Source organism: Eschrichtius robustus, chromosome 16 (assembly GCF_028021215.1).
Source record: "Eschrichtius robustus isolate mEscRob2 chromosome 16, mEscRob2.pri, whole genome shotgun sequence".
Taxonomy (NCBI): Eukaryota; Metazoa; Chordata; class Mammalia; order Artiodactyla; family Eschrichtiidae; genus Eschrichtius; species Eschrichtius robustus.
Window position 1 is genome coordinate 22,690,009 of NC_090839.1, and position 133,671 is coordinate 22,823,679.

General features: G+C 42.9%; 2 protein-coding genes across 3 annotated transcripts; one reads left to right on the forward strand and one right to left on the reverse strand.

The window, feature by feature from the left end:
- The first annotated feature begins 17,988 nt into the window (after window positions 1-17,988).
- On the forward strand, window positions 17,989-21,627 carry GHRH (growth hormone releasing hormone). Its single transcript, XM_068524730.1, has 4 exons — window positions 17,989-18,068; window positions 18,397-18,501; window positions 20,564-20,683; window positions 21,555-21,627. Exons 1-4 carry the CDS (start codon window positions 17,989-17,991, stop codon window positions 21,625-21,627), a joined length of 378 nt encoding a protein of 125 aa, XP_068380831.1.
- Window positions 21,628-30,732: 9,105 nt separating this feature from the next.
- RPN2 (ribophorin II) lies at window positions 30,733-90,813 on the reverse strand. 2 transcript variants are annotated; one of them, XM_068565403.1, is made up of 17 exons: window positions 90,542-90,812; window positions 86,572-86,765; window positions 74,231-74,326; window positions 73,489-73,664; window positions 69,090-69,165; window positions 67,934-68,068; window positions 65,653-65,829; window positions 63,998-64,116; window positions 62,913-63,018; window positions 51,613-51,704; window positions 44,161-44,275; window positions 41,633-41,827; window positions 40,284-40,370; window positions 38,657-38,752; window positions 37,191-37,266; window positions 35,498-35,627; window positions 30,733-31,051 (listed from the first exon to the last, which is right to left on the reverse strand). In XM_068565403.1, exons 1-17 carry the CDS (start codon window positions 90,552-90,554, stop codon window positions 31,039-31,041), a joined length of 1,896 nt encoding a protein of 631 aa, XP_068421504.1. In that variant the 5' UTR covers window positions 90,555-90,812; the 3' UTR covers window positions 30,733-31,038. The 2 variants fall into 2 exon arrangements, with proteins under 2 accessions (XP_068421504.1, XP_068421503.1); XM_068565402.1 differs by lacking the exon at window positions 30,733-31,051 and adding an exon at window positions 33,913-33,979 and having other exon boundaries at window positions 90,542-90,813.
- Between the last annotated feature and the right edge of the window lie 42,858 nt (window positions 90,814-133,671).

A 133,671-nucleotide genomic window follows, 5' to 3' on the forward strand; every position in this document is an offset into this window, starting at 1 on the left:
GTAAGATGTGACAGGGTGAGAGAGTGGCATGGACATATATACACTACCAAATGTAAAATAGATAGCTAGTGGGAAGCAGCCGCATAGCACAGGAAGATCAGCTCGGTGCTTTGTGAACACCTAGAGGGGTGGGATAGGGAGGGTGGGAGGGAGCGAGATGCAAGAGGGAAGAGATGTGGGAACATATGTATATGTATAACTGATTCACTTTGTTATAAAGCAGAAACTAACACACCATTGTAAAGCAATTATACTCCAATAAAGATGTTAAAAAAAAAAACAGCAATTGTCTAAAACACTGAGTACATCACATGGGACTTAAATATCCAAGCCTGCTTTATCTGTATTAGCAGAATAAAAACACCTGCTCAAAACTAGAAAAAAAAAAAAAAAAAAAAGAATTCTTCTCTGCCATTAGGTTCAGCTCCAGGGAGAAACCAGGAATGCTGAGCATGGTACATCCTGATGGATCCAGAATGCAGGACCAAAACGAGGGGCCGCTTTCCTCCAAATGGTGAGGACATCTTCTACGTGCCAGAAAGGCCAGCAACACATTCATCTCAGAACCAGCAGAGCCCAAACAACAGTGGAGGCTCACCGTATTCTAGACTCTTTTTCTGGGCCTCCAGGAGCCTTCTAGCAGATAACCAACTTTGATAGTTCAAGGTCTGTCCTCTTGCTTTCTACAAGGTGTGAACTAAGGGCTGGATTCCACACTTGGGGGTCTATAAACCCATGGTACCCAGGTCCTATTCCTGTGCTGTACGATCTTCCAGGAGCAGGTCTGCTACAAAGGAGGTGTGGTTCACATTTCAATGCTGGGCTCATTAGAGAGGTCATCGAACAGAATTTCCATCAGAAGGTAGATTACACGTCAACACCACAGAGGGTTTGCCCTTCCCAGGAAAATCCAAATGCTATAACTTGTTCTTGAGACCCAAGGTTTCCCACAGTTTTGAAATCTGAAAAGCTTTATCCAGCAGACATCCATTAAGTGCCAACTGTATGTCAGGGAAACACTAGAGACAAGACCTTGGGCTCTGGTGGGAGAGACAGACATAGACACTAACACAGTAGGATATTTTGAGTTCTACAAAGGAAGTGTGTGCAGAATGACATAAGAACCCGGGAGAAGCATCAGACTCTGCCTTTGGCAATCATGGAAGGCTTCCCAGAGTAGGTGACATTCAATCTCTAGGAGGAGGTTACAGCTGAAGCAAAGTTGTAAACTGAAGCAAACTGAAGCAAAGTTTGGAAGCAGAGTTTGGAAGCAAACTTCCAAATCCCCCTGAGGAAAGAGTCCAGAACTTCATCTCCCTGCTTCAGCCATGGAAGCAGCAAAAGCTTCACATGCAACCAGCATCTGGATGGTATTAATTACCTCCACGTTTATGAAGTGCCTCATTAAACTTGACTCAAACCAACAGCATAGTTGGCTCCCTGGGTTAAATCCACGCTAAATAGTCAGTTACACACAGCACAAGCGAATCATATTTGGTGGGGTTCAGTTCACTTGTCCTGTGAAGGTGCTTTTCCAGCTGAATAATGAGGGTGCCTTTTAATTGCGTGCTGTCTTCCTCCTGGGGGACTTTAGGTGGGACCATCTTCCCAGAGGGGGCCAGGAACTGGGTGTCGTCATCTCCATTTTATAGTTGCATGGACTCAGTAAAGAGATCTGGCCCCAGCCGCATAAACTGGAATCTTACTCCTCCCTCGGGGCCCAGCTCAAATTACCTCATCTTAAAAGATCTTTTGGTTCCCCCATCAGAATTTCCCTGCCATACATGACCCTGGAAGAAGCTGAGAGAAATGGCTGAGCCCTCACTGTGTACAGAGCTCTGTGATGGATAATTGACAGCATTCACTCACTTGATCCAGCAACACTGAGGGTGTGTCCCCATTTCACAGCTGAGGAAACTCAGGCACAGAGAAGCTGAGTGATGGGTCTTGGATTACACAACTAATAAGTCAGGATTCAAACCCTGGCCTCTTAAGCCCATTGTCTTAACCACACACAGTCCTGGCACATTCATTCATTCACTCAACAAGTATTAACTGAGCACCTATGGTACACCCAGTGCTTGCCAGGAGTATAGTACTTGCTAGGGATGCAGTAGGGAAGGAAACATGATCCTTGCCCTAACAAAGATTATCATCTAGCAGGGAAGACAGAGGTTAAACACTTCCACAAACAATCATTTAATTACATATCAGGCATCAGGCAATGTTGGCGGAATTTAACCGAACTAGGTAAGACATTAGCAGGGCAAGAAAAGAAATCGGGTCTCTGGATGGCTCTTTCTTGTCTACAATTCAGGAGTCAGTCAACTCTTCCTTTTTTCTTAGATCCTGTAGCTAAGCAATGCCTACAGAGGCCCACAATTGCTTTGGGAGTTTCCAGAAACCACATCCCTCTCTGAATCACGGCTTTCCCAGCTGTAAAATGGGGATGAAAATAGCAAAAGACTGGAAGTAACCCAAATATCCATCAACAGGGGACCACTTAAAGAAGTGGTGGTACATCTACACCCTGGAATATGCAGCTATTAAAAAGCATGAGGCAACTCTAAATGCTGGAGAAGGATCGCTAAGACCTGGACCCCAGGGAGTCATGGGGTGACTTACTTTTTTTTTCTTTTTTTTTTTTTTGGTTGCGCCGCATGTGGGTTCTTAGTTCCCTGACCAGGGATCGAACCCGTGGCCCCTGCATTGGAAGCACGGAGTCTTAACCACTGGACCACCAGGGAAGTCCAACTTACTCTTAATGTGTGCCATTTTGTACCTTTAGAATTTTGCACTCTGTGCATGTACCTTATCAAAACATAGATTCAAGGACATTTTAATACAACTTTTTGAGGGGGATAAAAAAGCAGTCAAATAGCCAGGCTCACATTGGCCCATTGGTGGTATTATTGTTAGTTTCAAAGGAGAGGTTAGATTTGGCAGCCCTTGGAAAATCTAAAACAATTAGAACACACGTTGCTCCTAATGAGATGAGGGAGGAATAAGGGCCAAACAGAGAAGAAAGGAGGAGGAAATGAGGAGAAAAACAAAGAGGCCAGGCAGAGGCCGACAGAGAAGAAAATCCACAATTACTTTAGTGCCGCTGAGACCCCAAGGCAGCTGTGCTACCTGCTTCTTTCTAGCCAGCTGCCAGGTTGCCATGGTAATGTAATAGCCAGTGGTAAGCTTATTTATGATTCTGAAAACATAAAAAAAAAAAAAAACCCACCAGCAAGCTGCAGATAGGCAGCAATGAGCAGAGAAGGTACCTGCATGAGAGGAGGCATCAAGGTGACCTTCCTGGAGCTTGAGGTCCCCCCCTGAAAACTGTTGGGGTCAGCCTAGAGCAGCGGTTGCAAACCTGAGCATGTAGCCAAATCATCTGGAAGGCCGGTTAAAACACAGACTGCTGCACCCATCCCCGGAGATTCAGATTCAATAGGTCTGGGCTGGGGCATTTCTAACACGTTCCCAGGAGGTATGGAAACCGACGTTTGGGGACCACCATCCTAATGATCTCTAAAGGCCTCTCCAACTCAAGATTCCATGAGCTGTGGGCTCTACCTCCCGCTCACCCTGAAATAGATACTGCTTAAGTATTTAGGGGTAAAGCACACGCAGCCCCTCTATCAGCTCCTCTGTTAACTAAGTAGTTAATACATCCTGACAGAGGACCCATGTGGGTTGTAAGGTAGCCCAAAGCACCTGGTGGGCCAAGGGCTTAGAGGGCAGTTTCCGAAGCCGAGGCCAGTATCTCATACGAGCAATTGCTTGGGAAGATTGGCCAGTATTCCAGCTGTCTTTGCCAGAACTTTCTCATGGGGCCAATTAACTGGGTGTGACGGCCAAAAGGTGCCACTGGGCCAGAGGAAAGGCGTCTGCCGGTCAAGACTGTGGCTGAGCAAGGGCCAGAGCTGGTGGGAGAGGATTTGAAAATGACAGAAGCCAAATTCTTCAGGCACTAAAATTTACCGCAGTGGGATTCTGATTCCCCACAGAAATGGAGGCAAGCAGACAAATCCAAACACCCAACCCCATCCAACGCACACAGCATCCCAAGTGAGAAAGTTCATGGCTGGGGCAGGATGCAATATCTGTGACAAGTCCCTTCAAATTCAGGATTTCTTGTACATTCAACAAATATTTTTAGAGCATCAATGGTGTGCCAGACACTCTGCTGGGTGCTGCACACATGGGCGGTGGGCAAGAGTGGCCCCTGCCCTCATGGAGCCTACATTTAAGTAAAAGGAAACAGACATTATTCAGAGAATCAGACGGTTTAATTGTGCTGTGGTTACATAAGTGAATGATTTCGTACTTAGGAAATAATGCTTAAGTATTTAAGGGTAAAGGGGCAAGATGTCTGCAACTCATTCTCAAGAAGCTCAGAAAAAAATAACAATCAATATATTATCTATACATGTATGATTATATTTAACACACACACACACACACACACACACACACAGAAAATGATACAGCAAATGTGACAAAATGTTAATTGTTGAATCTGGGCCAAAAAGTATACGGGAGGGAGTTCTCTGTATCATTCTTATTTTTCTGAAAGCTTGAAATTATTTCAAAATTAGAAATTTAAAAAAGGATCACATTCTGAAATTGCAACTTGTCCTTTCTCTTAGCATTACAGATTTTGCCAAAAGAACTTTTTTGTGTCAAATATTGATGTGTGGAAGTGAAGGAGCTGGTCTGCGGAACCAGGAGTAGTTTGAGATACTGAACTGTCATTTTTGCACCTTTGAATACTTTGCAGGCTGGCTTTGTATAAACGTAGCCTCTGTTTTCCTATATGTTGTAAATATTTAGACCATAATTTCATTATAAATAAGTGAATAAATATTCAAAAAAATTTTTTAAAGGCTCACATAAATACATGACAAATGATAAACAGTGAAGAGTGCTATTTTTTTTTTTTTTAAGTATGTAGTGGTGTAAGGACCTAAAGACAGAGTGGTTTGTCTTAGATAGGGAGGTCAAGGAGGGCTTCCTGGAGGCGGCAGGTTTGAGCTGAGGTCTAAGTGAAAGTTGACCAGAGGAGGAGAGTTGCCTTCCAGGTAGAGGACACAGCTCCGGCAGAAGGTCTCCATGGAAAAGAGCAGAGCACACTGGAGGAACCAAAGGAAAGAAATCAGGGCAGCTGGAGCTGAGCGCTACACATCCTTTCCTTCCCAGCAGAATGGCAAGGTCGGGGGCAGGGTTTCTGGAAAGGGCTGCTATTCTGGCCCAGGATGAGGTCTGTTTTGTTTCTCCCCTACCCTTTCTGGCTCACGTTCTCATGTATCTTCCTCTGGCTCCCCTCCGACCCCAGGTCTTAAGATTCTGCTCGAATGCAGCTCCCCAGGCCAAGGTCCAGAATCCCAGCAACATATGGCAACGTGAGCTGACAGCTTCTCACTGACCCCTTCCCTTTAGCTCCATCTCAGCCCCAAATCCCTGGTTGCCATCCATCAACCCCTTTACCTGCCATAAAAAAACCCACTGGGCTGTCATTTAAACTTATTTCTACAATTTGCTTCCTGGGCCTCAGGCAACCAGCTCCATCTGTGGATGGCTCTGTGCAGTTTCCATCTGGTCTCCATCCACCGCTGGTTTCCTGAGAACTCATATGGAGCTGCCTTTTGGATCTCCTCCAGGGGCTCAGCCAAGTGCAACCCCAGGTGATTCTGGAGCATGAACCAGTATGATAAAAGTGTGGTGTATCCATGGCATCCTTCATCTAGGTTAGCCAAGCATTTTGCAGACATGAGGTAACATGGAACCAAACCCTGGTAACACTTTCTAAACTCCAGGGGATGAGCGCCATTTCATTAGGTGTTCATTGAATCACAGAATTAAGAACTTAAAAGGCAACTTTGAGATCCTGAGGTCTAACGCTCTCATGATGCAGATCAGCTCAGAGAGGTGAAGTAACTTGGCCAAGGTTACAGAGCAAGTTTGTAGAGGAGCTGGGCCTATAAACCAGGTTTCCTGAAGCTCAGTGGAAAGGCAGAGTCCAGTTAATGCACCAGGTAATAAACAATATACATGACCTCCCAGGAAGCTAAAGTTCTCACAGCAGCAGCACGACAGTCCTTATCTAAGAAGTGAGCGGTCTGGAGAGGTTTGGTGGGAAACCGGCCCAATGAATCTGTCTTGTTGCGTTTAACAGCTACTTGTTGTGTTATTTTTATCCGTTTGGTTTAACTTTAGACCTGGTTCCTATTTCACATTTATGACTACAGGCCCTTGGGTGAGGAAAAGGAAGTCAGGAAGAAGATTCGTTTCGTTTGTACTCCGCAAACCTTTCCAGACTTTTTTTTTTTTTTCCTTTATAACATTTCCTTTCCAGGGCCCCCAAAGCTTCTCAAATCTCCTGCATTTCCAATCCCCTGTTCAGCCCTCACTGTAATTATCTTGGGAAAATTTAAATTCCTTATCGTGGCTTTGTGACAATACTGGCTCAGGATAAGCACATTCTGAGGTCTTGTCAAATTGCCCTCAATATGTTCACTTAATAGGAATTACCGTCAGATTTTTCTTTAAGTGTGATAATGGTATTGTGACGCTGTTAAAGAAAGAGCCCTTATCTTGTTGAGATACAGACTGAAATATTTATGGATGACGTGATATGAAGTCTGGGATTTGCTTCCAAATACTCTTGTGGGGAGAGGTCAAGAAAAACACGCTCCCTTAATACACTGTTCTCCACTGCCTTTCTCTCGCAAGTTTGTTTTTTGCTTCATCTGCCCCTCTCCCAATCTATGAATCTGTTTATTTCATATCTGGGGATGGGATTTGCCTCCTGGGGTCGCAGCAGAGAAGAGAATATATAGGTGCCGGAGCCAAAGAGGCTTAGATTCAAATCCCAGCCCCACCCTGATGAGCATGGGGACCAAGGACAAGACATTTAAGTGTCTGTCTTAGTTCTAGTTTTCCCATCTGCAAAGTGGAGATAATACATTGCAACAAAGAGCCTACTTTTCTAATTTGTTCTTTTCCTCCACTTTTTCCAATTCTGCCTCCACCTGCCCTGAAAATGTGTCTTCTCTCCAGGAACCCCCCTTGGCTCTTAGCGGCTCCTCCCACCACCTCCACTGCCTCCTCTGTGCCGGCTCCCCGCACCCCCAGCCCAGATGGAGCTCCAGACTGGATCCAAGAGCCTGTTACCCACTTCCTCCTGGAGGTGCCTTGAGTCCGGAAAAACTCAACATTTGTAAATTGGAACTCATTGCTCTTCCTCCCAATCTGCCCCCCAAAGCATCTGATCACCCCTCAAGGCCCCCAGCCCCTCCCCCTCCTCCACCTCCCTCATCCTGTCTACCTCAGGCCCGTGGTCCCATCTTCCAGAGAGCCCCCTCAAATCCACCTCAGGTGCCCCACCCACCTCCTCGGTGGGCCTTGGCTCAGGCCCTCAGGCCCGCAGGCCTGGCCAGCAGTAAAAGCTTCCTACCCGGGCTCCTTCCCTGGGGCCTCTCTGCTTTCAGTCCCCCATCCAGGCTGCTGGCAAAACTCTCCTTCCAAAACCGTCACTCTTGGGCTTGAAGGCCTCCCATGGGCTCTCTCCGCTGAGAAGAGAAAAGGCCCAAATTCCTGCACAGCTCGGCCTCCACTTATTGTTCCAGAATCGTCCTCTGCATTCCCTGCAGAGGAAGCACTAGGCTTGGGTTTCTCAGACTGCCATCTCTCACATCTGCACCATAATCATCTGGGGCCTTGGTGAAAAATGCAGAACCCTGGGCCCTACCCCAGACAACGGCATCGGGGGGTCTAGGCCCGATGCACACAGAAGCTGAGCATCCTCACTCCAGCCACAGCAAACTGCTTGCCTGGATCATGCCTCCAGGCCTCTGTTCATGCTGTATTGATGTTTCCCGTCTCTTCAAGGCCTAGCCTAAATGTCGTCTCCACTGCAAAGCCTCTCCTGCTCCCCAGCGGAGTGAATTCCCCACCCACTCTGCTCCTATAGCACCAGGCACACACCTCTATTGTATAGACCGTGTGTATCACACTGTATGTAATTATCTGTTTGTTGCCTGCCTGCCTTCCCAGCTAGAATGAAATCTCCACCAAAGCAAGTCCACAGAATGCCTGGAGCCCCGAACACAGTGAATGGCACCCAGCAGGCACTTGATAAATATTAATTAATTTAAATTGTATCTTACTATTTCTTGGCTCCTGGATCTTAAACATAATGCTTAGCTCCCGGCAAGGTTTTATTACAATGATGTCTGATGGATGAATTATCAAAGGAAAGATGAGAGCCTGAAATGAATGATGAAATACGTAAATAAACTAATGATGAATTTTCATCGTTGATTAGTTTTCTGGAAAGCCTGTGTGTGCCTGAGACCATCTCTAACCTAAAGGACGTGTGAATCGGGTCCGATGTGAGCCCAGGACTTTTGGTTCCAGGTTCACTGCTGAAATCACCAAAGTTCTGATATTAATCAGAAATGTCACTGTCACCATGATGAGTGCCATGTGAAAAGTACAGGGCCATCTCCCATCATAACTTCCCTGGCATCAGCCATAGGAAATCCTGACTTATCACACTTACCATTCCACCTCACAGGGTCCACAGAGAGCCTACTGATACTGCTCAAAGGGAAATCTGATATCTGTCACGAGGAGCTGGCAGAAATCAGCCTTCAGATGCTGAGTCTGGGGAATTCCCTGGAGGTCCAGTGGTTAGGACTCCGCACTTTCACTGCCGAGGACCCGGGTTCGATCCCTGGTCGGGGAACTAAGGTCCCACAAGTCACACAGCATGGCCAAAAAAAAATGCTGAGGCTGGGGTAGCGGGTAGCACTGCTGGAGCGAGGGCAGTAAGGCTTGTCTGGAGGGAGACGGGTGCCGCTTCTAGCCCTGGCTTCCCCATTTACTGTCTGTGTGAGGTTGGACAAGTTACCCAATGGCTCCAAGCCCAATGGCTTCTTCCACCATAAAATGAGATCACTTTGTGCTCGTAACCCTTAAGGTTATTGAAGATCATGCATGTTACATGACTAGCACATAGTAAGCATCAAGAGATGATACTCCTACGCTGCTGTGACCCAGGACAACTAGATTCCTGTAAACGATTGGGTGGTGGTGAGCGGGGCTGACCCAGAGGCTGGAATGACAGGAGTTAGGAAGCCAGGTCTCTGCCATCCATTAGGGGTGGATTCCCAGGTTAGAGGAGAATTCCAGCTCCAAGGGTGATGCTGAGCATGGAAACTGATCTTCATTCTGCTCTGTAGCCTGGATGTTCAGAGAAAAAATGATGCAGGGTGAGGGAAGGCCAGGAGGATATGGCCAGATGGGGAGCTCTGGCCCCAGAGGGAAACCCCAGCAATTCTGCTTCCAGTCTGGAGTAAGTGCTCTTTGGCCAGGTTTGCTGCATCCACGGCTAATGGAGCTCCCTTAACTGCACGGCAACCGCAGAGGGGAAGTGAAGCCATAACCCTGCCCCTGGCACTGGGCACCGATTTCAGACGGGAAACTGGAAACTAGAGTGCCAGGCGGGCCTTGGGTTTTTCCTATAGACAGTCGACTTTCTCTCTCTGTGTCTGCAAGTCCTGTTGTCACTGAGGTGCAACAACTCAGACTCCAAGCGAGAAGGGGCCTCCCAAAAGATGTCTTCGTCCTCACTGGGCCATGTTCTTGCCTGATGAGCCAGGCCCTAGGGAGGCTCCAAGGGCTGGGTTTTCTCCTTTGGGCTTCCTCCTGGGGATCCTGGGGCAGGGGCTGGGCTTGGGGATCACACAGCCTCTCCTAACTGGAAACACAGGTGAGAACCCAGGGCAGGAACTGGGCAGAGAAAGATGGGGAGCCTGGGTGGCTGAGGAGAGGATGGCCTGGTGGATGTAATTGACCTGGACCCCTTGGTGCTCCCAGGCTTTCAAAACAGACAAAGCCCTGGCTTTGGGGCCTCTGGCTTTCTTCGTAAAGCCCGACACGGCCAATGACTGGGGAAGAGCGACATCTCCTGGCTGCCTGCGGCCACGGCCCTCCTCCCTGGTTGGAGAACCCCAGGGCGTTCCGAGACCATCTTAGGTGCCGGATGCCTTTAGAATCCTGGAACAAAAGGGAGTTTGGCCTCTGATTCAGTCGTCTAGGGTGGAGCCTAAGATTCTGCATTTCTAACAAGCTGCTGATACCACTGGTCTAGGGACGGTACCTTGATTAGAAAGTTTTATATATGTCAATTATATCTCAATAAAGCTGGAAGAAATTAAAAGCTTTGGGGGTTCAGATATGAATCAGATCTGGTCCCAGACATCCCAAGGGTCTCAGAGAAGGAGTTGCTTTACCACATATAAAATCTATGAATCACAAGGCAAGACCAGTAGGGAATGCTTCTTGGAGAGGCGGGATCCAAAGGGTGCTTTGAAGGGTGGTCACATAGATCTTCACCAAGGAGAGCTTGCCTGAAGGATCAGCTGGGAACAGCCTTCCTGTGCCTCATCCCTGACATCTGCACTGTGTCTACCAACCCAGAAAACCAACCTGACTAACAGCCATAATAACTGACTTGGGGCAGGCCCAAAGATTCCAAGCAAGGTGACTGTTTAAAATGCTCATGCGAGTAACATTTCTGAGCAACCCAGAGTCACTTAACTGATTTGCTAAGTATAATCAACTTTACCTCTTAAAAAGAACTCTTCTAATGACCTTCCCAAATGCAGACTTTTCCAGAAAGAGATGAACCTCTAACGGTGATTGGATCACCCTCCAATCACAGGCCCTTCTGCTTGGGTAGAACGTGAAGTAGGAGAAAGGACCCCCCTGGCCCTGTTTCACAGAAGAGGAAACTGAGGCTCAGGGAAGTCACATCACTTTGCCTGAGGCCACCTAGCAAGGCCAACCACTAGCCCCTCACTCTGACATAGCACTCATGAGCACTCCTGTGCCATCTGCTGCCGCTGACTCCATAAAAACAGTCCCAGAAGGCACGGAGTGGGGGGAGGGGGTGTCAAGGGAATCTGGGAGTCTGGGGTCCAGGCCTTCCATCCCTGCACGGGGGCCTCGGGCTGGGAACGCTGCCATCATCCAGGGAGGGCAATGAAAGCAGCTTTTACAAAGCGGGGTCTGAGGCCCTCGGACAGGCCCCCTTTGTCGACTTCCTCTGTCCTCCCCACCCCCAAGCCCCTTGCCTTCAGCATCACCCTCTTTGAATGGCTGGCTCCAGCACGCTGCAAATTTGCAACACAAATGCATGGCTTGTCTCTCGGAGGAGCTGCACTGCCCCAGCCTTTTGGAGCCTTTTAAAGCAAGCCTTTCTCTGGGGCGCTTTCTTTCCACAGCTCAAGCCCCCAACCCTTACACACAGGCCCGATCTCGCTAATTAACGCTGGATGAAAACCCGTCCTGGGAAGAGAGCCGGGTGGTGAGCGAGCTGTTCCCACCCTTCTCGGAGGTTGAGGACGGAACTGGTGGAGGGGGCTGGACTCTCAGTCTCAAGGCTCTTCCTGGCTTCCTCCCTCCATCCTCTTCCTTGATGGGTTTAAGAATTTACAGCAAGTTAAGCTCATCACCCGGGATGGCTCCCAGCTCTCCCTGCCCGGCTTTCAGAGCTCAGCTCTGATCATAAGAACTACAGTAACAGCTGACACTGGCCAAGTGTACCAGACACTTTACAAGCATATTTCTGATCCTCGCAACAACCTGGGGAGGCAGGTATTATGGTGCCCATTGTACAGATGTGGTAACTGAGGCTCAGAGCAATTAAACACTTAGTGTGTCCCTCTCTAGGTCTACCTGCCTGAGGTGATGGTGGCACAACTGGATAAACTTATGAAAACTCATTGAACCGTAGACTTCAAACAGATGACTTTTATGATGTGTGAATTGTACTTCAATAAAACCATTAAAGTTCTTTAAAAAAAAAAAAAAACTAGTAAGAAAATAAGAATTGGTGGACCATGGAACATTAGCTTGTTGTGGAACACTGAATTTGCAAGTCAGAAATCTTTGAGTCCTGGCTCTACCACTGCCCAGCTGTGTGACTGTGGGAAAGTGGGCAGCCTCTTTGTGCCTGTTTCCTCATTTATAACAACAACAATAGCAGTGGTAAGAGCTGACTTATGAGACTTACTCTATTCCAGGCCTGTACCTTATCCACTGTCACATTTAATCCTCACCCAACAGCCCCATGAGCCTCACTCCCACTTTACAGATTAGGAAACTGAGATCAAGCATGAAGTCTTTAGCTCAATCCCTGGCACAGAGCTTCAGCTGGGGTTGAATTCTGAGTCCCATGGTTTCTTCAGCCAATTCTGTGTGTCCTATATCTGTCCCCTGGCCTTGTGTCCATTCTGGGCGCCCAGCTCTCTGTGGTCCCCACCTTGTGTTTGCTGAGATAACCCCACACCTCCTGACTGTATGAGAGCCCATCGCCCTGGGGGCTCCCAACTCCTCCATCTGCCACCTGCTGCTGTGACCTGTCAGCCTACGCTTAGTCCCTGGGGATCTGGCCTGACCTGACCACTTCGTGTCCAGGCCTTCAGGGCGACATGCCACTCAGTCCCTGCTTCCCTGGGGAACAACATATGTTTGCCAAAAACATGGCTCAGTGCAAGCTAAGAAACAGGATCACAAATGTCACTGCTAGGAGGTTCCTTCAGACATTACTGGTTCTAAATGTGAACCGTAGAGTTGTCCCAGGGGCAGGCAAAGACAATCTCCAGTCTCCATTCTTCAACCAGAGCAGCCCCGTTTAAAAAAATCTGTTTTGGGCTTCCCTGGTGGCGCAGTGGTTGAGAATCTGCCTGCCAATGCAGGGGACACGGGTTCGAGCCCTGGTCTGGGAAGATCCCACATGCCACGGAGCAACTGGGCCCGTGAGCCACAATTACTGAGCCTGCGCGTCTGGAGCCTGTGCTCCACAACAAGAGAGGCCGCGATGGAGAGAGGCCCGCGCACCGCGATGAAGAGTGGTCCCCACTTGCCGCAACTAGAGAAAGCCCTCGCACAGAAACGAAGACTCAACACAGTCATAAATAAATAAATAAAAGAACGTGAATTTCTTAAAAAAAAAAAAAAAAAATCTGTTTTATATACTGCGCTTTCATAGCAGATTTCCGAAGAAAATCCACGTTTCAAACTCTTTTAAAAGTTTGAAAGCTACCGTTCTCTGCTGTTTCGCTGGGGGTGCGAGTGGGAATTGATGGTATAGAAGCTGAGGCTCGGAGGGTAGAAGTAGCTTGCTGAGGGTCACCGAGGTCGTGGTGGACAGACACAGGAGGGACAGCAGGTGTCCGGACTCTTACCTTAGGGCTATTTCCACTCCTCGACAACAGCCATATGGGAAACCAGAGCTTCTGCCTCGCACACTTTCACGCCATTCTTGAAGATTCTTTAGCTATAGGCTAGAGAAATCTGGAAACACCACTCTCCCAAGATTTCCATCTCTCTCCTCTCACTTCACACACCTCTGAGGCAACTGTCGACGTTTGGCTGCTCCGACATGCGACTATGGATGCCCCCCTCCGGGGCTAGCTGCCTACACCAGTCTGTGACCACAGCGGGTTAAGTCAAATAGAGGAAAATCTTGATAATTGGATAAGGGAAATCGCAAACAACTCTCCTCACTAAGGGGAGAAGAACACAAAACACTTAGTCTGTAAAGTTGACTGCCCTGAAGTGAAATAAAGTTGCCCACGGACAAAGCAAGATTATATGAACTTCTAAAAAGGCTCATTTATCTCCGAGAGTAGACGCACCCTTGGCGTTTCACTGTAAGGAGTACTCCAGTTATTAGAGGAGCAGTATTAGACTCTCTATTCCTCTTGGAATAATATGATAACTTTCTGCTCCGTCTGTTCTCGCAAAGGTAAAGGGAAAGTTCATTACGAGCCTTCATTTGCAAGGGGCAAAACCTCTTTCCCCTATTAGGGTTTGTCAGTGTGATGCTAAACATGATCCTTTGGTGGACTTGTGAGTAATTGCTTCTCTGACGCTGACAGCGCTCGGGAAGATGAAGGTATAAATGATGGGAGCGCCACGCAGCCGCTGGAGCAAACGCTGAGCGCGGGGCCCGTGGAGCTGGAGCAGCGCCTCAGAGCAGAGGGAGACCCACCACCTCGGAGGTGAGACGGGGGCGGCCCTGGGGGCTGGGCTGGATGGGGGTGAGAAAGTTGAGACCAACTCAGAGACACCACGTCCAAGAGGCCCCTGCCATCCTCGTTGCCCGTGGACTGGTGAGTACATTTCAGGCCCCTCGTTAGGGGCTCTGGAATATGCTTTTGACGGTGGGTGCCATTTTGAGGTTATCTCGAATGCGTGGACCTCAGTCCCTGGAGAGGTGGCGGCAGACGTGTGCCAGGTGTCTGTCTGGGGCAGATGAGGTCTCAGTGCTCCTTCGAGGGTGTGCAGGTGGGCTTCTGGGGCCAGACATCACCTGGCTAGATTCTCCTGTCAAGCACGGGATTCTGCCATGGACCAGAAAGGAACCAAGTGGCTGTGCAAATCAATACCGCGCACCGATCGCTCAGAACCGATTCAGCATAATTGCCTGGAAATTGATAACGTTTTGCTTTCTTGCTCAATTGCAGCCGCGCTCCTTACTCTAGGTTTTAGACACAATTATCTGCCCTTGGAGCACTCCATTACCCCCACGTTCGTCTCTCGACCCGGGCTTTAATGGTCCTGAAGTATTTGTATCTTTTACCGTAAACCATCTCAAACCCTTTCTGGAAGGAGGTGGGGTGTCACTCTTTCGAATGACCGTTCAAGATGCTTCCTCGTGAAAAACTTAGATCTCCTTTGACTTGGAACACTATCGGTGAAACAGTTTATCAACTGAATCAGGATGTCAATGCTTTGGAGTTCTTAAATTACACAGCAGGATATTTAAGAAAGGTAAAAGATTTTTTTCCAGGAGCTCTAAAACGGCCTTGCTAGTTTGGCACTTGAGACCTGACCTCTGCTGTTAGCTGAAGTTTCATCTGCAGAATTCCTGTAGCATTCCTGGCATGAAGTCTGGCAAAAAGTGCCAGCTGATGTAAATCAAATGCCCATTTATCCTGAATCCAGACGACCTCAAATATATTTAATCACAGAATTAGTTTGTAAGCACTGCGGAGAGCTAATTGATACTCATAATGATAGATGCCTTCGGAGCCATCAAGGAGGCGTCAGTGGGGCTCTTGGACTCATGCTCGATTTAATTCAGTGAATGCTAGCTCCTTAGACTGGCCAGGTGGAAGATGTCTGCCAACAGCTATTCTAGTCCTAGTGACACAACCTCTATTCTCATCATTCCAGAAACTGGATAAGTCTTGTTGTTTTCCCTCTTTGTCCAATGGGATTTTGCCACCCCATGGATTAGGTTCTCATACCCCAGAAGTTACAGTGGTGGCTTGACCCATCCCTGGGGCAAGCGGTTTATGGCAAATCTTGTGCCTCTTGGTTGACCAGATTATGAGGTTGCCCAGCCTCCTTCTGCATGACCACGGGTTACTGGATTTACTATGACTTGCCCCCCCAAAGTCTGCCAATATCAGGTTATTTTCAACTCCCTAAAACCATCGGATGTGCACAGGGACACGCCAACCAAGCAGGTGTTCCTGTTCGTCCCCCTTGTTTCTTCCCCAGAGACCCAGTAACAAAGAGCAAAGGCTTTCAGTCTTCTCAGAACCGTTTCCCACGTGCAGGTGATGAATTCACCCCATGAATAGGGAGTCTTGTGATTAAGGGCTTGTTTCCGAGAGGCCGCCGTGCGGATCAGGAGGCCCGTTCTGAAGTGCCCACTCCAAAACTAATTTGATGGAGGACCATGGAAAAAGGCCCTTCTCCTCTCTGGGCTCATTTCCTTGGCTGTAAAATTGGAGGTCGTGATACCTGCTCCCGAGGGCGAGTGTGAGGGTGTGCTGTGTGGGCCGGGTGGGCACAGGGGCTGGGAATCACTTGTGCCAGCCCTGGGAGAAGGAGCAGTGGGTGGGGAGGCTGAGGTGGAGCTCAGGCCAAAAACAGGGCTTAGGGCTTCGCTCTGGAGGGGGAGAGGTGTCAAGGGCTTCTGAGAGGTGAGTGAGGTGACTGGGGGCCTGGATGTGCTCAGGTCATTAAAAGATCAGCAGGAAAGAAGGCGAGAAAGCCCAGGATGCAGCTGGGAGACAAAAAAAAGCTGTGGTCATGTCAAGGAGCCCTCTTTGCCTCCAAAATTCTCCTTACTTAGGAAACTCCAGCTGTGGACCAGGTCGGGAAAGCGGGGCCAGGTGTGATAGTGTGTGATGAGGACAGAAGACTGAAGATCCTTGGTCTGGGGGGCCAAGTTCTAAGTCAGATGCAAAACGCATCTAAAGGGCTTGTCGTGTGGATGAAGGCGCAGCAGGTCTGGGAGGCACGGCAGGTGGATGTCAAAGGGGCAGCCCGTGGGGCCGACACCACGGTCTCATCTTTTCTCTAGCCCCAATCCTTACCGGAATAGTAAACGCTTAACAAGTATTTGCAGGATAAGGGGACTTGGACTTGATGCAACGAGAAAAACTTCCTAACAGGAAGAGCTGCCTGGAAATAGGACAGACTGGCTTGGAGTTAGTGAGCTCCCTGTCACTCACCGGCAGCAAGTGTTTGAGCTGAAACTGGAGCATTGTCTTTGGGCGGGGAGGATGAAGGGGTGCACATCAAAGAGGGGCTGATGATTGAGGCCTGGATGGCTGCTCCCTCCAGCCCTGGAGGTGCCGGGGTCTCGGGCAGCATTGAGCAGCCCCCGGGGTGCTTCCTGGAGTCTCAGGGCATCCCTGGGTTAGTCGAGACCCCAGTGTCTGGGAGAAGAGGGGTGATGCCCTGAGAGGGCAAGTGAGCCCAGGAAAGGAGGTGGATTCCCTCAAGGCTGGCCCTGCCTGCCGGAAATCCCTCCTCAGCAGGACCAGCTGGAAATGGAGCGATGCGGGGAGATGGTGGAACATGAGGGGTCCTGCCCTCAGGGGCTGGCTGAGCCTCTGGAGGGGTCTGTATCCCCATCGAGTGCACATCCTGCTGAGAGGGGGTGCCCCTGGGAGATGAGAAGACCCAACTCTGAGGTGGCTGAGTCACCCCGAGGCCAGCCGTTTCCACACCGTGGTCTGACAGCAGTGGCACCGCCCCAGCCGAGGCGGCTCTCTCCCTGTAGACTGTTCTTCCCCTAATTGCCGAGCACGGTGTCAGCAGGCCCCAGTGAAGGATAATTACGTGATCTATGAGATGATTCTGCCTCACGGGCTCCCCAGGTTCCCTGGTCTCTTCCAGGGCTAAAACTCTTCCAGGGCAAAATCTAAGCATCTGGAGCAAGATGTATAGCCTTCCTCCCTTTCCTCCAACTCCTCACAAAATCAGGACAGCCTGCTCCCTGAGCATTAGGTCATCGGAGCAGAGGTGTGTGGAGAATTGCCCACGTGCCAAGCGCTCACTTCAGGTGCCTCATCTCACCTCATGCTCACAAGGACCCTATGCAGTAGGTGTAGTTATTGACTCCATTTTATACATAGAGAAACTGAGGTCCAGAAAGGAGAAGCCACTAGTCCTGGGATGCACAGCTAGTGATGGCAGAGCCCAGATGTGAACTCAGATTTGTCTGACTCAGAGCCTGAGCTGTTAGCCCTGTTCAATACCGTCAGTGCCACACTGGGCTGGTGGGTGACTTAGGTGACTAGGGGAAGGTGCTTGCTCCTCCCCTATTCCTCGCTGAGGCCTGAATCCCATGTATAAGGCCTTACAAGGAGGGGCAGTTTCACCATTATCATTCATTTTTTGTTCAACCCTGTGAGGTCAGCAGAGTAGCCTTATCATGCCCATTTTACAGATGGAGAAAATGAGGTCAGAGCTTGTGACTGGCAGAGGCAGAACTTGAACCCAGGTGTGTCTGGGTTCTTTTTCCTACCCGACAGCTTCCATAAGACAAGGACCAAACTTGCATGGAGCCAAGCCCAGGGCTGGGCCCACCCAGCAAAAGGCATCCCAGTGGCTATGGCTTCACCTGACCTTTTCTTCCTGTCTGTCACTTCCCAGGTGCCAGCACAGGGGTGAAGGATGCTGCTCTGGGTGTTCTTCCTCGTGACCCTCGCCCTCAGCAGCGGCTCCCACGGCTCCCCGCCCTCCCAGCCCCTCAGGTAAGCAGTCCTGACAACAGGGCCTGCTGGATTCCTGCCACCCCAAAGCCAGCCCTGCCAGGGTTGCTACTTAGGGGATGCAGAATCAAGCCACCAGCTGGTCCCCGGCTATCTCCTCGGGCAGCCTCCACTGCTCATCTCTGGGAGGGAGGCCGACTCTGAGCCCCAGAGAGGTCACTCAGCCCAGGTTCCAGCTCTCTCTGGGGACAGGCCACAGAAGGACCTTATAGAGACCCCCTGAGCACAGCCCCCCGGGCCTCCCACCCTGCCTTTTCTTTTTTTTTTTTTTTTTCCACCCTGCCTTTTGACCTCTGACTCCTTCCACTAGGATGCCGAGGTACGCAGACGCCATCTTCACCAACAGCTACCGGAAGGTGCTGGGCCAGCTGTCTGCCCGCAAGCTTCTCCAGGACATCATGAGCAGGCAGCAGGGGTGAGTTGACGTTCTCGTGACTTCTTCCCGCACCCCAAGTGCATCACGGTTTGGAGGGACCAAGTTTGGTCTCTCCCCTTGCACAGCATCTGTCATTTCTGGACTCGCCATGGCAGAAGGGCTCCAATGTCAAACCTCAGCTTACACTTAACTAATACATGATCACTGAGCACCCACTATGTGCTTGTCCCTGTGATGGGCTCCAACAGTGACAACACCAGTGGTAGTCACCACTTGACTGTGACTCTGCCAGAAACAAAGACTTTGCCCTGGGACATTTACACACACCCAGCACAGTGCTGGGCACAGAGTAAGCCCTTGGTAGTGTTAGCCATTATTCTTAGTTTCTTTTCTTCTTCTTTTTTTTTTTTTTTTTTTTTTAGTATTTATTTATTTATTTGGCTGTGCCGAGTCTCAGTTGCAGCACATGAGATCTTTAGCTGTGGCAAGAAAACTCTTAGTTGCGGCATGTGGGAATCTTTTAGTTGCAGCATGCGGGATCTAGTTCCCTGACCAGGGATCAAACTCAGGGCCCCCTGCATTAGGAGCATGAAGTCTTAACCACTGGACTGCCAGGGAAGTCCCTATTCTTAGTTTCTTATGTGCTCTTTCCAACAACTCAACAGAGAAGTTCCTCTTACCCCCATCGTACAGAAGCTACATTAATAGCTTCTAAAGGACACACACCAAAGAGCGGCAGAGTTAGCATTCAAACAGCCTGACTCTACAGCCTGAACACTTTTTAGTTTTTTGTTTGTTTTTTTTTAATTTATTAATTTATTTATTTTTGGCTGCGTTGGGTCTTTGTTGCTGCGCATGGGCTTCCTCTAGTTGTGGTGAGCGGGGGCTACTCTTCATTGCAGTGCACGGGCTTCTCATTGCGGTGGCTTCTCTTGTTGCGGAGCACCGGCTCTAAGCACGTGGGCTTCAGTAGTTGTGGCTCGCGGGCTCTAGAGCGCAGGCTCAGTAGTTGTGGCGCACGGGCTTAGTTGCTCTGCGGTATGTGGGATCTTCCCGGACCAGGGCTCGAACCCATGTCCCCTGCATTGGCAGGCGGATTCTTAACCACTGTGCCACCAGGGAAGCCCCACTTTTTAGTTTTTATTTTGAAAAAATTCCAAACTTACAGAGAAGTTGCAGCAATAGTACAAAGGGCTTCCACATACCCTTCCCTGTAGTCAACAGTTCCTAATATTTGTATTATATTTGCTTACTTTGTATCTATATCTAGATATAGCTCTAGACATACACACACAAACCCAGGTACGTATTATTATTATTATTATTATTATTTTGCTGAGCCATTTGGGAGTGGATTGCAGTCATCATGACCCTTTATCCTTAAGTACTTCTGTGTGTGTCTCCTAGTATCTAATCAAAGGACACTCTCTTAAATAATCACAGTATAATTATCACTTAGAGTCCATACTCAAATTTCACCAGTTGTCCCCAAATGTCCTTTATAACAATTATTGATCTTCCTCATCCAGGACCCAATCCAGCATCACAGGTGGCATCATAGTTGTCATGTCTCTTTAGTTTCTTTTAATCTGGACCAGTTCTTCAGTCTTTTGTGACATTGACATTTTTGATTAGTAAAGGTCAGCTCTTTATAGAATGTCCCTCATATTGGACTTGCCTTGTGCTTTCTCATGATTACATTCATGTTATGCAACAGAAGTGATGTTGCGTCCTTCTCAGTGCATCCTATCGGGAGGCACATGATGTCAATTTGTCCCATTGGTAATGGTAACTTTGATCACTTGGTTAGCATGATGTCTGCCAGGTTTCTCCTCTGTAAAGTTAACATTTTCTCCTTTGTAATTAATAAGTCATCTGTAGGAAGATATGTGTTTCATAGTCTATTGTCTTCACTCCTATAGATACTGTCTTCTTAAATGTTGCTGAGTCTAATTCAGTTGGGTGCAAGAGTCTATGCCAGATATTGGAATAGGCAGAGGGACACACCCTGCTCTGCTAACTTTGCCCTGGCCTTTCGCAGGCCTCTTTGCGTCCTATTCAAGTAGCAACCTCAGTTGTTTCTCTTTTTCCAATCGAATAGAGAAAGAAACCAGGAGCAAGGAGCAAAGGTACGGCTTGGCCGTCAGGTGGACAGCATGTGGGCAGACCAAAAGCAGGTGGCATTGGAGAACATCCTGGTGACCCTGCTGCAGGAGCACAGGTGGGAATACGTGTGTATGTGTGTGTGTATGTGTGCATGTGCATGTGTGCATGTGTGTGTGTTTAAGGACCTCAGAGGTTTCTTTCCCAGAGGGTGGGCAGGAAAAGGAAAGAAACTCCTCATCTCCAAAGGTGTGGGGCTCTACCAAGCAAACTGGGAATGGGGTCCCTCCTTCCACACATCAAGAACCGGAAGAAGGGGAGAAAATGTGCGACAGAGACTGGTCTTGTCCACTGCTGTATCTCCAGTGTGTAGCCAGAGGCCAGGCTCAGTGTCTGTGTCCAGAAATGTTACTCAACAGTTCTGGGATAGGATCCAGGAATCTAAATCATCTTAACAAGGGTCCCAGGGGACTCTGATGCTGATGTAGTAGGAGGCGTGCCCTGGATCCCTTACCAAGTTCATAAAACTGTAAAGCCAAAGGAAGACCAGCCCCTCCCAACACCCTCGGGTGGACAAGTGTGAGCTGCGCTCGTGGGAGGGAGAGATGGGAGTGACAGTCAGTTCCCCTCTCCCTGACCCTCACAATCCCAGTAGGAGTCAGCGGAGATCAGCAATGAGTTTTCCCATTTTACAGAGGAGGAAAACTGAGGCAAAGAAGGGGCAGCATCTGGCCCCAAGTCAGGGACCAGGCAGGCCCAAGACCTGCCTTGCTTCCCTGGAGCGCTTCACATGAACTCTACTTCGCAGACAAAGTTTCCCCAAAATGACACGACTGTTTGGAGAAACTCGGCTATATTTTAGAGCCTGACTTTGAACTGTGAGCACAAACGTGCCCCAGCACGACTCTGCCAGGCACTTCTGGACCAAACTATTAAGCAAATTCAGTTCCCAGCAGAGCTCTCCGTGTGCCGCCTCACCTTCTTCCCAGCCTAATTAAACACCAAGAGCTCAGAGATCTCACCAAGTACAGTCCTGGGGAGATGCAAGCAGCAGCAGGGTGACAGAAAGAGTGCAGGAGGGGCAAGAACCAGCCTGGGAGGCAGGATGGACACCTGAGGCCCAGGTCTGGTTCTGCAGCCAACTCTCGGCACAGGGCAAGTCAGCTTCCCAGTGCCCTCCTCTGTGAAGGGAGTGGGTTCGCTCCAATCACCGCCAAGGTCCCAAAGGCTAGAATTCTTTTTAAAAATGCCCCTAAGAATAATGCCTCCCCTGTGCCTATCACGCTGGGATTAGGTCATCATTCACCTGCTTTATGGCTCCCACCAGGCCCCAGTGGGGCAGAGTGGCCCTAAGGAGGGCCAAGTCCTAAGAATGCAGGCTTTGTTCCTGCAGGTTAAAAGCCAGAGGCTTCACAGAGCTCGAAGTCATAGAGCAGCAGGAAGGGGCCTGGAGGCTGCTCCAGCCATTGTTCCCCCTCCAGCTCAACTGCTGCAAATACCAGGACATCACGGTGGGCCTGAGAAAACATAACAGCAGAATGAGTTCTTACACCTTAAGAGTGCAGAGTAGAATGATTTGGCAGATGGCACCCTTTTGCACTCACCACATTCTGTGTCCACATAACAGTCCTATGAGGTAACAAGTTCAGATTTATCCATCTTCCCATCCCTTAAAAATCATCCAAAGATGGCCAGGCTCCGGGCTGGGGGGACAGCAGTGGCTGAGACAGCCGTGGTCTCTGCTCACGTGGAATTCATAACACACTGAGGCAGACAGAAATTAATCAAGTACTTGTACGGTGGATTATTTAATGTGTGATAAATGGTAAGAGATGTAAAGGGTGTGGTGAATGTGTGTGCTGGAAAGAATAACCTAATCTAACCCTGTCTGGGGATTAGAAGCGGCTTCTTCACGGGCAAGTGACTGCCCAGGATCTCACTGGGAGTAGGTTGGGAGAACTGGAAGTAGGTTGGGCTAAGACTGAGGTCCTTTTGGGACGCAGATAGTCAGTCTTAACACTGGAATCTCCATCACCCTAATTCCAGGTGTCCTGTCCCGTCTTGCCTTTACTCCAGTGCCCCCAGACTGAGATTTACCTTTCTTTCTGCGACAGGAATTCCCAAGGATGAAGATTCTGCGTATATTTCCTGCTCCCTGCAGCTGAGACACAACTGCATCCGGTTAATCCTATTTAATTTCTGACCTACCTTTTCCTTTATAAATACAATAAAATTCCCCTGTACTGGTCTGCATTTCAATTTTTCTTTTATCTTCAACCTAATTTTTTCATGTTTTACATAGTTACATTTCCCGAAGTGGTATTACAAGATATTTTTTTTTAAAAAAGCTAATATTTACCAAACACTCAGTGTCAGCCGGGCAGCTTCATGTGTAGAATCTCATGCGCTCCTCACACAGCCTAATGGGAGGTATTGGCATCCTTCTCATTTCACAGACAAGGAACTGAGGCACAGAAGGGTGAACTGAATTGCCACGGTCACTGCTGGCAAGGAGAGAGCTGGGATTCAAACCCAGGGGGTCCAGCCCAGAACCGGGCTCTTAGCCATATTTGTCTACTCTGGGTGAAAGTCATCCTTCATCCACTGGTGACTTGTTCACCTATGAGCAATACCATTTATTCATTCAACAAATATTTCTAGAGCTCCCACTATGTGCCAAGTGCTGTTCTAGGCACTGGGAATACAGTTGTGAGCAAACAAAGTCCCTGACCTCATAGAGCTTATATTCTAGGACACAGGGAGGGGGAAGGGTAAGCTGGGACGAAGTGAGAGAGTAGCACTGACATATATACACTACCAAATGTAAAATAGACAGCTAGTGGGAAGCAGCCGCATAGCACAGGGAGATCAGCTCGTTGCTTTGTGACCACCTAGAGGGGTGGGATAGGGAGGGTGGGAAAGAGACGCAAGAGGGAGGGGATATGGGGATATATGTATATGTATAGCTGATTCACTTTGTTATAAAGCAGAAACTAACACAACATTGTAAAGTAATTATACTCCAATAAAGATGTTAAAAAAAAAAAAAACGGGAAAGAATAATAAAAACAAGTAAATACAGTAAATCCCCTGCATACGAAAGAGTTCTGTTCTGAGAGTGCATTCGTAAGCTCAATTTGTTCGTTTATGTCCAACAAAGTTAGCCTAGGTACCCAACTAACACAATCGGCTATAGAGTACTGTACTGTAGTAGGTTTATAATACTTTTCACACAAATAATACATAAAGAACAAACACAAAAAAATAAAGAAAACATTTTTAATTTTACAGTACAGTACCTTGAAAAGTACAGTAGTCCAGTACAACAGCTGGCGCTTCTTAGCTGTACCAGCTACATCAATGCTGCTTTTACGCTTGCTTCCGGACATCCTGCGTTTGAAATAAAGATACTGAACTACTGTACTCTATATAGTACTGCACAGCAAAGTACACAAAAGCACAACCACTTACAGAGGATGCACACACGTGACAATGTACGCCAGACACGTGAACTAGCTTACGTGACTGGACATGCAAACGCATGTTCGCATCTTTGAAAGCTCACAACTTGAAGGTTCATGTGTAGGGGACTTACTGTATAGAATATGTAAGATGGTGGCGATTGCAAAGGGAAAAAAATTAAGGGGATGGGAGTGCTAGAGGGGATTATTTTATCTCTAGTGAATATGTATGCGGTGTGGTGGTTAGGGAAGGCCTCTCTGATGAGGGACATTTGAGTAAAGTCCCTCAAGAGTTGGCCTGGAGAATATCTCGGTGAAGAACATTCCAAGCAGAGTGAAAACCCAACACGAAGGTCCTGAGGCAAGAGCGTGGAGGGAGGAGGAGCAGAAGGTCAGTGTGTCTAGCTAGAGCACAGCGAGGCTGCGGGTGAAGGAAAGGAGGCCAAGAGGGAGCGGAAAGCCAGCTCATCGGACCCTTGGAGGCCATGGTAAGGACTTAAAAATCTCACCCTTGGTGAGATGGGAGCCATCGCAGAGTTTAAGCAGAATGATGTGATCTGACTTGTATTTAATGTCACTCTGAGAAAGGGTCAGATTCTGGATACATTCTTAGGGTAGAACTCATTTGCTAATGGATACGGTGTGGGGATTGGAGAGAAGTCAAGAATGACTCCAAAGTTTTTGGCCTGAGCAACTGGAAGGATGGAGTTGCCATTTAGGAGCTTTGGCGGTGGGGGGAGTATTAGGAGTTTGGGTGTAGACATACTGAGTCTGAGATGCCCCTTAAAGGCTCCAGTGAGGATGTTGAGTAGGCACCTGGGCGTACAAGTCTGGAGCCAGGAGAGAGGTCTGGTCAGCCGGTTTGGTTTGGTAGCCGTCACCCTTTAGATGGTCATTAAAGTGAGGAGAGTGGGTTAGATCACTAAGAGGAACAGAAAGAGCAGATGTCCAAGGACTACCCAGGGGCACCCCACATTTAAAGCTTGGAGGAAAGATGAGGAACCAGCAAAGGAGACTGAGAAGGAACAGGCAGTGAGATAACAGGAAAACTACAAGAGAGAAATTCCAGAAGCCAACTGAAGAAAGCGTTTTGAGAAGGGAATGATCTACTGTACCAAATGCTGCTGATGGGTCAAGTCAGCTGAGAATTGAACGTGAAAATGACCGTGGAAACCACTGATGACCTTGGCAAGAACAAATTGGGTCGATGGTGGAGGCAAAAGTCTGACTCGAGTGGGTTCAAGAGCAAATGGTAGGGGAATTCCCTGGCGGTCCAGTGGTTAAGACTTTGCCTTCCAATGCAGTGGGTGCAGGTTTGATCCCTGGTCGGAGAGCTAAGATCCCACATATGCCTCATGGTCAAAAAAACCAAAACATAAAACAGAAGCAATATTGTAACAAATTCAATAAAGACTTTTAAAAAATGGTCCACATCAAAAAAATCTTAAAAAAAAAAAAGAGAGAAAATGGCAGGAGAGGAGTCAGAGCTGGTGAGTATAGACCTGGCTGCCCAATATGGTGGTCACTGAACACATATGGCTGCTGAAAGGTGGCTAATGTCAACTGAGATGTGCTTTAAGTGGATTTCAAAGACAGTATGAAAAAAGAATACAAAATATCTCAGTAATGTTTTTTGTATTGATTACATGTTAAAATAATATTTTGAATAGATTGGGTTAAATAAAATATTAAAATTGAATTTCACCTGTTTCTTACTTATTTGTTATGGTTACTAGAAAATTTCAAATCACCTATGGGGCTTGCATTACATTTCTATTGGACAGCACTGGTAGAGACAATTCTTTGAAGAAGTTTTGCTATAAAGGGAAGCAGAGAGCTGAAGCCACTGACCAGATGTACCTATGTCGGTGATTACCCAACTTTTTCTATTCATGAACAGTTTCACCTGGGCCAGATACCCACACACATCACCTACACCACCACACAGCACCCCACACATAGCCTCTTCTTAGACTCCGAACTTTCCGAGACGGGATCAAAAGGTTCTATATTTTGACTTGGGTAATGGTTACACTAGCGTAATGTAAAATTTTAGATGTAAAAATTCATTGAGCTATACACTTAAGATTTGTGCATCTTACTATAAGTAAATTAAATCTAAAAAAAAAAAAGTGAAAGGTCTGGATGATGGGATGTGTGTTTGGATTAAAAGTACGAGAAGATTTGTAGCATCTCAGAGTTGATGAGGACTCAGAGGTGAGCAGTCCCATCTCCGGCCTTTTCCGACCTGGCACACACAGTGCTGGACCCGCATCCCCGTGGGCCCATCTCCCACACCAGGGCTGTAAAGCCAGCTCGGGGCTTCACCGGGTTCAGACCACCTGCTCTCTCTGGGAGCCCCCAGTTTGCCCTCCAAGAAATAATGTGAAGCGTGGGAAAGGCTCTGCGGGGGGCCACCGTGGCTCCGTGGAGGAGACAAAACCAACAATGGGGAACAAAAGCCCCCTTCAGAAGAGAAGGCTGGCCTTTGAGGGCCGCGGTCCACTTCAACCAAGCTGAGCGGGCTGGCCGAGAACCTGCCAAGGAAGGAGAACAAAGGAGGAGGCTGCTGAATGGTGGTTTCGCCAGGCCAGCCCGAGCCCCCCCTTCCTTCCCCCAGACCCACCTGCTCAGCTCTTTCCTCTGCCTGGCCCAACAAAAGCAAAGACTGAGGGCTCTCTCAACTTCCAATGAGTTTTTCAAATGAAATAACGACCACTGGGCCCCGCTGCCACTTGTGGTTTTCGAGGTGAATGCCGTTATAAAGGAAAAGACCGTGATGGCAACAATTCCGGTGCTTTATCTCCATTAACTACGACACTAATGGCAGCTTACAGGACTTAAACCCTCCCCGCAGAGGGACTGGGAGCTTCCCGTTCCTTTGGAGTCCCACTTAAGATGGAGTGCTATTATTTTTTTTTTTTTCCCTAAAGAAATGCTCTAGTCAATGGGGGACTTGTTGCTTATGATAATCCCTTATGTTTATATTAAAGTTCACAAAGGGGTTTCCCATCCATTGCTTCATGTGCTCCCTACCACAGCCCTTGGGGGAGGGCAGAGCAGAGGTAAGAGGTCGGGTCCTACAGCTCGGAGGGGGCAAAGCTTGGAACAGACTCCTGAGTCCAGGACAGTGCTCCTGTGTTGTTTCAAGCCTCCAGGCCCTTCAGGAAATGACAGCTGGGGAAGCAAGTGAATTCAACCAACCAACAAAGAAACGTGGACCTGGTACAAACTGCTTACTGGGCTCCTGCCAACGACACACAGGAAATAACAATGGTAATATCTATACTAATCCAAGAAAACTCTGAGTCAATGTCAGTGCCACACACTGTAGTCTGTGTTTTGGATGTGACCTCATTTAATCCTTATAAAGCCCTCAGAGGTATTATCCCATTTTTACTGATAAGAAACTAAGGCCCAGGGGGTTGAAGAAAGGTCGGCTGGGCTCTGACCTGCTGTGTTGAGTACTCTTTATAGAGAAGGCAAGGCCCAGGCAGTACTGTGGTGTCAAATGAAAACCAGAGCTGCACAGCAGCTAAAGAGGTAAAAACAGATTTTATTCAGGACTACTGCAATAGGGGGAAAGAGACCTCATATAGAAGTGGGCTCAATTCTGAATACAGCATGGTCTAGTGGGAACTGATAGCCAAGGAGCAGGGTGGGGATCAGTGGATGGAAACTTACCAAGAAGATACATCAGGGGTAAGGGGATTCTAGCTAAGCTGACCTAACAGGATTCTGGCTGGAGATAGGCCAGGAAGATCAGACATCACCTGGGAGATGGTGGAGGGTGAGGAATCTGACCACATATCAGGGTGATCAGACATGGAGGTGGGAGGGTCTGGTTAAACTGCTTAGCAGGGTTCTTGCTAAAACTAGATTTTAAAAGAAAGAGTACAGATGGGCGTAGGAGAAATTTCAGGATCCTGACTAAAGTTTGGTCAAGCAAAGGATCTTTGCTAGTAGCAAATAATTTGAGCAACAAATCCAGTGGGTTTCATTAGGCCTGTTCTCAACTGCAGCCTCCCCAGATCTACCACAAGGCTAGAAGCAAGCAGACTCTCTCCTGCAGCCTTCAAGAGGCTTCTCCCAGTGGGTAGGGCCAGAAAGACAGCATACGAGCTGTTTCTGCCTCTGCTATATCTCAGCATAAAATTCAAGTTCCCTTAATTTGCTGTCAGTCTTAATATAAAATCTATCCCCTTTACCACGGCCCTTAAAATCCATATTTGTTATGGCTTCCAAGGATACTCTCTTCCTTGCTAGCTCCGCCCTAGTTACCCTGGCCTGCTTTCAGTTCAGATACGCCAAGCTCTTGCCTCAGAACCTTTGCCTATGTTGCTTCTCTGCCTAGAATGTTCTTCCCCAGTTCTGCAAAGTCTGTCTCTTTTCCTTCGATTGTCAGCTTGAGCCTTCCCAACCCCTCTAGATAAATATTCCTTTTCAGATTTGTGATTACTCTGCTCCCTTTCCCTTGTCCCCTCCGGGATATAAGTGGACCAAGGGCAGGGAACAATCTGTCTTGCTCACTGCCACAGCTGGGCCAAGCACAGAGCCTGGCATGTAGCAAATGTCTGCTGTGCTTTATTCCCCAGCTCCTCTAGGTCTGCAGGCCAGCCCGGAACCAGCCATGGCGCCCCTGAGCCCTGCCAGCCCCTTCTCCAGGAAGCCGTTTCCTGATCTCCTGCCGTTCAGCCACTGCACTTCTATGCTCAGGCTCTACTGTCTCTTCTCTACACCTCTGTCCAGCAGGCCTCAACCAGTCTGTCTTCCAGAACTATACAGGTCTGGTTACAGGTGCGACAGTACCAGGTGGGTGGGTCTCCTGCTCTCCTCCCTTCCCCACCACTCTGAGCTGCTGAGGTCACAGCAGCCATAAGCAGGGACACTAGGAGCCACCCAACAGCAGTGGGAGACCAACATCACCTTTTCCCATCAGGGTGGGATAAGAAGCTAAAATTTAAAAGCAAGGCTTTCAAAGTCATACGTCTACAGGAGCCAGGCAGGTACCAATCGTGCGAAGTTGGTGGGAGGACCGATGCCAGAGTAGGTGGAACCCGTGGGGGCAGGACTGTGGCAGACTGGAGAGTGCAGGCCCAACCCAAAGGCAGCAGATGCTATTCAGCTTCAGCTGATTGTTGTCATACAGGAATCAGGCCCAATGTTGCCGGCTCTGATTTTCTTTTTCCAGAGAATCCCAAACCCCCAATTGGATTTTTTTAAAATAAATTTATTTTACTTATTTTTATAAATTTATTTATCTTTGGCTGCGCTGGGTCTTCGTGGCTGCACACAGGCTTTCTCTAGCTGCGGCGAGCGGGGGCAGCTCTTCGTTGCGGTGCGCGGGCTTCTCATTGCGGTGGCTTCTCTTGTTGCGGAGCACGGGCTCTAGGCGTGCGGGCTTCAGTAGTTGTGGCACGCGGGCTCAGTAGTTGTGGCTCGCGGGCTTAGTTGCTCCGTGGCATGCGGGATCCTCCCGGACCAGGGCTCGAACCCGTGTCCCCTGCACTGGCAGGCGGATTCTTAACCACTGTGCCACCAGGGAAGTCCCCAAATTGGATTTTTATATGAATTTTCTCAATTTGTAAATGTTAGCAACTAACTCAATTTAAAAAACCCAAAAAACACTATGGATCAAATAAAACATGGGCCACCGGTTTGCAACCTCTGGGAAAGGTGAGGTCTCCTTCCTATCTGAGAGGCACCCCTGTTATTGCCCATATTGGTCTCTCCCCTGCAGAGTCCCATTCAGAACTAGCCAAAGTTCCAGAATCTCCTTTCCTCTTTCCCCAATTAAAATCCCCATTTTGAAGGGGCAAGTCCAGCTATGTTAGAAAGCACTCTGATTAAAATAATTTCTACCCCCCAAACTCAATAAATACTCCTAGGATTACCTGCATTTCAAAAGTTATCTACTATTATGTTTCAATTAATAGTAGAGGCAATGAGCCAAAGTACATAACTATGGGCCAATTAGGACAGATACCAAGCACTGAGCCAAGCACTTCAGATGCATGAAACTCTTTCAGCCGTATGAGGAGGTACTGTTATTATCTTTTACGGAAGAAAAAAAAGGAGGCTTAGCGACATTAAGCCACTTGCCCGAAGTCCTTCAGCGTGTAAGTGGTAACAGTAGGCTTGCCCAACACTGAAGTCTGCACACATAAACACTGCTCAATATTACTTCTCTAAGTGATATCGTATAACCTCCATGTAATGGTCGTCCCGGGCACAACTTCCAAAGGGGCATTCTTGAGATGCATGTGTCCCTCTAAGAACCTAAGATAGCTCATGGGCTCAGCCTTCTTTTAAGATAATCCCTTCCCTTCCCCACTGCACGCCAAGACCAAACTTTCAAGGCAAAAGCAGAGGGGTCTTCAGATATCGACAGGACATAGTTGGTATCCAGTGCTGGAGATGAAGAAAGGATGCTGGCTTTTCCAGGTAATCCTCAGCTCTGCTAAGAAAGAGGTGACAGGGGGCACGAGTCCGATCCCTGGTCGGGGAACTAAGCTCCCACATGCCACGCGGCGCGGCCAAAAAAAAAAAAAAAAAAAAAAAATAGAAAGAGGTGAGAAGGACCAACGTAAAACGTCCTGGAGAAACACCCCGGCCACTGTGTCGAGCACACTTCCCAACAAAGGCCTCATGTTACATCCCCCGGGGATCCAATCAGCCCCAAAGTACCGGAAGAAACTCTCAGGTCTTCATTCCTGTTATTCTCTTTATTCCATAACAGATTAATTACAGATTTCAACTTTTCAATGCAACATGTGGGTAAGTTGGAATATTCACAGCATCGTGCTAGGGCACCATGCCAAAGAAACAGAGTATCTGGGCTCACAGGTACCTGCTCTGTGTTGGGCAAACAGAAAAACAAGCAAAACGATTTTGACTTTTTTCTTTTTAAATAAAGGTTTTTTTTCATTCCTCTTCTCAAACTATGAATTATTCTTGACTCCTTTTCTTGATATTCACTTCAGCTTTCAGAATTTCCTTCCTTTTTCTGGAACTAATGTGCTGTTCTGAAAGAAAATGGAGACAAACACAAAATTATTGAAGATTTCAATTCAGTGTTGCAGCTCCTAACTGGTGACAACAGAGAGACCAAGGTACTAGGAGATCCCATTTATAAGGGAACAATCATTCATCTATTAATTCTATTTATGCCCCATCTCATTTCACAAAAGAATATAAGACAGATAGCTCGAACTAAAGCTGACAACATCTTAAATAAACAATGAAACACACCTGATGATACCTAAGTGTGGTATGTGAAAACACAAGATGAGGTAATTCCAGGCACACCTCTCACGGTACAAGGCCAAAAAGACACTGTACATTTCAACTAGATGAATAGAAGAATGCTCGTCTTCAATTTCCCAGACTCCAGGTCTGCCAAACAACACATGCCCTCACGTAGCTTGGAAGATGACATTCTGACCTCTCGGTACAGAAATCTGCACCACATTCCTACCATGTGGTCATGTTCTTGTCAGTGATCAGACTCGATGTCTAAACTTAAGAAAGAATGATTCTCAAAAACTGGACTCAGCTCACAGAAAAAGTTTAAGAGGGGATAAAAACACTAACTCTCTTTATCCCTTCTTTCTCCACGGCTGCCCCCCGCTAGACTCCAGGAAGTGACGGGGAAACACAAGAAGGGAAATGACAATCTGGACAGACACTGTGCAACCAGAGGGTGACAGCACCAAGTAAGTGATTCAGACGGTTCTGGTGAGCAGAAGCAAGGTGCTCACACACATGCCGTCCTCAGCAGGCAGCTGTCCCCAGTGGTGAGAGCTGATGTGATGACAAGGCGGTCTTGCAGAATGGCAGGCTCCAAACCAATTAATCAACAGTTCCAAGCGGCACGCGTGCACAGGCATGGAACTCATCCTGAGGACCAAAGTGAGTGCCCCTAATTCTCTGCCAGCATTCAGAGGTTCCCAGGTGTGTGTTCCAGGAATTCCGTGGCGGTCCAGTAGTTAGGACTCCGAGCTTCCACTGCAGGGGACACGGGTTCGATCCCTGGTCGGGGAACTAAGATCCCACAAGCCACGTGGTGCGGCCAAAAAAGAAAAATAGTGTGTGTGTTCCGAAACGTTCATGCAGAGAGGACAGCGTTAATTATGAAATAAGAACAGCAGAAAGGGTAGTGACCCACAAGCCTCCATCTTAGCTAAGAAATTAGCCCTCTGTTACGCCTGATCAAATCGATACCTGTTCTCAGATCAAAAACACTTGGCTACTAGGGACTTTCCTCTAAAAGACAAGGTCCCAACCTCAGGAAGTCCCAAATGTCCAAATGATCAAGTGACTTTCCTCTTTCTCAAGCAGTATGGTTTGGGGGTAGCAGGGTGGGGGCAGACTATCTAAAAATCAAGAAAAACAAAACCAATCCAGTTAGTTTTAAAGAATTAAAGAGCTCAATACTTAGCAGAAAGGACTAGTTCTGAAAGCAAATCTCAGCGAGAGCAACTATAATTCAGGACAAAACCAAATAGATAAGGCTAAGGAATGGCGGGTGGGGAGAAGGGACAGACCACAAAGAGACACGGGAGCTCGTTGGAGTGTGGAAATAAGTTTGTACCTTGGCTGAGGTAGTGTTTACAAGACTGTCCACTACGTCTTTCAAGATTCACAGAATTGTACACTAACAAGGGTGAATTTTACTGTATATGAATTAATCCTGAAAAAACAAAACCAAAACAAATGTAGTCGCTTTCTGTGTTGAGAACTAGATGTTCCAGCTTACGTTCACACATCAGTGAAAAAGGCTCTACATTCTATGCTTTTGTTGATTACTCCTATTTTCAGAGGAGTGAAAATTAGATGGCTTTGTTGCTTTGGCAGGGAAAGCCATTTCCATGGCAAAGGACGAGAGGGAACATGACTTGAAAACTCAAATACCTCCCTCCTCTTTGTTGGTCTAGTACAGGGGTCAACAAACTGTGCCCCACGGGCCAGATGCAGCCCACCACCTGTTTTTGTAAACAAAGTTTCATTGGAACATGGCCATGCGGGTTTGTTTACGTGGGCTATGGCTGCTCTCACATTATAGTGGCAGAGTTGAGTAGTAGTAACAGAGACCGTATGGCCTGCAAAGTCTAAAGTACTATCATCTGGCTCTTTCTAGAAAACTTTTGCCAATCCTTGGTCGAAAGGAGCTGATCAGTGAAGCATCAGACACTCTCTTCTCCTTCCCTCCCTTCACCTTCCTCCACTCCCATCCTCATCCTAGGACTGACACAATGGAGAACGGGTGATATTTCACTTGACATTTTAGTCACACAGGGAGCTGCCCTGAACCATATATCCTGAGCTCTAGGAACCTGGGTTTTGATGATGCTGGCTTTGATCTGTGGCCATCAGTCTTCATAATTTAGTGTCTCACCAAACCACACTGTTTGGCCCAATCAGAGGTTAATATTACAAAAAGGCCTAGAACAGTGACAAGGTGTGCCAGGATTTGCCATGGGACCATCATTTAATGAATTTAGATGTCCTGAATGGGGGGGGGGATGTGTGTCCCCTTTTAAGAAGTCCAAGGTTGAATCTGTCTATCCTCAACTCTGTTCTCCTATGAACACAGAGAGGGGCTGTGTCTATAAAGTACCCCGTGGGACACAAGGGAGGATGGAGCCTTACAGTCAAAGTCAGGTCAGAGCTGCTCTGCTGCAAAGTTACCATTAGCTAGGCTAACTCAGGGGGCTTTGGCTTTTGCCCTGGTCCAGTTACAGCTTGGTCCAGCAAGTGGGGAAATGGCCTCAGAACTCAGCTTCGGCTTAGGGAGGGATGGGGAGGAACAAGTGTGCTGAAAATCAGATAAATAACTGACATGCATGAGGTGGGCAAGATGGAAAGGGGCCCTGCTCCTGGGATGAGTCGCCCTTCATCTTTACCGTAGTGTCCTATATTTTGCCAATCTACTGCTCTGCTCTGCAGCGATCCTGCCAAAGGAAAGAGGGTTTGAGAGTCAAGAAAGGACAGTAAGAAGAGAAATAAGCTGAGGAAAGAAATGGCAAACACCCGACCAGAGCTTCTGTTAGAGTCACCGTTTTCCCCAGGGGCAGAGCTTGCTCTAGGACTCAGGAAGACGGCAACAGAGTGGGCTGTGACTTTCTATATAGGATGGAGGGTGGGATGAGAACCATGGTCTTCCTCCCCAGAAAGTGTACACAATGTTAGCCTTCCAGACTAGGAACTCCCGCTGAGCAGGATCTAAATCAAATGGTTCCCACTCCCATCTCTCCTTAATCTTGTTCATCTTGTGTGGGCAACTTCCAGAAAAGAGTGAACTCAGCAGAGGACAGCCTTTTGGCTCCCTGGGGCCTGGACGGGCTGCTCTGAGGGAACAGGGCTCTGCTCAGGGAAAACAGCTCAGTCCTGGCTCTTTCTCAGACGCAGTGCAGAGCCGCCAAGTTCAGGCTGCTGGAGGGGCAGAGAAGTGAGCCAGTGGCCACTGCTGGTGCTAAGGGAAGCTCTAGCGGAATCTGGACGACCACAGGCGGGCAGGGAGCACGCTGGGGCCAGTATCCACGGTGAGGCACTCGGAGAGCTCCGTGGAGGCTCAGGCAGGGAGGAGACGTGGGGCTCTCCCGCCCACAACAGTCTCTGAGCAAGCCTCTCTCTGATGTGACCAACTTAACTGGCAGCCGCACTGGGGGGCTAACACTATCGTGTCACATTCTTCCAGCGAAAGTCCTGGAGGCGAGAAAGTAGGGCACGTCTGAAACGGTGAACTTCCAAAGGTGAAAGCAATTCTGACCTTTTCTTATTGACCTTCACGTGGCTGAAATCACCCAAGTTCTAATAAAGTCAAATCAATGAGAAACACCTACGTGACATTTAAATTTGCTTCTAATCCAGGTTCAAAAGTCAAGCTGCCAGCGAGCTGCCATTGCGGGGGGACCTGACCATTTGTGTGAACCTAAGTTTGTCTGGTTCTTGGGGATGTGATGCGGGCCACTGAGCAGTGCTCCCTGCTGGGGGCCTCTGTAAAGCCCGACGCGGTTTCTGGGGGGAAGAGCATGGACCTCAAACTTAGGAGGAAGAGCTCCGGGAGGCTGCTGTGGTTGCAGAAGGGTCCTTCTCGAGGGCACGGGAGGAGGGCAGAAAAGGGTTTTCTGCGGTAGCAGAGGAGAAAACTGTTACACAGCCAGCACACTAACAACAACCTTCTGCCACCTGTCCTAACCCATTTTAATCTTCATAAAGCAATTATTTTCTTCTCTTGTTTTAATGTGCCGGGGCATAAATTGTTGTGGTTTTAACATATTTAAAACTTATCACCAAGGCTCTTTTCTGATTTAAAAAGGCTTCTGTATTGGGCTGGATTAAGGTGTCACACTGGCCCCTAAGGACATGAATCATTTTGCCACATACCGTTGTTCAAAGAGCTGGGTGGACAGAGCTGACAACAATATTTCTAATCCCACTCTGGGTCCCTAGCCCGTCCCCAACCTTACCTCTTGATTGCCTGCTGGGCCAGCATGCGATTGCCAGCCAAAAACGTCAAGCTGCCCAAGATGGCCAGGTACTTCAGGGTCTGGAACATGTTGAGTTGCGTCCAGTAGACATACATGAGCCCCAGCATAGCTACAAGGACAGGCGTCATGATAGCCAATTAAGTAAAACAGTGACATTGCCCTGAGCAGAGGAGAGTTAGAAGCCAGAAACTGCAGATCCTAAGAGGTCTGTATTTATAGACCAGCTTGTTTTATTCCTTTTATCTGATGCCAGAAAATAAACAGCTCAATATACTTGCTTCTCAGCCTTGGCTACCAAGAAATCCAGAGGTAAAAACCAGATCTCAGCAACTTGGTTCCACGTTCCAGCTTGCATCTTTGTTCTTTAACGCAGGTTTTGTTGTTGTTTGTTTTTTAAGTTATGTCATGTTACATTTGGGATTCAGTTGATTTTTTAAATTCTGAATGAAAGCCCATAGGATTAAAGAAATGAATCATTTTTCTTTTCATTAAAAAAATTTTTAGGGCTAATTTGCCACTGTGACTAGGAAGGAAGCAAGGAGGACAGAGGAGGAAGGTTTAGTCAAAGGGACTCAGGTCTGGGCACTGAGAACCCTGGGTTCTGGCCCAGGCTCTGCCCTTCGCAGCCACTTAATTTCTCTGAGCCTAAATTCTCTCACCCATCAAACAAGGATCATAATTCCTACCCTGGTCACCCCCGTCAGGGTTGTGATGAGAATCAAATGAGGGAATGTACACAAAAAGCACTCTGGCCAAAAAAAGTCATGGCTCTAAATAAATTTATATTCAGGTTTTGTTCTCAGCCTGACCCGGGAGGGCTATCACTCAAATTCAGTTAACTGGGCTGGAGAGAAAGGTCATCCTGTCAATTCTGTCCAGAAGGATGACAGATGAACTACAGCAGGGGTTCTTAGCCCTTTCTGAAGTCATGGACCACTGTTAGAATTTTGATCAAAGTTACAGACTCTCTCTTTCCCCAGGAAAACAGAGATACACATTTGCCTAGAGTTTCAAGGGATTCGTCTGTGGACCCCTATAGAATCAGCACACTATGGACACGGAGAGGGTGACTCCTGAAAGAGTCAAAGAAATCAGAAAAGAATATTAAAGTCTCAGTGAAATGCAAGGGTCACCAATTCAATAGTATCAAAAGTTTCTGAAATGCCTAACTGATTTGTGAATTTACTGTCTTGTAACATTTAGGTTCTAAGTTCTCAAGAGAACAATGCAGGACAGCATGTCTGACTGTGGAAGGGACTGTTTTCTACTACTGTCCAGACACAGCCGCTAGCAAATGTGAAGATGGATACGTTGGGGGAAGATAACCTTTGGAAACTGCATTAATGCTGTTCACTCAGGAAGATGGCTCAATGTAAAGATACAGTAAGTGAGTAATCTCTGGAAATGAACAGAGCTATTAAATAAGGGTAAAACGACCTGCCAACGGCAGCCTAGTACAATGAAACCCAATATAATGACAGCTGTTCTAAGCTGATGGGCCAAACAGGTTTATCATCATATTAACTGTCATAAAAAGCCAGGAGGAAGAGGGAAATGTTATGCTATTAAGTCATTATAGTTAATAGGTTGTGGGTCTACTTAACAGGGCTTTTGCGTAGGCAGGCAAAATGTCAAAGGAGGTTAAATGGAATTAGCAGCCTGGGGCGCTTACCAGCATGTCCCAGGTGAAAGATAATCGTGCTAGGAGCAAAAGTGAAGTTGGAGACATTGGCACCAATCCGGATCCACTGAACGATGGGGAGAAATAAATTAAAAAGACATTAGAACTTGAAAGGGAGGCAACACATGCCATGCCAATGCTAATCCAATAAACAGCCCTAAGGGCTTAAAAGTTCATGCATACCTGAAGAACAGGGAATTTTTCCAAGTGGCGACCACCCTATTATAAGTCCTCAGGAAAAACTGTTCCCTTTTTTCTTCAGAAAGGCATTCCAACACCTGCTCTCAAATGCGCTTGGGTAACTCAAACCTGAACATCATTTTTAATGACAGCAAACTTTTCTATTTTAAAACAGGTGAAACCATGAGGCTGAAAGGTCAGAAACTGTATTTGTGATGAAGTAACTGGCACCGCTGCTAATTTCTCTAAGTACTGGTGAGATAAACCCACCGGCAGTTGGGAGGATGCACATGCTCTGGCTGTGGGTTCCATGCTTTTTGAAATTCTGATCACTCAAAGGAACAGGTGCCCATACCCTAGGTCTGGTTCCTGAAAGCTTGTGGCATGCCTTCCAGATTTAGACTGACCAATAATTCTTTTATTAAAATCAATGAATGAATTAGGAACACAAGCAACTTTCCAAAAGTAAGATCTAATGAGTTTTCCATACAGTTCTCAAAATTCTCTGAACTTTGAGGATGTGCATCTATGCTTATAATTTTTTAAAAAGAGACAAGGGAAAAAAAAGTTGGTTAAAAAAAGAATTCAAACAGTACATTAAAGTATAAAACGTAAAAATGACCTTCTTCTATACTCCCTAAAAGGCCCCCTCCATAGAGGTGACCAACACTAATAGATGATGCCTTTTTAAGGTTTTTAAACAAAGAGCATTGTACTAAACATACTATCCTACCCCTTGCCTTCTTCACTCAATAGGACATCTTGGCAACCTTGTCATATCGGTTGACAAGTACATAAATCTATCCATTCTTTTAATGAGCTGCATATTATTCCATTGTATGGATGTACATAATTTATTTAACACTTGCTTTTATGAGGACTTTAGATTGTTTATAGTTTTATGCTCCAAACAGTGCTGAAATACACAGCCCCTGTACACACTTTTTCTATAGCTATTAGCATCCGGTCTTGCTTTTTTCACACTTGACCTCATCTGAACGTTCCTACAGAGCATCCCCGTCTATACACTTTTACCATTTTTAATGGTTATTGGGTACTTTCTCAGGCCCCTTGATAATGGATCAGTTTTTCTCGTTGCTCCCCCATAATGGGGAATTTTAGTTATTCTAAAATTTTCTGACCATCGATTTGGGTCACAGCTGCTGGACCCCTCTGGAGCTGTGCTGAGGCCAGAGCACAAAGCCTCCTTTGGAACAGCTACATCTGCTGAGTCTGGCGCCAGACACACGCTGCCCATGCTAATTACAGCTACTCACCAGAGCGAAGAGCAGGAGCAAGGGTGAGAGGATCAGGGCAGTGAACGTATTGGACACGACCGTGGGGGGCCTCTTCTCCGGCTCGCGGAACAGATGCTGCCAAAAGAAGACAGGCCAGGAGTATTTCAAAATGTGCTCTTCCCAGCAGGGGCTGCCATGTATATGTACTAGGAATCAAACGCCAATGACAGTCAAGAAGAGGACATGCCTCCCAGAGGCTGAAAACTCCTGGCCGTGAGTGGCCACTTGGCCTTTTGCCTCTTCTCAACACGGGCTTCTGCTTCCAGAGGTCTGCTTCCGAAGACACGACACCAGTTCACTACTCCTGACCAACCCTCTTTTTCCCTCCAAGACATACTGCCATTTAGAGGTTGGAGAATGCAACCTATCAGGCAGCATTTGCCTAGTATCAAAGATGGTGCCCGGGTATTTGGATGGCTGGGGTGACACATCCAAGGCAGTACTCTGGATTTCATAATGCTTCTGGGTTCCTAGGGTAAGCATTATCATATTTTGCTAACCAACTTAAATTAGCTAACTGGTGTATAATAATTTAAAATTTGAAAATTTTCTTGCTTGCCAATGTCCAGCCAACCCAGCTCCATAACAAGGCAGCTCCTCCACCTGAGACTCCTGTTCCCAACATTTTAACCTCGGCTCCTCTTTGCTGCCACTGTCATGAAGGGACGTCTAACATTGCCTGTGGCAGTCACTGCTGCCTACTCCACCCTATAAATCAGTCAGCACCCTCTGTCATCATGCTTATACCTTCCACTATTTAACTGCATTTGACATTCTTAAACGATGCTATAGCAACATTAGGAGGATTTTAAAAAAGAAATCCTACTACTCTAGCTTTTGGGCCCTTGTCCTTTTTCTAACAGTGAAATCAGAGTAAGTAGTCTGCTTGGAACACTTCAACATTAATTCAAATGGGGATTTCCCTGTGACTGCAGTATGATCATTTCTCACGATTGCAAAACAGTCCACTGAGTGGCTCTACCTCAGTTTCTTTAACCAGTGCTCAAACTGTTTAATAATTATTGTTTATTTTGTAAACTGCTTTAGAAACTTTTCAAAGCTTTTCTTTCCTTATCTGTGAACTATTTTGATCCTCACAACAGTCCTATGGGCTGGGCTGGGCAGGGATTGCTAACATTTGTATGCAAGGAAAGTGAGTTCCAGGGAGAGAGGAAGGGCTTGCCTAGGGGAGGAAAGCCCTGTTCTCCAGTTGAGTTGTCCACCTGTGGGCTCCATCAGCCCTGGTCTATGCAGCAGCAGAGAGGAACAAAGCCAAACCCATCTGTGCTGTAGTATCAAGTAGTGATCTGAGGGCTAAACCTCCTGCATGTTTAGGAAAAACAGATTCGGGTTCTGATTTTGTCTCCAAATATCTGTTTTCTGGGAGCTGGTCAGTGGGCAGCTTGAGCCTGTTTTTTCAGCACTAGGATGGGGCTGATATTTGCCCTGCCTGATCCACAGGGTGGCAAAGACCAAACTATAAAATATCATATAAACAGGTTAAACAAGGGACCAGAGCCAGTGTCCAGGGGTCTGCTGCCCTCTCTCACTGTGTCCATTTCACATTTCTCTTCAATGTTTAGTGAAGAACCCCTCTGGGATCTACCTGAATTTCCTGTTTGGGGGTGAAAAGGTTCTTGGACAGGACAGTCGACGGAGCGTCTTCTTCAGGGAACCTGATGACCACATCAGCCTGAAAAAATAAATGCAGCCATTAAAGGCACAGGCGCAGAGAAGGAGGTGAAACTCATCAGCAGGACAGTATCTCCTAACTCACGTCCAGGACCCTAACTGAAAAAAGCTCCAAGCAGTCCAATCCCTTCTGATCCATTAGCCGACAAACTGAGGCAGTAAAAATTTCAAGAACAAAATAAGTATTTGTTGAAAATGCTTTTTGGAGCAAGAGTTCCAATTTTCTACTGGTCTGGTGAGCCCCACAGAGCTGCCTAATACAAAAATCCCAGCTGGTACTCAGGCTGTTACAGTTGCAATCAGAAACTGCTCCATGTCCCTGGGAAGTGTAATTTAGTCTCAGACCAAAAAAAAAAAAAAAAGAAATGAAAATGTGCTCTCATACAAAAAGCAGCCCAAAGTCCAAGAGACGAAAAGGAGCTTTGAATACAACATAAGAAAATGCAGCTGCCCCTTTGTCTTGCAAAGGGAGCCAACCACCACTCAAGGCCTGCAATTTGGCCTCTGCTACCTTTCCAACCTCACCGCCTACTGCTCTTGACCAGATTCAGGTGCTCCAGCAAAATGGACCCAACTCATATCTCACTGAAAGCACCTCAAGCTTTTCTGGAGGCTGTTACCCCAGCAATCAATCTACAGTCCCCCAGATACTATTCTGATAAACCCCTGCCAATTCTTCCCTAGTTCAAATGCCATGTCTTTCAAGCTTCCTCTCAACACACCAGTCAAAAGTGAGTTATGTAAGTGAAACACACTATGTAAACTATTAATACACCTTGCAGATGTTGGTTATTAGTTAATTAGCATTTTGCATATCCCACAATTCACTGTCCCACACCATCCTGAATTGGAATTGGATTTCAAATCTTAGGCCCTTCCCTGGCCCACGCTGTGAGGCCACGCCATATCTCAAAGGCCAAAGCCTTTATCTCATATCTATGTACCCCCCCACAGTGCTTTGCTGTATTATGAAAACCTTCTTCTAGTACTACTTTTATAGAAATTTGCTAGAACCCATGAGGGCAAATCTATACATCATTCATTCCCCAATCACTATATATTAAACCCCTAAGATGTGCCAGGCCACGTGCATGCCCCTAAGACTACTAATGGGGACAGCACACAGCCCCTCACCTCACAGTGCGTGCGCCCTGGGTGGCAGGGCGGGCCAGGGTAGACAGCCCATGCCCTGGAGAGGAGCTGTCTGTGGCTGACTGCAGCACAGCCGCTCTTGCCTGGGTCAAGATACATGGAGGCACATACCACATTCCACAGGATTGGGTTCTTCAAAGTAGCATCTCCGATGATCAAGTAGAGAGTGTAGGTGCCGGATGCAGAGTCAAATTCGAGCTTTCTCTCAGAGGTATCCAGTTCAAACTTGTACACGTTCTTGCTGTCCGGCTCCGCAACAAATACCACCTCCTGGCCAGTCTTCTGGTTATGGAGTCGGACAAATGTCTGGATAGAACAGTAACGCGACCCTTCATCTGATAATTTCAAAACTCCCTCTGGGCCCAACATCAAATCAACAAGGCAGCAGGCTGTCAGCTCTTTCATCGCAGTGGGAGCTCTGGGATCTGCCAGGCCTGCCCTAGAAAGCAGGAGGAGTGGCCGTCCCACCCTGCTTACTAGCTCAGAGATCAGAGATAACTTTTTGCTAGTATAAGAAATTTAACTTAGGGGTCCAGCCAATTCTCAACGACTTGTAGGCCGAATGCCCAGTTTGTGGATGATTTAAGCCCTTTGCTGTTGCTGTAATTTCTTCTTTCTGCCAGCCTTTTGGCCACTTTGCTGCCCAATTAACTTCTTCACCAGAGGGTGAAAAGAAGGGAAATGAGGTGGAACTTTAAGAAGCTCATTTTCAATTTCCTAGTGCCTTCAGCTAAAGACTTAGGAGAGAAGGCTTGGGGATTGATAGCAAGGCAGAGTTCCAATGGAGCAGAGCAGCCCAGTGTCAGAGAGAGCATTGAAGACAAACAGATTTGGTTACACTACTTATTGGCTGAGCAGGTTACTTAACCTCCTTGAGCCTTGATTTCTGCATCTTTAAGATAGAAAGATTAACTTCTACATGTGGTATATCTGTGTGAAGAGTCACAATAACATAAGCAAAGCATTTAGCGTAGGACCCACTATATACTAGCTAGTCAACAAACATTTATCAATGATGGTATGAGTCTAATCACCTTATCCCCCCAATGGCCTAAGAAACTAAGGTTTCTGCAAATTAGAACTGCAGCAAAACTTAATATCCACTCAGCTTTTCTTTCAAGTGTTTCAAAATAAAGAATTCAACAAAGCAAGTAGATTGGTTCCATTTCACAGATCATAAGGCACAGAGTTTAAATGAGTTGCCATGGTCACAGAGCTAGTGCTGGATCCACAGAAAAAACATAAATCTCATTTGTTACTCTACACCTGGGCAACAAAGAACAACCATCAAAGTATTTAGGGAAAGAGGCCCAGAGCTGTGAAGCCTCCTGACTCCAGCAGTCTTGGCCAAGAATGGGATTTAGAAGCCTGGATGCCTGATCTTCCTCCTGTCACAGCCAAGCACAGGCAGCAGCCAGGCTCATCTACAAAATGTCATCTCTACTTAGGAGGTCTGTAAGCCAGGGTTTCCAAAACAGAATCTTGGATGAGACGAGTATTCAGTTAAAGTTACACTTCCTCACTAACTCTTCCTGCCCTAACCTTAATCCCACCAATTTTGTCTTGTAATTACTTCTCTTCATATTCTGTCTTCCCTTCTGCTGTTTCATTGGCAAATGCCATTCTGAGAAGGAGCTGGGAAGTGCTAAGGGGCTGAAAAGTCAGTCGTGGCTAAGTGGCTGAAAAGTCAGTCGTGGCTAAGTGGCCTGACCGAGCTCTCTGGAGCTTGGGTGTGGAGGGAGGAGAAGCAGAGAAGGGCCAGGACGGCGGTGCTGGCGGCAGCCACTCCGGGCCTGGGCACAAGCACAGTAGCTGCAGCTACAAGGAACAGAAAGCAAAAAGGTTTCCAAGTTAAGTCCACTCACCTCCATGGTCTGTTCTGAAGCTGCCCCTCAGCATGGACACAAGTCCGCTAGCTCTTGCTAAAGTACTGCTACAAAGCACCTAAACCAAGGCCACTAGGTCCCACGTTCTTTCCTATCTTTCCACATTCAAAGTACTTCTCTGAATTTCCCTTTACAATACAACCGTGGATGTGGCAGGGCTCAGAGCAGTTATTCTCAATCAAGTGGGATGACAGAGGCAGGAAAGGAGGTGTCTGAGAGGACAAGGGCCATATCAGACTCTCTGGGGAAAAGATATGGTTTGAAAATCTTTTAAATAATAATTATCATTATGTTATATATGGAAAACAAAAATGAAGCCTATTGCTTTCATAACACAAAGCAGGCACAAGTTAAAAAGTGCTAGTTTTCAGATTCCTACAAAATCTGCTTTGGCTAGAACAAAAGCATACTTTGGGCTCACTTCCTAGGTTTTCCTTTTTTCAAAATTATTTTAATATATGTTTTTTGGTCAGAAAGAAAAAAGCCTCAATTAAGTGTTAATCTGCCTTAAATATATCTTTTCTATGCCAGCTAATCTCTTTAAAAGAAGAGTGCATTCCAGGTTCAGGGTTACAACCAGTACAAGAGGGGCAGAGTGTCATGTGGGAGAACCCGATGGATTGTCAGGGTTCAGAGTGAAGATATGAAAGCAGGAATTCGGAATTTTCTCAACTCAGTGTTATATACCACATCAACAACTATCATGTACATCGATGTTTCAGGCCAAGAGAACCGTCTGCGCTTTTTCCTGACCTGGTGAGGGGTGAGTTCAGCACCAGTGTTCACATCTACCAGCTGGAAGAATAAAGCAAAGTTCTGGTGGCTGTCTGCGATGAATGTGCCCTTGGCTTTGGCTGGGTAGGTCACCCTGAAAGAGACATTTATAGGTAAGTTTTCAGAGAGGAGGATCTGCAGATCTCTGAGACAAGAGGGAAGAATACAAACTTCACTTCATTGCCTAATCCTCCCTCTCCCAACTGTAACACTTTTCTGTTGTGGACAGAGTGGAGAATTGTCTGTGGCCTGAGGGCAAATTGGACTGATAAAGCCAGGACTGAGAAAAGCACAGAGAAAACTTTCATCAGGGTCTGGGGAAAATGCTACGCGCAGATGCTCCAGGCTTTCACTTCAAGGACCTAAGGATATCAACTCAACCAAGTCAGGCACCAGTGGGGCTCACGTGTCCCCATGCAAGCTCACAAGCGGACTGGAGGGCTGCGCTGGCAAAACCACAAGGAGAAAAAAAAATCACAGGATCGTCGTTAGCAGCATATGTGAGCAGGGTCGGGAGACTAGGAGGTAGGAGACGCAAAGGACAGAAGGGTATTTACAGTTTTTTCTTTTTTTAATGCTGCATTTTTTTTCCTGGACACTGTTTCAATTTATTTTTCTGCCTGAAATTGAGCTTTAAAAAGTCATTCTCTCAAAAGGCAGGCTTGATGAGAAAACTGTTCTTTTCACAGCTATCTCCTGGGATTTTAGGTTAAGATGGCCAGGGGATAAAAAACAAGCCAAATGATTATAGAGCTCACAATGGGCCATGTTTCATGCTTAGGCTTTATATTTACTTATGAGTAATACCAACTCTTTATCTATGTAGAGTATTAAACTTTGCAAAGCACTCTTACAGACATTATTTCAGTGGATTCTCAACAGTGCTCTCATTTCCAATGTCACTATAAAAATATCCAAGCCAGAGGCAGAAAGCCTAGCCCTTCCACGTGACTTAAAAGGAATGAATGCTTGGCTTCTAGTCTCTGGCTAATATCCCATCTTCAAAACAGCCTCGAAGGTTCCCCTACTTTCTTTGGCATCTATAGCCACCCCAGTTGAATAAATTTGGGGTCTGAACTACACCCAGATGTCTAGATGCCCCCTCCCCCCACACCCAGTGAGGATCTGGGAGAGGGCTGAGAAATGACTTCATACAATGTTCTGGCCCAACTCTGATCAATTACTAATGGTTACCTAGAAGTTTGTGTTAAAAAAGATTCTGAGGGACTTCCCTGGCAGTCCAGTGGTTAAGACTCTGTACTCCCAATGCAAGGGGCACGGGTTCGATCCCTGGTCGGGGAACTAAGATCCCACATGCCACATGCGCGGCCAAAAAAAAAAAAAAAAAGATTCTGAGTTCAGCAGGGACAAATGCTGTGACTGATCAGTGATGCCCTCCATGGACTTGAGAAAGGGACTCGCAGCCCTAGCGCTGGGTATCTGCCATCTCACTTCTAAGGACCTGTGAGACGCATACTCACTCACTCACTGTGAGTGTCACTCACTCACAGTGGCTCACTGTGGGCCAAAGAGAGTTGCCATGAGGCCCCTAAAAGCAAGTTCAAGACTGTGAAGATAAAGAGATGACATCAGAAAATAAGTTAATACACTGCTTCCTCCATTAAGAAAGTCTTGTTTTGACCAGAGCCTCCCATCAAGCCTCTTAGATAGCCTCAACCACCAGACGGCAGACAGCAGAAGCAAGAAAAACTACAATCCTGCAGCCTGTGGACCAAAAACCACAGTTACAGAAAGATAGACAAGATGAAAAGGCAGAGGGCTATGTACCAGATGAAGGAACAAGAAAAAACCCCAGAAAAACAACTAAATGAAGTGGAGATAGGCAACCTTCCAGAAAAAGAATTCAGAATAATGATAGTGAAGATGATCCAGGACCTCGGAATAAGAATGGAGGCAAAGATTGAGAAGATGCAAGAAATGGTTAACAAAGACCGAGAAGAATTAAAGAACAAACAAACAGAGATGACCAATACAATAACTGAAATGAAAACTACACTAGAAGGAATCAATAGCAGAATAACTGAGGCAGAAGAACGGATAAGTGACCTGGAAGACAGAATGGTGGAATTCACTGCTGCGGAACAGACTAAAGAAAAAAGAATGAAAAGAAATGAAGACAGCCTAAGAGACCTCTGGGACAACATTAAACGCAACAACATTCGCATTATAGGGGTCCCAGAAGGAGAAGAGAGAGAGAAAGGACCAGAGAAAATATTTGAAGAGATTATAGTCGAAAACTTCCCTAACATGGGAAAGGAAATAGCCACCCAAGTCCAGGAAGCGCAGAGAGTCCCATACAGAATAAACCCAAGGAGAAACACGCCGAGACACATAGTAATCAAAGTGGCAAAAATTAAAGACAAAGAAAAATTATTGAAAGCAGCAAGGGAAAAACGACAAATAACATACAAGGGAACTCCCATAAGGTTAACAGCTGATTTCTCAGCAGAAACTCTGCAAGCCAGAAGGGAGTGGCATGATATACTTAAAGTGATGAAAGGGAAGAACCTACAACCAAGATTACTCTACCCAGCAAGGATCTCATTTAGATTTGATGGAGAAATCAAAAGCTTTACAGACAAGCAAAAGCTAAGAGAATTCAGCACCACCAAACCAGCTCTACAACAAATGCTAAAGGAACTTCTCTAAGTGGGAAACACAAGAGAAGAAAAGGACCTACAAAAACAAACCCACAACAATTAAGAAAATGGTCATAGGAACATACATATCGATAATTACCTTAAACGTGAATGGATTAAATGCCCCAACCAAAAGACACAGACTGGCTGAATGGATACAAAAACAAGACCCATATATATGCTGTCTACAAGAGACCCACTTTAGACCTAGGGACACATACAGACTGAAAGTCAGGGGATGGAAAAAGATATTCCATGCAAATGGAAATCAAAAGAAAGCTGGAGTAGCTATACTCATATCAGATAAAATAGACTTTAAAATAAAGAATGTTACAAGAGACAAGGAAGGACACTACATAATGATCCAGGGATCAATCCAAGAAGAAGATATAACAATTATAAATATATATGCACCCATCATAGGAGCACCTCAATACATAAGGCAACTGCTAACAGCTATAAAAGAGGAAATCGACAGTAATACAGTAATAGTGGGGGACTTTAACACCTCACTTACACCAATGGACAGATCATCCAAAATGAAAATAAATAAGGAAACAGAAGCTTTAAATGACACAATAGACCAGATAGATTTAATTGATATATATAGGACATTCCATCCAAAAACAGCAGATTACACGTTCTTCTCAAGTGCGCACGGAACATTCTCCAGGATAGATCACATCTTGGGTCACAAATCAAGCCTCAGTAAATTTAAGAAAATTGAAATCATATCAAGCATCTTTTCTGACCACAACGCTATGAGATTAGAAATGAATTACAGGGAAAAAAACGTAAAAAAGACAAACACATGGAGGCTAAACAATACGTTACTAAATAACCAAGAAATCACTGAAGAAATCAAAGAGGAAATAAAAAAATACCTAGAGACAAATGACAATGAAAACACGACGACCCAAAACCTATGGGATGCAGCAAAAGCGGTTCTAAGAGGGAAGTTTATAGCTATACAAGCCTACCTAAAGAAACAAGAAAAATCTCAAGTAAACAATCTAACCTTACACCTAAAGAAACTAGAGAAAGAAGAACAAACAAAACCCAAAGTCAGCAGAAGGAAAGAAATCATAAAGATCAGAGCAGAAATAAATGAAATAGAAACAAAGAAAACAATAGCAAAGATCAATAAAACTAAAAGTTGGTTCTTTGAGAAGATAAACAAAATTGATAAGCCATTAGCCAGACTCATCAAGAAAAAGAGGGAGAGGACTCAAATCAATAAAATCAGAAATGAAAAAGGAGAAGTTACAACAGACACCGCAGAAATACAAAGCATCCTAAGAGACTACTACAAGGAACTTTATGCCAATAAAATGGACAACCTGGAAGAAATGGACAAATTCTTAGAAAGGTATAACCTTCCAAGACTGAACCAGGAAGAAACAGAAAATATGAACAGACCAATCACAAGTCATGAAATTGAAACTGTGATTAAAAATCTTCCAACAAACAAAAGTCCAGGACCAGATGGCTTCACAGGTGAATTCTATCAAACATTTAGAGAAGAGCTAACACCCATCCTTCTCAAACTCTTCCAAAAAATTGCAGAGGAAGGAACACTCCCAAACTCATTCTATGAGGCCACCATCACCCTGATACCAAAACCAGACAAAGACACTACAAAAAAAGAAAATTACAGACCAATATCACTGATGAATATAGATGCAAAAATCCTCAACAAAATACTAGCAAACAGAATCCAACAACACATTAAAAGGATCATACACCACGATCAAGTGGGATTTATCCCAGGGATGCAAGGATTCTTCAATATACGCAAATCAATCAATGTGATACACCATATTAACAAATTGAAGAATAAAAACCATATGATCATCTCAATAGATGCAGAAAAAGCTTTTGACAAAATTCAACACCCATTTCTGATAAAAACTCTCCAGAAAGTGGGCATAGAGGGAACCTACCTCAACATAATAAAGGCCATATATGACAAACCCACAGCAAACATCATTCTCAATGGTGAAAAACTGAAAGCATTTCCTCTAAGATCAGGAACGAGACAAGGATGTCCACTCTCACCACTATTATTCAACATAGTTCTGGAAGTCCTAGCCACGGCAATCAGAGAAGAAAAAGAAATAAAAGGAATACAAATTGGAAAAGAAGAAGTAAAACTGTCACTGTTTGCGGATGACATGATACTATACATAGAGAATCCTAAAACTGCCACCAGAAAACTGCTAGAGCTAATCAATGAATATGGTAAAGTTGCAGGATACAAAATTAATGCACAGAAATCTCTTGCATTCCTATACACTAATGATGAAAAATCTGAAAGAGAAATTAAGGAAACACTCCCATTTACCATTGCAACAAAAAGAATAAAATACCTAGGAATAAACCTACCTAGGGAGACAAAAGACCTGTATGCAGAAAACTATAAGACACTGATGAAAGAAATTAAAGATGATACCAACAGATGGAGAGATATACCATGTTCTTGGATTGGAAGAATCAACATTGTGAAAATGAGTATACTACCCAAAGCAATCTACAGATTCAATGCAATCCCTATCAAATTACCAATGGCATTTTTTACAGAGCTAGAACAAATCATCTTAAAATTTGTATGGAGACACAAAAGACCCCGAATAGCCAAAGCAGTCTTGAGGGAAAAACATGGAGCTGGAGGAATCAGACTCCCTGACTTCAGACTATACTACAAAGCTACAGTAATCAAGACAATATGGTACTGGCACAAAAACAGAAACATAGATCAATGGAACAAGATAGAAAGCCCAGAGATTAACCCACGCACCTATGGTCAACTAATCTACGACAAAGGAGGCAAAGATATACAATGGAGAAAAGACAGTCTCTTCAATAAGTGGTGCTGGGAAAACTGGACAGCTACATGTAAAAGAATGAAATTAGAATACTCCCTAACACCATACACAAAAATAAACTCAAAATGGATTAGAGACCTAAATATAAGACTGGACAGTATAAAACTCTTAGAGGAAAACATAGGAAGAACACTCTTTGACATAAATCACAGCAAGATCTTTTTTGATCCACCTCCTAGAGTAATGGAAATAAAAACAAAAATAAACAAGTGGGACCTAATGAAACTTCAAAGCTTTTGCACAGCAAAGGAAACCATAAACAAGACGAAAAGACAACCCTCAGAATGGGAGAAAATATTTGCAAATGAATCAACGGACAAAGGATTAATCTCCAAAATATATAAACAGCTCATTCAGCTCAATATTAAAGAAACAAACACCCCAATCCAAAAATGGGCAGAAGACCTAAATAGACATTTCTCCAAAGAAGACATCCAGACGGCCACGAAGCACATGAAAAGATGCTCAACATCACTAATTATTAGAGAAATGCAAATCAAAACTACAATGAGGTATCACCTCACCCCTGTTAGAATGGGCATCATCAGAAAATCTACAAACAACAAATGCTGGAGAGGGTGTGGAGAAAAGGGAACCCTCTTGCACTGTTGGTGGGAATGTAAATTGATACAGCCACTATGGAGAACAATATGGAGGTTCCTTAAAAAACTAAAAATAGAATTACCATATGACCCAGCAATCCCACTACTGGGCATATACCCAGAGAAAACCGTAATTCAAAAAGACACATGCACCCGAATGTTCATTGCAGCACTATTTACAATAGCCAGGTCATGGAAGCAACCTAAATGCCCATCAACAGACGAATGGATAAAGAAGTTGTGGTACATATATACAATGGAATATTACTCAGCCATAAAAAGGAACGAAATTGAGTCATTTGTTGAGACGTGGATGGATCTAGAGAGTGTCATACAGAGTGAAGTAAGTCAGAAAGAGAAAAACAAATATCGTATATTAATGCATGTATGTGGAACCTAGAAAAATGGTACAGATGAGCCAGTTTGCAGGGCAGAAGTTGAGACACAGATGTAGAGAATGGACATATGGACACCAAGGGGGGAAAACTGCGGTGGGGTGGGGATGGTGGTGTGCTGAACTGGGCGATTGGGATTGACATGTATACACTGATGTGTATAAAATTGATGCCTAATAAGAACCTGCAGTATAAAAAAACAAACAAAACAACTAATACTAAACTTTCACTGGGTTATTTGTATGGAAATATGTTAATATAAATGTTTCAGACATTACATGAAATTTCTAAAAATCTTATATTTGTATGTGTATGGAAATATGTATGAAAATATGTTAATATAAATGTTTCAGACATTACATGAAATTTCTAAAAATCAAAAAAAAAAAAAAAAAAAAAAAAGAAAGTCTTGTTTTAGGGAATTCCCCGGTGGTCCAGTGGTTAAGACACTGCACTTTCATTGTCAAAGGTAAGGGTTAGATCCCTGGTTGGGGACCTAAGATGCCAAAAGCCATGCAGTGCGGCCAAAACAAAAAACCCAAAGAAAGTCTTGTTTTAAAAAGAATTGTCATCTGAACTAAATAATGTGCTTGGTAACACAGCTGACTGACGTAGACTTACATTCTGAGGTAAGCTCCTTACCTCGTTGTGGACTGTTAATAAACAGTTTGCTCAGGGACTGATCACTGATATAGACAACCCCCAAATTTGTCTGGATGCCAAGCAGCACCCCTGATGCAGTGCCAGAGGAATGACAGCCTCTTTAATTTGGAGTACAAGCTGGGTCACTGCTGACACAGAAATGACGTCTGGAGGGGCTCGGTGCCCAGGCATGCTCCGCCCAGCTCAAGCCTGGATTCTCCCTGTGCCCAGGAGGCATCCCACCTACCGCGTGGTTTTGGGTGCAATGCTCTGATCCTTGTCCACAGTGGAGAGATCGACATTTGTGATGCCAACTTCAGTGGAAATCTTGACTCTGAGCTAGGGTGAAACACAGAAGAAAATCGCCAAGTCAGCTGGTGAGTATACCAGGAATTAATATACATATCCAAATTTTTCTCTTACTTGTGAGTAAAGGCATGAAAAAAATCCTAGGACAGGAGTCTTCAATGATTTTATTAAAACTGACCCATCCAGGTAGTATTTCTACCTCTTCCATCTTGAGGCCTAAAAGTAACTCCTTGATTCTTATCCCTTCTTCCTTTCTTTGGCTTTGAATGAATGGTATATATTAAAAAAGAGACAAAAAGAAAAAAAGTAGGTATCTTCATGTGTACTTTAAAATAAATAAGGGAGAAACTCCTTAAGTAGTAACCTTCAAATAATTTAAATCAACAAGTACTCAATTCTAATGACAGCTAATGTTTATTGAGTGTTTACTATGTGAAAGACACTGGCCTTCTAAAGACGATCTCATTTAATCCTCACCACAACTCTAAGGTAGTGCTATTTCAGATGAGGAAATTAAAGATTAGAGTGATGAAGCCGTTCACTCAAGTTCAGATAGCTAGTAAGGCAGAGCCAGGGCTCAGGCTCAGGCATCCTGACTTAGAGTCCATGTTCTTAGGCACCTTCCTGTCCAACTTCCCAGCCAACACTTAAGTTTGTGCCAAGGAGACTATAGGTGTGCCCAGGAAGATTTAAGAAGCTATGGCAGTCATCTGTGCCATCCACCAAGTACTTCTGCTTCTCCTTCTGAGCATGTGGCAGAAATGGACTTCCCTGCCCTCCTGGAGTCAGGTATGGCCATGTGACTGGCTGTGGCCAGAAGCGTGTCGCTTCCAAGTGGAAGCTTAAGAGTCGGTTTGTGATTCTCTTCTCCTCTGACATGGACATAGACGACCTACAGAGGGGCTTGCTACTTCAGCCTGGGTCCTGGAGTAAGGGCAACGGGAAGCAGAGTCTCCAGCTGACACATTAAAGATACCTTGCATGGGCAAAAAAGAAACTTGTTGTTTTAAGCCACTGAGATTTGGAGTTTGTTACAAGCACAAAACCAGTCCATCTTAACTATTACGTTGCTTAAATTCTATACATTCCCTATAAACATTTTCACAAAGAGGGGCCAGCCAATGCTAGTAAACAAGAAATTTTTAAAAATTAGATTAAAATAAACGTAAAATTCCAAAAGAGACAGAAAACATGCTAAAAGTCTACTCGGGAAATTTTTTATTTTTTTTATTTAAATTTTTTATTTAAAATCTAAGTTTGAATGTGCAAATTATGCAATCCCAAGGCACTTTTAATGTGTAAACATATCTGTGAGACTTCCAAATATTTGATAAGCTTGAATGTAATGCTTAAAGAAATCCTTGCCAAATACACTGGTTTACGGTCTAAGTTAGGATCAAGGAATAGAGATAGAAGCCTGGGCAAATAATTGAAGGATAGCTTCAGCATTTTTCTAAAATGCACTATCAAGGTGTGAGAACCTCAAACCAAGGGCAAAGAAGAAAAATTTTAAAGGGATAAAGATAGTTATCAAGTAATTCCTTTTAACAGCCTCCATAATAACTATTTTGTGAGAACAACCTCAATTATCAGGTTGAATAGGGGTGTTCTGTTTTGCTTTAAAAAAAAAAACAACCCTAAATGTAAAAGATTACCGAAGGCTATAAGCATATTATTACCTCCTACTTTTGAATACACAGCCGCCTATTGGCAGAATTATATTTAGCATCATAGCTTGTCACTGAATCTAGGCAACTGGGTGAACTACGGTGGGGGGTGGGGGAGGGCGGGGAACAAATGGCCTTCAAGTTGAATAAACCACCAAGGAGAGAGCTGGTATCCTCCACTTTGGCTCCTGGGCACTCTGCTGAGCAAACAGCTTCACAACTCATTCAGGGCTTGGAACCAGAGCCAACTTTGCTATTATAAAGCTCAACCCACAGAGGCACTGACAGCACTTCCATTTGAAGAAAAACTGGAGTGGAAGGCTCAAGCAAAGAAGTAGCCAAAGAGCTTTGATTTTTAGCAAGACACCCCACTGAGACCACTTCCCTATATCCCCCTAGAGCATCTGGAACACCTAGGTGCAGGGACAGACAGAGATGGCAAGATGCACTTCCTGTCCTAAAGGGAAGCATAAAGGCAAAGCTAAATTATAACAGACCAGGCTGCTGCTTTAATGCAGGGATGGACAAAGTGCTATGGAAGCACAGCAGAAGGAACTGTGACCCAAGTCAGCCTCGGGCAGCCCTTGTTTGGGGAGTGGGAAATGTGTAGCAGGAGGGCTTAGGCAGTCCTCCGGTTTCAGGATAAGCAGGAGTTTAGCAATACTCCATGCTATAAAAATAATCTGTTTTCACGGGTAATTACTCTGCAATCTTCATCAACATTAACTAGATAATTCCCTCTTCACTTCTGCGACTCATTCTCTTAAGGACTCACTCATTTAATTTGTAAATGTGATTTTAAAATCATCATCCCACCTAAATGTCTATAAAGAGGAGACTAGTTAGAGAAATAATGATATATACACATACACTCTGAACTACTATGGAGCAATTAAAAAGAACAACCTAGGTGTCTATGGACTGATATGGAGATACCACCACCTACTTTTGAATACACAGCAATCTATTGGCAGAATTATATTTAACATCACCTGTCACTGAGTCCAGGCAACTGGGTGAATTATGGCAGGGGAGTGGGGGGATGAGGGGTGGGGGGAGGCCATCAAGTTGAATAGACCCCAAGGGGAAAGCTGGGAGCCTCTACTTTGTAACAAAAGCAAAGAATACAACTGTTCATAGAATGATCACTTTTGTGTAAATAAGAAAGGATATGCATACATTCAATGATATGGGCATCCTTCTTTTTCAAAGTATACACAGTTAACTGTTACTAATGGATTCCTCTAAGGCAGCGGTCCCCAACCATTTGGCACCAGGGACCAGTTTCATGGAAGACAATTTTTCCATGAACGGGGGTGGGGGTGGGGGTGGGGGAGTGGGCGGGTGGATGGTGTGGCTCAGGCGGTAATGCGAACGATGGGGAGCGGCAGATGAAGCCTCGCTTGCTCGCTCAGCCGCTCGCCTCCTGCTGTGCGGCCTGGCTCCTAACAGGCCGCGGAGTGGTACTGGCGGTGGGGAACCCCTGCTCTAAGGAGAGGGACTGGACTGAAGGGATGAGAGAAGGCTCTAATGTTTCATTATATACCTTTTTGCAGTTTGAATTTTTTTAACTACATGCATATTTTACTCCTATTTTTTTTAAAATAGGGATTGGGACTTCCCAGGTGGCGCAGTGGTTAAGAATCTGCCTGCCCGTGCAGGGGACACAGGTTCAAGTCCTGGTCCAGGAAGATCCCACACACTGCGGAGCAACTAAGCCCATGAGCCACAACTACTGAGCCCACGTGCCACAACTACTGAAGCCAGCGCACCTTAGAGCCTGTGCTCCACAAAAGAAGCCACTGCAATGAGAAGCCCGCACACGGCAACAAAGAGTAGCCCCTGCTCACCACAACTAGAGAAAGCCCGTGCTCAGCAGTGAAGACCCAACGCAGCCAAAAAATAATAAATAAATAAATAAATAAAAATAAAATAGGGATTATCTGAGCAATGGCATTGTGTGACAAATACTTTCTTCTTTATAAACGATTTTGTATCAAAAAGTACCACTCAGGGACTTCCCTTGTGGCCAACGGTTGAGACTCTACGCTTCCAATGCTGGGGACGCAGGTTGGATCCCTGGTGAGGGAACTAAGATCCCACATGCCACGCAGTACAGCCAAAAAAAAAGTACCACCCAATAAATATGATTTAAAAGACAATCACTCTCCCTTTCAACAGATGGATAAACACAAACATGTTTAAAGACTTATGTAAGGCTCCTCAGTGTATCCTAATTATAGTGAATAAGGAAGCCATCAACTTGCGGGTTTTTACTTAGAATCCTGACTATAAACTTTCAATAATAACACGGTCACTAAAGCCTGCTAATCAAGATTCAACTGTATGTTTGTTCTGAAGACATTATAAGCATTCACAATACAGACACATGGAATAATGAAAGGGCAAACTGCAGTGAACTCAAGTCATTTTGGGTTTGCTCTCAGCCCTAATTTTAAAAGGCCTCCTAAGTTACAGCTTTCTGTGTTGCACAGAAACACCGCAGGGCTGTTCTTAAATAAGGAACCATTTAAAACAAGTCCTTCCGCTCCTAAAACCTTACTAAAAATGGGTCTCTGGAAACACTGAAAAGAAAAGCATTTTTATGCTACTCTCTTAAAGCAAATTGAGGTTTTTTCAAAACCCTGTTGTAAAGAGTTCAGAGTAGGATCCCTGTTGGTTAGCTGCTTCTTCCTTCAAACTAACACTGCAGGATTAGTTTTTATAATAAGAAAGGGACTTGTTTAGCCACTTTAAATGCAGCTAAGCCTGCTTTACAGTGAATCAACTAGTCCTTCTTTTGCCTGTACTGCACGCCACATACACCTCAAAAAATGTTTTAACGCCAGGAAATGCAGTCTTTCTGCTGAGAGTAATAACCTCCCTGTTTAGCTCATTACTGTCAAAAATGATGGTGCATTAGGGGCAATTAATGCTAATGACAGCTTCTAAAACCCACGCTTCCCCTGACAGCAAGTCCAAAGTCAATGAGTGCTATTACAGGCCCTCCACACCAAACCACCATTAATGCACTCTGACCAATGTCAAGCATCTCTCAGGAGAGTAAACAGGACCTGCTGACCCGCTCTGAGGCTCTAAGCATGACTATTACTGAAATTACAAAGTAAAGTTGCATATGTGACAGAGGTCAGAGCATGCACGTGCACATAGGCAGGCATACACACACACACACGCACACACACGCATAAAGCTTAACATAATGAAGAGAGGAGATTTTTAACGCTTACTCCATCACTGGGAAGGAAAAGGACAGCAATGGCCTCGATGGGAGCTTATTATCATTGCATGAGTAACAGCTATTAGCCATTTGTTATTTTGTACTTATTTAATTTTTCCAACGACCATAGAAACACTTGTGCAAACACCAAATTTGATGTAACAAAAAGCCAAGCTGTTACAACAATCAAGACAGCATAGTATTGGTATAAGGATAAAAATATAGATTAATGGAATATAACTGCAACCATTTATGGTCACACTGATTTTTTTTTTTTTTTTTTTTTTGCAGCTGGCACGAAAATAGTTTATTGGGGGAGTCCCGGAAAGGGAAAGGGCTAGAATGTGGGGACTCTGCCCTATTCTCTTCAGGAACTAGAGCAAATGGGGAGCTGTCAAACAGTACCTGGGGTGCCAAGACAAGTCAATAGGGAAAGAACAGTCTTTTTGACAAATGGTGCTGGGACAACTGCACATCCACATGTAAAAGGAGGAAGCTGAACCCCTACCTCACAGCACATACAAAAATTAACTCAAAATTGATCAGAAACCTAAATGTAAGAGCTAAAATTATAAAATTCTTATAAGAAAACGTAAGAGTAAATCTTCATGCTCTCAGATTAGGCAACGGTTTATTAGATACGGCACTTAAATCACAATCAATGAAAGAAAAATAAAGATACTGGACTTCATCAAAATTAAAACCTTTTGTGCTTCAGAAGACAACATCAAGAAAGGGAAAAGACAACCTACAGACTGTGAGAAAATATCTGTGAATCATATATCTGATAAAGAACTTGTATTAAGAATATATACAGAACTCATAACTCAAGAACATAAAAAGACAAACAATGTAATAAGAAAAGGAAAAAAGAAGTATATAGATTAGGAAGGAAGAAATAGAGACAAAATAAAATATTTTTAATGGGGAAAAGACCTAAATAGACATTTCTCCAAAAAAAGATACATAAATGACCAAATAGCACATAAAAAGATGCTCAGTATCATTAGCCATCAGAGAAATGCAAATCAAATCACAAGGAGACACTATTTCACACCCATCTAGGATGGCCAAAATGAAACAGACAGACAATAAATAACAAGAGTTGGTAAGGATATAGAGAAACTGGAACCCTCACACATTGCTGGTGGGGATGTAAAATGGTGCAGCTTCTTTGAGAAAGAGTTGCCAGTTCCTCAAAAAGTTAAACATGGAGTTATCATATGACTCAGCAATTCCATTCCTAGGCATAAACCTGAAAGAACTGAAAACAGGTGTTCAAACAAAAACCTGTACATGAATGTAAACAGCAGCGTTATTTATAATATCCAAAACATGGAAATACCCCAAATGTCCATCAAGTGATGAATGGATAAACAAAATGAGGTATATCCACACGATGGAATACTAAATTATTTAGCCATAAAAAGGAATGAAGTACTGATACATGCTACAGCATGAATGAACCTTAGAAATATTACGCTAAGTTAAAAACACAAACGGCTACATATTTTATTATTCCAGTTACATGAAATGTCCCAAATAGGCAAACCATAGAGACAAAAAGTAGGTTAGTAGTTGCCAGGACTGGGAGGAGGATATATTCCTATAGCATAAGGAGTGTCTACAAATAGACACAGGGTTGCTTTTTGGCAGTGGTAAAAATGCTCTGGAATTAGATGGTGGTAGTGGTTGCACAACTCTCATCTAAATATACTAAATATGCTGAATTATATACTTTTACTGGGTAATTTTATGGTATGTGAATTACATATATCCTCAGTAAAGCTGTTATTTGAAAGAAAAAAGAAAGCTACTTTGTGTAGGGTAAAAGGCTCACCCCTAGAAGATGAATTACCATAGTTCTAAGGGCCTTGGAATGTGGGGAAACATCTTTAATCTTTAGACCACTCCATCCTTTTCTTCTTTTAAGTGGTCTGAGATGGAAGCTAAGCACTGAAAAAATAAGATTTGGTCTCTGCCCATAGGGAGCACCCAGCCCAATGAAAGAGCAACACTTATAAGCAAACAATGGTAATACAATGCAGTAAGAATAATTATGGACAGGGTGTAAAATACTACAGTAACAAAAATAAACCAAGTAGACAAGCCCTAAATATATGGGGGAAAAAAACTTTAAAGCTGTTAGAAGACAATATTAGAGAATATCTTTTTGATCTTGGAGCAGCGTAGAATTTTTTGAAGACACAAAAAGTACAATCTAGGGAAAAAAAGACTTTTAAATTAGACTTCATTGAAATGAACTTCAGTGCATTGAAAGATGCCATAAAGCAACACTGAGGGACAATATCTGATGCTTATAACTAGGGATTTACTAATATATATAGCTCCAGAATATATGTAGCTCCTAAAAATCAATAATTAAAAGACTAACAAACCAAAAGAAAAAGACAAAAGATACACAATTCACAGAAGAAGAAACCTAAATGGCCCATAGACACAAGAAAAGATGCTCAATCTCACTAGAAACCAAAGAAAAACACTGAAACAACAAGATACCATTTCCTATCCATCAGATTATCCAAACTCATAATAGCAAATACTGGTACAAATATGAAGAAAAGAGCAATTTGGCAAAACCTAATAAAGCTGGAAGATGAACATACCCTACGATCCCACAACTTCATTCTAGATAAACAACATGTGCATGAGCAAACGTACTAGGATATTCACAGCAGCACTGTCTGTAACAGTGAAAGTCTTAATGTCCAACAACAGAAAATGAATTAATAAATCTGATGCATTCATAAAAGGAAGACAATTTTATGAAAATTATTCATATTTATGCATGTAGCTCTAGTTCTACGTGCATAAATATGGCTAGTTGTCTTTAATATTGAGTGAAATCAAGCAAATTGCAAGAGGATACATATAGTATAATGAAGCATATAAATTTTGGTAAGATGCAAATCAATGCAATAAATTGCTTAAAAATACATATGTAGCAGAAATATAAAAACTGGCATTGGAACATACACCTCAAATCTGGGGAAAGAGGAAGAAAAAGTGAGGAATACACAGAGAGCTTAAATTCAATCTATAGGGCTTTACTTCTTACCAAAATAAAACAAAGGAGAAAAATATAGCAAAATGTTAGGGCTTGAGGGAGATGAGTGGCCGGTAGGTATATGACAATCATTATATTATTCTTTGTTCTTTTCTGTATCTTTTAAATAGTCCAAAATGAAAAATTAAATTAAATTAAAATCCTATGGGAGCACAGATGAAGGAGGAATATTTGAACTAGACCTTACAGAATGAGTAGTTCAGCAAGGGAGGGGACGAACATTCCCCATGGAAGAAACAAGAGAAGTCCAAAGGCTTTACATGTACTGGGCACATAAAATGTATATGAGGACGAGTATGTGGTCAAGAGCAGCTAGGGCTGAGGGGATGGGGACGCAGCCACAATGAAGGATGCGCATGTGCTCTGTGGAGGACCTTCTAAAGCCACAATGAGGAGTCTAGACCTTATTCACAGGCAATAGAGAACCAAAGAAATGTTTAACTAGGGGAACACTGTGATTGTATCATTCTAGTGGTGTTTACGGTGCTTATTAAATGGAAGGGGCAGAGACTAAAGACAGTGAAACTGGCTGGAAACTACCTATCTACCTACTTGGGATCTACCCAAGTAGGAAAACTGAGGCTGAAAAACAAAGGAATCATGCAAAAGACACTTAAAGGTGGAATCAACAGGGCATGGTGACTGACCAGAAGTCAGAAGTGGAAAGAAAGGAAGGGTTAAGAACGGCTGTGATGTATGGGTATGGCACTTATACTGGATATGTTGTTATCAAGATTGTATAGGTAGAAGGAAGGAGGTTTCAGGCCAAAAAAAAAAAAGTTTGCCTTTCAATGTGTTCAGTTGCAAATAAGGCCCCTTAATGCAGGAAACTAAAATTGAAAGAATCTGGATTTTCAAGGTTCAATAATTTCTGTCCAAATCTTGTGTTAGTGAATGGACTAGGATCAGATGTCTCCTGCCCAAAAAGGTCAGACATGAGGTAGAGAAAAGGCAGAGAGACTAGAGTTCCAGAAAATATCCTCCTTTCTGCCAAACTTTTAATATAAATGTTTGATCTAACTATGTTAAGTAATGCCCCACTTTTGAAAAGGTCAAACTTTCTAGCTGCCTTGTCCTTTCAGTAAAAGGAAGTGACACAGGGGCCAACCTGAGGAGTTCTCCAAAGGCCAAATTTGGGATAATATGAGCAAAAAAAATACATGATGACAGTAATGGATTATAACCTACAGAGTAAAATAAGTATCCATGAATCCAAAGTATTATAAGTAACTGAATAACTAAATGCAGGGGAAGGGGGACAGCTTTTTCTTACAGTAGAATTCCAATTAATAAATGTAGAAAGAATGAAAGAGAAAATCACCTCTTGGCAAACACCACATTAATAACTCTTACAGGCAAGATCATCAGGATATTTGCAGAGTCTCAAAATATCACTCCACCAGACACTTAATTACAAAGCAGATAAACAGCAACTTTACAATGGAGAAACCTAGCAGACACCACCTTAACAAGTGATCAAGGTTAACATCACCAGCAATGAGACATATCAACAGCATATACTTCTTAATAGGATACACTGAGAAGGGGCATCACTTTTGGTGTATTCTCACCAAAAATGCACGACCTGAATTTAATTATGAGGAAACATGAGACAAACCCAAAGTGAGGGACATTCTACAAACTAACTGGCCAGTACTCTTCAAAAGTGTCAAGGTCACAAAAGACAAACTATCCTAAATTGGAGGAGAGTAAAAGGGCATGACAACTAAAGGAACATGTGATCCCAGGTTGAATCTGGGACCAGAAAAGGGACATTTGTAAGATACCTAGTGGAATTTGAATTAAGGTTATATAGATTAATTAATAGTATTGTATCATTGTTAATTTCCTTGTATTGACAATAATATTACAGTTACATAAGATGTTAACATTTGGGGAAGCTGTGTAAAGGGTATACAGGAATTCTTCATACTATTTTTACAACTTAAGATTGAAATTATTTCAAGATGAAAAAGTTTCATTAAAAAAGAGAAGTGAGTGGAAAATGACATTTGAATAGCGAAGAAAACAGCTGTCACAAACAGCATATATTTAATTATTCGGGAAAGGCACTGTACTACTTCAAGTTCCCCTGACCCAACAGAATGCGTGACAATGTGGTCAAGTAGGTGCAACAAAGACACGGTGGCAGAGACATTGAGAAATGACAGCACTAAGGACAAAGTAATATTATAAATAGGCCAGTGGCTGGAGCTGCACACAGCTCTGCAGCCTCTAACCTAGCTCAATATTCACTAAGGCACAGTGACTAAACTAGTATTGTGCAGGGGTTCCACCCAAGCACAGACAGGCTGGAGGTTTTGGACAAGTTACTCTACCCCTCTGGGTCTCGTCTGTGAAACGAAGCATCTGCTAGGATTGTTGTAAGAATAAAATAAGCAAAAGCACATAGAACTGTACTGTTCATGTCACAGGCTTTCAATAAAGGGTTCACACTTATGATCCTAAGCCAGAATAAGAGGTTAAACCATATCCCATAGTTTAAGAGAGTAGGAAAATATGTAATTCATCTTAAATAAACTTCTACCCAAAAAGGTTAAAATGAAAGCCACAGTGCCTGAAGGGGCAAACTTCAATTAGCTAGAAAAACCACTAATGTGAAATACCACATTCCCACAAAGCATCAGATAAATGAGGCATAGCCTTCCATCCTTAAAAGCACGTGGATCTTCAACAAAATTAGAGTCAGCTAAACATCTGAAACATAGTTCATTAGGAAGGATTACCAATTTTCTTTTGTACTTTACCCAGACAGACTCACTATGGTGCTACAGGTCACTTGATGCTTTTGGTCCCCTAATTAGCATCAAGCACTTTTCTAAATCTATCATGGGGAATAATAAAACAAAAAAAATTTTTTTAATTAAAAATAAATAAATAAATAAATCTATCAAGGCCAACCACAGAAAACATCTCAAGAATATTTATATCTCAGTGGAATTACGGGTGATTTTAATTTTTTCTACTTCCTAAATTTTATGTAAGATAATAATGCTAAATTATAATGCAAAATGAACAATTTACAAATAAAAGAAAACTTGCTATGATCAAGTTCTTGGCTAAGTCTGTCAAACAGCATAGTTCAAACCTATCCCTCTCAACATATTCACGTTAACTTGGTCATAAGTGAAGTCAATATACCAGATGGTTAATGCTATGTGCCTGTTTGGTCATTTCCTTGTGTATATTAACATGGCGATGGGGACGACAAGAAAAGCACTTACCTCTACAGTATTTGCAATATAACGGTTATCACCTTCAACTTTGACAGAGAAGTCATAATAGCCACTGGAAAATTTGACATTCACAAAGTTTAGCTCAAAAACATCCCTGTTAAGAATGACAGTGGGGTTAGCAATAACTCACATAGGAAAGTCACAAATATAACAAACGGCCTACGAAGTGAGGCATTCCTTGAGACGGTCCAGGGTTGCACCACTTCTTCACTTTTCAACTTCCCACCCGCCTTGGGCCACCTCCTGCTCAGTTACAGATTATAATGAGGGGCAAACTTCAAAACGATCTAAAATGACCTCCTTTTTCAAGTCTCGAAAGTCTTCTTTTCATTTTTTCCCCCTCTCAGCTCCTAAAAATCCCACCTCCTTCGGGTAAGTCTTCAACAATTAAATGCAAAACAGCTAAGTCTACAGTAGGATACCAATCACGTTAAAAAAAAAAAAAAAAAAAAAAAAAAGAGTAGAAATGTTCAAAGAGGTTGGTGTAGGGTAGTATAATTGTAGGTAATTTTCTGCATTATTTCTACTTTCCTGTGCTTTGTGAATTTCCTAAAAAGGGCACATCTTACTTTTAATTTTAAAATATTAATAATTTTTATTTTAAAGGGGAAAAAAAAAGGTAGAGAATTCTTAACTCTAACTACATCGCAAAACCCCCAATGTCATTTACCATTTTACTGATCATTCGTAAAAATGATTTTGCTTTTTAATTTCACATATTGCCTACGTATCTTTACGACTGTGTAAGAAATGCATTTTCTCTCTAAAACTCACAGTTCCCAATCTCATTAACTTACTAATTTAATACTTAACAAAGTTTCATATAAAAATTGATCCTTAATTTTTTTAAATTTACATAACAATAACACAGCCACTGAAGATAAGACTACAGAAGAATATTAATCCTATGGGGGAAATGTTCATATTATTATAAATAAAGCATAATCCTAAATTTAGGTAAATTTGGTTTTATGATCATGGTAATAACCACATAAATCTGGGTTATATTGGCTGCAGGCTAACTTTCCAAAACAAGTATATTGGCACCCTACAGAGATGTGCTCAGTTCTTACCCCACAAGGGTGAACGATGTCTTCTGGAGGACTGTGGCTCTGGAGGCAACGGATTTAGCGTGTTCTAGTTTAACAGTGGCCTGAGTCAGAGGCTGGGACAGAACATTGGTGACCTGCAACTGGAAATAAATTTTAAAATTATCTGTAGCAACAAAAGCTGAGGGAGTACAGATTTTCCTTCTAGGGTGGGTGCTTTACCCATAGGGAGCAAGCTCTGCCAGGAAAGAACCATCTTGTTTTAGGAAACCATCACTGACCTTTGGTCTACTATCTATGGGAAATCAAATACAGGAAAACACAATTAGTTTGGGAATGGGACAGATTACAGAATGTTAGAGGTGGGGAAGATCTTAAAGATGATCTTACCCAATGATCTCATTTTTCAGATGAGGAAACCAGAGCCCAGAGAAAGAAAATGACTGGCTCCAGATCACACAGTTAATGTTTCCTTCTCTCTGATCCCCTGATCTACCCACTCTACTTCACTACTACGGTATCTTTAAAAAAAAAATTATTAGCAAGAAAAATACTTTAGGACGGTATGGGCAATGGGAAAACTGAAGTAATATGGATAACAGTAATAACACTCATTTGTTGAAAGTCGACTATTTGCCAGATACCAGGCTAGGCCTTTATATATATCCTCCCACCGATCGTCTGAGACACAGCATAATCTATCTCTATTTTACAGATGAAGAAACTGAGGCCACGAAGAGGTTACGAGACTGCCAAAGACCACATGGCTAAGGACTCAAACCCCAGCCTACCTAGCTTCAAAAGCCAGTATTTTTTTCTACTTTGCTCTCTTAGCTCCCCCTAACTCATGGTGAACTATGTTAATCAGGTTAGTTCTCACCCCAGTCTTTGATGAGGGGATGTGACTTGTAGGTAGGGAGAGAAGAGGCAACTTTGGAATACGGGGCACTTCTTCAGGAGAGTATCTGTAGGGTCCTCTGAAGCAGAAGAACTTAGGGGACACATGGAACTGTCCTATGTGGAACCCGTGTGTTTAGACATAAATAAAATGCTAATTTTTTATAAAGATTTTAGCTTATACCTGGTTTCCAAACAATAGCAACAAATGCCTCATTATGACGAATGGAAAACTCTAAACGTGTGCATTTTGCTCTGTTCAGAGAGTGAACACACCAAAACAGTCCGTGCTTATTGCTGAGTGAGAGGGATGGCTATGCTCTGAAGAGGCAGAAAGATACACTGTCGGCTCCAAGGAAGAGACCTGATATTGATTTTAACAACTGTAAGTACCAGAATTACCTGGGAATTTAAAACGCTGTCTTAAAATAACATATTTTGAAAGTCTGGGTACTGGAAAATACATTTTAGAAGTAAGACTTCTCTATACATCTGGACTTACAAATCCAGAAATGCAATTTTCTAGCACTTAATTTAGTGAGAGCTATACTATTTAAAATACTCTGGTGGTAATTCCCTGGCCATCCAGTGGTTAGGACTCCACACTTTTGCTTGAAGGATTCTGTGACTAGTTCACCCAGTGGCCATCGCCATTTGCTCTTCATTTAAGGGGTCTGTCCTCACGGGGGTTACAGTCAGCTGTGTACCAGTCTTTGGATTTCTGGAAGCCTTACACTGGAAATGGCAATCGAAGCAGCGCATGTGGGGCATGGAAGTCATACCCGTAGGACAGCCTGTTCCTGAGTGTAGGAAGGAGAGCCCTCAGGCACAACCACAACGGGCACATGGTAGCGATTCTGGGAGAGTGCAGCGGCAGCAGAGGCCACACTGAAGGCTTCTGAGAGTGACTCAAAGTTCTTCTTGCTGAAGATGGCATTCATTAGCTGGATGACCTGATCCTGAAAGAAAAGGGAAATGCAGCAGTCAGGCAGGTGGGACAACCACCCCTCCCTCCCCACCTGGCTCAAGTCATTCCTTATCTGTTTCTAGGCGTTCACTTGGAAGGTCTTTTAGCCATTAACCCAAACTTGTAGGGGTGGGGGAAGCACATATTCTGCATTTAAGTGTAAAACTTGAATTTGGTTGGTTTTTTCCATCTTCTAGTACAAACTGAAATTAATGCATTTATTTGTCAACCATTTATGGATGCTTACTATACAAATGCAAGGTACTTCTAGATAACTACTGAGATACGAAACTATATTATAAAACACCTATAGCAGTACCCATTTGTTCCATACCTATATGTGCCAGGCACTGTGACAGGTGCTTTACAAGCACTAACTCAAATCTTGACAAAAATCCTGAAAAGACTGATATCAATCCTTTCCAAATAAGGAAACTGAGGCTAAAGGAAGTTAAGTAACTCCTACAAGTTACGATGGAAAGAAAAAAAGAAGCAGGACCAAAATTCACATGTAGGTCTGTTTGTCTCCAAAGTCCTTCCACAATAAAATATGTCCTTTCTTGATTCCCCTCACCCTCCCACCCAAGCTCCCTTCCTTGCCAACCCACCTCTAAGCAGTATGCTGGGGCTAAGTTGGTGTTTACAAGACCAAACTTCACAGCCAAAGTGTACATTAGAAAGAAACTAAAATAACTATCCATTAAGAACTAATGGGCTGCTTAGAGGGGAAAACTGAAAGCAATTTTTTAAAAAAGTAGAACCTAAAAGGCATTATTAAAATTCTAGAGGTTGTTTGCTTAAGAGGAAACATTTTCCACTTCAATCAGTTTTGTTTTTTAAAATCTACCATCTAACAAAAGAGTTCCCTGTTCCCGACAGTGTTATTCACAGTCGACATGAAATAATTTTCTTTAATTGTACCAATTACATTTTCCATCAGTAAGCTGTTGACATGTTAAAATGGGGGACTGTTCACCAGAATCGTTATGTCAAAAGCAGTGACAGCAAAATTATCCCAGCCAAATACCTGGTTAGTAGCAGCTTGGGAATAAAGCAAAAAAAAGTTTAAGTTGTTTTATGTAGAATATCGCCAATTCATGTACTGTACTGTGTATAGGAGAACCCCAAAATGATTTGTACCATAAGACCCACATTCTTGCACTTTCACCCATAACAGAAATTTAAATAGAGCGTGGTATCTCTAGGTCTCCTAAACTTAGGATGAAGGAAAAGACAACAGAAAAATGCCAATACATGAATAAATTATTAGATCATATCCTCCAGAGAAAATACGAAATTAATTCAAATTACTCAAGACAGGTAATTATTTACTGTTTACTTGAAACTCGGCACAGAACTCACAATGCATTCATAATTCACAAAAGAAGTGAAAGTTCTGACTTGGAACCCAAATCTTTCCTCCTAAAATTAAAACAGCAGCAGCTTGTATTTTAAGTCCTTTAGATCAAGGGATGGTAACCTTACAAACAAGTGGTACAAAGAGGGTCCTACTCACAAGACTTCCCACACACATTCCAACTAAAGGTTCTTTCAGGTTAACAAGCTCCTCTTGAAAGAAAGAAAGAAAAGAATTAACTCTTGGTGGACGTCTGGTAGACACACATGCCTCTGAGTGAACTACGTCAATCAGCACAGATTAGCTCAGACTTAGGCACTGCTGAGGGTCAGTGGGGAGAGAGGAGAACAGGCAATTTTGAAGTACAGGGCACTTCTCAAGAGAAAGAGGATTTGCACAGGCCACCAGCATGGAAAGCACTCATGAGACAAGCAGTAAGGAGCATCAGGAAGGAATGGGGGGTGGATCGAGAGTAATACACTTGGCCTTCTTGCCACTACCTCATGACGTGTCCGTATCCCATTTAAAGCAAGTATAACAATTTCTTTACATGTCTATCCCACTGACAACCAGTTTCTCAGGAACAGGCTTTACATTTTTCTGTTTCTCATTCTCAATGCCTAACCTAAGACACCCCAAAGCTAACTGAATTGCCCTCTCTGAAAAAAGCTACCCTTAGCAGATAAAGCCAACAATGCCTTTGGTTTTCACGCCCGAGAACTGCTATATAGACAGGCACCTCCTTAATGGATGGCTCGGTGCCCACGTGGTCCATGAGCTTGTAGGTGGCAGCCACAAACAATGCCGTTGTTTCCAGTCCCTCTTCAAACTGAAGATACACACCTCCCAGTTCATCCAGGCGAGCAACAAGGTCCTGTCACAACAAAACAGAGGCAGATTGGAAGTCAAGTGATAACAGAGATGAGATGTACAAACCACTGTCACCCCGGTGCGGACACAGTTTTGAGAAATCTCACTCTAAGTCCGCAGACCACCTCAGTCACTTAGTGCTTTCTCAAAAAAGGTGCTTAGGCAGAGAGTAAAGTATATGATATAGGCATTTGAAGAGAACAGTATCTTCTGCAGCTCTGGGGGTGCTCCTTCCCTGACCCCTTCGACTCAAGCCCAAGCCCAGGAGTCATGGCACTGAAGGCACCAACTGCTCTGGGCAGAAGGCCAGTGGGCCCAGCCACAGTTCACCCTGGAAGCATCGTGACACAGATGGATTCGATGGCCATCCATTTGGATACAACCTCCAGAGCAGAGCATTTCTCTTTCTTATTCAATGCTCTAAAGGATGGAGAGAGACATACTGCTCCTCTGCGCAACGTGACGAGGCAGCTAATGTGCCTGTGGGGCATCCAGGGATGACACTGTCAGAGTGCCTGTCATCCCCGGCTCTGCGGTCCATGGAAGCAGTCTCGGAGCAGCAGGAGGTCGTGGGCAGTGGAAAGGGTAGTGGAATAGCAAAAACCACAGTGACCACTTGCTGAGCACTAATTTTGTACTAGGCACTTTAGAACTTCGCTTGTTCCTAACCACCACCACGTAAGGAAACTGAGGCTCAGACATTAATAATTTGCCTGAGATTACAAAGTAGTAAGAAGTAGAAAAAAATCTGAATTTCAGGTTTGTTAGGCTCTAAAATCTGTAGACTATGAGACTGTACCTACAAAAGACTGAAGTGGTTTGTTGCCTAACTGATGGTGTAACTATACGAGCCTAACAAATATTCCCTAGGAAATACTGCTCTGATACAAAGAACAAAAGTGTGCCACGGATATGAAAAGAAAGGTAACTGGCCATAACAAATCATTCATGTCTATCTGCAAGACTCTTCTAAAGGGTTTCAAAGACAGAAGCTGGGAAATTCACTTGCCAAAATAAATTTGTACCTCAATCTCCTCCACGATGCTTCTCAGGTCAGCCTGCTGGGACAGGTAGGATGCCGTCTGTAGAGCCTGGACTGTTCTGAAAGGTAGAGAATAGACCCCCAATGAATGGCAAGTCTCCATTTCCCCTTCCTGTATTGGGATACCTACACAAATATCCTGCTCTTGTTCTTTAGAACTATAAGACAGCCTCGGCCCCAAAGGAGCTTGTTTACAATCTAGGGAAAGATGTAACAGAGGCCATTACATTACAGGGAATTCCCTGGTGGTCCAGTGGTTAGGAATCTGAACTCTCATTGCCAGGGCCCCAGGTTCGATCCCTGGTCAGGTAACTAACATTTTATAAGCCGCGTGACGCAGCGCCCCCCCCCCCCCCAAAAAAAGACCATTACATTACAAAGTTCACTACAGCTAGAGAGAAGGCAATCGGGGCAGCAGGATCCACTTAAGTACTGAGGGCGGAGAGAAGAGAGGGTGCACCAGGTCACCCCCCTCTGAAAACCTGTTTGGTTCCTAATGGCACCACATATTGAACACCAGACTAAGACTTAATTAGATTTAGAAGAGATATACTTTGAGGGAGAAGAGGAGTCAATTCATCGAATGAAGGTATATTTGGCATCCCCATGTTGTAAGAGGCACTGTGCTGGGCAGAGGTTGGCTGCCTCTTTTCTACTTTTCTTACTCCAAAACCAAAGAAGCACTGTGGAATCTACATATGTAGGTTGTTGGGTAGAATTTGGAGCAACTTTTCTGAAACCAGATTAATGCACTATAAACAGGAAGCATTAGGTAAACACTCAGCTAACGCTTGTGCTGTCACCATCCTGCTCGGAGACCTGAAAGCCACCCGTCCTTTAGGCATTAAATAAGATGAAAGGAATAGAAGATCTGGTTCTCAAACCAGCGTCTATTCTTTTTCTCTTTTCCTACTATTTACTCCTGATTATAAAAGTACATATTTGTCAAAAATTCAAATACATTACTAAAGGAGAAAGTTAAAATTCCTGTAATGCCTACCCCTAAAAGATAACTGTCCTGCAATTTATTTAGATTGTACAGATCTTTCCGTGAGGACATATAAATATATTTCATCCTTATTAACAACGACATAATATTGTACTGCTTAGATGAACCATAATTTACTCACTTAATCTCCAATTGATGAACATTATGTTTTACTAGGTCATACAATGCTGCAACTGTTAACCCTTATTCATGGCTGTATATGTATATATACATTTTAATTTACTGAAGTGAATTCACATAAAGTTAGCCATTTGAAAGTGAACAATTCAGTGGCATTTAGTATATTTCACAATGTTGTGCAATCACCACCTCTATCTAGTCCTAAAACATTTCCATCAGTCCAAAATAAAACCCCATACCCCTTAAAACAGCTTCATTCCATTTCCCATCCCCTGCCCTCTCCCCTCCCCAAGAGCCCCTGACAACCTGTGTTCTGTCTCTATGGATTTACCTATTCTGGATATTTCATATAAATGGAATCATACAAATGTGACCCTTTGTGTCTAGCTTCTTTCACTTAGCATAACATTTTCAAGCCTCATCCATTCTGTAACATGTATCAATACCTCATTCTTTTTTATGGTTTATTCATGTATTTTTATCCACTTATGAGTGTATTTCTGTAAGATAAACTTTTTAAGGCGGAATGTAGTAAGTACGTCCACATAAGGTTTTTTATTAGGTTCTATTCTCCTAATGTGGATAACTTGAAAAATAGAAATGGTGCTTCTCAGGGTGGAAAGGAGAAAGCTGAAGACCCCTGGTGGTTAAGCCGACTGCCAGTCAACCCCAGAAAGGTTCCCTAATTCCCAAGAGATGACCGGGCCTTTGTGTAAAACCACCATTTATCAAGTCAGTGTGTTGGGGAATGTAGAGCGAGAATTTGTCTGCTTTCGTCACAATCAGAGCAATTTAGATTCCCTCCATGGAAAACGAATTCCATTAAGATGGTAAGCTGGTAAACAGAGGAGTCACAATTCACAGAGAGGGAAGCCCCAGAGTGTTCAATGACCCCTCTGGGATGCTTGTTGTTAGAACAGACTTGAGAAAATGGAAACCTGAATTACCAAACAAGATAAAAATCCCACATCTGCCCGTGATAAATGCTGAGCCCAGAAAAGGCTGCTAGGATAGCCTAGAAAGAACTTTTCAATTAAGATATCATTTTTCTCTTCTTTGGAACGAGTGAGCGTCATGCTGGTAACAACCTCAGAAGTTTTTAGAATGAAATTAATCCACTTAACTTTTGAAAAGTTTTGTCATTGGCTTTAATTACTTATACTCCAGTCAGCAATTTCTCTCCCTCTGGAGCACTATATTCAAACCCTAAGAAAGCAGATCCTGTCTTGCTAATAAACAGCAGATGATTCAAAGAAATTGGGTTATGAGAGACCACAAAAGCATCTTTTCAAATTGTTCATTCAAAGCTGCTAATGTTTTTTACCATTCTAGACAAGTTTATGAACATTTGTTTCCCAGAGTAAGTCCAGTTAAACGTAGAAGGCCCATTTAGAAGATTCCTAATCTATATCAGATTTGCTTAAATAGGGCAAATTAGTAGTAATATAAGGCATCCTGCCAGTTTGATCTTCACAATAACCCTATGAGACAGATATCATTCTCCCTGTTTTACATATGGAAACACTGAGGTTTAGGGAGGTTAAACACCCTGCTCATGGCCACAGAGGTATTAAGTAGAAGAGTCTGGACACAGTTCTCTCACCCCAAGCATGTGGTCTTTCTACCTGAAGCTTTTTACAAGAGGATAGAATAGAAACACAAAAGTATAGTTTCAGCCTTTATTAACTCCTTCTTGGGCATCTACCATGTGCCAGGCTCTCTGAGCACAAGTAAAGAAGCTTAAAATCTAATACAGAAAAAACTACAATACAACCAAGGAAGTAACCAGCTCCCTAAGAAAGGGACCTCAGAAGGAAATGCTGTAGAGAGCACAAACTCCATTTGTCCCATGCCCACTAAGACCAGGCACTGCACTAGGCTCATCACATGTATTATCTTACTTAATCTTGACATTTGTTCTATGATGTAAGGATTGTTGGTAATGTTTTACAGATGAGGCTCAGAGAGGTTACTAACTTGCCGAAAGTCACACAGCAAGGAAGAAACAGAGCTAGTGTTCAAACCCAAGTCTAACTGACTCCAAAATGGATGTACTTTCTTTGTACTTCTTTCTGTTCTGGGGTTTAGAGGGGGGAGATATTCCTTTTTGCTCAGAGAAAAAGGGAAAGATTTTTCTGTAGAAGGTGGCATCAGAGTAAGGCACTGACAGTGATCTCATGACAGGAGATATGGGATATGGTAGTGGTTGCAGAGGCATTCCACAAGGGATTATGGGACGAGATCAAAGTAATGTAACCTGAAACAGGAGGACCACAAGGGCCAAGCACTGGGCAAAGGGTGCGCAAAATGTCATTCCTGAGAAACGTACCAGCCCCAAAGTCACTGATTACTGACCACATGAATATGAGTAGGGCATGAGAGTGACAGGGAGAAAGTCAACTGACTGTGAGCCCTGCCCTTAACAAAGCTTCAAGTTTAGAAACATTTTGGTTCTTAGCAAAAACAAGAAAAAACCCTGGGAAACAACTGAACTATTCTGCAGTAGGGAACTGGTGTCACTAACATCTTGCTGAACAATGAACAGGAGTCCAGGTGCTCCAATCTGTCTCAGGGTTGCAGTTAAATGGGGGACACACAGAAAACAAAAAATACATATACTGTGTTAAATGAGGAGTTTCAGTGTCAAAGGAAAAAAAAAACAAACTACGTATACTATTACTTTTAACTTTAGTAAACATCCTTAAGTCAGTTGCAACATTTAAATGTATAGTTCCTTCCTATAAGGTGCTTCTCCTTCACCTGAGCCTTTTGCAGAGGAGCAGGGGCTGATCCCTAGAATACTCTCCCCTCTGAGGCCCTACTTGCCCCACCAGGTGCCGTCTCCCACTCCTCCAAGGGACCCCGTGAGCTCTCCTCCAGGGCGGAGCCTCCAATGCCAACATCTCACCATGGCCTGGCCAAGCCGCAGTAAGAGACGCACGTGGCTCTCTGGCCTCACTCTCCCTCGGTCACCCCTACCCTTGCTTCAGCCCTAACCACAAAGGCAGTCGTGTCTCTGTGGCACTGTGTTTATGCTCGGACTCAGTATTTGCCTCTGCTGGAGCAGCTTGAGGGAGACCGTGTCTTGGTGAGCTGCACGAGGACACGGACCTTACCTGCCTTAGCACAATACGACGTCTGCAGTGCCAGCAGAGCACCTGGCACAGAGCAGGTGCCCAGACAATACCTGTGGAACCAGTGGATGAAGCCTCTCAGGATAGTAGCCTGAGAAGCGCTCAAGATTGTGACTTACGCGAGCACGGTCTCCTCCTTGCTGAGGCGAGAGGTAAGGGCACCAAGCACTTCTTGGGAAGCCAGAGGAAGGCCAAAGCCACTTAGGGCTGCAACTGCATGGTAGATCTGGGCCACGGAGGAGTCTTCACTGACAGCTGCCAGAAGCAGATCTTTGGTCTCATTTGAAATAGAGATCTAAGAAAGGATGGGTAGACACAGAGTTTAGAACATGTGCGGCCAGCCTGCGGTAGGCACACCAAAGATGGCAGGCAGAGCAACTGCCGAGGTCACACCACCCGCCTGGGCTGTGATCACCCCTCTTCGACATCTCAGATGCCAGAATTAAATATCTGTAAAACCTCAGCATAACACTTTTGAAAAAATTCTGGCAAGTCACTTGTCTACTGATATGGTTCTTCTCCTGTGTTCAAAAAAATGGCTTTCCAGAAATCTGGCATGGGGGCATTCTTCTTTTGCTTTAAATACTTTTAAATGTTAAAGGGAGACTGAAAGAAAAAAATAAGACTTCCCAGAAGAGAGGCAACTATAGGAAAAAGTTATTTAAAATTCATGAAAAGTGAAAACTTGGGAAAAATAAAAAGTCTATTTCTTTAAGAAAAAAAAAATCACAAGAATGGAATTCCCACCCACACTTAATGGGGTCTCTCTGCTAAAAAAAAAAATATTCTGACATGACTTTCCCTTTTTAAAAATACACTTGACAGTTTAAAGTAAATGTAAATGTAAGAAGCTGGACTCACCTCACACCCTGAGAGGGCCTGGCTGGACTGGGCAGCATAGAAAAGGGAATCCACGTTGCTCGGATCAAGGTTTGATTTAATGAAGGTGCATGCTTGCTAAACAGGGGAGAAAGTCAATGATAAGTGGTGAAATACACAGTGATTCGGAAAACTGTACGTGTTTTTTGGATGACAAATAAAATTCTCAGCAATCCATGATGGCTTAAAGTATGAGAGCTACACAAGATTTCAATTTTCAAGCAGATACTTTCCACAGAACACTGTATGATCCCAAAATGCTAACTTCATAGAAAGAGCAACAAACCTGAAGGCACTCGCATCCTTCTGAACCTAGAAAAGGAAGGAAAGGAACTACTTCCACTGATCACCTGCTCTGGCCATAACCTGTGTGGGGTGTTTATGATGCTCTTCCTTTTAATGAACATAAGGACCCTGTGGTAGATACTATCATCCCCATTTAACAGAATAAGAAACTGATGCTTGGAGTTGGTAAGTAATGTAATGAAGGTGACGAAGCTAATAAATGGCAGTGTCTCCACTTCGATGTCTCCAAAGCTAAGTCAGGTTCAACACATCTAACATAAGCTAGAAACCTTCTATTTCTTCATCTGGACCTTCTGGCTCACGTACAGGCATCACCATGCACCTACTACCTAAATCAGAAACCTAGGACTCATTCTCGACTTTTCCCTCACCCTCCAAGCCTATCGAGTCTCTCAAACCCGATCCCCACTCTCTGGCTTCCCTCCTTGCCTTATGTCAGGCCCCTGCCATTTCTCATGGAGACTGTTACACTCATCTCCTAACTGGTCTCAAGTCATGCAATCCATTCTGCATACTGCTTCAAGAGTGATCTTTACAAGGTGCAAAAGTGTAATAGGGAAGAACCTTTTGTGTCCTATTACAAGTTAATCACTAAAGGGATGCTGACTGTAAGCTTAAATTATACATGATGACCCAACTCCGGGAATGACCTCCCAGGTAATGAGCATTAAGCTAAAATATCTCTGTTCAGCTCACAGGAAACATCCTGACCAGGCCCACCTGTGAATGACTGCAGGGAGGAAGAAATTAACACAACCCCTCTGGAGGCTGATGGGAACCGGGAAGTGTTTGACTTTACTCCCACCCCTTTTACTATAAAAGGAACCTGAATCCTAACTCAGGCAAGATAGATCTTTGGGGCACGAGCCCACCATCTTCTCGGTCTGCCGGCTTTCTGAACAAAGTCGTTATTCCTTGCCCCAACACCTCATCTCTCGATTATTGGCCTGTCATGCAGCCAGCAGCACAAGCTTCGTCTTGGTAACAAGTGTATCCACCTTACACTGCTATTAAAACCCTTGGGTGGTTTCTTATCCCTCTCAGAACAAGACTCAGTTTCTGATCTGACATAAAATGCCCTCATGACTGGGACTTCCCTGGTGGCACAGTGGTTGAGAATCCGCCTGCCAATGCAGGGGACACGGGTTCGAGCCCTGGTCCGGGAAGATCCCACATGCCGCGGAGCAACTAAGCCCGTGTGCCACAACTACTGAGCCTGCGCTCTAGAGCCCGTGAGCCACAATTACTGAGTCTGCACACCACAAATGCTGAAGCCCACGCGCCTAGAGCCCATGCTCTGCAACAAGAGAAGCCACCGCAATGAGAAGCCCGTGCACCACAACGAAGAGCAGCCCCTGCTTGCCGCAACTAGAGAAAGCCCGCGTGCAGCAACAAAGACCTAACAGAGCCAAAAATAAATAAATAAATAAATAAATAAATTTATATATATTTAAAAAAAAATGCCCTCATGACTGACCCTCACTCTCTGTGCCAGCTTCCTCACCACAGCCCCACTTCCAACTCCAAAATCTTACCCTCCACCCCACTGCAGCTCCCCATACATAACATGCTCTCACCATTTATATTCTTGACCCTGCTACCCCCCACCCCGTGCCAGGAGCACCTCTCCCTTGTCCTTCTTGCCTGCCAAACCAGGTCCCGTCTTCATCTCTGCTCAGATGTCACCTTTTCCAGAGAACCTTCACTGACATTCATCCAGGACAGGACAGGTGCCTTCCCTCCCGATCACTCCCCCAAAGCACTTACCACACTGTACTAACTACCTCCCCCCCCAGGGACTAGTTACTTGAGAGCAGAGACTTTGAGGAACTCCCACCACAGTGCCTGGCACAGAGTGGGCACATAAGAAAACCCATGCTACTCCTACTATATCAAGAAATAACATTTAATAGCTAGTTATAGCACTAAATACTTTGGTTGAGGTAACATAAAATTCAGCTATTCAAAATTAAATGGTAATAAAAACAGTTAAAAGTGGGTGCTTCCCAGGAGTAGGACAAGGTGGGCCACGGGATGGATGGTTGCTTTTCACTAATAGCTGTTCTGTATTATCTGGTATTTTACTGTATGCATGCGCTACTTCAACCAAAAAACTTCTGTTTTTAATTTTATGAATAACACTTAAATAAGAGTCTCAAACAAATGAGTTTCAACGAGAAGTCTGAAAGAATCCAAGGAGAAAAAGAAAAGAAACAAAATACTTCATACTGCACAAATTAGGGATCTGAAGAAAACAACTTATTCAAGGAATCCTTTCAGCAGAATGTGGGCAAGCTTAAGACGTGTGCTTTGTCGCCATCTGGTGCTTTAGCAATAGAACAACACCCAAGGCCCCAAACAATGATTATGGTCATTGTTACCAATTTTTGAGCACTTAAAATGTGCCAAGCACTGTTGACAAGTTCTGTATATGCATTTCTCATTTAATAAAGGGATCTATGCATTAGGTCCTCCTATTACCTTAAGTTTACAGACAAGAAAACTGGGGCATTTGAGAGGAAACTGACTTGTCCAAGGTCACTCAGCTCTTAGTGGAGGAGCTGGAATTCAGACCCAGGCAGCCTGGCTCCAGAGTCTGAGCTATACAACCTATCTCTCTCTCTCAAGGGACTATTAAAAACGACCTGTTCCTGAATAAAACCAGCATCATGCCTACTCGTTTGCACAGACAGATCTAGGTAAACAGTACCAAGGGTCTGTGGCTTCAAAGCTCAAAATGTCGACAGCTTAGTTTTAATAGCGGCAAAAATGAGGGACCTCACAAAACATACTCTGGACCCTCAGGAAGCCCACCCAGATCTGAGGCTTCAGCTGTCCGCTTGCAGGGGATCTGTAACTCCAACTCCTGCTGCCCTAGTTCCACACTCACCCTCGCAAGTGAAGGCTGAAAATCGCCTCCTAAACGTCCATCCCCTATCTGTTCCCCTCCAACTTTCTGTGCCCAACTATCTAAATATCCTGAGTGAAGGACATCAGTGCTTTTCTCAGTCCATTCTTCCCTACAACTCCCCAGCCCGAATCAGCAACCAAGAAGACAGTAAATCTCTCTCTCATCTGCCCTTTCCTCTCCAGTAGCAGCCCCCAACTCCCGTCTCCTTTCAGCCTAGGCTCTGTAATCTCGCCAGACTCTGTGTCAGGCTACTGCGGCACACGCTGGCGACAGCCTCCGTCCACACCAGGTCTTGGTAGCTGGGCCGGCTTTTTCCACGTGCACTCTGACCACCCCTCTGCTCCAGCCAACTCACGGCCCCCACAACACAAGCACTTCTAAGCCTCTAGGCTTAGTACGGGCTGTTCTCTCCATCAGGAAGCCCATCCATCTCGTCAGTTCAGCTTCTCCCTCTCGACTGGTAACTCCTAACGTATCAACAAAACTCAAGACTGATTTGAAAGCAAAACTTACCTTGATCCTTCTCTCCCCTCCAGCTGCTACCTTCTCCCTCTTCCCACCAGTGACCTCCAAATTATGGAAGCCAAAGGACATTTTCCAATGCTCATGCCCTTAACACTGGACAGAACCTTCCCTGTTCTAAAACATTCCCTTCCCTTCGCTTCCGGGATTCCCCTGCCCTCCCCTGGTTCTCTTCCTTCTTCTCAGCTGCTCCTCAGGTTTCATCCTCTTCTGCCTGACCATTTAACACTGGAGTTTTTCAACTCCTAGGCCAACTTCTCATCCATCCCCTTCTCTTCCTAGGCGATCTCAATCATGCCCATGGCTTCATCCAGAACCGCTATGCAGATAATTCTCAGATTTGTACCCCCAGCCCAGACTTCTCTCAAAGGCCACTTACATGATTCAAAGGCATTTTAAGCACAACATCTTTAAGATCGAATTTATGATCTTTCCTGCACAAACCTAATTCTCTTCCTGTGTTCCTATCCTAAGGAATGGCCCAACCATCCATCCATGTGGCAAAAGTCAGAAGTCCAGGTGTTATCTTTTGTACCCCGCCACCATTCAACCTTGCCCCATATTCCCCTGTGAAAGTCTGTCCTCCACAAGGCAGGAGAGAAACCTTTCCAAAATGAAAACTAGATCCTGATACTTGCTGCTTAAAATCAACTTCTCTTTACAGAAAAAGCAAAATCTTCCCTCTGACTACCAAGGCATGGAGGCTTAGCCCCAGCCTTCCTCTCTAGCTTTTTCGCATTCTCTGTTCTTACACAACCTCCTCTCAGTCTCTCAAATGTAATCTGCTCCCTAACTGCACAGGTCCTTTGTACATGCTATTTCCTCTGGCTAAAGTCCCTTCCCTCCCCGTCTCCTGGTTAAGTCCTACTTTCCCTTTAGAATTCAGATCCATCATACCTTCCTTCATTTAATAAAGAGCTATTGAGTACTACCACCTGCCAGGTGCTCTCTAGGTACTGGAAATACACACCAAATGAAATCAACAAAGTTCCTGCCCTCAAGGTGTTGTAATTTAGGGGTATATAGAGTGAGATGTAAGTTCAGAGATTTCTTTAGAAGTGCCTTCCCTGACCAGGTCAAAGTCCCCTATTTCACACCTATAACACCATACATCTCACCTTCATAAAACCTACCATTGTTATAAATATTCATGTATGTATTTATTACACGACTAATGCTTGTCTCCACTATTAGAGGATACATTCCAAAAGGCAGACGCTCTCTTTGTTGTTCAATACTGAATCCCCGGTGCCTAGCATCATGCTCAGCACACAGCAGAAACTCACTACACATCTGATGAATGACTGAAGGAATCGTGTAGCAGCAGCACACACGGTAATTCCCCCTGTACAAGGCTGGGACTAAGAGTAAGTGTTCTCAGCAGACCGGGTGAGTGAGCAGCTCCCTCTTCGGGACTCCCCTGGCACTTTCCACGCACTACACGTTACATGTGTCTCTGTACTCACACCTGGTCTCTCTGTTATGGTTCCTGTCTCTCACTAGACAATAAGCTCCTCTGCACTTAGCATAATACCTTGCACATAGCAGATGCTCCATAAAATGATTACTGCCTGAAGGAGTGCCTGCTTCTCTGCTATTCCCAGTCACTGGCTGAGTGCCTGGCCCTCAACAAGCACTCAGTACTTGTTGAATGGATACAGATATACTTACCTTGGACTCACCATGTGCCAGATACTGAGCTAAGCACTTTACACTTATTATCACATTTAATTCTCACAACAACTCTATAAGGTAGATATTCTTATCCCCTTTCACAGATCAGGAAAGTGCCTGATTGACTGACAACCTGTGAACACTGTCTAATGTGTCCTGATTTCAGTCATTAGAATCTAATCTACCATCACAGTTTTTGCATAGTATGTCTCCCATTTACTGAATATTTTCATTAAAACGAATACAAAATAACCCTCAATGTTCCTAAGTCTTATAAAAAGCTAAGCAATAATATCTATAGGGACTTCCCTGGTGGCACAGTGGTTAAGAATCCACCTGTGGGGATTCTTAACCCCACAAGGTAACATAGGTTTGATCCCTGGTCTGGGAAGATCCCGCATGCCATGGAGCAACTAAGCCCGTGCACCACACCTACTGAGCCTGCGCTCTAGAGCCCGAGAGCCACAACTGCTGGGCCCATGTGCCACAGCTGCTGAAGCTGCGTGCCTGGAGCCCATGCTCCACAACAGGGGAGGCCGCCGCAATGAGAGGCCAGCACATTGCAATGAAGAGTGGCCCCCGCTCACAGCAGCTAAAGAGGGCCCGCGTGCAGCAGCGAAGACCCAACACAGACAAAAAATAAATAAATAAAATAAATTTATTTTTTTTAAAAATCTATAAAATCGCCATTCTCATGTGCATATGTTTTTAAAATATACATACACAGTACTTGATACCAAAATGAAAGATGTTCAGTCTTCATAACACCTAAAATCAACTCTCATTCCACACTCCACTGTTCCCAGAGCTGCGCTCTACTCTCATATTCTTATTAGACCCCATTCCTCTCAGTTCTTCTGCTGAGTCTCTTTTGACAAAATAACCAAAATCTCCCCTAATGATCTATCTGTGAGAACAACCAACTCAGTGCATCTAGCAGAACTGAGGGAGTTCTCTCTACTCAGCTGAAAGCAACAACAGCTGAGCAGGACACGTCCCACTACATGGAAGCGACAGTAACAGAGACTCTCTCTCAATGGATTTCTTTAGTGTGCACCTCTAATAAGGAAATTCACCAGCTCCAAAATGTCCATACAACTCCCTTCCTTCCACTGCTTACAATGTACACATCACACCATCACCACAGCACATTTCATAAGTGATTAGAATGAAGTACGTGATTAACCCATTTATTTTCCGATTAAGAGGCACATTTAGAGAGCTTTCATTTCTATTAAGCTAAAGTTTACAATTCATTCATTCAACAAATATTTGTGGAACACCCTCTTCATTAGGCATTAAGCAATGGGGATGACAGTAGGAGAAAAAATAAAATGTCAATCAACATACATTTACCACTACTACCATGTAATAGTACTACTAAGAGCTAATACTGATTACACCCATTACTACATGCCATCACCATGCCAACCAACCTACATCCATCACTTGTGAGCTGAGTACTATAACTATCTCCATCTTACAGATGAGAAAACAAAGATTCTGAAAGGTTCGGGAAGCTGCACAGGTTACTCAGTGGTGTAGTTGTGAAGTCAAGATCTTGAAGCCAACCAATGTGACTTTAGAGTCTGTATTATGAACAAAAAGCCCACAGCTAATCACGCAATTACCACCAAATCACACTGCACTGCAGCTGTCTGGATGGCTTCAGCCTATGTCTTCAGCCCTGACCAACGTGCCCTCAAACTCATTATATCAGCAGAGAACACCTATAGGGGCATGAGTTCAACCTAAATCCACGTGCAGCTCTAAATCATGAGACAGATAAAAAGGCATCATTTGAGGCTTCCCTGGTGGCACAGTGATTAAGAATTGGCCTGCCAATGCAGGGGACACGGGTTCAAGCCCTGGTCCGGGAAGATCCCACACACCGCGAAGCAACTAAGCCCATGCACCACAGCTACTGAGCCTGCGCTCTAGAGCCAGTGAGCCACAACTACTGAGCCCGCGTACCACAACTACTGAAGCCCGTGCACCTAGAGCCCGTGCTCTGCAACAAGAGAAGCCACTGAAATGAGAAGCCCATGCACTGCAACAAAGAGTAGCCCCCGCTCACTGCAACTAGAGAAAGCCCACGTGCAGCAACGAAGACCCAGCGCAGCCAAATATTAATTAATTAACTGATTGATTAATTAATTTTAAAAAGTATCATTTCAGTTAAGAGTGAGAGCACCTCACTCCTCACTCCTCCAGGAGGCCCCTGGATGGAATCCTATGGTCCCACAGAATTTTGAAACAGACCAGCAGAAAACTCTCATCCTGCATTCAGATCTGCCAAAATTTAACATTAGCCTAATATTCCAATTTTATCTCCTACACCTTACGATACAAAACCTCTACTGGTCAAGACTGCTCCACCCTATGTCTCCCAACTGTCTGTTCTCTCTCTTTCCCAAGCCCTTTACAGACACTGTGGGCCTTCCATACAGTATCTGCACCAGCATTGTCTGAACTCACCTGAATAAATTATAAATAGAAGCAAAACTTTTAAAATATTAATTATAATAATAGCTACCATTCAAAGGGCCTTTCGTGGGCCAGTCACTTACTAGGCATAATATGATTTCACTTTATCTTTACAATGATCCCATGAGGAAGGCATCACAACTCCCATTTTACAGAGAGATGGAGCCAGAATTAAAAACTTGGGCTAGCGACTCTGCTGCCTGTACTCTTTTCTCTTGAACAAAACTAATTTTATTAGGAGGTACGTTGACCTGGAGGGTTTAAAACAACATGAGGGGGGCTTCTCTGGTGGTGCAGTGGTTGAGAGTCTGCCTGCCAATGCAGGGGACACGGGTTCGAGCCCTGGTCCAGGAAGATCCCACATGCCGTGGAGCAACTGGGCCCGTGAGCCACAACTACTGAGCCTGCGCATCTGGTGCCTGTGCTCCGCAACAAGGGAGGCCGCGATAGTGAGAGGCCCGCGCACCGCGATGAAGAGTGGCCCCCACTTGCCGCAACTAGAGAAAGCCCTTGCACAGAAACGAAGACCCAACACAGCCAAAAATAAATAAAATACATAAAAAAATAATAAAAATCAAGTGTTTAAAAAACAACAACAACAACAACAACAACATGCGGGAAGTCTGTTTCATTAACGGTCACACACAGGAAGGAAATATTGGGCAGCAACAAGAGATAGCTGTCAGGAGGAAATCTGAATAAGCACAGCTCTCATATAGCAGGGATTAGCAAACTTTCCGTAAAGGGCCAGAGAGTAAATATTAGGCTTTTGGGGCCAGATAAGTCTCTTCAGTAATTACTCAACTCTACTGTTAAAGTGCAAAAGCAGCCATAGCAATATGTGAGTGATGGGCGTGGCTGTGTTCCAGTAAACTTTTATTTACAAAAACAGGCTTCAAGCTGGATTTGACCCTGGGGGCCATTATTCAGATGATGGTTGGCAGACACTGGACAATTTTCTTAACCTTTCTGAGCTTGCATTTCCTCCTCTATTACAGGATAATATTTCTGACCATATAGAATGAAGACAACTCAAGATAACATATCCAGGGTACCTGGCACATATGAGACATTCAATAAATAATAACAATTACTGATTCTAGTCTCGGCCAGAAAATATTTAAGCCAAGGACATCAGAAACTCTCAAAGACTACTGGATTACATAGAAACAAACAAAACACACACACAGAGACATTCTGGCCCACTTGCAAAAATGGGACATTTTGAGCATCAAAAACAATAACAATTGCAATGGATTGCAAGACATCAACAGGGACTACCAGTTCTGACCAGGACAGAAATAAACGTACTGAATTTACCAGCCTGTCATAAATAACTGTAAAACTGAACAAAATAGATGAAGCTGAGATGCTGGACAACAGACAGGACAAGGCCGTGACCCTTGAAAGAACGTAAAAAGTATGACAATAGTACAAATGATGGGAGTCTAAAGAGAAATATATTGTTATAAGGTCCCTTCCTTATTTGTGATGTGGCAAAATAATAATTCAAAGTATACTGTGATAAGTTACGATGCATATTATAATCTCTAGAGCAACCTCTAAAAAAATAAGTAAGCTAAAAAGCCAATAGAAGAGATAAACTGGAATATTAAAAAAAAAAAAAAGATTCAATCTAAGACAGGAAAGGAGGAGGAAAAAAATGGATAAACAAATAGAAAACAAGATGGTAAACTTAAACCCAACAATATAGTTACAAAAAAATATAAATGAACTAAATCCCCAATTAAAAGACAGAGATTGCCAGAATGGATAAAAAACAAGTCCCTACTATACACTGTGTACAAGAGATAGATTAGTGTGACAACACCTGAATCCACTGATTCAACTTTATCATAACTAAAAATGAAACAATCAGATATTATGCATCCACTGATAGGAAGCACACAGCACTGCCTATGAACTATTTCTGCCAAGAAAACTGACCCTGATTATAATTAAGCCTCAAGAGCTAACTATCAGTTTATAGGAATTAAAGAGATAAGGAAATATGTTCAAAAACAGCATGAGGATGCAATCAATCAAAAGCAGAATGTGGAAAATTCTCCAGGACAAGTGACCTGGCTTGTTCCATAAATAAAAGATGGGGGCGGGGATTGTTATAGATGAAAAGGGTCTTGAGAAACATCAACAAATGCAATGTGTGGACCTTGTTTAGACCCTGATTCAAACCAACATTTTTTGTTAGCTCAAGATAACTAAACACAGACTGGGAATTAAATGACATTAAAGAATTATTATTAATCTTGCTAGGTGAAATAAAAGGACTGTCATGTTAAAAAAAGTATAGATGTAAGTCAAATATGTCTGGTATCTGCTATAAAACACACCAGCAAAAAAATAAAATAAATAAGCAGAGGGAGAGTAAATGTAATAAAAGTGGCAAAATGTGAACACTTGTTCAAACTGGCAAATGGTATGAGAAGAGCTCATTATATGTTCCCACCACTTTTGTGAATGTTTGCAAACTTCCATAATAAAAGATTGAAACAAAAAGAGCTGTTGTTCTTTTAACTCACACTAGACTGTAAGCTCTCTGAAGGCAGTGATTTTGACTGGTTGATCCATCACTGCATGCCCAGGGCCTAGCCCAGGGCAGTAAACAACCTAGCAATAGTAGTTCATACAAAAGTGGGCTAAACTGTCAATCCAGTGGATCAGGTACTCACCACCCTCCTCACAAGAAGAACCATTGATCTTGAAGGAAGCAAAGGGCAGGAGCTTTCAGAGCCAGGGAGGATCCCAGGACAGGCCTGAGGCAAAGGGACTAAGCGGCTAATCAGACAAGTTACTGCTCACTAAAATGCACTGTCCCCTGCAGAAGATTACATTTCCCTAACCTGTTGAACCCAGGCATGGCCAAGGGACTTGCTTTAGGCAAAGAAATAAAGATAAAAGAAGTGGCAAGTATCTCGTCTGAGCAGAAGTTTTAAAAGCCATGCTTTCATTTGTACACAGTCCAGAAAGAGACTCCTCCATCAGGCTAAATCCCTTTTTTTTTTTCCTTTGGTGGGGGTGGTGCCCACGCCCTGTGGCATGCGGAATCTTAGTTCTCTGACCAGGGATCAAACCCGCGCCCCCTGTATTGGGAGTGTGCAGTCTTAACCACTGGACCGCCAGCGAAGTCCCCAGGCTAAATCTTAGACTGAAGAAACACAGAGCAAAGCCCCAGCTGACCCTTGATGGCCATACAGTAAGAGCAAAAAATAAACTTTAGTCATAAGTCATTCAGATTTGGGGTCATTTCTACACTAATACAAGAAAGGAGAGGCAGAATTCTAAAGATGCCATCTTTAGATATCCATCTACTGATTATTTATTTAAACTAATAGACAACTGCCATGAAGGGATTTTGCAGGTGTAATTAAAGCCCCAAATCAGCTGACCTTAAAATTTAGAGATTATCCAGGTAGGCCTGACCCAAGCAGGTAAGTCCTTTAACAGCAGAGTTTTCTCCGACTGGGAGCAGGAGGTCAGAGAGACTTGAAGAGTAAGAAGGACTCGACATGCCATTACTGACTTAAATGGGGAAGGGGAAGATGAGAAGAAATTCGGTGCCTTGAGGAGCGGAGAGCAGTCCTTGGCTCCACAGCCAGCAAGAAAACGAGGACCTGAGACCTACAACCACAAGGAAGTGGATTCTGCCAACCACCTGAAGGAGCTTGAAGTAGATTCTTCCCCAGAGCCTCCAGGTAAGAGCCCAGCCTGGCCAACACCTTCATTTCGACCCATGAGACACTTAGCAGAGAGCCTGGCCAAGCCTGCCTGGACTTCTGACCTACGGAACTATCCGGTCATAAATGAATGTTGTTTTAAATCACTAAGTTTATAGTAATTTGTTACACAACCTTAGAAAACTAATACACAAGGTTTATGTGAGAAACCTGGCGCTAATTCCTTACCCTAGCTGTCTGTGCTGCTGTAATGAATAAAATGTAAATTCACAGTTTAAGACTGTTCCTAAATCCAAGAAAGGTTTCAGTTATGATGCATTTTCCTCCTCAAAGGTCCAAAAAGTATATTGAAATGCCTGATGCTGTGACTGTCAGTGTTCAATAAAGGTGAATGCTCCCCATCTTGAATTCCTTTATTATTTATTAGGGACACACATAGGACACTTAACAAGTACAGTCTCACTGTAAACGTTTCAGTAAAAGCTACAGTAAAAGTTTCTAAAGAATCTATGACTTGCTCTCCTTTACATTCTACTAAAACACCTGGCATGGTCCTAACATATATTAGGCATTCAAAAAACAAAAAAAAAGGGATCTGTCAGATTGAAATAAATATTAATTATATTGGGTCAGCCTTGGTTATCCTCAAATGAGCAAGAGTTAGTTTTGAAGTACACAAAAGGAATCCGGTGAAGGGATGAGACCACCAAGACAAAAGTGGTCTTTACCTTTACATCTGGCACCTGGGCACCAAGGCTGCTGAGTCCCACGATGGAGTAGAAAGCAGATTCCAAACTTGTGAAAGGGCGATCCAGCGAGGCTTTCAGTCTCTCCACATCATGCCTAGTGAGGTAGTGAGTGGGCGTCAGAGCATGGGCGCTGGCTATGATTGTCAGGGCCAACAGGAAGACAGTGCTTGAACCTTGGGGGGAAACGACTATTAAATAAATACACTCCACACTATTCCAAAGTTCTATACAAAGTTCCAATGATGAGGCACACCAAGGTCTGGGAACCAAATTATGTGAGGAAGGGTGAGGGAACTGGGAGGTTCAACCTGGAGACACGCCTTGGGGAAGTGGTGGGCATGGTCTTCAACTCTCTGAACGACAGTCCTCCCAGCAGGCTCTGTGCCTCTAAAGCAAGGGACTCATCATGGCATTCCTGTCTCAAGTACATTTGTAACTCGTATGCCTCTTAGGACAAACCCAATCCTGAATCCTCCCCGTGGCCTTACTCGGCCCCCAACCAGATCTCCTCCCCAACTCTTTCATCTGTTGCTCTCCGCCCTCCTCTCTGTTCCTCTAAGTAGTCATGTTCTTTCCCACCCAGCTCTTTTGCATGACTTCTCCTGCTTAATTTCGACTTTCAGATTTCAAGTATCTCTTCCTTAAGAAGCCTCCCAACAGCCCTCCTTTGGATGAGGTCCCAGTACTATAGAGTAGCAAAGAACGAGGTTTCTGGGGCCAGGTTTAAATCCTAGCTCTGTCACTTCTTAGCAAGGTGGCCATGGCAGTTACAATGTGACCAGCTGTGCCTCAGTTTTCTCAAGTGTAAAGTGGGATAATAACAGTATCTACCTCAGGGTTGTTAAGATTACATGCGTTAATACAGAAAATGTTAGTGACTGGCACATATATAGGTAAGTGCTATATAAATGTTAGCTACTCCTTCTATTACATTATTGTTGTTGTTGTTCCTATATCCACTCACAGCAACCTGCACTTCTGTGTAGACTTTTTCACAACTAAAATTGGTAATGTCTGATTCCTCTGCTAAACTGTAAGCTTCATGAGGATAGAGACCGTTGCTTTTATTCATCCCAGTAATTCCAGGTCTTGCACATTGCTTGGCACATAGCAGTACTGAATTAATATTTGCTGAATAAATGGAAAGAAAAATCAATCCTCATCCATTATGCCCCAGGGGACAGAGAGAAATCATAGGAGTGGAACATTTCTACTTTTAATTTGGAAAAAACACTTTCAAATGGGCAGCTTCATGAACAGTCTGCCTTCCAAGTAACAGTAATCACAAGGTTAACATTAATGATTAATATTCCTTTGCCTGTAGCGTCAAATTTAGTTTGACCTAGAACCCCTTAAAAAAGGTATTTTATTAATAAAAAAAACTGAGGACCAGAACAGCTTGGAGATAGCCAATCTTGGACTCAAACCCAGGTCTATCTATGGAGTTCGCACTCCACTATTTTTTACAGAATGTTGTAGAAGGGATGCCTACACTAGGGGCATGAGTGTTAGTGCTATTTAAGTCCTCGTGTGTGTTAAATAACCTAAAGAATGCAAAAGCTCTTGAAAAAAACTAGAAAGAGATCTATAATGTGGATCAACATTCATCAAATATTTATTAAAAACCTACTATGTACCAAGCACTATTTTTGGTGTTAAAAACACAACAGGAGGGCTTCCCTGGTGGCGCAGTGGTTGAGAATCTGCCTGCCAATGCAGGGGACACGGGTTCGAGCCCTGGTCTAGGAAGATCCCACATGCCGCGGAGCAACTGGGCCCCTGACCTGAGCCACAATTACTGAGCCTGCGCGTCTGGAGCCTGTGCTCCGCAACAAGAGAGGCCGCGATAGTGAGAGGCCCGCGTACCGCGATGAAGAGTGGCCCCCGCTTGCCCCAACTAGAGAAAGCCCTTGCACAGAAACGAAGACCCAACACAGCCATAAAATAAAAAAAAATTAAAAAAATAAAAATAAAAATAAAACACAACAGGAAACAGAACAAAAACCCCTAAACTCATGGAGCTTACATTCTAGTTGGAAAAGAAAGACATTACACAAAATAATTATGAAACATTATTTATCATCTTAGAAGGTGAAAAGTACTACGGAGAAAAATAAAGCACAGAAGGAATATCCGGGAAGAGCTGTAATTTTAAATATGGTAGCCTGTGAGGCCCTAAGAAATAAAGATATTGTGTGTAAACCTGAAGAAAAAGAAGGAGGAAGTCATAAAGATATTTGGAGGGAAACTATCCCAAGAAAAGCAAGGGCAAATACCCTGAATCAGGAGTGCAGATGGTGTTTTCTGCATTAGCAAAGAGAACAATATGGCTGGAGAGAATTAAGCAAGGGGTGAGAAGTAGGGAGAGGTAACAGACGTAGCAGAGGCCAAATCCAGAGGGCATTATAGGGACTTCGGCTTTTATAAAGTGAGATGGGAGCCACGGGAAAATCTTGAGCAGAGGAGTGACTCGACTTACATTTTAAAAGGAACTTTGTGTTGAGAATAAACAATACTGTGTTGAGATTATAGAGAAGTAAGGATAGAAGACTACTGCCATAACCCAGGAAAAAAGATGTTGGTGGTCTAAGCCAGGGTGACAGCAATGGAGGTACTGAGCAGTGGTTGAAGACTGGCTAGAATTCAAAGTTAAAGCCAGAATTGATAATGGGTCGAAAGATGTAAAAGAGGAATCAAGATACTTATGCTGAATCCCCAGTGCCTTGAATATATGCACGCACTCAATACCTTAAGATCTAGTGAGTAACTATGACTAGCTTTTGCCAGTTCGACTGTAAGTTCCCCTAACACAGCATCTGTGCCAGAATCCTGATATTCCCACCTCATATTAATCATAACAACTGAGGGGTCTAAAATTTGAGCACTTAACGTGTGTACGGTATGCCCACACTATGCTAAGTAGTTTGCATCCATTTAGTCATTATATCCTCACAACATCCAAGTGAGTGCGGTTTACAGACCATGAAATTGAGTCTCAGAAATAGTTACCTGCCCTAAGACACACAACTAGCTGAGAACCAAACTGTAGGAACTCTATTATCCTCAACCTCTCAAATAATGGAGCAGCGAGCTCACTGACTTATTCACTATTACCGGAGGCAAGTTACTTCCCTTCTCTGATATTCCGTCTGTCAGATGGAAATAATAACAATACACATTTCCCAAGTTGTTGTGAGACTACATGAGGTTCCATCCTGCACAGTGCCCACTAAATACCTAGCAATATAGTTAAGCTTACTGAGTGCTTACTTAGAGCCGCACTGCTCTACGCTATGCAAGGAGATTATCTGATTTAACACTCACCGTAATTCATGAGGTAGATAACTTGACTAACCTATTTTACAAATGAGAAACTGAGGGGCAGAGAAGTTAAGCAACTTGCACAGGGTCACATTAACGAATACGTGGCAGACTGCAAGTCTGTACCGGAGACTCTAACTTCAGGACTCATGGCTCTAAGCTCCCAAAGAGAGCTGACTGATTGTCTTGCCCCTTTCATTAAAGAGGAAACCATGGTCCAAAAAAAGGACGATTTGGCCAAAAGCTCACGCTTACGCCTCCCGGCCCGGAAGCCCGCGCAAGTCAAATGAATGAGTTATGCCAGCCCGAACGTTATCCGCGGCCGCGGTCCTTGGCTGGGCCTCGGGGGGACCCGTAGCTCCGCGCCGCACCCCTACCCAACCCCTCCTCCGCGGCAGTCCCACCCGCTGGCCAACCCTTCGTCTGACCCTCCACCCCAAGAGCCCGAGCCCGAGCCCATGCCCGAGCCCCTGCCCATGCCCATGCCCATGCCCCTGCCCCGCAGGGGAAGGGGTTCCCGCCTAGCCGGCTCCTGCGTGGCGAGCACTAGTCTCCCGCGGGCGAGGGCCCATTCGCCAAGGCCTGCGGGCCGCGGGACCCCGTTGCCGAGCCACGCGCAACGCCTCACCCGGCGGCGCCATTCCTCCTAGCAGGTCCCACCAGGGCCCGAGACACAGGCGGACTTCCGCTCGAGAAAGTGGCTCCGAGAGTGCGCCGGAGGGGACGCCAGGGATTCGCGGCAGACCCCGCGTGCTGGGATGGGCTCTAGGCACAGGTCAGTCTCCGCCGTCCCGCTGGGCCGGGCCGCTCCCAGCAGCTGCGGCCGGAATTCCAGTCCTCGCGCGCACAGTGCGCTGCAGTCCTCGAGTACAGGCCCGCTTTCCCCCCGCGCCCTGGCCCACTTGGAACCGACCGCCTCGCAACAGTCCCATTCCGGGCGCTGCCGGCACGCGGTTGGACGAGGCCTTGGGGCGGGCTTCATACGTGGCCTCCTGTGATTGGCCAATTGCACTGTCACTCAGTCGTCTGTCTGCAGCCCGGCCGATTTTAAAGGAATAGGAAGGGTCCGGTGGGGAAGGGCCAGCAACGTTCGAGGGGTTTTGGGTTTTGTTAGAAAATTAAAAATTCTGGCAACTTTTCATTAGAAAATTATGGCAACTTCTCCAAAGATTGTTTCGGTTCTTAATAACTGACCTACGAGTGATTTTTTACTGATTTGCACAGCATTTGTATGAGGAGAATATTAGCCCAATTTTACAGACGAAGTAACAGGCTCAAAAAAGGAAGTGACTTATCTAATAGCTAACTCCGATTATTGGGCGTTTACGGGATAGCCCGACAGTGTACTGAGCACTCCACGTACACTATTTCATTTACTCCTCATCACCATTCTGTGCAATATGCACTATTTGTATTCCCATTTTATAGAGAAGGAAACTAAAATATTTGAACCCGGACAGTCTGACTCCATAATCTGTGCTTTTAACTATTATGACCATATAAAGTATTCACTATGCGATAACTCTTACTATAATTAGTGTCCCGGAAATTACTATCCCAAATGAGGGAGAGTCAGTTCTTTCTATGTCTGGTACTGTGCTGTTGGGTATGGTATACTAGCCATTAAATATGTGGATATTTTCATTTGAATTTAAATTAATTAAAATTAAAAATTCAGTTTGTCAGTTATACTTACCACATCTCAAGCACTCAGTAGCCACATGTGGCTGGTGGAGATCATGTTGGACCGTGCAGAATTATAGAACATTTCCATTACCACAGAAAATTCTATAGGACAGCACTGATCTAGAATATATAAAGAACTCTTCCAACTCAGTAATAAGACAACCAATATGCTGAAGCTTCATACTGGCTTGGGAGAGTCAACTGTTAAATTTATCAGGAATTTTGATAAACAACAAGGTCCTATTGTATAGCACAGGGAACAGTATTCAATATCCTGTAATAAAACAAAATGGAAAGGAATATGAAAAAGAGTATATATGTATAACTGAATCAGTTTGCTGTACAGCAGAAACTAACACAACATTGTAAATTAACTATACTTCAATAAACATATATATAAATAAAAGGAATTTTGCAAATTGGTTGTTAAATACAGCTATTTAGAAAAATTAAACTATACGCACGTACAATGAAATAAAGTATATTGAAAACCAAAGTCATCATTTCCTAATTATTTTGCTGTATTTTACCATCATCTGTGTTTTTGTGGTAGCTTATATTTATAGTATCTAAATAGTGAAAATCTTATATCATGGTGTGCTACTACAGATCTCTTCCCAGTAACATTGATAGCTGAATTTTGGCTACAATGGGAATATTTACCCAATGCAATCAGCACATGCTACAGACCAGAGCTTGACTTATTGCTTTGCTACTGTGTAAACTTAATGTTGGAGAAAATGTTAATAGAGATTAAACTTAAAAGTATATCGCATCGATCAATTTCACATTGTCAATAGCACAAAAACTTGAGGAAATATTCTTCTCCTGTTTGAAAACTATTATCCCATTCAGAAAAGAAGTCAATTCTAAAGTTTCAGTTACATCTTACTCGTTAATGTAAATGAAAATATCAAACTTCAGAACTACACTTAGAGAGTCTTTTTTAAACATTTACCAACATACTTTTGCAAGCAATCCAATAAAAAACATGGGCAAAAGATTTGAGTAGACACTTCATCAAAGATACACAAATAACAAATAAGCACATGAAAAGATGACTAACAGCACTGCATATTAAACCACAGTGAAATATTGCGACACATCCACTGGAGCGGTTAATAATAAAAAGATCAACAATACCAAATATTGGCAATTATGTGGAGCAACTGAAACTCTCATATACTGCTGATAGAAATGTAAAGTGCGGGCTTCCCTGGTGGCGCAGTGGTTAAGAATCCGCCTGCCAAGGCAGGGGACACTGGTTCAAGGCCTGGTCTGGGAAGATCCCACATGCCGCGGAGCAACTAAGCCCGTGCGCCACAACTACTGAGCCTGTGCTCTAGAGCCCGAGAGCCATAACTACTGAAGCCCACACGCCTGGAGCCCATGCTCCTCAACAAGAGAAGCCACCACAGTGAGAAGCCTGTGCACCGCAATGAAGAGTAGCCCCCACTCACCGAAACTAGAGAAAGCCTACATGCAACAATGAAGACCCAACGCAGCCAAAAATAAACAAATAAAATAAATAAATGCAACAGGCATTTTGGAAAACAGATTGGCAACTTGCTTTTTCATTCACTAATATAGGCTAAACATTCAGCAAATATAGATCTATCCAGTCATTCACTGAATCAATATTTATTGAGCATTGCCATGTGCCAGGCACTATTCTAGTCTCTTAGAGTACATTCATGAACAAAACAGCCAAACATACAAACAAGAAAATGAAATAAATTTTTAAAAAAGAATAAGAAAAAATACATTAAAAAACAACAACAACAAAAAGAAAAACTAAAAAATTTTAAAAATAGCCAAAGATCCTTGCCCTCATGGAGCTTACATTTTAGCAGGAGGAAAGAGATGATAAATAATATCATTAACAAGTGAATGATATATTAGAAGGTGTTGTGTGCTGTAGAAAAAAGAAAAAGTAAGAAAGAGTAAAGGGGATTGAGGGAGGTGAGGATGGTGTTCTACCTCAGTCTCTTTAACAGTGGCATAGTATCTCTTACCTATCCATTCATTCCTCATGAGGCTGACAGTATGCTAGGTACTGGGGATGAAACCACAGCAATGCATTTCGGGGGGCTCCAAGGAGCTCTGGTTCTTTATGTCTCAACGCAGAAAGAATTCAGTGAGAGGCAACATGATAAGAAGTGATTTATTAGAATAGAGCACTCGTGAGGTTTACAAGTGGGCGGGCAAGAGGGTGCCATGCTGAGAACTTAGTGGGCTACAGTTTTATAATCAAAGGAAAAGTGGGGAGGGGGAGAAGACCTCCTTCTTCCTCATTCTTGAGTAGACATCAAGCTTCCATCATCAGCTCCTCCACCTCCTCCACGTCGGGTGGGGGAGTTTTCTTGTCCCTACATGGTCAAACTGGGACTGTCATGGTACGATGAAAATGAGCAAAAATGTGGTAATATATACTAAAAATGGTAAGTCATCTCAGGTTTCAATATAATGTCACCTTTTCCTTATATTTTTGTTTCTAGTGTGCCCAGAGAAGCATATTCTAGGAATCATTAACTTACTGAGCTCACTGAGCAGGATGTGGGTCTCATTCCACCATTGTTTTACTGTTTTAGGGCATGTCTCATGCTTCTGTTGCACGGTTTTGTTGCTAAGCAAGCCTGCTTGGTTTTGTGGTTATGCAAACCTGCTTCTTAGGTGATCATTAATTTACAGGGGTCTCCCAATACTTTTTCCTTTACTTACGATCCCTTAGTGGGATTAACTATTTTCATCACCCTTTACTTTGTCCCTATCAGGGATAAAACTGTGACCACATCAGCAAGGTTTCTTCCCTTATGGAGTTTATAGTCTGATGGGAGACAGTCAGTAAACAAACAGAAATGAACTTGGTGATTGTCGGTAATTGTTAAATACTATGAAAAAAATAAATGTGGGGCTAGGGTGGGAAGAAGCTTACTTAATCTAAATTGGTGATCAATAAATGCCTCTCTGAGAAGGGGACATTTAAGCTTGCACTTGAGTGAGGAGACAGAAGCAGTCCTGAAAAACTAATTTTTCTAATCCCCTCTTCATCCCTAGGATCTGTAGTCGGGAAGAAGTAGTGATCCCTTGTGCTTCTGACAATGATTCAGGAAGTGTGGATTTGCAGCTGAGCAACTTAGAGGATATTAAAAAAGGCCCAAGTAGCCTTGAACTTACAGGTGAAAAGGGGAAATATTAGAAAGGGGGAGGGGGCAGGGCAAAGGGAATCTTTTCAAGTCAAGTCTAGCTCTTGACTATACTTTGACAATGAATTTGGTCCCTGACTTTTAAGACCTTGGAATATGATTGGCAAAATGAGATAAGGTGCATTATTCTAGACATATAGTAATCTAAACTTGGTCCTAAGACAGATGATACTGAAGACTTGGACAGAGTCTAAGTGCTAGAAGGATTCTGAGAAGGGAAAGGTAGGTGTGGATGGAAGCTGGATGAGACTACAGAATAACTATCTTTCATTTTTTCTACAAACATTTATTGAAAACCAGTTGCTGGGCATACAACAGTGAACAAGACCGACATGGTCTCCGCCCTCATAGAATTTACATTATAGTGCTGAAAAGGACCAAAAAAAGTAAACAGACAGTAAATAAAGTAATTACAAGTTTACAGTAAATACTATGAAAAAATTGAACAAGGGGCTGAGACAAAAAATAAAGACGATGGGAACCTACTTTAAACGATGGTTGTCAGAGAACGCCTGTCTGAGACTGTGCCGTTTAAAGCTAAAGGAGGCCTCAAGGCCATGAAAGACCAACCCAGGTGAGAAGTAGAGGGAAGAGCATTTCAGGTGGGTAGAACAGCATGTGCATGAGACAGCAAAGACTACAGTGTCTAAGGAACTACATTCATTCACCTGTACATTCATTCAACAAATATTTATTGAAGCCCTACTGTGATCTTAACACTGATCTAGCTGTAGAACAGACACAGTGTACTTATAAACAAATGATTGGAGCTCAATATAATGTGCATGATTAAGGGTTGGGGAGGGAGTAGGGAGCAGACAGAGAAAGGTTTATTAGCAGCTAGAAGGATACTTAGCTAACAGGGGCAAAGAGGGGATTCAGGAAAGCCATCCTGGAGCTGAGCTCTGATGGATGAGTAGGGGTTAGCTAGGCAAAGAGAGGTAAGGGAAGGTGGGGGAGAGGAAGAAGAAACATGCAGGCAGCAGGAAAGCCTGTGCAAAGATCAGAGGTGAACGAGAACATGGCTTCTAGTGGACGACAGGCATGTGGCAGGGAGTAGGAGGAATTTGCAGAAGAGGCTGTTCAGGAAACCAAGAAGAGTACAAAAGTAGAGTGGTAGAAACCCTCAGACAATAGATGTGTTAGGAAGAAACTAGGAAGACTGTGGGCCCAATAGGAATAAGGAATTTGGTATTAGAAAATGGAGGAGGCAAGGATGTAAAGCTACATGAAGAGGACAATGACGCCACCATAATCACTGTCACTCAGTGAGCAAAAGAATAATATCTGCCAACACTTCACTGGAGCTGGCTCTGTATCAGCCAAATGAAGAAAGTTTTGTTATCATCCCCATTTTGGAAATGTAGAAATAGGCCGAGAGAAAGCAAGGTCGCACAAGGTCAGAGTGCTAGAAAGAGGCAGAACACGGATCCGAGCCGAGGCAGACTCTGGAGCCTGTGCCCAAAGTATATCCCAGGTTGGGAAGGAGATACCTCAAGCACTTACTCTGCAGCCTGCTCCGGTGGGAAGAGATCAGCACCAAGGGCTGCTATAGTTTAAGCTCTAGTCACCACAGGGTCAAAGACTTGAATTTGAATAATAATATCTACCATTGAAGTGCTTACTATGGACCACAGATTGGGATAAGTCTTTTCCCACTTATCTCACTTAATCCTTCCAATAACCCCGTTTTATTGGTATGTATTATCTCACTTAATTATCTCACTTAATCCTTCCAATAACGCTGTTTTATTGGTGAGGAATCTAAGGTTTGAAGAGGCAAACTAATTTAATAAATGTCATATAACTAGTAAGTGGTAGAGCCAGGATTCAGACTAGTCTCAAACTGAGAGAAGTCCATGCTCTTAACCAGCCTGCTACTGCTCAGTCTTAAAGGTTTTTGTAGCTTAGGAGGCCCTTAGAGTACATTGAATTTGTAATTGAGAAAACTGAGACTCAAGAGGGGAAGGGACTTGTCCAAGGTTGCAGAGGAAATAGTAAAGGTGAGAACAGGACCTGTCTATCCTGATGTACAGTGGTTCTCCCCACTAAGCCATATGACTTCACACAGTACAGAGGCATCCTCCAATGTCTTTCTTCCGGTGTTACAGACTTGGACATCCCAGATATCCCTGGACTCCCTCGGGAATCCCTCACAGACACCTTCAGACACCTGACCCACCAGGGCCCCCTCGGTGAGGTCATTGTTGAGAGGCTGATTCAATCCATCCTGGAGTTTTTTAATGGTGAACTAAAAGGTATGCACAGCAATCCTCTGAGTCATCCAAATTATTCTTCCTTTCCAACACATATTTTAAATATTTATTATATAAATAATTTATACTGTAAAAGTTATTTGTAAAATTTATTTATATTTATACTGTCAACTGAAAAAAAAAAATGCACAGCCTACAAGTTAAGAGTTACGTTTTTTCGGAGGCCTTACTGAGGACCAGAGCCTGGGATGACAGTGTCTCCGACAGCTCTGAGGGACTCTTCCAAAGAAGTAAGGGAGGAGCCAGGATAAGAAGGGGTTTTTGCTGGAAAAAACAAACGAACATGTAGTGAAACATCAAAAGATGACTGCTAATCTCAAAAACAGACATCTCAAGTTAATGATTTTAGTGCTTTTCTACATAGGGGAAGACGTGGGGCAGCTGCAGGCTTCAGCATCCTTTGTTTACTGAAATGGCAGGTGACATTCTTTGTCCACAGTACTTTTATATTTATTTTTATACTTATAGTAAATATATTTACATATTCTTATAAATTATATTTATGTTTATACTTATGTTTATAAAAATTATAAATTTCCTATAAAAACAAAGAAAACTGAAATAAAAGTTACAGGTTAATCTTCCCTAATCCCCCTCTCCTAAGATAACTCCTGTTAACATTTTGGTATATATATTTTCAGACTTTTTTCTGTGCATACAAATGCCTGTAATTATAGAAAAACACACATCAGAGATGGTGGGAGAAAAAAATTTTTCTAGGTCAGTAACTATAGATCTGTATTATCCTACTTAATACAGTATTCCTTGTTTAGGTAAAACATTCATTCATTCTATGGGAGCACATAACAGAAGAATTTATCTTGACCTGGGGATAAGGGAATGCATTTCTGAGGAAGTAACCCTTGGGGAGCTCAAATCTAAGGAATGAATAGGAGAAACTAGGGGAAGTTAGAATTGGAGGGAGTGTTCCAGAAGTAGGAAATGAAATGTTTAACAACCTTGTGGCAGAAAGGAGCAGAGCATGTCTGATGAACTCAGAGAAGCCTGGTACATCTTAATCACAGTGTCAAAGGTGTCTGTCATTTGTCAACAGATACTTAGGTTGTTTCCATATTTACTGCAAATAATGCTGCAGTGAACATGGGAGTACAGATACCTCTTTATCCAGATTTCATTTCCCTTGAGTGTATATACACAGATGTTTTTGGTTTGTGAAAATGCAACAAGCTTTACATTTTCTCTATGTGTAATGCCAATAAAATTTTTTTAAAAAGACTTAAAGCCAGAATGTTGGTCTTCACTTTTGACTTGGACTATTCTTTATACTTCATGTCAGCAGGGCTTTATAAAGGATTTCTTTGTAATTAATAATGGGGATGGATTGCTGCAGTGAATTAAAAAAAAAAAAGTCTATTCTGTGCCTTGACCTAAATCCACAGCCTGTCAGGGAAATAGATGAATAAGAAGGTAATTTTATCAGAGTATCACAAATACCATGTTAGCAATATGCACATGTGGTTTATGGATATACTTAGAAGGTTACCTGACCCAGCTTCAGGAGAAAGTGCATGATCCAAGTCTTTAAGCATATATAGATTTCAGTCAGTAAACAAAAAGTGTAGAGAATTCAGAAGGTGAAAAGGCCCAGAAGCAAGAAAGGGCAGCATGAAACTTAACTGGGCTAAAGCTCAGAATGCTACCGGGCAAGGCAAAAGATGAATTTGAAGAGGTTAGCTGCCGTCACATTGAGAAGGGCCTTGACCTCCATGAGTGCTATTGAAAAGAGTTTTAGTAGGGAGTTACCTGATCAAATTTTCATTTTATAAAGATGAAACTGGTGATAGCTGGATGAATAGATTGGAAGGGGGCAGAACTGGAGCGGTGTAACCCAATGTTGGCTTGCTATACTAATCCAGGTGAGAGTCAGGCCGTTGAAGTCAGCTTCTTGCTATATTTGCTGCTTACTGTCCAGAGAGCTTATCAGTTTATACCATCTACATGCAGGGGAGAAAAGACTGGAAGAAATTTTCTCAAGATATGTAGAATTATTGGTGTCTTTTATTTTCTTCTTTATACTTTATTTTTTCAAAGTTTCTATGACAGAAACTGTGTTTATAATCAGAAAAAGAGAATAATACAAAAGATTTTATTGTTCAGATCAGGACTTGCATTTTAATAGGAAACAGAGACTCAAAATAATGACTTTAATGACATCAGGAGAGCTGGAAGTAATAGCATCAGAGGTCACCTTTAGGACCTTAATCAGACAGCAGTACACAGGGTGGGTAGGTGGGGAAGCAAAGACTAAAGATGGTGAGAGCCATCATGGAGCGCTTGGTAAAATCTAGCTGGGAGGGAAAATGAGGTCCCAAACCCAGGCAGAACCAGTGGACAAGGAATTTTATCCTCTGTAACTTATTCATTCCTTATAATAAAAAACTAATCTTGGATTGAATGAGATGTCAGTTGTTTAAAACATTCCAAGAAACTTTTCAAAAGCCTTTACAATTATAAAATGAGATTATAATGCATAATTGTGTTTTTATCATTTTTCTACAAACTCAGAGTGAACTTGAGAAGCTGACATTCCTAAGATCTTTGTCTTCTCTCAGCCGAACTTCACCTTATGATGAAACCACAGAGTCATTCATTCTCAGCCACGTAGTAGACATTGTGCATATGCTAAATGTAAGTATTGTGACCTTATCACAAATTATCGGGACCATGCACATTCAGTGACTTGGCTAACAAATTTTAGTGGCTTTACCTATATTATCAATTCCCTCAACCTCTTCTCGTATCAGTATCTCTGCATGGAGGAGAAATACTCAGGGTACTCCACAAATATAGTCACCCTTGAAAACCAATTGAAAGAGGAGCAGAAAGGCGGGCAGCAGCATTTAAATTTCTCAGTAAGGACAATGCTGCATAATCAAGCAGTAGTTTTGAGGCAGACTCTAATCAAATGCCTAGGTTCAAGTGCAGTTCTGCCTCTTTCTAGCTGTGTGAATTTGGGAAATTACTTAACTCCTCAGTGCCTTAGTTTCCTCAACTATAAAATGAGAATAGCCGTATCTACTTCACAGAGCTGTTGAGAGCATTATATAAATAAATGTAAGCCACATAACACGGTACCTAACACATATTTTGCATTTGAGTAACATGATTGTATCCTTTTTATTATTGTATTTTGTCCTATGTGCACTTAACTCCAGCCACACTGTGCCACTAACTCATTCATTCATTGCCTTATTAAGCACTTGACAGTTCCAGGCAGTGTCCTGGGAATTGGGGCGACAAAGACAAAGACATAATCCCTGTTCCTGCAGCCAATCAATTGTTACAGGGACTGTAACAAAAGTTTAAAAAGGTATAGTAAGGGCACAGAGGAATAGGTGTGTGAGTGGTCACTTCCATGTCAAAGGATCCAGAAGGCCTTTAGAAAGGAGGTGATGCACTTAGGCAAGCACTTAACTTTTTTTATTTTAATCTTTTTTTAAAATTATTTATTTATTTGTTTATTTATTTATTGGCTGTGTCAGGTCTTACTTGCAGCACGTGGGATCTTCATTGAGGCATGTGGGATCATTCGCTGAGACACACGGGCTTCTCTAATTGTGGCGTGTGGGTTTTCTCTCTCTGCTTGTGGCGCGTGGGCTCCAGAGTGTGTGGGCTCTGTAGCTGAGGCACGCGGGCTCAGTAGTTGTGGCACGCTGGCTTAGTTGCCCCGCAGCATGTGGGATCTTAGTTCCCCGAACAGGGATTGGACCTGCGTCCCCTGCATTGGAAGGCGGATTCTTTATCACTGGACCACCGGGGAAGTCCCGCACTTAACTTTTTTTTTTTAATTAATTTATTTATTTTTGGCTGTGTTGGGTCTTTGTTGCTGCGCGCGGGCTTTCTCTAGTTGCGGCGAGCGGGGGCTACTCTTTGTTGCAGTGCACGGGCTTCTCATTGCGGTGGCTTCTCTTGTTGCAGAGCACGGGCTCTAGGCGCACGAGCTTCAGTAGTTGTGGCACGCGGGCTCAGTAGTTGTGGCTCGCAGGCTCTAGAGCGCAGGCTCAGTATTTGTGGCGCACAGGCTTAGTTGCTCCACAGCATGTGGGATCTTCCCGGACCAGGACTTGAACCCATGTCCCCTGCACTGGCAGGGGGACTCTTAACCACTGCGCCACCAGGGAAGCCCCCGCACTTAACTTTTTGATGCTTTGGTTTTCTCATCTGTGTAATGTTCCCTTCAGCTTCTCTAGAGCTGTAAAATTCTGAATCTGAGATTTCTTATCTACTTCAGAAAAATGAGCAGCTCACTTTCAACCCACAGATCTGTAAGGCTGATTAGACTGATGATTAGTTTTCAGAATTGAAGGCTAACCAGCTAACAGGTTTGTTAAGCAATAGACTGTATCAAAGATCTTCTGTACACAGAACATTGTGGTGCTTTGAAAAGGATACAAATTTCCTGGAAGTGTTATTCCTTGCCCTCCAAGAGTTTACAATTAGTTTGGAAGTGACTACACCTGATAAATAGGTTGAGAATGATTCCAAGTAATACATCAAGAAGATCAGAACAATATAATGCAGATTAGAGAATGAGTGTAGCTTTCTGCTTGGCTCTACTCCATGGAAAGAGGGTTCTACACAGCCATATGACTCAGCCAAAATGGCATGATTCCGAAGTCCCACTTCCACAAGAATTGGCAGCAGTGGGTTGCCACATGGTGCAACCAACCAGCTCAGAAGATCCACAAGGAAGTCTCAGACAACGAAAGCACACTGAATTTCCCCATGCTGTGCACCTGGATCTCTCCAGCCAGTAGTAAAATACCCACTGTCAGGTATCAACCAAAGTTTGGTCTGGCAAGGGGTTCAGCCTAGAAGGATTAAAGATAGTTGGTGTCCATGAGAAAATTGCATGGATCAGTGCATGATTGTTCAAGTCTATAGCGTCCCTGCAAGACCGTGTGCAGGGGCTAAATGAGTGCTGCTCCCAACAACCAAGAGGAGAGGCAGTTGTGCTGAGGAGACAGCCAGGGCCATCATAAAGAGAGAAGAATTTTAAGGCATTTTCCAGTCTTCTCATGACCCATCCCAGTGCATGGCTCTTCAGTATCCACATTAAAAGAGCTGAGAACAGAATGTGGAAAGGAAGGTGGAAAAATCTGTTACAGCATTTCACCAAAGGAGATTTATAAATACACGCATGAAGGAACTTCCCTGGTGGTCCAGTGGGAAAGACTCCACGCTCCCAATGCAGGGGGCCCGGGGTTCAATCCCTGGTCGGGGAACTAGACCCCGCATGCATGCCGCAACTAAGAGTCTGCATGCCGCAACTAAGAGTTTGCATGCCACAGCTAAAGATCCCTCATGCCTCAACAAAGATCCCACATGCCTCAGCTAAGACCTGGAGCAGCCTAAATAAATAAATAAATAAGCACATGAAAACATGCTCCATCATCATGATTAGGGAAAAGCAAATTAAAACCACAATGAGATTCAACTATACACCCACTAGAATGGCTAAAATAAAAAGAAAGGTAAATGTTGGTGAGGAGGATATGGCACAACTAAAACTCCCATACACTGCTGATGAGAATTTAAATGGCACAACCATTTTGGAAAATAGTTTGGCAGTTTCTTACAAAGTTAAATATATACTTACCATATGACCCAGCAATTCCATTCCTAGGTAAAATGAAGCATATGTCCATGCAAAGACTTGTATACCAGTGTTTCATAGCCATTCTATTTGTAATAACTAAACACTGGAAACAGCCCAAAGGCCCATCAACAGATGAGAAGATAAACAAATTTTGGTATATCCATATAATGGAATACTACTCAGCAATGAAAAGGAATGAACTATTAATACATTGTACAACTTGGATGAATCTCAAAATAATTATACTGAGTGAAAGAAGCCAGATAAAAGAGGATATACTTTGTGATTCCATTTATATAAAATTCTAGAAAATTTAGACTTATAGTGACATCACATCAATGGTTTCCTGAAGGTAGGAGTAGAGTGGTTCAGGCAGGAGGGAGAATTTACAAGGTAACACAAGAGAACTTTGGGGAGTGATCCATATCTTGATTGTGGTGATGATTTCATGCGTGCATACGTATGTCCAAAATCATCAAACTATGCACTTTAAATATGTACAGTTTATTGTATGTCTGTTACCTCAAAATCAGAAGAGATGCAAACAGTATGTTGAGAACTTTAATAGAAAAGAGAAGAACTACAATGACAACTGAGATATAAAGTAATGACAAGATTTGAGTGAAATTAATCCAGATAGATCTTCTGATCTAAGCCTCAAATGATGTGATGAATAGGGTTGAGAGAAGGAACCAGTGAGTAGGGGGCTTTGATTAGTAAATTAATACCTGGTTATGCAAGGCCAGGGTTGTACATCCTGAAATATGGCAGATTGGCCAGGGGTGTGGTTTTTAGGTGCTGTTGTTAGCCAACAGCAGACACAGGCACCAGTACTACTGTTATAGAATTTTAATGTGGCCAGACTTGTCCTTAGTGCCTCTTAATTCTCCTCTGCCAGCTTGGGGCTCCACCCTAATTCTGCATTGAGGTCCTCCACCAAACCCTACCACTATGTTGTTCTTTGGTAAATAGTTAAATGGTGTACTCAGCATTGAAGAGTCACTGTGTTACTTGAGCACTGAGGCAGGAAATGGATGAGAATGTTTCAGGAAGACTCTTCAGTGATACGAATAATAAATGCTGAAGGAGTTCAGAGGACAGACAGTTTACAATGGACTGAACTGATATGAAAATAATCTGTCCAGTTGGCCTAAAGCAGAAGGAGTTTGAGCTCCCTGAAGCAGAAGGATGGAGAAGAAAGGGAGCTATAGGAATCAAAAGACACAATTTCTAGTTCTAGTTCTGTCAAGCACAACCTGTGTGATCTTAGACAAATCACTTTGCTTCTCTGAACCTCTAGCTCCACCCAGAAAATGGAGATAGTAATATCTGTATGGCTTTCATTAAGAACTTTGAGACAAATGTCTCATTTTGTTAAGATTGGTTAAGATTCTTCTTGAGGCAAGCAACAAAAATCAACTCTGGCTCACTTGAGTTAGAAACCAAAGGATGCTGGGATATCGCCCTTAGAGTCTAAGGAAGATGTTTAACAGTCAAGCCTCTAAAGGAGTCTGTTCCAGGACACCTCCAGGAATTTCAAAGGCAGGGACTGCTCTGCCATCACTATGACTCTAACCTCTAGCAGCTCCCAGTCTGTGTCTGTCACTCTGTAATTCCAAATTCTGGGAGAGAGAGTCTGATTGGCCCAGACTGGGTCTCTTCTCCACTCCTGCATCAATCAAGTGTGTCTGAGGGCAGCACTGTATAGTGATGACATGACTTCTGGGCGTCCCTCCCTGTGTATTAGAGGCAGTTCCCAGAGAAAGGGTGATTGCTATGACCTGGATAGTCACCTCCCAGGAGGTCCCTGCCACACAAATACTTTACGATCAAAAAATAGCCTCTCAACTTCTGATTCCCCATAGTAGTTAGCATAATTGTGAATATATAATAAGCCATTCATACCTAACTGATTAAAAAAAGAAAACAAAAGACATACTGAGTGAAGTAAGTCAGAGAAAGACAAATATCATATGATATCACTTATATATGGAATCTAAAAAAGGGTACAAATGAACTTATTTACAAAACAGAAGTAGAGTCACAGTTGTAAAAAACAAACTTATGGTTACCAGGGGGTGGGGGGCAGGGATAAACTGGGAGATTGAGATTGACATATACACACTACTATATATAAAATAGGTAACTACTAAGGACCTACTGTATAGCACAGGGAACTCTACTCAATACCCTGTAATGACCTATATGGGAAAAGAATCTAAAAAAGAGGGGATATATGTACATGTATAACTGACTCATTTTGCTGTACACCTGAAACTAACAGAACGTTGTAAATCAACTACACTCCAATAAAAATTAAAAAAATAAAAAATAAAACGAAAGATTATTCTGACAGAAGTGGTCAAGTAGATTGAAGTCAGAAAGAATTGCAGGTTGGTGGTTCAGCTAAGATGTACCGCCTTCATCCACATGTGAGGAGTATGGCTACAGGAATGGAGAATCAGAATCTGTGCAGAGCAGGGAGGAACTATCACTGTGATTGACTGGATGTGGGGAATAAATAAAGGAGTCATAAATCATCTATCTTATGAGCCCTGGGAAAGGGCACCATCAACAACAATTGAAGGCAGAGAATGTGTGTCTTTTGTACTGGGACAGTGATGAGCTCACCTTTTAACACCAAAATGCCAGGTTGTAGCTGTGATCTTAGTGGTGATGCCCTTGAGATGACTAAATGTGGGTGAGTAGAGGCCTGTCAGGCTGAAGGCAGAGTCTTATGCTTTGTCCCTTCCAGACTATAAAACCATAAAAATAAGTAAGCTCCATGAGGCAATAAGGAAGAAGAGCAAGCAGGCCACCTGCAAGATCTGACCAGAGTTGGAAAGTGAGGAGAGAAAGAGAAAACTCAGAAAGGGGCTCAAAAGAAAACCCAGTAATGTTTGCTGAGCACTGCCTCCTGGGCACCATCCTAAGTTCCAAATGAGGTCTTTTTGGTGGCAGGTAAGAGAAATCTACTAGAGGCAGCTGAAACACAAAAGGGGAGATTTGTTCTCAGGATAACTGAGTATTCCCTAGAATACTGTGTTAGGAAGAGCAGCCTGCTCCAGGAAGGGAATGAAACCAGAAAAAAAAATTTCCGAATGCTCATTGAGAACTTTCCATCTCTTTTTTTTTTTTTTTTCCATTTATTTATTTATTTATTTGCTGCATTGGTTCTTCGTTGCTGTGCAGGGGCTACTCTTTGTTGCAGTGCGCGGGCTTCTCATTGTGGTGGTTTCTATTGTTGTGGAGCACGGGCTCTAGGCACGCGGGCTTCAGTAGTTGTGGTGCACGGACTCAGTAGTTGTAGCGCATGGGCTTACTTGCTCTGAGGCATGTGGGATCTTCCTGGACCAGGTCTCAAACCCGTGTCCCCTGCATTGGCAGGTGGATTCTTAACCTCTGTGCCACCAGGGAAGCCCAACTTTCCATCTCTTATCTTTGCTCCTTTGCATGCATTTCCATCTCCCTCCCTCTCCCTCCCTCCCTTTCCCTCCTTCTCTCTCCTTCTCCCCTTTCCTCTCTTTCTCCCCTTTCCTCTCCCTCCCTCTCTCTCTCTCTCTCTCTCTGTTGCCAAAATTTGTTCTCTCAGTTCCCCTGTCCACAGGGCAGTGCTCCCAAATTTTAAGTTGTCTCCTTTTAATAGACCAGCCAAACTGAGATTGAGGCTCCTTGTCTCAGTTCCAGATTCCTGAGAGAGAGAATCTAGTTGACCTTGGTGTGTACTCCTAGACAGATGAGTTGTGGTTAGTGGGACAGACTGACTTAGCAGAAATGTGGGTGTGAGATGCCCATTCCTGATGGCCAAGGGCAGTTTCCAGAGAGGCTGGGTAGACAATCCAGTAAGGCGGCCACTACAACCATTTACATTTGCTCTTCACATCAACTCCTGAGATGTAGCTCATCTCCTCCGTACAGATAAGGAAACTCAGGCACAGAGAAGTTAAATACTACACACAGGGTCACACAGAGTGAGAGGCAGAGCCAGTGCTCAAACCCAGGTGTATCCAGCTCCAAAGCCTCTGTTTTTCCTATCACTCTGCAGGTTTATTCAGCAGTGCAAAGCTGCTTTCCCTCTGCCAGTTTGGAATTTGGAACGTTGTTCCTTTTCTAGGACAACTAACTTAGAATAATATTAGACACTAGAGAAGAAATGGCTGGTGTAGTAGAAAGAGGAGTTAGGATTCCTAAACTGGAAATAATCACTAGTAATGAAAATAATGACTAACAGACACTATCACAGTTACTGTGGGCCACTGGGTATTATGAACTAGCTCATTTAGTTCTCACAACCAACCCATGAAGGTAAGTAGTACTGTTATCTCGTTGTATAGATGAGGAAACTGAGGTACAAGGAGGTTACATAACTTGTATCAGCTCATACAGCTAGTAAGAGGCAGAGCCAGGCCCCAGGGACTAAACTAGCCCGGCCATGGTCCTGCTGCCAGTCCTGTGAAGCCCAGGAGCAGGGCCTGCCGAAGGACCTGCCATTGTTCTTGCAGGCCGTCCACGTCTCCCGTCATCTGGCCTAATGGCTTGGCCCATTTCTGACTCTCTAAAGTTCTTTCCCTCTCATTGCAGACCCTGGTGGAGGAGGAGCCCCTGCATTGTCTCTTCAGCCCTGTGTGCTAGGAGGTCTTTGTCACCATCACTGACTTCAGGTGATGCCCATATGCCCCCTACACGTGCATCCTGGTTCCTCGTTCAGGGTCAATACCAGAGCCAACAGATGTGTTTCATATTTTTAACTTCTGAAAACTATTTAGATAAGGAAGGGGAAGCCAAATCCATGTTTTTATGTAAGAACTTGGATTTCATTTGTTCTACCATCTATATCTCAAAGACCCACTGGAACCTCTGTGGAGTTGAGTTTTGTCCAGAGTATATTCAGTGGAAAGTTATTCGCATATATGAGTCCTAACAGTAGAGGCCCATGGCCTGAGAAATTTGGAAGGGCTGCCTGCTGTTTACCTCTCTTAGAGATTAGTACTGCACATTAACTGACTAAAGGTCCCAAGAAGTCCTGTAGTTAAAAGGTTTTGAAACTTGGGTCAGCCCACCCAAACTAACAAGCATTCAGCAGAACACACTTTGGAAAATCATGGTTGACTATACCAGACTGTAGCAGCTTCTCTCTGTGCTTGAATTGGAGGAAAGCCTGAAAGATGTCACTCTGGTGACGTCTTGTGGATGCGGAGGGAAAGGGGACAAGGATGGAGGCTCTGAGCCTGAAACTCTTCCTCTAACCTTTTGCAAGATTGGTTTAGACAGAATGACAAACGTGCCATTTATCTCCTCCATCAGGATGATACACCAGTCAGTCTCTCCTTCCCTTTTGGGTTACTTGGATTCCTGCTTATCAACTTCAAATCAAACTCTTCCAGCTTGCTATTCCCAAACTGTCTTTTCTTAGTTACCAGGACGTCTATTTGCTGTTTGGCTCTGAAGAGCGAGCTGACCTGTTCAGTCTTGTCACCAAAAGTGTAATTGCTCTGCCCTCTGTAAAGACTCTTACCCAGCTGCAGGAAATCATGCCAGGTGGACCCTACAACTCTGAGGTAGCTCACACCTTGCTTTAGTAACTTGCCATCCACAGGGTCAGCTGATACTGACCTTTTGAAAGTGCAAAAAACCATTTAAGCCAAGTCTGGTGAATAAAATAAGTGGTTAAATTAAATAGCTTTTTTATTCCATTTTATTTTATTCTTCTTTCTTCTTCCCTTCATTCCTTCTTTTCCTGCTTTTGGCTTTAAAATAAGGTAGGAAGGACTTATAATAAGGTGGTTCAGTGGCTAAGATTCCGCGCTCCCAACGCAGGGGGCCCGGGTTCGACCCCTGTTCAGGGAACTAGATCCCACATGCCACAACTAAGAGTTTGCATGCCGCAACTAAAGATCCCGCATGCCGCAACTAAAAGATCCCACATGCCGCAACTAAGACCTGGTGCAGCCAAATAAATAAATAAGTATTTAAAATAAGGTGGGAGTGTTCATATGCTTAGCAGTTATTTAGGGTTATCATGTATTGATACCAAGCATCATGACAGGCAGCAGAAAGACAGCAGTACACATTCTCATCAGGGAGCTTACCTCCTAGTGTAGCGATACAAACTACTAATAAATAAATATAATATTAGGTGGTAATAAGTGCTATGAAAAAATAAAACAGGGAAAGAGGAGGATACATAGTACTGTGTTTGGGAGGCACAGGGGCTTTTTTTTTTTTACATAAGATGGCCAGAGAAAGCCTTCCTGATGAGATGACAGTTGCAGAGAGAGGGCGTGAATATCTCTGGAAGAGAAGCTTTTAGGCAGAGAGAAGAGGAAAGAAGTGCAAAGACCTGGATTTCCTTCTGCAGCTGGTAAATTGGAAGGTGAAGCAACTGCCCAAGGAGACTTTGTTCCCCTAGGTTTCAAGGTGTCAGAAAGACTCACAAGTCAAACTTTAAAAGTATTTTGATGGGGCTTCCCTGGTGGCGCAGTGGTTGAGAGTCTGCCTGCCAATGCAGGGGACACGGGTTCGAGCCCTGGTCTGGGAAGATCCCACGTGCCGCAGAGCAGCTGGGCCCGTGAGCCACAATTACTGAGCCTGTGCGTCTGGAGCCTGTGCTCCGCAACAAGAGAGGCCGCGATAGTGAGAGGCCTGCGCACCGCGATGAAGAGTGGTCCCCGCTTGCCACAACTAGAGAAAGCCCTCGCACAGAAACGAAGACCCAACACAGCCATAAATAAATTTAAAAAAAAAAACAAATACTTAAAAAAAAAAGTAAAAAGTCTATAAAAAAAAAAAAAAGTATTTTGTTGACCCATAAGTAATTTCTCAAATGTAGTTAGAGTCACTTAACTGTGTTCCCAGCAAGGCTGAGGTATCCATTTGAAATGAAGATTTATTGTTTCACCTCAGGTCACACACTGCCTGCTAGTACTACACTCAAAAGTCCTTCACCTTTGAGTAAGGTCTAGGATAACAAGGAGAGCCTTACAAGTGTACAGTGTTGGGGAACTTCACGGCGGGGGGCGGTCCTCACTAACCCTGTGCCTTTGCAGTGTCTCTACAGGCAGACGTTTCAGGCCTTCTCTGAGATGGCTCCAGAGTTTGGTGATAAAAGACCCACATTTGAAAAATCTTGACATCATTTTTAAGGTAAACAGGATATCAGGAGAGAATAGGAAACTACTCCTATTAACTGGTGAAAGTGGAAGAAGAAAATATGGAAGGATTAAGTTTTAGGAGACAGCATAATAGCTGAGTATCAGCTGTCCATTTTGAGTCAGACTTGGGTTCAAATTCTGACTCCCTGCCATTCATCAGCTATACATTCGCAAGGAATTCAATCTCTCAGTCTTTTCACCTTTAAATGGAGATAACAATTACTGAGTGTTGAATAAATGGCCTTCAATAAATGGTTTAAGTGGTTGCTATAATTATTCCTTAAATTATCATTGCTTATTATTATAGAAGGGTTTCAATCAGTGACCAGGAGAACAGAGTCAGCCTCGTGTGAGTGTGTAAATAGGCAGCTGCCTACCATGCGAGATTCAAAGGTCGTTAATAACCACCTGCCCCCACCTGTACCTTTTCCAGTAGCTGCCATTCCACCAATAGGGATTTATTCATTGGAGTGCATTCACTGCAGTTCAAGCATCTTGCTCACTTTGCCCTTTTTAAGATGCAATATTCCAGAAAGGGATAACCCTTTAAACTATTATTAATAATTTGTGCCTTTATACAGATGGACATTTGTCTTTGCCACACCGACCTTAACGTTATTTCTCATTCCTCTTCTATTTATATATCAACACTCCAGCCAGATTGGGTTTCTCTCCTTTATCTGGTTGTGCCTTGTACTTTCCTGTCTTGGCAGCTTAATACAAGCCGTTTCTTCTACCTGAAATGCCACCCTCTTTATGAAGCTCCCACTCATGAATATTATTTTCTCCATGAATCCTTCCCTGTTTCAGGCAGATGCAATTTCCCATCCTCAGAGTTCCTTTATAGCACATCATTAATTTTCTTTCCAAAGTAGATTTCAGAAGGCTAAAAACATACAGAAGAATAGAATAAATAATTGAAGAAAGGTGGATGAAGGGAAAATAAGTCTAGACAATAAGCCCCTGTAGAAGCCTGACCACCTGATGCCCTAGATCTTGGTGCCTTGTTTGTCATCCCACTACTTTCATTTGCAACCAAAACTGGTTTATCATTTAGGAAGATATTTTCAGACATAGTAGTGACATGTGGGACTTCTCCCTCCACACGTTCTTCCAAAAGAATATAGGTGTTACCCCAGATCTTCCTGATAAACCATTCAGGCTCCCTTTATTTCTCGCAGCACATGGACCCCTGGTTACAGTCAGTCAAAGACCATGAGTGGGAACAGGCCACAGCCAGCATGGCTCAAGTTCTGAAGTGTTTATCCAGAAATCTCAGCCTGAAGGTAAGCAGCCCTTTAGTTGAAGATGAAGGATCCAGAGCCATCCTTTTACTGCCTATTTCCCCTCCTGTCTATGACTCCCCAAACTGATGATTTCTTGGTGCTTACATAATAGCCCTTAGCATTATTCACATATCTGCTCCTCTCCCATAACTGAACAGCTTGAGGCCAGGTACTGTGTTTATTAATCTTGCGTCCTCATGGGGATGCACAAGAGCTGGTGCATAACAATAGAGTATATGTTTTCAAATGAATGAGTAAATAAATGTAACCTGAAAATATCTGAGGGCCTTCAGTGGCCTAGTCTCTGTGCATTGCTTTTTTTTTTTTTTCAAATGTATCTATTTTATTTATTTATTTTTGGCTGTGTTGGGTCCTCGTTGCTGCACACGGGCTTTCTCTAGTTGCAGCGAACAGGGGCTACTCTTCGTCGAGGTGTGCAGTCTTCTCACTGCGGTGGCTTCTCTTGTTGCGGAGCATGGGCTCTAGGCACGTGGGCTTCAGGAGTTGTGGCACGTGGGCTCAGTAGTTGTGGCTCGCGGGCTGTAGAGTGCAGGCTCAGTAGTTGTGGTGCACGGACTTAGTTGCTCCCCGGCACATGGGATCTTTCCGGACCAGGGCTTGAACCCGTGCCCCCTGCATTGTCAGGTGGATTCTTAACCACTGCGCCACCAGGGAAGCCCTCTGTGCATTGTTATATTTGAAGTAATAAAGTCCAGCAGGCAAATATAAGTGTGTGAATCAATTTAAATATCTCCCAGCATCAGATCAGCTCAGTGCTTTGTGACCACCTGGAGGGGTGGGATAGGGAGCGTGGGAGGGAGCCACAAGAGGGAGGAGATATGCAGGTATATGTATACGTATAGCTGAGTCACTTTGTTATAAAGCAGAAGCTAACACACCATTGTAAAGCAATTATACTCCAATAAAGATGTTAAAATAAATAAATATATATCTCCCAGCATCTCAAAGAAAATAGTTCTATTGTACCTCTCTTTAAATCCCCTCATTTCCCTCTTTCACTCTCTCACTTCTCACTTGTTCTGAATCTTCTCCCATAACTCCTAAAAAGAATTCCCCAAAACTAGGATCCTCCCTCCTGATCTGTTTCTGTTTTCATCCGCAAATCTCGTTCTTCTTTCCCCAGTAGATCTTCTAGGCACTGGAGCCTCTTCTGTTCTCTATCCATCATTTCTCCAATCTGCATAATAAGGCCCAGGAATTGGAAGAGAAGTTGGGGGGTAGGAATACTAGGTCTTTATGCCAGAATTCCTTAGAGAATTTGCCCTTGATATAAATATTCTAACAGTCATGTTTAAAAGGACAGCATTCCACTAACTTTCTTATTTCTCCCATTGAAAGCATATCCAAACTTTCCACCTCCTTATTGAAGCTCAGTCCCTCAAACTATGCTACTTCCCTTTTTCTCTGTTTAGTCAGTGTTAGCAAGTGACTTGTGGCCATCACTGACTACCTTATTCTGTCCTCACTGACTACCCTATTGTTATCAACAATGCCTCCTTCTTCCTCAACCTCTAATTTTGGCTGCAGATTAAAGACAAGAGTTTCAAAAGACTCCTTCCTATACATAATCTCTCTCTAGGCCCTGCAGATCTTCCTTAACATTTTCTTCCTGGGGAGAATTGCTAATGTAAGGGTGCTTAACTTAGGTGCCATTGGGGTCTGTGAACATCTAGAAAGTTGTATGCAGAATTTTGTGTGGTGCAGTCCGAGGAGGGTCCATAGTTTTTCTTAAATCAACTTTATTGAGTTAAAATTTATACATTAAAATTTATATACAATGAAATCCACCTAATGTAAATGTATAGTTTTGACAAATGTATATTCTCTGGGTCACCTACTCTTTTTATATTCTCAAATAAACCTAAAAAGATAAAGAATTGAGAAAGAGAACATTAAAGAACTACTTAGTGGTCAGACTAAGAACATAATTCTCCAATAACCTTTTCTGTCTTAATAAGGTTTGAGATTTTTTAATATTATGAATATAAATAGGCTCATTAGAGAAAATTAAAAATTTTAAAACTAGAAGGAAGAGAAACTATCTTGTCATCTGGAGATAGCCCCTGTTAACATTTTTATTTATTCCTTCTGAGTACTTTTTTCTGCATGAATGTGTTGGGATGGGGTCTTCCACTCAGTTCCTTCCAATTTTTTCTCTACATGTAGCCATAAGAGTTATCTTCTTAAAACCCATGTCACTCTTTTTTGTTGTTGTTGTTGTTTGTTTTTTTATACTGCAGGTTCTTATTAGTCATCAAGTTTATACACATCAGTGTATACATGTCAATCCCAATCGCCCAATTCAGCACACCACCATCCCCACTCCACCGCAGTTTTCCCCCCTTGGTGTCCATATGTCTGTTCTCTACATCTGTGTCTCAACTTCTGCCCTGCAAACCGGCTCATCTGTACCATTTTTCTAGGTTCCACATACATGCAATAATATACGATATTTGTTTTTCTCTTTCTGACTTACTTCACTCTGTATGACAGTCTCTAGATCCATCCACGTCTCTACAAATGACTCAATTTCGTTCCTTTTTATGGCTGAGTAATATTCCATTGTGTATATGTACCACATCTTCTTTATCCATTCGTCTGTCGATGGGCATTTAGGTTGCTTCCATGTCCTGGCTATTGTAAATAGTGCTACAATGAACATTGGGGTGCATGTGTCTTTTTGAATTACGGTTTTCTCTGGGTATACGCCCAGTAGTGGGATTGCTGGATCATATGGTAAATCTATTTTTAGTTTTTTAAGGAACCTCCATACTGTTCTCCATAGTGGCTGTATCAATTTACATTCCCACCAACAGTGCAAGAGGGTTCCCTTTTCTCCACACCCTCTCCAGCATTTGTTGTTTGTAGATTTTCTGATGATGCCCATTCTAACTGGTGTGAGGTGATACCTCATTGTAGTTTTGATTTGCATTTCTCTAATAATTAGTGATGTTGAGCATCTTTTCATGTGCTTCTTGGCCATCTGTATGTCTTCTTTGGAGAAATGTCTATTTAGGTGTTCTGCCCATTTTTGGATTGGGGTGTTTGTTTCTTTAATATTGAGCTGCATGAGCTGTTTATATATTTTGGAGATTAATCCTTTGTCCGTTGATTCATTTGCAAATATTTTCTCCCATTCTGAGGGTTGTCTTTTCGTCTTGTTTATGGTTTCCTTTGCTGTGCAAAAGCTTTTAAGTTTCATTAGGTCCCATTTGTTTATTTTTGGTTTTATCTCCATTACTCTAGGAGGTGGATCAAAAAAGATCTTGCTGTGATTTATGTCAAAGAGTGTTCTTCCTATGTTTTCCTCTAAGAGTTTTATAGTGTCCGGTCTTACATTTAGGTCTCGAATCCATTTTGAGTTTATTTTTGTGTATGGTGTTAGGGAGTGTTCTAATTTCATTCTTTTACATGTAGCTGTCCAGTTTTCCCAGCACCACTTATTGAAGAGACTGTCTTTTCTCCATTGTATATCTTTGCCTCCTGTGTCATAGATTGGTTGACCATAGGTGAGTGGGTTTATCTCTGGGCTTTCTGTCTTGTTCCATTGATCTATGTTTCTGTTTTTGTGCCAGTACCATATTGTCTTGATTACTGTAGCTTTGTAGTAGAGTCTGAAGTCAGGGAATCTGATTCCTCCAGCTCCGTTTTCTTCCCTCAAGACTGCTTTGGCTATTCGGGGTCTTTTGTGTCTCCTTACAAATTTTAAGATGATTTGTTCTAGTTCCGTAAAAAATGCCATTGGTAATTTGATAGGGATTGCACTGAATCTGTAGATTGCTTTGGGTAGTATAGTCATTTTCACAATATTAATTCTTCCAATCCAAGAACATGATATATCTCTCCACCTGTTGGTATCATCTTTAATTTCTTTCATCAGTGTCTTATAGTTTTCTGCATACAGGTCTTTTGTCTCCATAGGTAGGTTTATTCCGAGGTATTTTATTCTTTTTGTTGCAATGGTAAATGGGGGTGTTTCCATAATTTCTCTTTCAGATTTTTCATCATTAGTGTATAGGAATGCAAGAGATTTCTGTGCATTAATTTTGTATCCTGCAACTTTACCAAATTCATTGATTAGCTCTAGTAGTTTTCTGGTGGCATCTTTAGGATTCCCTATGTATAATATCATGTCATCTGCAAACAGTGACAGTTTTACTTCTTCTTTTCCAATTTCTATTCCTTTTATTTCTTTTTCTTCTCTGATTGCCATGGCTAGGACTTCCAAAACTATGTTGAATAATAGTGGTGAGAGTGGACCTCCTTGTCTCGTTCCTGATCTTAGAGGAAATGCTTCCAGTTTTTCACCATTGAGAATGATGTTTGCTGTGGGTTTGTCGTATATGGCCTTTATTATGTTGAGGTAGGTTCCCTCTATGCCCACTTTCTGGAGAGTTTTTATCATAAATGGGTGTTGAATTTTGTCAAAAGCTTTTTCTGCATCTATTGAGATGATCATATGGTTTTTATTTTTCAATTTTTTAATATGCTGTATCACATTGATTGATTTGCGTATATTGAAGAATCCTTGCATCCCTGGGATAAATCCCACTTGATCGTGGTGTATGATCCTTTTAATGTGCTGTTGGATTCTGTTTGCTAGTATTTTGTTGAGGATTTTTGCATCTATATTCATCAGTGATATTGGTCTGTAATTTTCTTTTTTTGTAGTATCTTTGTCTGGTTTTGGTATCAGGGTGATGGTGGCCTCATAGAATGAGTTTGGGAGTGTTCCTTCCTCTGCAATTTTTTGGAAGAGTTTGAGAAGGATGGGTGTTAGCTCTTCTCTAAATGTTTGATAGAATTCACCTGTGAAGCCATCTGGTCCTGGACTTTTGTTTGTTGGAAGATTTTTAATCGCAGTTTCAATTTCATTACTTGTGATTGGTCTGTTCATATTTTCTGTTTCTTCCTGGTTCAGTCTTGGAAGGTTATACCTTTCTAAGAATTTGTCCATTTCTTCCAGATTGTCCATTTTATTGGCATAGAGTTGCTCGTAGTAGTCTCTTAGGATGCTTTGTGTTTCTGCGGTGTCTGTTGTAACTTCTCCTTTTTCATTTCTAATTTTATTGATTTGAGTCCTCTCCCTCTTTTTCTTGATGAGTCTGGCTAATGGCTTATCAATTTTGTTTATCTTCTCAAAGAACCAGCTTTTAGTTTTATTGATCTTTGCTATTGTTTTCTTTGTTTCTATTTCATTTATTTCCACTCTGATCTTTATGATTTCTTTCCTTCTGCTAACTTTGGGTTTTGTTTGTTCTTCTTTCTCTAGTTCCTTTAGGTGTAAGGTTAGATTGTTTACTTGAGATTTTTCTTGTTTCTTGAGGTAGGCTTGTATAGCTATAAACTTCCCTCTTAGAACTGCTTTTGCTGCATCCCATAGGTTTTGGATCGTCGTGTTTTCATTGTCATTTGTCTGTAGGTATTTTTTTGATTTCCTCTTTGATTTCTTCAGTGATCTCTTGGTTCTTTAGTAACGTATTGTTTAGCCTCCATGTCTTTGTGTTTTTTACATCTTTTCCCCTGTAATTTATTTCTAATCTCATAGCGTTGTGGTCAGAAAAGATGCTTGATGTGATTTCAATTTTCTTAATTTTACTGAGGCTTGATTTGTGACCCAAGGTGTGATCTATCCTGGAGAATGTTCCGTGCACACTTGAGAAGAAAGTGTAATCTGCTGTTTTTGGATGGAATATCCTATAAATATCAATTAAATCTATCTGGTCTATTGTGTCATTTAAAGCTTCTGTTTCCTTATTTATTTTCATTTTGGATGATCTGTCCATTGGTGTAAGTGAGGTGTTAAAGTCCCCCACTATTATTGTGTTACTGTCGATTTCCTCTTTTATAGCTGTTAGCAGTTGCCTTATGTATCGAGGTGCTCCTATGTTGGGTGCATATATATTTATAATTGTTATATCTTCTTCTTGGATTGATCCCTTGATCATTATGTAGTGTCCTTCCTTGTCTCTTGTAACATTCTTTATTTTAAAGTCTATTTTATCTGATATGAGTATAGCTACTCCGGCTTTCTTTTGATTTCCATTTGCATGGAATATCTTTTTCCATCCCCTCACTTTCAGTCTGTACGTGTCCCTAGGTCTGAAGTGGGTCTCTTGTAGACAGCATATAGATGGGTCTTGTTTTTGTATCCATTCAGCAAGCCTGTGTCTTTTGGTTGGAGCATTTAATCCATTCACGTTTAAGGTAATTATCGATATGTATGTTCCTGTGACCATTTTCTTAATTGTTTTGGGCTTGTTTTTGTAGGTGCTTTTCTTCTCGTGTGTCTCCCACTTAGAGAAGTTCCTTTAGCATTTTTTGTAGAGCTGGTTTGGTGGTGCTGAATTCTCTTAGCTTTTGCTTGTCTGTAAAGCTTTTGATTTCTCCATCGAATCTGAATGAGATCCTTGCTGGGTAGAGTACTCTTGGTTGTAGGTTCTTCCCTTTCATCACTTGAAGTATATCATGCCACTCCCTTCTGGCTTGTAGAGTTTCTGCTGAGAAATCAGCTGTTAACCTTATGGGAGTTCCCTTGTATGTTATTTGTCGTTTTTCCCTTGCTGCTTTCAATAATTTTTCTTTGTGTTTAATTTTTGCCAATTTGATTACTATGCGCCTCGGCGTGTTTCCCCTTGGGTTTATCCTGTATGGGACTAGCTGCACTTCCTGGACTTGGGTGGCTATTTCCTTTCCCATGTTAGGGAAGTTTTCGACTATAATCTCTTCAAATATTTTCTCTGGTCCTTTCTCTCTCTCTTCTCCTTCTGGGATCCCTATAATGTGAATGTTGTTGCGTTTAATGTTGTCCCAGAGGTCTCTTAGGCTGTCTTCATTTCTTTTCATTCTTTTTTCTTTAGTCTGTTCCCCAGCAGTGAATTCCACCATTCTGTCTTCCAGGTCACTTATCCGTTCTTCTGCCTCAGTTATGCTGCTATTGATTCCTTCTAGTGTAGTTTTCATTTCAGTTATTGTATTGTTCATCTCTGTTTGTTTTGTTCTTTAATTCTTCTAGGTCTTTGTTAATCATTTCTTGCATCTTCTCAGTCTTTGCCTCCATTCTTATTCCGACGTTCTGGATCATCTTCACTATCATTATTCTGAATTCTTTTTCTGGAAGGTTGCCTATCTCCACTTCATTTAGTTGTTTTTCTGGGGTTTTATCTTGTTCCTTCATCTGGTATGTAGCCCTCTGCCTTTTCATCTTGTCTGTCTTTCTGTGAATGTGGTTTTTGTTCCACAGGCTGCAGGATTATAGTTTTTCTTGCTTCTGCTGTCTGCCCTCTGGTGGTTGAGACTATCTCCACGTCACTCTTTTGATCCAATGACTTCCATCTGTTCTTAGAATACAAGGTCTTGTGTGATCTAGCTCTTCCTGCCTCTCTACACCCCTGACTTATTCCAGCACAGAATCTGCCACTCAGTAGATGTTCAATTTAATATTTATTGAATAAATGTAAGTCACTTGTGTCCTTTGTCTGCTCAAAACCCTCCAATGGCTTCCCATCTCACACAGAATAAAATCCAAAATCCTTACAACGTTTTGTAATTTGCTAAGCCATCTGGCCTCATCCTCATCTGCCTCCTATTTCTTTCACTCTCGATTACTTTACTCCAGCCAACCAAGCCTTCTTGTTCCTCAGAAGCACCAGACACACTCCCTTCTCTTTGCACTTCTTATTCTCTCTGCCTGGAATGCTTTTCTCCCAGATGTCTGTCTGTGTGGCTCAATCCCTCCTTTCAACATTAGGGAGGTCTTCCCTGACATTCTAAAATAGCAATTTCTGGGGACTTCCCTGGTGGTCCAGCGGGTAAGACTCTGCGCTTCCAGTGCAGGGGGCTCAATCCCTGGTCGGGGAACTAGATCCTGCATGCATGCTGCAACTAAGAGTCTGCGTGCCACAACTAAGAGGTCCACTTGCCGCAACTAAAGATCCCGCATGCTGCAACTAAGACCTGGCGCAGCCAAAATAAATAAATAAATATTTTTTAAAAAATAAAATAAAATAGCAGTTCCTATCCTCGTCCCCTGCATTTTTCTGCATCATAACGTTTATCACCATTTGATGCATAATGAATTTTACTTCTTAATTTTTTAATTTTCTGTTCCTCCAACTAGAATGTCACCTTCATGAAAAGAGATGTTAGCTTTTGTTCACTACTTGTATCCCCAGTGCCAGTCGAAGTGCCTTATCCATAAGGGCCATAGTCATAACCAGTACCTGGCTCATAATTGACACTCAGTGTTTGTTGATTGACTGAATGAATGAACGTATTATCAGAGAATGAAAGATGTTACACAGCTTTGTGTATGTGTTGCTGTGTTTACTGTAAATAGGTTGTAGAAGCTGTTGTTCACAATATCTCAATATATTTTTCTGAAAAGCCACAGAAGAAATTTCTGCTTCAGTCCTAGGAACAGTTGCGCCTCCTCTGCATGGCTATTTGCTTCTTACTTTATGGGCAATGTGAATCATATGTGTGTACCTCTGCATGAGCCCTGAGGAAGTTCAGAGCCTAGCTGTGTGGCCTAGCTCCAGCAAATAATGATGATGCATTCTGCACGCTAACAAAATCCTTAAATTCGTTTATCTTTTCTGCCTTCATTTTTTTATTTGTCCCACTTTTTCACTATTTTAAATTTTTTTTAATTAATTAATTATTTTATTTTTGGCTGCGTTGGGTCTTTGTTGCTGCGCACGGGCTTTCTCTAGTTGCGGCGAGAGGGGTCTGCTCTTCGTTGTGGTGCACAGGCTTCTCATTGCGGTGGCTTCTCTTGTTGCAGAGCACAGGCTCTAGGCATGTGAGCTTCAGTAGTTATGGCACGCGGGCTTCAGTATTGTGGCTCGCGGGCTCTAGAGCACAGGCTCAGTAGTTGTGGCACACGGGCTTAGTTGCTCCTTGGCATGTGGGATCTTCCCGGACCAGGACTCGAACCCATGTGCCTTGCATTGACAGGCGGATTCTTAACCATTGTGCCACCAGGGAAGCCCTATTTTAAATTATATTTCTTTTTCTGGTGGGTTTTTGCCAGCTACCTTAGTTTTTTTTTCCATAATAGGGTAAAATATTAATAAATAAAATTTTAAAATATTGTTAAATGGTATATCTTAACTTTGCATCTAACTTTTTCACTTAGCAAGCTAGCACATTTTCCTAACTTATCATAAATTCTTGGGATACTTGATTCCTAATGGTTGTATTCATAGTTCTTGTTACTATTGGCAATTATTTTGAATATGTGGTCTTTAAAAACAGTGCTAGTATGAACATCTTTATATACAAAGCTTTTTCATTTTTCAGATTGCTTACTTAAGTTGGAATTTGTCCTATTTAATACCATCTGCTGGATATATTGTATCTACACATGTTAACTGTTAACCTGGGAGATCCAAGGGCTGGTCGTGACCCTTGCACTTCTCTTGAGTAGGGGGTACAAGTGGAATTACTTCTCAACAACTTAAATCTAAGGCACCAAATGCACCTGTATCCTAATGGCATTTTTCTTTTGCTTCCTTACTAGCTTCCACTGCGATTCCAAAGACTTGGGCACCTAGTGGCTCTGATGGCCCTACTGTGTGGGGACCCAGTGAAAGAGGTGGCCGAGGAGGCTGCAGAGGGCACGCACTACCTGCTGCATATTATCCTGAGACTGAAGTGTAAGGCACTGCTGAAGGCAGCGAGGCCCTGAGTTAATTCTCCAGCACAACACGAGCACCAGCCCTCCTTGTGCACTCACTTCCCACATTCTAGAAAGACTTTTACAGTAGTACATAAAGAGAAAGGTACATACTCCATAGGCAAAGATAGAGCAACACTGACTTAATAATTCGAAGCATAACACTGGATCAGACCCAGCAGTGTCAGCCACCTGCGCGGCCATGGAGTTGGAGTAGTAAACATGTGGCCCTGTGGACAAGCTGGAATGATTAGTTTGGTCGGAAGTAGAAGTTCTTGCCATCATTTGGGCCTGAATTTATTTGTTTATCCCATAAATGTTTACTGAGTACTTACTCAGATCTAATAGTAACCAGAAAATAAGTGGTCCGGTCCTTACGTAACACATAGTCTAGTGCGGGAGTCAGACAATCAAAGTATCAACAGATAACTCTTCTTATAAACAAAGATGCCTGCTATGAAGGGAAATTACAGAGGCCATGAGTAAGAGTCAAATCTAGTTGTGGGGTTCAGAAAAGGCTTCTCTGAAGATAACTTAAAAAATAAGGAACATTTAGCCAAGTGAAGTGATAAGAAGAGCATATTAGGCAGAAGGAACAGCATGAACAAGGGCACTCAGCAGGTATGAGCTTGGGGAGTTTGAAAAACAGAGCGAGGGCCACTGTGGTCCAGGAGTGAATCACTGACCCCCCGCAATTGGAAGAGACTTCAGAAGATATCTAACCCAGCATCGCCCCCGTGTTTGAGTCTTAGTCTCCTCTATCCCCACCAAGGAGTTGCCCTGCCTGGGCTCGCTCATACCAAGGATAAGAAAGCTCTGTTCTTCCCAAAGCAGCAGTATCAGCTCTGGGCAGCTCTGAGTATGAGCTTTGTCTACCAAGACATATAGCCATGGAAATACGACTGGTTGTTCATTCAACAAATATTTATGAAGCACTTCTCGTTCGAGGGATGCATTGGTGAGCAAGACAGGCAAGGTCCCTTCCCCCAAAGAGCTTATAGTTGGAGAGACGGTATCCTTAACCAAGAGCTCAAATACTTCCTGTAGATAAATTTCCAGTGAACATGAGTCACAGTAAAACATGAGGAAAACAAGGCACTGTGAGGGAGTCTGGGCAGACTCAGTAACCAGCAAAACTAGACACATGGAGAGTTCTGATAGCAGAATTATCAGACAGTACAAAATTGTGTAATTTTTTATGGGGACCTAAGCTTCATAGGGAGACTGCTCAAAAGTCATTGCCAATGGGGAAATGAATGGTTTAGCTTGCCTTGTTTATCATACTCCCAAATCACTCAAAAGCTCTGCTCTTACAAAAAGCTCTTTTCTTTTTTTTTCAGCTCTTTTTATACATTGCTGTACCACAGAGGGGAAACATGTCAGGTAAACACACACTCCTTCCCCCAGGCATTTTTATTCAAGTGAAAAAGACAAGAGTGAGACTGGGGATTCACTTCAACCTGGAGATCAACCAGACTTGCAAAATCAAGAAAAAAGAAATAAGCCCGAAAGTATTAATATTTTATATTTTTTCTCAGATATCACTCATGACAAGAAAAATCACCAAAGCTTGAAAAGAACAATGAAAAAATGTCGAGAACTCCTAGAACTCTACAGTATTAAACGGTTCTACAGTTGTCCTTTCAAAATTGCCCAGGTAATCAGAATGGCTAAAATGATAAAGACAGACAGCTTGAAATGTTGGAGAGGATGGGAAACAACCAGAAGTCTCATACATTTGTTCATGGGAAAGTGAAATGGTAAAACCACGCTGGGAAGAGTTCCGTTAACTTCTTATAAAACTAAACATACACGATTGCCCGGAGAATTTGCTCTCTGAATACTTCATAGTTTGGAGACGAGGCACCATGGCTGTGACTCTTACACACCTTGTCCTGTGAGTTTAGTGGTTTATGTCAGCCTGTCAGTGAGGCCAGTATCACTGTTTGGATATCTCTTCAGTCAAGCTTTGCTCTCATTGATTGCTGTCCTAACCCTAGCCAGCCTCTTGCAAATGTAAACCCTTGTCACAAAAAGGAACTTAAAGAGAGTGTAGTTGATCCAACAAGCCTTACACTTTTTAATTAATTAAGGTATTTATTCAATATCCCACAAATATTAAGCATCTACTAGGGACCAGGCACTATGTTAGGTGATACAGAAAAAAACTTACAGATCTTACTCATGTAGGGTCAAAGGTTTCAGGTGATTTAAATTGTCTTTACATCAGTTTCCTTAACTGTATGATGAGGATCTGTAAAAATTGGGATAATTCAATTGTTATAAGAGTTAAATGAGACACAGTATAGAAAATGGTTTGCTTAGTGCCTGTCACATAGTAAGTGCCCAGTAGATTATACCTATTATAATTATGTGAAAGACTTTATACACTGCCAAGTAGAGTGAAAAGCAGAATGACACATTCTTTTAATATATTATCTCCAGGCAAAGTATTTTAGCTAGGCGTGGGTCCCTGTCAGCCGTATAGCATTAGGGCCTTTCCTTAATTCCTATTCCTATAAAAGTGTCACATGTCACTGTTTCTGAGGATCTCAGTAATCAAGCTTTTTTTTTTTTTTGGCCTCACCGCTCACCTTGAGGGATCTTAGTTCCCCAACCAGGGATTGAACCCGTGCCCCCTGCAGTGGAAGCACAGAGTCCTAACCACTGCCAGGGAAGTCCCTCAAGCTTCTTTCTAAAAGTCAGAGCTGTAAAAGACCATGCATAGTCCCTAGCATGGGACATTTGGGTTGCTTTGAGTTTTTCACTTTTGTAAACAGTATAGAAGTAAATAGCCCTGTACAGGTTTGTATGCTTCTCTGATTGTTGACGTAGAATCTATTCCTTGTTCAGGACTCTTTCTGTCATACCGTGTGTCTTTAAAGTTCATTTTCCCTAAATCATCTCAGGTCTTCAAAGTTTTTCTCAATTCAAATGAGCTCTGCCAGTTTGTAATGACTACATTGGATGGCCTGAAAAACCTGAAACATCCCTGCACCCAGCAGTTAGCGGGGGAATTGCTGATAACATTGGTGGAGAATGCGGAGTCCTGGTTTGAGAAGGTAAACAGCTCAGTGATCATTTCCTGGGTTTAAAATGCTGGCAAGAACTCTCCCCTTCTACAGATGCTGAGGTCTCTCCTGCTGCTCCTATTCAGCTGAGAACAACTACTGAAGGGGACCAGGGTCAAAGCCTTAGTGTGTTTGGTCAATGTTGAACAATCATTCATTCACCAAGCATATAATTAACAACCACTGTGTATGCAACTAGGGAGGGCAATTTTTAAAAATCTAAGGTGTGGTCCATATTTTCCAAAAGAATATAGTTTTTCTGGGAGGAAACACATATGAGAATGGTAACTCCAATTTAGATCCTCATTCAGGTTAGAGGTATATAATCTTTAAAAAATCAAGCCATCAGTGATCCTAGAAGGAAGCCAACTTTGTAAACTTAAAATCAGGAGAAGTTATTTAAATGTGTCTAAAATTGATACATGAAGAAATAACAATATGGTTATATCATCTAAAAATATGGAAGGACATACTGGAAGAGGTAAATGGATGAAAGTAGTTGTCTCTGGAGAGTGGACCTGGGGAATAGGCAGGAGAGAGCCTTGAAATACCACTGGACTTTTTAAATTGTGTGCATGTTGCACTTTGATAAAAATAAAAAATAATTTTAAAATGATGAAAACCCATTTTTTAACCTATTAAAATAGCAAAGATGCAAAAAGATGAGTACTGTGGTGAAATGGGCACTTCTATCATTTAGGTGCTTTCAGTTGTAAAAAAAAAAAAAAAATCAATTGTCAGACACTTAAACAAAGGGTTTATCATCTCATACATTAAGAAGTCTGGGGCTTCCCTGGTGGCGCAGTGGTTGAGAATCTGCCTGCCAATGCAGGGGACACGGGTTCGAGCCCTGGTCTGGGAAGATCCCACATGCCGCGGAGCAACTAGGCCCGTGAGCCACAACTACTGAGCCTGCGTGTCTGGAGCCTGTGCTCCAAACAAGAGAGGCCACGATAGTGAGAGGCCCGCGCACCGCGATGAAGAGTGGCCCCCGCTCACCACAACTAGAGAAAGCCCTCGCACAGAAATGAAGACCCAACACTGCCAAAAATAAGTAAATAAATAAATAAGTAAAATTTTTTTAAAAAAAGGAATTTAAAAAAAAAAAAAAAAGTCTGGAAGTAGAGTATATTTTCTAGGATTGGTTCAGCAACTCAACAATGTTATCAGAGAGGCAAGGGGTTTTCCATCATTCCAGCTTTACCTGTTCATATAGTCATATGATAGTCACCACAATTTCAAACTTTATGATCAGATAAGACTACCCAGCAAAGAAGAGAGAGGTTGCCTTCCTTTAATCAGAGAGAAAGATCTTTCCCAGAAGCCCTGGTAGATTTTCCCTCATGTTTCATTGACCAAAATTGCATCACCTGCCCATACGCAAACCGGTTTCTGGCAGCTGATGGTAATGATGGCCATTTTATATGAGGCTGCTAAGGACCGCCTCTCTGAGAAGGTGACATTTCCACAGAGACCTGAAGCCACGAGTCTATGAGCAGGAAGAGCAGTCCAAGCAGAGAAATGGACCAAAGCCCTGTGGCTCCTGCTCACTTTACCTGAACATGATAAACATCTCCAGGAGGAAAGCGTGTATGACTCCTCTGCCATTCTCAGAGTCAGAGTGGAAAAAACCCAGCTTCCTTCCAACACTTTCATTAGTTTGTCTTATTATACAACGAATACAGGGACTTCCCTGGTGGTCCAGTGGTTAAGACTCCAGGCTCCCAATGCTGGGGGCCCGGGTTGGATCCCTGGTCTGGGAACTAGATCCCGTGTGCCGCAACTAAAGATCCCACATGCCAAAACGAAGATCCCACGTGCCGCAACTAAGACCCAGAGCAGCCAAATAAATAAATAAATATTAAGAAAAAAAACAATACATAATCTTTAAGGAAAAATTAGAAAAAATATATAAGCCAAAAAATAAATATCCCATCACTCAAAGACATTAATATCTTTGTATATATGTATATATATATGTATGTTCTTCCAAATCCTTTTATATGCATATACATTCATACAGGTATATTTTAAGTAGTTTTGATAATAATACACTTTTTAAAAATAATAAACATTCTGTTTTAAAAGTCTCCCCGAGGATCTTTTAAAAATAACCACAGTATCCTCAGTAACTATCAGTGTCCTACAGCATTAAGGTCTTAGTCATTTCTTTCCTTTCTTCAGGTGCCAGAAATTATGGGAGTTATCTGTGCCCCGCTATCCATAATCAGCCAGCCTAGAGTCTGCCAGCAAATCATAAATACTGTGAGTATGTTTATCTCCAGGCCCAAGTATACAGATATAGTGATCAGCCACCTTCTGTGTCACCCAGTACCGTATGACAAGTAACAGAATCTGATACAGCCTCTGGCTTAAATTGGGGTGTGTGATACAGCTCTGAATATTGTGGAACGTGGTTGCCCTCAAAAATCTAATGATGTTCTTATAAGATACAGACAGATGCCTTCAATATAAATCAGAATATAATGCATAAAATAAGGAAACAATCTAGAAAATCCAGAATGAAGAACATTTTACAAGATAGTTGGACTGAACTCTTCAAAAACGTTAATGTCATGAAAGAAAAAATTGTGCTGAGGGCACCGTTCTAGGTAAAAAGACACTAAAGAGACATAACCAAATACAATACATGACTTTGATTGGATCCTGGAAGAAAAACAAAAACTGTAAAAGAAAATTCTGAGGAGATTTAAATATAGACTCTATACTAGATTACTAAATTAACATAATTTTCTTAGGTGTGAAATGATAATATAGATATATAGAAAAGTGTCTTTATTCTTAGGAGATAGATAATTTAAGAGACAGAGATTTAGAGGTGAATGTCATGATATCTACAAAGCACTTGAGAAAGATTTAGCCAAAAAATAACTGTATACAAAGAAAAGAAAGTATAAATATATACATAAATAGGAACAGAATCATAGAAAGGAACAAACAAGAAGCTTCTTTTAGATTAGTGGTTTTGAATTGGAGCCACCTTGGAAGTTCCAGGAAATGCCTTATGGGGAAGGCAGTGAGGCATCAAGCCCTTCTATTTATCTGCTTTATATAGTACTGTGATTCTGGGTAATTATCATATTGAAGGAAAGATTTCTCAGCTTTTTTTTTTTTTTTAAAGTATAGTTGATTTACAACATTGTGTTAGTTTCAGGTATACAGTAAAGTGATTCAGTTTATACATACACACACACACACATATTCATTTTCAGATTCTTTTCCATAATAGGTTATTCCAAAATATTGAATAGAGTTCCCTGTGCTATATAGTCAGTCCCTGTTACTTACCTATTTTATATATAGTAGTGTGTATCTGTTAATCCCAAACTCCTAATTTATCCCTCCCCCCTCACTTTCCCCTTTGGTAACCATAAGTTTGTTTTCAGTGTCTGTGAGTCTATTTCTATTTTGTAAATAAATTCATTTGTATCTTTTTTTTAGATTCAATATATAAGTGATATCATATAATATTTGTCTTTCTCTGTCTGACTTACTTCACATAGTATGATAATTTTTAGGTCCACCCATGTTGCTGAAAATGGCAATATTTCATTCTTTTTTTTTTAAATTTATTTATTTTTGGCTGCATTGGTTCTTCATTGCTGCACGCAGGCTTTCTCTAGTGGCAGCAAGCAGGGGCTACTCTTCGCTGCGGTGTGTGGGCTTCTCATTGTGGTGGCTTCTCTTGTTGCAGAGCACAGGCTCTAGGTGCATGGGCTTCAGTAGTTGTGGCTCGCAGGCTCAGTAGTTGTGGCTCATGGGCTCAGTAGTTGTGGCTCACGGGCTCTAGAGCGCAGGCTCAGTAGTTGTGGCACACAGACTTAGTAGCTCCACAGCATGTGAGATCTTCCCAGACCAGGGCTTGAACCCATGTCTCCTGCATTGGCAGGCGGATTCTTAACCACTGCGCCACCAGGGAAACCCTCATTCTTTTTTATGGCTTAGTAATATTCCATTGTATATAAATACCACATCTTCTTTATTCATTCATCTGTTGATAGACACTTAGGTTGCTTCCATGTCTTGGCTATTGTAAATAGTGCTGCTATGAACATTGGGGTGCATGTATCTTTCTAAATTAGAGTTTTTGTCTTTTCCAGATATATGATCAGGAGTGGGATCACTGGATCATATGGTAACTCTGTTTTTAGTTTTTAAGGAACCTCCATATGGTTTCCCATAGTGACTGCACCAGTTTACATTCCTACCAACAGTGAAGGAGGGTTCCCTTTTCTCCACACCCTCTCCAGCATTTATTATTTGTAGACTTTTTGATGATGGCTATTCTGACCAGTAGGTGTGAGGTGATACCTCATTATAGTTTTGATTTGCATTTCTCTAATAATTAGAAATGTTGGCCATCTGTATGTCTTCTTTGGATAAATGTCTATTTAGGTCTTCTGCCCATCTTTTGATTGGGTTGTTTGATTTTTGGTACTGAGCTGTATGAGCTATTTGTATATTCTGGAAATTAAGCCCTTGTTGGTTGCATCGTTTGCAAATATTTTCTCCCAGTCTGTAGGTTTTCTTTTTGTTTTGTTTATGGTTTCCTTTGCTGTGCTACAGCTTTTAAGTTTGTTTAGGTCCCATTTGTTTTTTTTTTTTTTTTTTTTTAAACATCTTTATTGAAGTATAATTGCCTTACAATGGTGTGTTAAATTCTGCTTTATAACAAAGTGAATCAGTTATACATATACAATATGTTCCCATTTCTCTTCCCTCTTGCATCTCCCTCCCTCCCACCCTCCCCATCCCACCCCTCTAGGTGGTCACAAAGCACCGAGCTGATCTCCCTGTGCTATGCGGCTGCTTCCCACTAGTTATCTATTTTACATTTGGTAGTGTATATATGTCCATGACACTCTCTTACCCTGTCACATCTCACCCCACCCCCTCCCCATATCCTCAAGTCCATTCTCTAGTAGGTCTGTGTCTTTATTCCCGTCTTGCCACTAGGTTCTTCATGGCCTTTTTTTTTTTTTTTCCCTTAGATTCCGTATATATGTGTTAGCATACTGTATTTGTTTTTCTCTTTCTGACTTACTTCACTCTGTATGACAGACTCTAACTCCATCCACCTCATTACAAATACCTCCATTTCATTTCTTTTTATGGCTGAGTAATATTCCATTGTATATATGTGCCACATCTTCTTTATCCATTCATCTGTCGATGGACATTTAGGTTGCTTCCATGTCCTGGCTATTGTAAATAGAGCTGCAATGAACATTTTGGTACATGACTCTTTTTGACCTATGGTTTTCTCAGGGTATATGCCCAGTATTGGGATTGCTGGGTCGTATGGTAGTTCTATTTGTAGTTTTTTCAGGAACCTCCATACTGTTCTCCATAGTGGCTGTATCAATTTGCATTCCCACCAGCAGTGCAAGAGTGTTCCCTTTCCTCCACACCCTCTCCAGCATTTATTGTTTCTAGATTTTTTGATGATGGCCATTCTGACCGGTGTGAGATGATATCTCATTGTAGTTTTGATTTGCATTTCTCTAATGATTAATGATGTTGAGCATTCTTTCATGTGTCTGTAGGCCATCTGTATATCTTCTTTGGAGAAATGTCTATTTAGGTCTTCTGCCCATTTTTGGATTGGGTTGTTGGTTTTTTTGTTATTGAGCTGCATGAGCTGCTTGTAAATCTTGGAGATTAATCCTTTGTCAGTTGCTTCATTTGCAAATATTTTCTCCCATTCTGAGGGTTGTCTTTTGGTCTTGTTTATGGTTTCCTTTGCTGTGCAAAAGCTTTTAAGTTTCATTAGGTCCCATTTGTTTATTTGTGTTCTTATTTCCATTTCTCTGGGAGCTGGGTCAAAAAGAATCTTGCTGTGATGTATGTCATAGAGTGTTCTGCCTATGTTTTCCTCTAAGAGTTTGATAGTGTCTGCCCTTACACTTAGGTCTTTAATCCATTTTGAGTTTATTTTTGTGCATGGTGTCAGGGAGTGTTCTAATTTCATACTTTTACATGTACCTGTCCAATTTTCCCAGCACCACTTATTGAAGAGGCTGTCTTTTCTCCACTGTATATTCTTGCCACCTTTATCAAAGATAAGATGACCATATGTGTGTGGGTTTATCTCCGGGCTTTCTATCCTGTTCCATTGATCTATATTTCTGTTTTTGTGCCAGTACCAAACTGTCTTGATTACTGAAGCTTTGTAATAGAGTCTGAAGTCAGGGAGCCTGATTCCCCCAGCTCCATTTTTCGTTCTCAAGATTGCTTTGGCTATTCGGGGTCTTTTGTGTTTCCATACAAATTGTGAAATTTTTTGTTCTAGTTCTGTGAAAAATGCCAGTGGTAGTTTGATAGGGATTGCATTGAATCTGTAGATTGCTTTGGGTAGTAGAGTCATTTTCACAATGTTGATTCTTCCAATCCAGGAACATGGTATATCTCTCCATCTATTTGTATCATCTTTAATTTCTTTCATCAGTGTCTTATAATTTTCTGCATACAGGTCTTTTGTCTCCTTAGGTAGGTTTATTCCTAGATATTTTATTCTTTTTGTTGCAATGGTAAATGGGAGTGTTTTCTTAATTTCACTTTCAGATTTTTCGTCATTAGTGTATAGAAATGCAAGAGATTTCTGTGCATTTATTTTGTATCCTGCTACTTTACCAAATTCATTGATTAGCTCTAGGAGTTTTCTGGTAGCATCTTTAGGATTCTCTATGTATAGTATCATGTCATCTGCAAATAGTGACAGCTTTACTTCTTCTTTTCCGATTTGGATTCCTTTTATTTCTTTGTCTTCTCTGATTGCTGTGGCTAACACTTCCAAAACTATGTTGAATAATAGTGGTGAGAGTGGGCAACCTTGTCTTGTTCCTGATCTTAGTGGAAATGGTTTCAGTTTTTCACCATTGAGGACAATGTTGGCTGTGGGTTTGTCATATATGGCCTTTATTATGTTGAGGAAAGTTCCCTCTATGCCTACTTTCTGCAGGGCTTTTATCATAAATGGGTGTTGAATTTTGTCGAAAGCTTTCTCTGCATCTATTGAGATGATCATATGGTTTTTCTCCTTCAATTTGTTAATATGGTGTATCACATTGATTGATTTGCGTATATTGAAGAATCCTTGCATTCCTGGGATAAACCCCACTTGATCATGGTGTATGATCCTTTTAATGTGCTGTTGGATTCTGTTTGCTAGTATTTTGTTGAGGATTTTTGCATCTATGTTCATCAGTGATATTGGCCTGTAGTTTTCTTTCTTTGTGACATCTTTGTCTGGTTTTGGTATCAGGGTGATGGTGGCCTCGTAGAATGAGTTTGGGAGTGTTCCTCCCTCTGCAATATTTTGGAAGAGTTTGAGAAGGATAGGTGTTAGCTCGTCTCTAAATGTTTGATAGAATTCACCTGTGAAACCATCTGGTCCTGGGCTTTTGTTTGTTGGAAGGTTTTTAATCACAGTTTCAATTTCAGTGCTTGTGATTGGTCTGTTCATATTTTCTATTTCTTCCTGGTTCAGTCTCGGCAGTTTGTGCATTTCTAAGAATCTGTCCATTTCTTCCAGGTTGTCCATTTTATTGGCATAGAGTTGCTTGTAGTAATCTCTCATGATCTTTTGTATTTCTGCAGTGTCAGTGGTTACTTCTCCATTTTCATTTCTAATTCTATTGATCTGAGTCTTCTCCCTTTTTCTCTTGATGAGTCTGGCTAATGGTTTATCAATTTTGTTTATCTTCTCAAAGAACCAGCTTTTAGTTTCATTGATTTTTGCTATTGTTTCCTTCATTTCTTTTTCATTTATTTCTGACCTGATCTTTATAATTTCTTTCCTTCTGCTGGCTTTGGGGTTTTTTTGTTCTTCTTTCTGTAATTGCTTCAGGTGCAAGGTTAGGTTGTTTATTCGAGATGTTTCCTGTTTCTTGAGGTAGGCTTGTATTGCTATAAACTTCCCTCTTAGCACTGCTTTTGCTGCGTCCCATAGGTTTTGGGTCGTCGTATCTCCATTGTCGTTTGTTTCTAGGTATTTTTTGATTTCCCCTTTGATTTCTTCAGTAATCACTTCGTTATTAAGTAGTGTATTGTGTAGCCTCCATGTGTTTGTATTTTTTACAGATCTTTTCCTGTAATTGATATCTAGTCTCATAGCGTTGTGGTCGGAAAAGATACTTGATACGATTTCAATTTTCTTAAATTTACCAAGGCTTGATTTATGACCCAAGATATGATCTATCCTGGAGAATGTTCCATGAGCACTTGAGAAAAATGTGTATTCTGTTGTTTTTGGGTAGAATGTCCTATAAATATCAATTAAGTCCATCTTGTTTAATGTATCATTTAAAGCTTGTGTTTCCTTATTTATTTTCATTTTGGATGATCTGTCCATTGGTGAAAGTGGGGTGTTAAAGTCCCCTACTATGATTGTGTTGCTGTCGATTTCCCCTTTTATGGCTGTTAGTATTTGCCTTATGTATTGAGGTGCTCCTATGTTGGGTGCATAAATATTTACAATTGTTATAGCTTCCTCTTGGATCGATCCCTTGATCATTATATAGTGTCCTTCTTTGTCTCTTGTAATAGTCTTTATTTTAAAGTCTATTTTGTCTGATATGAGAATTGCTACTCCAGCTTTCTTTTGATTTCCATTTGCATGGAATATCTTTTTCCATCCCCTCACTTTCAGTCTGTATGTGTCTCTAGGTCTGAAGTGGGTCTCTTGTAGACAGCATATATATGGGTCTTGTTTTTGTATCCATTCAGCCAGCCTGTGTCTTTTGGTGGGAGCATTTAATCCATTTACATTCAAGGTAATTATCGATATGTATGTTCCTATTCCCATTTTCTTAAATGTTTTGGGTTTGTTATTGTAGGTGTTTTCCTTCTCTTGTGTTTCTTGCCTAGAGAAGTTCCTTTAGCATTTGTTGTAAAGCTGGTTTGGTGGTGCTGAACTCTCTCAGCTTTTGCTTGTCTGTAAAGGTTTTAATTTCTCCATCGAATCTGAATGAGATCCTTGCTGGGTAGAGTAATCTTGGTTGTAGGTTTTTCTCCTTCATCACTTTAAGTATATCCTGCCACTCCCTTCTGGCTTGCAGAGTTTCTGCTGAAAGATCAGATGTTAACCTTATGGGGATTCCCTTGTGTGTTATTTGTTTTTTTTCCCTTGCTGCCTTTAATATGTTTTCCTTATATTTAATTTTTGACAGTTTGATTAATATGTGTCTTGGCGTGTTTCTCCTTGGGTTTATCCTGTATGGGACTCTCTGTGCTTCCAGGACTTGATTAACTATTTCCTTTCCCATATTAGGGAAGTTTTCAACTATAATCTCTTCAAATATTTTCTCAGTCCCTTTCTTTTTCTCTTCTTCTTCTGGGACCCCTATAATTCGAATGTTGGTGCGTTTAATGTTGTCCCAGAGGTCTCTGAGACTGTCCTCAGTTCTTTTCATTCTTTTTTCTTTATCCTGCTCTGTAGTAGTTATTTCCACCATTTTATCTTCCAGGTCACTTATCCTTTCTTCTGCCTCAGTTATTCTGCTATTGATCCCATCTAGAGTATTTTTAATTTCATTTATTGTGTTTTTCATCATTGCTTGGTTCCTCTTTAGTTCTTCTACGTCCTTGTTAAATGTTTCTTGCATTTTTTCTATTCTATTTCCAAGATTTTGGATCATCCTTACTATCATTATTCTGAATTCTTTTTCAGGTAGACTACCTATTTCCTCTTCATTTGTTAAGTCTAGTGTGCTTTGACCCTGCTCCTTCATCTGCTGTGTG

Coding starts and splice junctions, on each gene's coding strand:
- RPN2 (XM_068565402.1), bottom strand. Junction 63,019..63,997: donor ACATCGTTCACCCTTGTGGG/GTAAGAACTGAG, acceptor CATTCTTAACAG/GGATGTTTTTGAGCTAAACT. Junction 38,753..40,283: donor CCCCCAAACAGGAAATTCAG/GTAGATCCCAGA, acceptor TTCTTTTGGCAG/CATCTGTTCCGCGAGCCGGA.
- GHRH (XM_068524730.1), top strand. CDS start 17,989: ATGCTGCTCTGGGTGTTCTTCCTCGTGACCCTCGCCCTCAGCAGCGGC. Junction 18,502..20,563: donor ATCATGAGCAGGCAGCAGGG/GTGAGTTGACGT, acceptor CCAATCGAATAG/AGAAAGAAACCAGGAGCAAG. Junction 20,684..21,554: donor ACCCTGCTGCAGGAGCACAG/GTGGGAATACGT, acceptor CCTTCTTCCCAG/CCTAATTAAACACCAAGAGC.